General features: G+C 38.9%; 1 protein-coding gene across 1 annotated transcript; it reads left to right on the forward strand.

The window, feature by feature from the left end:
- Positions 1 to 6,667: 6,667 nt before the first annotated feature.
- ESRRB (estrogen related receptor beta) lies at positions 6,668 to 117,178 on the forward strand. The gene is made up of 7 exons (XM_058167461.1): positions 6,668 to 6,730; positions 49,731 to 50,140; positions 70,322 to 70,438; positions 100,842 to 100,952; positions 103,553 to 103,714; positions 114,185 to 114,454; positions 116,934 to 117,178. The coding sequence occupies exons 2-7, from the start codon at positions 49,744 to 49,746 to the stop codon at positions 117,176 to 117,178; spliced, it is 1,302 nt and encodes a 433-aa protein (XP_058023444.1). The 5' UTR covers positions 6,668 to 6,730; positions 49,731 to 49,743.
- Positions 117,179 to 144,179: the final 27,001 nt, after the last annotated feature.

Here is a 144,179-nt window from a genome sequence, read left to right on the forward strand (position 1 = left end):
GAGCCAATAGCGCCGCTGCCATATTCATCAATCTCCCGTCTTAAAGCTACAGTAGGGGTTAGTGGCGTCTAAATCTCTACAGCCGCTGTTTTCCGCGCTCGCTGGCTTCCCGGCTGCCGGCTCGCTTCAGTTTGATTGGAGGAAGAGCCGCGTGTGGATGAGCCTGAATGCTTTTCTGTCTCTCTCTCGCTCCTTCTCCGTCTTCCTGCGCTCTCCCGCTTATTCTGGTCCGTCTCCCCACCTCCCCGACGCCTTTCCCGGTCGCTCTGGTTTTGGTTGTTTTTTTGTCCCGCCCCCGGTTGTCCCGCTTCTAGTCTTTATTTCATTTTCCTCTCGCCGTCCCCTGCCTTCCTTCCCTTCGCTCTCTTTCTCTTCGGCGCGACCTAGTCGTTTTCTCTGTCTCTCTCTCTCTGCCAACTGGGAATGCTAAAACAGAACTGATGGACATTTCCGAACTTTGCATCTCAGATCCTCTCAGCTACCATAACCAGTAGGTGCCCTCCTTGCTTTACTTCTTTTCGCCGGAATGTCTTGCTGCTTCTTTTTTCTTTTCTTTTCTTTTCTTTTCTTTTCTTTTATTTTCTTTTCTTTTCTTTCTTTCTTTCTTTCTTTCTTTCTTTCTTTCTTTCTTTCTTTCTTTCTTCCTTCCTTCCTTCCTTCCTTCCTTCCTTCCTTCCTTCCTTCCTTCCTTCCTTCCTTCCGATGGAAATGACAGGAAAGACTTCGGGTTCAGAGGCGTCCTAGATGGAGTTGGAGTTGCAATGGGGGCCGGGGGGGGGAGCTTTACGTGGTGTGCGTGTGTGTGTGAGAATGAGAGTGAGAGTGTTTTATACGCGCGCCCAAACTTTTCCCTCTCTTCTGCAATGCGAAGGGGTGGCTCCCCGATCTCCTGAAAGTGCAGGCGACGCCGCGCGGGTATTATTTACTTTGCTCCGTCCGGAAATGCCAGAAGAATGCAATTTCCCTTATATAGAATAGGGTCTCCTCTACTGTAAGGTATAGCGCTTACGGGGACAAATAAAGGAAAGAAAAGAAAGAAAGCGAGAGGAAAGGGAGGAAGGAAAAAAAAAAGACTTGCGAAGCAATTTGCTCAGCGCGCGCCACTTTCTTTCTGGAGCGTGCAAATTGATTTAGAACAGCAAGATCGCCTTCTCGGCTTTCAAAAAAAACCTGAGCCTTTTCTTTCCTTGTAAACCACTTTGCATACTTTTAGTTGTTGTTTTCAAGTAAAGGTGTGTGGGATGATTTGAAGTTCTCCAGATCTTCTGTGCATAGAGCAGCCTGGGCAGCGGCGGTTAGAGTTAATCCAAGCTGGAACTAATGGCAGTTTGACATTTGGCTGGTGGCTTCTTCCCTGCGTGTGATGGGTTTGAGGAGCGGCGCGGCTCCGGCGTGAGATTGTTGACTAAAGTCTTGAGTCTTATGCTGAACTTTGGAAAGCGGATTGAATTCGCGTGCCATCCCGGTCTGCTCTTGTTGCTCTGATTCATTCTCATGTCTGTTTCTTCTCTTTAAACAAATGAGTTCCTAAGCCATTCCCCCTTTGTGCCTTCATCTGAGAAAACCTGAACGGTAAACAATTTAAAAACACCAGAGGTATCAACTAGGTAGACTTATATGGCATAATTTCAACAGCTACGCCTCAGTAGTGGTTAAGGAAAATCACAGTTTCACTAAAAGTAATTAGCATTTTCTCTTGTTTCCTTTTGACACCTCCCTTTTCCTGGAAAAGAGTAAACGCTCCTATGTTTTCTCTTTCTCTGTACATTGTATTTTAGCGTTCATTCCATTTGTTTGCCAATAAAAAAATGTTCAGGTTTTTGTTTTTATGAATGTTTTGATAAGTGCCAGCTACCTTCCTGAATAAAAGTATCATTAAATCTTTGCTTACATTTTATGAATGGTAGCTTAATGTAAGAATGTATTTGATACTTTTAATATTTTATTAGAAATATTAACTAGAATAGAAACTAGGGGAAAAGGTGAAGCATGCTTGTCTTTAAAATGATGCTTACTATTTACAGCCACTGACATTGTGTTTTTCCTATAAACATTTTGCTTGTACCCACCTTGTTGAATGCAAGTAGATAACAGTTCAAGAAAATAAACAAAGCCCCTTACCTGATTCTTCTTAATGACTTTGCACACTGAGAGGATTACAGTAATATAAAGTAGCCAACAGTGTTGTGCTTTAGTTTACAATTAAAAAGGAAAGGAAACAAAACTGGATCTGATCCAGAATGAGGAGTGCATTATTTCAGCTATGAAATAATGGACTTTGCAGTTTTTAAAGAGAAAGAAGTGCTATTAAATAAAACTCAGAAGTGTTAATCTTTAAAATGATTTTGAAATGCAAAATGGTAATAGAGAGTATATGTTTCTAAAATTCCCTTTCTGGATCTTATTTCAACTTATGTTTATATGCTTATACAGTATAGAAGACCATAACTATAATATAGTTATGTGAATAATAATTTATCTGATGTTGCAAATATGTAATATTGGTACAAGATCATTTTTCTCTCTGCACATATGCATCATCTGTCAAGAGAAACCTCTATAATGAATGTGGGCCACTTAGTTCAGTTACCCAATGATTATAAAGTTGTTCTTTTAATTTTCTTTAATAGTTGTTATTTTTATACATAAACACTGTATGTTTAATTATAATAGCAATTTGTATAAAAAGGACCTGTATTTTTTCTTTTGCGTTATTAAAAATGAGTATGGCATAGCATAACTAAAAACTGTCTTTTTAGAGTTTACCATATTTGGTTTTCCACTACTGAGGTGTGTGTGTGTGTGTGTGTGTGTGTGTGAATAAATTTCAGTCAGTCCTCAGTCCATTAAGGTGCTGGAAGTGAAAGGCAAAATTCTATACATTGCTGAATTCTGATTCTGTTCTGTCCCTAATCTGGGTGGTTTAGAATAGAATAGAATAGAATAGTTATTAGAATTAGTTCTGAAAATCATCTTTTGTTTAGGCTTAGGTTATTGATGTTTACATTTTACTCTTTTGGGTTAAGGAAGACCTTTCCCCACCTGTTCGGATGTATTATGATATAGGAATGTTTTAAATAACTAAAGAAGACTATGAACATTGACCTTCTCAGTATAAGTTCACAAAGTGTAAGATCTTACCCTTAAAGAATGTAACCATAAGCATATCTATGTTCTTTTATTAATTTGACCTTTATATACACACAGTGGATTATTTTCTGTAATTTTTAAAACATAGCATAAAGAAGTTTTTTTTACTTTAATAAGGAGAATAAAGTAGAAACCAAAATCTTTGGCCGAGTAGGATTAATAAGTAAGGATACAAAATAAATGAGCCTCCAATTTGTCTTACAGGTCAAGAAAGATGTAGTGCGTGAAATTAGTTCAATTGCAATGATAGTGCTTCCCTGCAGTACAGTAATTATATAATATATGAATTCTGCATAGGTGTGTGTGTGTCTGTGTATATGTCTGTTATCCAGATGCATGATGAATATATGATTGAATATTATGCTGTATATGGTCATGCATATAATATTCCTTAAAATGAAATTTCCCAGTTTTTATTTGTTTTGGCATTAAGTTCCAGTTCTAGCTAAGAAGGAATTTCTGGAATTCTAAGATAATGGCTGCTGGCAAATAGATTAAATAAAGATGACTACTTTGGTACATAAATGTATTATCAAATATGCATGTTAAAGATTCTGTTTGTAGGGTTAAAAGAAGCCACATTAGTGTTCGTCTTATCGGTATGTCATCAATATGAAAAATAAAACATGAAAAATAGTTGCGGCTGTGAAATTTAAAAATATGATCAGATAGAACTATTTGATTAGAGAAAGGAGTTTCATTATTAATGTTCATTGCTTTTTGTTGATCATTGTGGTTTCTGAAGGATTATGGTGGATCATACTTTTGTGATAAGAAGAAATCCAAGTCAGAAAGGCTGGATGAATCTATTGCTTGTGTTCTAGGCCTTTCTGGGAATCTAGGAGGACAGAAATATTTTTTTTTTCAGTCCTGTGATTCGAAAAAAAAATCTAAACAGAATCATTTACTAATGCTGTAAGTAGCCTGGATACTCTTGGACCACTATAGTAGGCAATAGCTGCTCTCTCTGTCTGACATAATAGTTCAGGAAGAAATTTTAATGTAAAGAAGTGAGTTGTTAATTTCCCTGAAATGAATTCTTGTGTATATAGCCCAGAACATTAAAAGAAAATTTGAACCTGGCATCTGGTTTCCAATTTTCCCATATCAATTACTTAAAATAATAACAACATACCTTGTTATTAACATTTTAGGCAAAACAATGACCTGACAAGGATTTTTTCATTATATTGATTGAAAGGAATCACTGGTTATCACATTTAGCCTGAGAGAAGAACATTTTACATCAAAGAAAACTGCTGGGATAGAAATTTCTACAGCAGATTGGATTGTTTTTCCTAAGACAATATTTGTTACTTGAACTCATTTGCCTTGAATTTTCTGTTTCCTTTCCATTAGTTTCTATTCTGATTTACTTTTCTTTTTCTTTTCTTTTTAAGTTTTGATAATTTCCCCATTCTTAATGCCACACTGAAGCTTTTCATTAAGTGCTGAAATCTTGGTAACATCTTCGTTTTGGATAGAGTTAACTTTCAATAAATGCTGAAAGAGAAATATACATTTGTTTACTACGTAATGTTTTGTTTTACATAGAAAAAAAAAGTTCCATTGTTTTAAGGCATTTACTCTCTGATAGAGTTTTTAGAACTGGAATCCAAATCATGAATGCACCAATAACTGATCTCTTCTAAAAATATCTCCACTTTGCAAAGTGTTTACACGGAGAAAGAAAAAAATGAAGCCGAATAAGCCAGATACACTTATGATTCTGCCACTCTGTATTACAACTAATATTCTAGAGGGGAAAGAAGTGCTTAGGGCAAGAGTATTATAAGCGCAGTATTAGGGTACTCTAGGGATACTTAGATGCTCCATCAGCTTACTGTAAAGAAGCTGCAGTCCTTTACTAAGGTGCAATCACATAGATTTCATTGGATCAAAGTGCTGAGTAAACGGGGTTCAGGTGACGCCAAGATTATTTTTCTATGTCAACTGCAAAACAAGTATTTTTTTAAGTTTTAAAAATATTCCTATATTTTTGTATCTTTAGGAAAATAGTGCAGCATTTATAAAGCAGCAGTTGTATAATGCAGTCATTCCTAGTTCTTAGTATATATAATATTCATGACTTTCTTGGATGCTGACTTAGGGGTATCTCAACAGCAGATGCTGGTGGTAATTAACTTTTGCAGGTCATCAGCAAAGAAATCCAGATGTATTTCTATTTCTTTGGGCAGGTGTGTTTGGAATTTGTAAGAGAGAAACACACCTCAGCTTTCAGAATGAAGTAGTAAATACTCCAGCTGACTGATCTGGTATCTTATGAATATAATTAATACAGGATTTGAGGAAAACCTAATTTTGGAATTATTATTATTGTTGTTGTTGTTGTTGTTGTATTTGGTTACACAGTATACCAAATGTTTATACTGGATTTGGCATTTCTTCCCAAGGACCTGGGATGGGTAGATGTTTTTGTTCGAGTATGTTAAAAGTGTAGGATGTAAGCTTGTCCAACTAAAGCTGCCTTTTGCAATTGACTGGTGGTGATTTTGTCAATGCTGATGGCATTATTATTATTATTATTATTATTATTATTATTATTATTATTATTATTATTATTATTATTATTATTATTATTATTATTAACAAGCGAGTGTTGACTCCTGGTGACTGCCTGGACTTGTATTGCCTTATCTGTTCTACTCTATCCTTTAATACTTTGAGCACTTGGGTTGCCCATAAATTGGCCCTTCTATGTAAGTGCCCAATACTTGTCAATCAAGAAGCACTTGAGAGCTCTGCTGCTTGAGACTACTTTCTATTAGGAAAGTATGACCGCTTGAAGTGGAACATATTGTAGAAATGGTATCTTTGCCCTGTTTGAAGTTGCAAATGTAATTATAAACAAGCTCTTGGAGATTAAGACAACTTTCACTGCACATGACTTAACCTTATGTTAGCCAAAGAAAAGTAGTATGTGCCCTTTAATCCATGCCAGATATGCATTTTTTTCTTGGTTTGGGTGCTGCTTCTGGATGTTATTTGAATGGAACTAGTGGTGTTCTTTTTCTGCGCTTTGGGTACTGTTCAAAACAATACGAAGGAAGACTGCACTAATATATATTGGCTTGCTGGTGCACATGAATAGTTTAGACAATCAACCTTGCCATTTATTATCTTGTGTTTCCCAGGGACACATTGCAAAAAAGCAGTTTCTATTGTCACGTAACTTGTGCGTACTGCATTTTATCTTGCATTCTTCGTGTCTACTGTGTTCACCTTGGTGTCCTTTTCTCCTGCCCCCTAAAAAGGAAAAATCTCTATGTTTAGATTTTGAAATAATCTCCCCCAATATTTCAAGCTAGTCCTCATTTTATCAGAATATTCTTGAATATTTTGTTAATAATAAACATGTAATCCATAAGTGACAAACTTTGTATATTCAGTGGGTATTTGCCTTCTCATGCAAATTTTAGCATGCTAGAGATTCTGTTTTACCCCTTTTGTGTGCAGTAACATGCCATGACCAAGCTGTTCTTGTTTTGTTTTTTAGTGTGGAAGGGAATGGATTGAGAATAGACAGAGGCGGCGTATCTTGTCCGATTCTGCACTGCTGGTGAGGTGCTGATTTTTAGGGTATTTCCATACCATTATATCCTGTTTCTGGGGTAGAAGAGGGAAATATTGTAGACAGACTACTGAAATTTGGAACGAAGTGTGATCTTTAATTCTTTGTGCTTCTAAGTAATAATTAGAATAACCATTAGGTTATCAGGCTAAAATTATCTTTTAGCCTCTTCCCTGTATGTTAACTTAACAAATTGTTTATGTTATAATCCATGTGTGATAATTTCTCCTGCAAACATATTTGCGTGTTGTGCATTCCTTTATATGCAGGCAGCTAGGCAGGCAGATGGACAGTCAGACACATCTACATATAAACTAGTTCTCCATTATTATATTTTAAAGATAAATTCTGTTTAACAGCCTTTATGAACAGCTCCACAAAGCATATTTTGTTTTATTTTCTTGAGAACAGAATCATAAGAATGATTTTACAAAAAGCTTTACTTTTTCCATTGAAAAATTGCTGATTTCCTCTTTAAAATACAGAGAGAACGGAATATTAGTGTCATCACTTATGTTGATCTGCAAAATTGTTATCTTTAAATTCATTGTGTTTGTTCAATGTACATATCACAATCATATACAAATCATTCTTCCACTGATATTTGTACCATTTTTTTAGGTCTGAAAAATTTAAACGTCTATGAAAATAGTTTACAGAAGGAAGTTTTTAGATAAATGAAGTTTTATTTTGTCCAAAATCTTTAAAAGTTACCTTGTGACATAATTTATCATAAAGTTGGTATAAGACAATTAAATACTTGGATATTTATTTCTGACAAAAAGTTAATTCTAAGATTTTTCACATTCTTTCTATGATAGGTATTAAATTATTTGGGGGATATAGTCTTGAGAAAATTTGCTGAACTTTTTTGATTTAGATTTCATTCAACATCTCAAGTGCTTTTATTTTTATGTAATATTGACTCTTTCATTTTAGTAAACTTGGTGTTACGTGTGAACAATCCAGATTAATTATGGGGCAAGATATTCTGGAGCGGCAATTTAAGCAAAACCTAAAACCTTAATGTCAAATATTAGTAGTCAATTGGGCATGTAGGTATCAGAAGAGAAAAACGTGTAATTCCTTAGTTTAGAAAGTGATGGCAATAAAGGCCATATTGCCTGCAATGCAGTCTAAATTGAGAGCACTAGACATACGCTATTGGAGATATTAAACATTACTTTCTAATAAAAAATATTTGATAAGCATTTGACTTGGATTCCCTTACATTTTTCAGAAAGTGTACAGTAGCTGCCCTTTGATGCAATTTCTTTATCATCAGGAGAATATAGAAATAATTATTTTGGGAATATTGAAAATGGATTTAGATGTAATCGTATATTCATATATTTCTATAAGCAAAAGGCTTTTATAGATTGGGTTGGTTTAAAATGCAGAAAATGAAATAAACATGGAGCCTGCCTTCTGAAATAAGTGTTGCATGAATAAAAGCAAAAATCATTTTGAAAAAATCTTATTATGAGTTATACATTATGAGTTTCTGTGTTATGTTTTCATACAAAAGCATATGAGATTTATTGTCTGTGCATGTTACTGGGACCTGTATATGTTTTAATTAATATAAATAGCATATCTAGCTATGCATTTCCTTACAATTAGCATGAATGTAAATATTTATATATGCTGAATACAAGATACCACTATGCTGGTATCTTTAAATAAATTGAGTTGTAAGGAATCAATCTCTCTTCTGAACCCAGTTTTGATACAATATAAAGTCATCTGTATAAAATATATATATATATTTTAAAAGGTGTAAACAGAGGATATTAATTTTTTGGGGATGGAATTGAATTATTAGAAATAAATACAGAAGGACAGCAAGTACTACATTATAGAAGAATCCAAGAGATTATCCTTAGTTAAATGATAAGAAAATGTGATTAGATTGTTGTCTATTTAACATTAAGAACTATAATTGGTTAAAGACAGGAATTTTGTTGCAATATTTTAAAGTGTTGCAATATTTGAATTCCCTTTAAGGGGTTTGTTGTGGATGATGAATTCTTTATATTTTTGTTAAGTATGTCACGTAACATTTTAACTTTTAAAAATGCAGTTATAATTTAATGGTAGTTATTTGCTGAATTTTTAACCATCAGTCACAGCCTAGTATTGTAGGGAGAATTATACTGAATAAATTAAATCCATGCTCTTATTTTAATGAAATCTTTCCAAAAGAAACAATATATTGTTTAAGGTAAATACTACAGTGGTCCTATAATAGTGTTTTGTTCTCTGAATTTTTGTTGATAAACATGCTTGAGAAATACATTTGGTAAATACATGTGCGGCCCAAACAACTTTATATTGTATTTTCATTTCCTTTTTATTCATTGAGGAATTTAGGGAAGACTCTTTAAATGTTGATTAAACAATGAAAACAAAAATCAGGTTTAAGTTGTCAGTTTCTTTTCTTAAATTTGTACAAAATATTACAGTGTCAGTTTCCCTATTGTTACGTGAGTAGGGTTGCTGAGTAACAATAGGAAAACAAAAAATAATTCATGAATAATAAAGACTAATCAGCTTTGGTGAGTTTAAAAGGGGTTAAAAGATACGTTTTTGCACAGAATAAATTATACTGTATATTTTAATGCTAGTGTGGTTGGACTATTGGACATTGTATTGGATCTCACTGGTTTATCTTATAAGGGATGTATACAGCACAGTTGTGATTGTCATGCTTTAACATGTCTCGTATTGGATGGATTAAGACATCACAAAAGCTAGTGCTTGATACAGGTCATCAAGCTAAGATAATTCAGGTCATTTGAAAGCGGTTTGAATGATAAGCAGGTTTAAATAAGGATTAGGGTTTGCTAATATTAAGAAAATTTCACTGTGATTTTGATTGTCACTTATCACTGAAATCCATTTGAAGATTTGAGTGTTCCCACAGTGTATTCATTTGCTTCTACAATTACATGGTGTGGACACCGCAGTTTTCTATAGTCTTCATCTATGTCCCCTGATCGTAGTTCAGAGAGAAGGAAAGGCAGAAGGAGCTCAAAAGTATCTGTGTGGACATGCATGACCAAAAATACTGGAACAATGTATCCTGAGTTTTGTGACTTGTTCAACCAAAGTTTCAATAGCAGCATGTGATGGAATCCAAGTAGGATTCATCAGTGTGCAAAATCATTTTTGTTGATTCTTTTGTTCTATCTCAGGAAAAAAGTGATGAACTTGTTGCTTTGATTCCTTCCAAATGGCAAGGACTTACAATGCATTAGAATCAAAACATGAGCACTGAATTTTTACAAAAGTTCTAAAACTGATTCGGAGAGATTTTTGTGAGAGACCAAGAATAGCAATTTTCTTCTGAAAGATCTGGTATGAAAAGGCAAGGGAATACCCACAGTATTTCCTTATAAGTAATACTAATATAGGTAGAAGCCACAACATATTCTTTATATAAGTCATAATAATTTAATAATTCTTTTTTCCCTATTGATTTAAGACCGCCACCTCATTAAAGTATCTTAATTGACTAATTCAGTGATTCACCAATCAACTGATAATGCTTAACATGTCAAAGAATAAAGCTATTTTTTCAGATTTTAGATGCTTTTAGATGGTACATGCATATCACAAAATAAGTATTCCACACATCTTCTGTATGTACATAAGAAAAGTGGTAGAAAGGAATGTTTATTAATATTTTCTAGTCTAATTTTTATAACTACTAGTGTTTTTAATTACTAGTGTTAAAAAAGTATAACTACTAGTGTTAAAAAAGTATTTTTTCCCAATTATTTGGTGGTGCTATATTAATCAGGTAAAAAGGGTTTGACTAATAAGATCATCAAATATTTCAGCCCTAATTATTTTGTGGCTATTACATAGCATTTCTACCTGTTAATCTCCTTCATTGCTGTCCTTTTCTTGTTGTTTAAGCTGTATTGAATTTGATTTTCTTAGCTACTCATCCCAGGGCCTGTCCTGTTTGTTCTTTAAAGTTCTTTATACATAGAGATAGTTTACATTATTGTTTACATATATATTTACATTATATTGACCTATTTATTATGCCTTATTTAATGATCTTTGGAAAAGAAAAACCTCGTTTTCAGTAGATGCTTTCAAACTTCAGCCATTTTCATAAGTGGCACTACAAAAATACTTGTTCATGTGGAGTATTATTTGCTTATGTGACTAGTGTACAGCAAGAGGTAAGAGAAATTCCATTCATAATGCAAAAGAGAAAACCAACAACTATTTCATTCCTGTATATGCCTACATATTCTGAGGTAAGTAAGAATGTAGCCAGGCACTTTCCTGGATGCAAATCCACTGAACATAGACAGATTTCTTGATATACTGTATTTATAAATACGTGTGCACCTAATTTATCCTGCAAATCATATGTTCATATAGCCTGGCTCCTGGAAATATTTTGAATAAATCTTTTAAGAAAGATGAAAATTCTACATTCATTGTGACAGTTGTTTAAAGTTGTTTTCCCCAAAGCCTAGTCAGAAAGGTATATTCAGGGACCTGTTTAGTACAAACTTGCTTCTTTTATTAGACAAAGGGCTTTGTTTTGGCAGATACAAAGTAGTTCAGCTTAACATCTTTAGAAACCTCCTCTGAATTGCTCTGATTGCTTTTGGGGTCCCTATACTATAATAGCCATAAGATGTGAATGTAGAAGAACACGGCAGCCCCCTGCAGGATTTAGCTAACACTGTGCAGCACACAGTTTTCAGCAAAGCAAAGAGACACTGTTGCTATGAATTGTCCTGGAGGATCAGTTATGGCATTTTTGTGCAGATGTAATCCAGAATGGTAATGAAATTACACTGTGGTTTGAAAGGTAAAATAATGCTTTCCTCTGATGTATTTAATTCCCCCCCCACCCCGGCATAGATCTCTAATATTTGAATGAAGCTTACCAAATAGATTGTCAGAGTGGCTTTCTCTTAGTAAGGTGGGGATTCTGTCCTGAAAGATATTGGTGCAATCTCATTTTGCATGTTGTTAACAGACATTTTAAGCCACAGAACTAATTACTGCCATTTTGGTGGTTGCCCAAGATAGGCTGTTGTTATCCTTGGTACATGAGTCTGACAAGATAAGTAAAGCGCTTGTAAGCTATCTAATTCATTGTAAAAATATTAGTGATAGAATGCACTTCTTTTTCCATTCAAACAGGGAATGTATATATGAGCTGAATATTCTACAAGTATTTCTTTCTACAAGTAATTACATGACCATTTTTTCCTCTGCCATAGGTTACTTTTTTCATATTTTCATTAAAATGCTAAAGTTTGCTCTTAACATGTTTATAATTTAATCTTAATGTAATTGATTCAATGCTAATCTTGACAAATGGTAAACAATAACTTTTATCAGGCTCACAATTTCAAGGGTTTTAGAGAGTTTTCAGTTTGCATTAAATATTAGCTTCATATGACAACTTTTCTATATTTATTGCATGATAAAATCCTTCTGATAGACATTAGATCCAACAATTCAGGATTCCTTTCCTCGCATTGCTTAAGAAGTGCTTAAGAGACGGCAGCTATCTAGGTAAAATGATTAGCGGTACAGCAGAAATAATTTTAATTGTTTTTTACATTGGACATAAGAATACCTTTTTTGCTTTATGAATGATTCTTTAATTTTCAAAAGCAATTGTGTAGAATATAAATATGTACTATTTTTAAACATATTTTTGAAATGCCTAACATCCCTAATGAATTCAAAATGGATCAACTCTGATTTTTTAAAACTGTCCTGTTAGGTTATTATTTTTTTAAAAAAAACTGTTAGAAATTTTATTTCTGTGTATTGCTGCTTATTAAATTAGAGTTGTGGTTATTTTATAAAGTTACTGTTTCTGAAAATTGTCCTTTCTTTCAAAAAAATATTTTAAAACAGGCAGCTAAGATGAAAATAGAGAAACTTGCTGTTTTTTTAAAAATACTTTATGGATTCTAAGTGCAAATCTAAAGTGTATCTTTGTCTTCAGATAAACAGAGGGAACCTTTAAATCTAAATATCTTTTAATTCTTTTACATTTGTAATAATTACTTTTTTTTAAGACACAAGTGAGGGAAGCTGCATAAACGTACCTAGATTTTCTTAAGTATTGTATGTTGTTTAATGGCAAGTCTGACTGGTTTTCGACCAATTTACTTATGTATCATAAAGCTATCTCAAAAACTACAGGTGATTAAATTATTGCATATGCGAAAGAAGGACAACGACAGGGCACTGTTTTAAATGTAGGCATCTAATTTTACTATTGTTGTACTTGAAGGTACTATTCCTTTGAGATTGTTTATTTGGCATGGGGGTCAATATTAAAACGGGGAGCGAGGGGGAGAAACTTATTCTGTTTCTCCTTTCCATCTTTGTGATAGTCTCTTATTTTTCAAAGTACCAATGCAGGAACAAAGAACTCCTAGCAGACTATGACTGTTTCATAAGACTCAGTGTGTATGAGTGAGTGTGAATGAAAAGAGGCTAAGGGAAACATGAAATAAAGCTGAAAACTGTTTGTGGATTTAGGGCTGAAGATTGTTGCCCTCTCCTACTCCATAAAAATACTTGTAATAGGTCTTCCTAGGGAAATGTTCTCAGAAACAGTGAGATCAGGAACTCAGAGGCTTCACACATTGGAATTTGTTACTGTGGTTCTGTTTCATACCTAAGAATCCAGTGAAGGTAGAGGCAATTACATGTCTGGGTTCATTGTTCTTCCAGTATATAAAACAATCCCATTAACTCGGGAGTAATTTGGAGTGTTTTGGAGAAAATTCCAGAATAACAACTGGGAACTTGTTTTTATTGGTAAATTGTTCAGAGAACGGAAGAGGCAAATGAGGTAAGAGAGGAAATGATGCATGAATTCACTAAAATTGCATAAATTTAAAACATAAAGATTTCTACAACTAAGGGCTTATATGTAGACATTTACAACAGTCATAAAGCAAGAGGAAATCCAAATCCAAGGTAATTTATTATAGATTCAAGAGAGATCTTTATGGTACACATGGCACAAAAAATGGGAAACATAGCTGAGATGTTAAAAAACAGGAATCAAGCTCAGAATAATCTAGATATTATTACTGACAGAAGCAAAATATTGTTTTTTAAAAAAGGGCAGACACAGAAAACTGAGCCCCTTGTTTCAAATTTTTTTATTTATTTACATTTATATCCCGCCCTTCTCCGAAGACTCAGGGCGGCTTACATTGTGTAAGGCAATAGTCTCATTCTATTTGTATATTTATATACAAAGTCAACTTATTGCCCCCCCCAACAATCTGGGTCCTCATTTTACCTACTTTATAAAGGATGGAAGGCTGAGTCAACCTTGGGCCTGGTGGGACTAGAACCTGCAGTAATTGCAGGCAGCTGTGTTTAATAACAGGCTTCTTACAGCCTGAGCCACACCGGGGCTTGAATATATTTGGAATTCTGGGAAGTATAAGCATTTCACAAAACTATGGATTTGATGGTGATGGGAGAAGCATTTTTCCTGAAGTGAGCTAAGGAGAATCTGAATTAAAAAATTTAACATCATTTTTTTTTTAAACTCAGGAATTTTTTGTTCCACCATCACAGGAATGAAATTGGTGGGATTCAAAGGTAAGTAACATGGCAAACCAACCAACAATGTTATGGTTAGAATCTGAGCTCCAGTGCCAACAAATATATTTGTCTCCATAAACTTAACTTAAAATATTTTTAAAATACGTGAAGCTTGAACACATTTAAAGCTTGAAATAGAAAAGTAAGGGAAGTTTCATGATATTTTGTGCTCAAAATGGTTCAGAGCAAAATATTTTGCACACCCTGTTGATTCATGAAATACAAACAATTGGTACCAAGAGAAACAGAAAAAAACTCAGAAAAAATGGCCATCTTTAACAGTGAACAATAAGTATTCCTCCTCAGTCAAATAAATAGGCATCTCATGTTTAAAATTCAAATAAAACACAGTGAGGAACAAAACAAAGAAAATCTGATGCCTGTTAAAAGGTCAGATTGGCTAATATATTTAGAAAGGCATCAACTATTATGGACTAGAGTTTGCATCATAAGATGAATGACATATTGCAAGTTGGCAGGAATATATACTAGGGGTGTACAGAAATGTAGATTCAAAGAGCAGAGTGTGGTTAGGAGCACAATTTGGCACACATGTAGCACCCGTCGAAGGCGCTATAAATGAAACACGTCTTTTCCCAAAATCGCATACCAGCTGCAAAGGACAAGTATGCAAGGTCAATAAATGATACTTCTTGTGCATGCTGAGCTACCCTATACACCTTTGAGTCTGAATTCCTGCACAGACCTAGGACTACACGTATCAGTCGAGAGAAAACAAAAAATAAATTAGGAATTCAGAGGGAGGAAAAGGCAAAAATTATACAAATTACACCAGCTATTTATAAATAGCGTTCGACTAACTTCAGCATTTGACCAACCAATTGGATGAACCAGGGAACAACTGCTGCAAACTTTGGCCTTCCGGGAGAGTAGATTTGTGGACTGAGGCGAGGCTGTTCTCTGTATTGGCATCAATGTTGTGGAGTAGACTTCTCCCCCCACTCCATAGAGGGCATACTGGCTCCCTCTTGGTTGGTCCAAGAGATAATTGTTTCAGAGAGCACTTCCATGATTTGAATGTTCCCTGTTCCTTGAATGTTCCCTGATCTTAATGTAGCATATGCTTCTTTTAATTATCTTTCTAGCTGTTTTAAGGGAACTGTGAGTGTTTTAATTTTATTTGCTTTATGTAAGCTGCCAAGAGTCTCTTTTGATTGTGATGGCATAAACATATGTTTAATGAATAAACAAACAATGCAAACATTCTGCATTATGAATATAATTGAAGTACATCAGAGGATGACTATTTTACTGAATATATAGAACTTTGTATGCAACATTCCTATTAAGATTTGATAATAAATTTTTAAAGCTCAACCATCCCTAAATAAGCTCTTTGTTACCCTATGTAATTTCAAATGGATACAATATTTTTCTTAACTGCAGCTTTCATAAATGCATTAGTTTTGTTTGAATTTTTGAGTGGAAGCTGACAGATATTATCATACTTCATTAACCGCAGTCAGATTTAAGTATGAATGGACTCTGTTTGATGAATCACACCAAGTTTCAGTCACTGCCACATGGGGCAGTTGTCTTTTATCCTTGCAGTTTTTTAGGAACAGTTAGTCAATAACTTAGGGCAGGGGTTGGTAAATTTCATACTACATACAAACACACACTGTCACAGATACGACTGAAGTAGAAAAGTACTATGCATCAGTTGTGCTACTTTGCAAGACATGAAGACTATCCGATCCAAATATTTTGGCAGCTTTCTTGTTCTTACTTTTATAAAAGCTTAGAATTGCCGGATCCAGCATGCAATAGCAAAATATTGGTATCTGGCAGTACAGCTAATATCTTTGTGGGTTCAAAAAGGGTTGCTGTTTTTTTTTTTTCAAGAGTCACCAAATGGCAGCACTCAGTAAAATTAATAACAATGGAAGTACATTATAGAATACATCAATCTTTTATTTCAGCATAGGAACACTCAGGAACATAGGTACACTCAATTTCTGTAATAAATAGCATTTTCATTGTTCAGTTCCTTCCCCTTATTTCTTAGAAACGGCATTTCAGCATCAGAATTGAGATGGTTTCCACTTTGTGAGATCTATTTAAAAAAAAAAAGAATTCTAAGACCCCCCCCAGTCTGAATCTGGTAAAGGATATAAGTAAAATTAAAGTATGGTAACTCCAAGAATTTTTCTCAAAATTGAAGAGAGCTGTGGTTCTTATACACACATATCGATTCTTGACGAGCCAAAGCTTTCCTCCTTTCATCAGTATAATTTGGGGACAGAGATTAAAAGGGCAAAATTTTGCTGCTATGGTTCAATGTATTTATTGATTTTAAAGATTTATGTTGCCACCCAACATAATCACGACTCTGCGCAGCATACATCAACCCCAAAACAATATTGCAAATAAAAAACATATAATGTCAAGGAAAAAAAATCCATAAATCAGGGCAGGCACCACAACAAAAACGGTATGCCTCCTAGATCCCATCAGATGGCATTATTTCCATTTGGTCCCAATAAGATATAGAAGACCTCACTTTAAAAAAAATAATAACATAGGGACAGTTGGTTAGTTGGATGCATAGGAATAAATGTATTTGCCAATAGTTAAAGTTATGCACAATGATTGCCAGAAGCTTCTTTAATAATACTTTTCTTTTTAAGAATGCATAAAAATACTTATGTTACTTACATATTATAACTGAAAGCTTATTAAAAACAAATTGCAGTGTCTTTGTGATGAGAATGTGGGTTTTGAAACTCAACTCCTACCAGCATTTTAAGAAAAGATAGATTTTAGAATGAAAGTGAAGAAACAATGTTCTACATGCTGTGCTAGAAATTCCTAGATATTGTGTAAAAGCTTGTTTGAAATAGTTTTATTTTCTATCAGGCAACTTATATGTGAAAAACGAGAGCTTAGATGATTTCAGAATGTTTTAGGGCTGATTCAAATATTGCACTTTTTGTCCATGGAAGCCCTTTCACCATCTTTAGATACACTCTTCTTAGGCCATATACTGGCCACTGGCCAATGTAATAGCTTTAAGTGCACTTAACTCAGTACTGGATTGTGGCCATGGAGTGTGTCATGATGATTGGCCCGCAGGAACTTCCATGATTGCATGGCAGTATTTCTATATACCATGTCACAATTACCTGTTTTACACACATCACATTTATATTAAAGGTAAACTTGTAATCTCCCATTAAGAATGTCTTTGATAATTAATTTTTTTCTCTGTGATGAAAGGTTCTTTTTCATTTGACATATGATTTTACTCAAGAGAATTCCTCCCCCTCCCCCCAAAAAATTCCAGATTATAACAAATACTGCTAACAGGATTTCTAATAGAAAAAGGCAAAACTATTATTGGAATATTGTTTCAATAATTTCTATTAATTTTAAAACCTAAAATTACTGAAGAACATATTCCAGCCTAGATTCTAAACCAAACAGACTTGATTTTCAATTCCTGGAATATACACTAATTGGAATTCAATTATACCTCAGATTGTGTACTTATCTGAATTTTATGATGCGGCTATTAGATTAAAAATATACAACAAAACCAATCACATTTTAAGCAAATCATACAATTATTAATATGTTCGGAGAAAACATACCATATATACCTTAAAAGTAGGTGTTTATACCCTTTGCTTTGTAAATTAGAGATGACAGAACAACAGTTTGGATTTAGCGTGAACAAATGCATAATTGGCAGGGTTCATTTCTAGTGCAAAGGAGGCAAAATCCAGGAATGCTGGGATATCATTTGAAAGAACTGTGGGACAGGCCCTTCTCAGCTGATGCCAGACACATATGGTTGGGGAAGGAGCCCTGCTGTCTGAAAAGATGCACAATTGGAGTAAATAGAATAGAAACTTGGTGACTTGGTGACTCCCCAGGATTTAAAAGCAGCAGTTGCCATTATCCCACTGATTTTGCTCTACTTTGTAGAACTGTGGGAAGAATAGTTGAACTCAGGGGTGGGTTCTAATTTTTTCCCCTACCAGTTCTGTGGGCGTGGCTTATTTTGTGGGCATGGCTTGATGATCATGTGACACTGGGCATGGCTTGGCGGTCATGTAACTGGGTGAGAGTGGTTTGGCAGTCATGTGACTGGGTGAGCGTGGCCAATAGCAATAAATAATAAAAATAATAAACAAAGTATACAAAACAATAAGAGGTACCAAAAACCAACTTTCACACTTTACACCCACACAACACAACACAACTGACTCACACACAATGTAAAAGCAGCTGCACTTCACCAAAATGGCCCCTGCAAGAAGCAGGAACCTCACACAGCCACAAAAAGCTCAAAAACCAACTTTCACACTTTACACACACAACACAACACAACTGACACACACAATGTAAAAGCAGCTGCACTTCACCCAAAATGGCCCCTTGCAACAAGCAGGAACTGCACACAGCCACAAAAAGCTCAAAAACCAACTTTCACACTTACACGCGCACAACACAACACAATACAACTGACTCACACACACACACAAAATGCCACATACAGCTTTGTGAGATTTTGTGTGTTTGTGTAGTTAGAGTGAAACACTACAGAAACACACCAAATCTCAGAAAGCTGCACAAATATTTTATTATTTTATTTTATTTATATTTTTTAGATCAGGGATCTCCAACCTTAGTAATTTTAAGGTTTGTGGACTTCAACTCCCAGAGTTCCTCAGCCAGAGTTCCTCAAGAGGTTGTAAAAAAGTGATTTTAAAAGCCTGTGATGATCAGGAAATTCATCTGGGATCACCAGAGGAAAAAATGATTTTAAAAGGCTTCTCTGACGATCCCAGCTGAAGTTGCCTCATGGCAGCCCAGATGATCGCAACCTCTTAAAAGGATTTTTTCTACAAGCTCTTCAGCTTTTTGAAACCTTTTGTCTGTGACACAAAAGTCAATGAACTTTGATTCCAGTTTTCCCTTTGTCCTTGGATTACTCTAAACACAGGGATGAGTTTAACTGTGTCTACGCGGACAACCGCTTTAAACTCAATGTGTTGTTGTTGTTAGTTGCAAAGTCGTGTCCGACCCATCGTGACTACATGGACAACGTTCCTCCAGGCCTTCCTCTACCATCCTCTGGAGTCCATTTAAGCTCACACTGGCTCCATCCAGCCACCTCATTCTCTGTCGTCCCATTCTTCTTTTGCCCTCAATTGTTCTTAGCATTAGGCTCTTCTCCAGTGAGTCCTTCCTCACTCAAATGTAAATGTAAACTCAATGTAAATCGTTCTAAACCTGACTGTAAAAATATGACTTCTGTAATAGAGTTGTCAAAGTCTGGAATGCCCTACTCGATTCATAGGTCTCAGCTACAAATTTTCACAATTTCAGTCACAATTGACTTCCGTGGACCCTATTTCATACTTAAGTGGTCAGTAGAGTGGGTGTGCATAAGTGCACTAAAATGCCTATCATCCCTGTCATTGTATTTTTATTCTCTTATTCTTGTTCTCATTTTTGTTAGACAAAACCCAATAAATAAAATAAAAATAAATACTTCTTTCATGCTGATAAGGAGCTGTCTACAAATAAGATGATGTGATTCCTTCTCAGGAATCTGCTGTGAAGCCAAAGGTCGCACCATCATTGTGGCCAGTGAAAACATTATGTTAATCAGAAAAAAATAAGTGCATTTAAAGCTAGCATTCTTTTCTCTGTATAATTATCGCAAAATTGTACCATAGGAGAAGGTCCAAAAGGATTTTGATTACTCAGGATAGAAGCAAAAATAAGCAGCAATAAATAAGTGTTTAAAAATACCTGAAAGAAATAATACCAAAGCCAGTTTTCTTTTCATATATCCTTTCTATTGGGCTTTCTAGCTTTCCAGCTTTGCTTTTATTTTATTTTTTAATATTTCATTTATAAAGTACTTCCTCTATTTTACTTGTTTTGAGGATATTTTATCAATGGTTGGAAACTGTTGCCAACACAAGTGGTTTGGCAAAGAAGCAAACTATATGAGTAATTGCCAGCAACAAATTTCAATCATAGATTAGAAAGAAAATGAAAAAAAAAATCTTGGAACTAATACATCCTTTGGACATTTACAATATTAAACCATTTTCAGGACTGAGCGTTCTACAATCAGGTAACAGTGTACAGTACTGTGAGTTCTCAGCACTTTAGAAAACTTCAGCACTTTAGTGATTTAAAAACAATATTAACTGATCAACCAGTTTCAGATGTGTTACAATTGGAACTGCTGACTTTTACTTGATTGATAAAACCAACTAATTGCAACAATTCCTCTGAAGGGTATTTGGAAATAGCATATTTCCAAGAATTTATGGATTTCTGTAGTTTAAGAAAGTTCAGTTTGCAAGCTCAACCTGATCACCAACCTAACCATTTGTTATACAGGACTTCGGGTGAAGGTTTTCCCCTCTCTCCCAAAGTCTGTCCTATGCTGATTTGTTCATGCTTCATTTTTTTTTCTCTTTGAGGGAGAGAAATGGGATACCAGTAAAGCAAAGGAACATTAGTAGTTTTGCTTTTCTCCATCACAGGAAAATGTCAGACTGCACAAAGTTGTTAGGGCTTTTTGTCCTGCAGAATCACACAAGGTTTGGCCCCATTAGGATCTGTGTAGAGCAAGGCTGTCAAACTCCCTGCCTGCAGGCCAGAGGCATCATGTGCTGGCCACACCCACAACCAGTTCAGTGAAGGGAAAAAAGTCCTGTTACGTCATGTGACAACGTGAGCTTGACATCCCTGGTGTAGAATAACAAGAAACAATCCTAGAAAACACCCGGGAAGCTAAAACTCAAAGCTACTTTCTGCCCCGAAAATTGCAGTGTTTCCAGTTAGAAAATTGTTAGAAAGTTGTTTTTAGGTCAAGTATCAATGCTTCCTTTCTATTATTTTTCTCCACCAAAGTAAAGTTCCTTCTTTTTATAGAAGGCACAAAATGTAGCACAAGAACATTTCTGGTGCACAATTACGTTTTTTTTTCCTTTGAGAAAGTCTTCAATTTTTCCTTCTGTCACATATATAACTATTGACTGAAAGAAAGTAAACATATTGAGAAGAGAGCCTAGAAGGAGAAGCTAGAACTTTATAAAATTTCTTCACTTAAGTAGATGTGTTCATGTGTTTTCCCATGGCCCTATCTCCTCAGAAGTGTGCATGAAAAGATATATTTAAGGCATAGACGTAATACTCTCTCCTCCTGTTTTCCCCACAATAAATCTGGGAGGGGGATTGCTCTAAGAGACAATATCTGGCCCAAAGTCACTGGCTTCAAAGCCTAAAAGAAGGATTATATTATCAATTATAAATCACAGTCTCCTAGTTTCTAATTTTGTACCTTACCTTTCAAATTCATATGAAAACATTTCCTGTTTCAGCTGGTATTCCTTGCTTTGGATAGTGATGATGTGCAAGAACTTTCTCCTGAAGTTTTGAATATGATAAGATTGGAAAGGCATGACATCATTAGTTCCATCTCATTTCAGACTTCTCAGGGATCTAAGCTATGATCCCAGTGACTTTTGACTGTGTGACATAGCAATTGATGTGGGTAAATTTGAACATTAACTCTTAAAGGAGAAGACCCAAAGTTAACAGCAGAATCAAGCAAGAACTAAGCAGGGTTTTGGACAGATCACTGACTGAAGGTTTTTAATGACAACAAAGGAAATTGTTGTTTCAGCGAAGCACATATTCTTCAGAGACTTCATAAAGATTGGACTGACTGGAAATGCTGATGTTGTACCCGTGCCGAGCAACTTTTCATAGTATTGTGTAAATCAATAGTTGTTGGTTCTCACGTAAGGCATGATGGAAGTTACACCAGGAACGAAATGGTAAGAAGGACCCATTATGAGGATTAAAGATTTTGCATCTAAATTATCTTCTGAACTGGGGGAGGGAGTTTATTGTCAGTAGTGAATGTGACAGGCTGTTACAATGAAGGGAACTGAGAGAAAGGTTTGCAATTTTCAGTCAGAATCCTTAATATTTAAATCAGTGCAAGTAACCACTTCTTTGTTTCTCCGTCAAAGATTTAATGCACCAGTTTTCTCAAGAATTTTTCTTCTAAAAAGAAAAACACCTGAGCTCGAACATAAGCATTGTGGTATAAATGTAAGGTTTTATTGGATGTGCTGATATCTGAATAATAGTATAAAATAATTTAAAGTCTTTTAAATGAGGGCAATTGTTCTGGGGATGTGGCTGAAGGAGAAAAGCATGTATTTGTAGCTACATAATGCAGAGAAGACAGGAGGCCTTGGGTGACAGTTTTTAATATCAGGGGAGGAGTTTGGTGTTTTAAAATAATTTTCCCACTTGTAATGTGTAGGGCAATCTCATTGAAGAAAGCAACAGCAAAGAGCTCTTTCTTTATTACAGTGCCTGTTTATCTCTGCACTCTTTCTGAAGACTTTCTAAGTTTAAAGATCTCAGCTCAATACCATTAGTGTATCTCTGGCCCTTTATAAAATTGATTGGAAACTGGGCTTTTGCATGTGTGTGTGTGGACTTTAATGTGATTTAAGTCCAAGATGGTATCTTTGATTCAGTACATTGTGGCAACTAACTCACAGACTTTACCGAGAGTCAAGGCCCTTAATTTGGTTTGAGAATACATTAGCAAAACAACCTCAGAAGGCCCCGTTTGGGGTGGGGCATTCCAGAGTGGTGGGGGTGGGAAAAGATCTGCTTGATAAACTGTGGAGGTTTCAGTCATGACACCAGGCAAGACATTCCTGATTATTGGTCAGCTTTGCTAAACAACAAAGAAAAAAATCAAGCAGTTTTAATCATTAGTATCCGCAGCCAAATAGAGAACCAGCAGTGGAGTTCTGAGTGCAAAGTTTGCTTTCTTTGTTCTAAATCTTCCTTTCTCTTTTCCAAACTTCACTGCAAACCTTTACTGAATATCTTTATCCCATAATTTTAATAGCTCTGTGGATTACGGTACTTTGATTTTTAATAGCCATCTTAATAACAGACCTGCCCATAATGAATAAGGAACAGGAAACTCCAACTGTATTATTCATATAGAACACTCATAGGATCACAGTATTATCTGCTTTAATTTATTTCTGTCAAATGTTGTTAAATAAGGATATACGTTGTAGGCACTTTGTTTTCCTTTTTAAAATGGATGGTGAGTAAAATCCACTGAAAGATGCTCAAGTGAAACAAATGGGATTCACATAGCGAATATAAGCGAACTTTCTATCCAGAAAAAGTGGCATTAAGTAGCCAATAGATTTTTGTTGCTCTTGGATGGAGGCACAGAGCCAGAAATTTGGTGTTTTAACAAAATGTGGGTTTCTCACTTATGTGTAACAATTCTGGATGAGATAACATTGCTACAGGAAATAGGTCACCTTTAAAAATTACTGGGGAAAAAAAGAAGTATCTTAAACACCATTTCTGAGTGGTGATTTTCAAACGGACCAGTCTTCACCATCAAAATTATTGTCCTGAAATCTGTTCTACTTGTTTTTCCTCTACTGTATCTCATAATAAGTTTGGAAAAGTTTGGAAAAGTAGAAGGAAGGTAGAAGAAAAAAGCCTCCTATTCAATAGGCCAGCATGGCAGGCTATAAGCTACTTAGGCTAATTTTTTCTTTTTAAAAAATAGTTCTGTTTAGTTAGGGAGAGAAAAAGACAGACACTAGGTCAAGAAATGAGCTAACAGACTAGGAACATATATTCCTTCTCCATCAACCACTCATTTGCCTGCATGGAATTCTTGGTTGCCTTTGGCTATCAAACTGCTTCTTTTTAAAAGCTGTATCATAAACAATAAACGATTCGTAACTGGCTGACCAACTGCACTCAAAGTGTAGTCCTCAATGGAACTACATTTACATGCAGTGGGGTATACCAGGATTCTGTCTTAGGCCCAGTACTCTTCAACACCTTCATAAACAATTTATATGAGGGGATAAAAGAGGAACTCATCAAATTTGCAGACACCATCAAGCTGAGGGGAATAGCCAATATTTTAGAAGATAAGCGTGAGATCCAGAAGAACCTTGACAGATTTGAACACTGGGCCCTATCCAACAAAATGCAATTCGGTGATGAGAAAAGTAAGATTTTACACTTAGGCAAGAAAAACCAAACACGTAGGTATAGATAGATGATGCCTTCACAGCAGTAACTGTGAAGGGATTTAGGAGTTCTAGTGGACAGCCACTTAAATATGAGCCAGCAGGGTGCTGCAGCTGCCAAAAAAAATATATATATCAATGCAATTCTAGCTGCATCAAAAGAAGAATAGTATCAAGATTATGTGAACACTTACCAAAGTGTTATACTGTTTTGGTAAGACCACACTTGGAATAACACATCCAGTTTTGGCCATCACGATACAAAAAAGATGTTGAGACTCTAGAAAGAGTGCAAAGAAGAGCAAAAAATGATTATCCTCCAGGGGGCTGGAAGCTAAAACATGATGAACAGTTGCAGGAATGGGGTATATTTAACAGAAGGACCAGGGGTGACATGGCAGCAGTCTTCCAATATCAGAGCTATCACGGAGAAAAGACGGTCAACCTATTCTCCAAAGCCTCTGAGAGCAAGACAAGAAGTAATGGATGGAAACTTGTCAAGTAGAGATACAATCTAGAATTAAGGAGAAATTTCCTGCCAGTGGGAACATTTAATCAGTGGAACGGCTTGCCTCCAGAAGTTATATCACTGGAGTTTATCAGAAGAAATTGGGCAGCCATTTGTCCAGAATGGTATAGGGTTTCCTGTTTGAGCAGGGCATAGAAGACCTCGAAGGTCCCTTCCAACTCTGTTATTTTGTATTCCTGTATTCTTTAGTTAGATTGATTCAGGTTTCCAGAGAGGCTCCACCTGCTAGAGATGATGGACTGTTTGTCTTGTTTTGAGCTGGGTCATGGTTGGAAGATAGACTTTGCATTCAGAAGACTAATAACTAGGGAATACTACATGATTCTTGAGACCCAGAAACACTGTCAGTAAGAGGAAATGCTATGGAACAGTGGCATATTGGTCTGGCCTTGTATTGCAGATATTTGTGATTAGGAATGTTGATGGGTCTGAAAAATAGCAGTGAACATGTATTACTGTATCTGGAAGATGCTATCAGTCTGTGCTTAGTTTTCTTCTTTCCACCTTCCTCATCAAATTGCAGCAGTCAGCATTTTAACTTCTGTAGATTGCATCAGTGAACTTTAGTTCTGCATCTACATCTCTACCCAGTCAGCACTGCATTGCAGAGAAATAATCAAATTTTCTTTGATTATTAATAATTAGTCCCTACTGTTATTTTGAGTCGATTGATTAAAATAAACAGTGATCTGACAGGTTATTGCACACCTTATAACCTAACACCTTCATGATTCCAATCTCTTGAATCTTCAAGGAGAGACTGGATTGAAGAGAAGTGGAATAGATTCAGTGATGAATAGCATTTTGAAGGACATGTATTAGTAAAGAGAACTATGACTAATTTGTAATAGATTTGTAAGGATTTTTATTCATAGTTGTATAACAATGCTAGCAATAAAATGTCTCACCTTTTAATTATTCTAGTTAAACAATGAGATTGTAGCGTAATAAAGACAGTACAGTTTATATACAGGATTTATATAGGTTATATTTATATAGGTTAGGGTCTAGCATTTGTATCACACCTGAACATATACAAATGCTGAACCTCAGAATTTTTTATCTTTTATAAATTTCTAAAAATGATAGGCTTCAAGATTCTATTGGAAAGGTTGATGCCAATAGCAACCAATAATATAAAAACCTTGTAAATTCTGGAACAAATTTGTTATGATGTGAATTTGTTTGGGCTCTTATGAGACTTGTTTCTATTACAATATGCTAATATAGTCAACTCTGTGGATTTGTGTGTGCAGTGTATGGATCTGAACTTTTGCAGAATATATTGTTACAACACTGACTGACACTGAAGAAGCATCCAGTAATATCTGTTGCTATAGAGTTAATGGCATGATGCTACCCTTGCATGACTCTCCTCATTCTGCCCAACAGTACAGTCCTTGCATCTTTTAACCCTACACACCATGGTTCCTTTACTGTTGTGAGAATTTGCTATAGTAATTTTGTTCAGAATTTGTTCCCATATTTATACACAGAATAGTCCTGAAATCTGGTATTCTAATCTGTGATGCCGGGGTTTATAAATTTTTTGTAAATGTAAATTGGGCAAAATTAGAACCCTAGTAAAACGGGCATTGACAGAACTAAATGGTTCATGTTGAATATTGAAACTTTAAAGTCAGAGCATTAATTTTATTAATTCATAGACTGATAATGGCTTTTCTTGGTATTTGAAGTGTTTTCCGTTAATTCTCTGTGGAGATTTTGGAAGCCTCTGTGGAAAGCATTGCAGTGATGGTCTTTTACTGTATTAGTTCTGGGTCAGAAGTATGAAAATCTATGTCTAAATAATCTTCCTTTAAAGGCTTTTTATATCATTTCAGCCCTAGTAATTGTCAGTTATATCTTCATAACCTTAAATTTGCTTACTATGACCTTGATAGGCCTTTGCAAGTGTCAACTGCTTAAAATTCAGTGATTCAAGTTCCAGTGCTCCAGTGGCTTCACCAAGTAATCTTTATTGTCTAATCAAAATGAAAGGGAGGAAAAATTTACCTATAAATTGTTTCACAACCATCTATTTAAAACAAGCCCTTTGCAGATATTGGCCATGGTGACAAGTCAGGCTGCAGGACACGAGTGTGTAATAAGTTCCAGTGACATCAGATATGTGCCCAACTTTAAAAATAGGGTAGGTTTCATTTTGGGATGATATTGTTCCCATTTGGCTTTTAGACAACAGTAGTGCAAATCATTCATTGAGGCAAGGGCCCTGCTGGTTCTGTTCCTTGAAGCAGCCAAGCAGCCCAGACGGTTGAAAGATTGGCACGGCTGCTTCCAGGCCCTCCTGAAATCTTCCACTGGGACAGGTGATTTGCATTCTATCAGTGAAGCAAGGCTATTCGGGGTCAGGAATGGTGGGTAAACGTAGCTTTTTTTTTTTTTTACTGTTCCCGGTATGAGCAAATGGCAAATCATCAACCAGACAACTACCTTTCCCTCACACATGGTGGCTTTGAAGACTCTTATTTGCATAACTTCATCTTTCAATTTGCATACTGAAACTCACGATTCTTTCTTTGTTAAAATATAATAGAATTTTGGGGATTGATATCTAGCAAATACATGAGTGAACCATGATATTTAATAGGTAGGAGAATGTTTTTTTTAATGAAAATGAAAAAATATGCCGAATGGCCAATGAAGCTGTGTGCCTAATAATGCCTTAGAAACACATCTATTATTTCTTGTTTTCTATGCTTGCATTCATGATCATGGTCAGCTCTCTCCCAACTTGCTTACTTAAGAAAACGTAGATTGTATGGCATATACAGTTTAAAAATTAATTAATTATTTTAAAAATCACATGTAGTATATAATTGTATGGCATATGTATATACGAGCATGCACTGCTTGTGAGTTATTATCAGAGTGTGTGGCCGACTCTTGAATTTCTACAATTTCTATGGTATATTCTGTTCGGTTTCATATCATTTGCATACAGTTTGAATTATGTGTACATTTTTTTTACCCATCTGAACTTGGAACTGAGTTTTCAAATTTTTGTCTACAATACAGAGTTATAGATAGAAAACCAAAGTGCTGAATCAATGGGCTGCAGATGAGTTCCAAGCACTACCGGCCTGAAATGCAAACTTGGCATGTAGCAAAAGAGGTTGGAGCGTAACAAAAGAAGGTGTAGGAAGTCAGAAGTGTATGGGTCAGAAAAAAACCTGAGATCTATAATGGACATAAAGAAATAAATATAGGCTGAATATAATAGAAGAAGAAATAATAAAATTAATCTGTAAAATTCCATTCTATCTGTGATAGTCCTATGCATAATACATAAATATACATCTCCATATGAAATGTTACATGTAACATTCCAATACAAATTATCCACATGATTTAAATGAATTTAGGTGTATTATTTATTACACAAGGATTGCACAATTGTGGTTTTCCCAAGGAATCCAGTTTTTTCTGCTTGAGTGTCCTATATGGTGTTTATATCTACGTGTGATTAATTTCTTACTAATTTCTTACTTCCCCAGCATTCAGATCACAAAATAGTCCCCCACCCCACCCCATATCCAGCCAACACTTTCTTTTTTGTGATCAGATCTGGACTTCAAAAGTCCAGAGAGCCACTGATTGGAAGCAAAGGTTCCAATTTCCCTTTGCTGTTGTTAAGTTTTGCTGCCCAGATCTGGTAAACCTACTGTAATGCAGTATATTCTACTAGACATCCCATTTTAAGAATCATTTAATACATTGTTTTCTCCTTCCTTAATATTTTTGTCTTGATATAATTTGCAGAATGGCTATCCTATATTTGAGCTGAAAATCACCAGAAAAACGGTGCTCCAATGATTAATTACTAGTCAAAGAAATCTTATTCTGGGGGTAAAACCCAAAGATAAAAGAACTGTTTTATAGGTGGAACAGAACTGACAGAAGAGTAACACTTTCCTTATTTTACATTATGGGGAATTTTCTCCCCATATCAACTTTTCCTTAATTGATGATAATTAAGTGAAATTCAAGGTTTGAGCAATTCTATTTGCATTTCAGACTTTTATGGGGCTAGTGTTAGTGGTGATGGTGGTGGAATGGGAGAATTGGGATCCATAGTGTTTCCTGAAATATCTCCTGTTAGTGTTGTCCACATATTGGAATGTTACAAATGCTAGCCAGCCCTTTCTATGGCCTTAAAGTGGTGGAAGGTTGAGAATATTACTGTCTGAAAACAGAGCTCTCTTTCCTATCCTTGAAGGCAGGGATCTAAAAAAAATGTCTGAGTGTTGCAACACCTTGCAGAGATCTTTTGGTTACAGCCTAAGGTGATTAATTGTAAGAGTGTTAATCCATCCATCATTTGAGGAACTTTGCATCTGGATAGGTAAATTATTTTGAAGGGGGGAAAAAGCAGAATTCCTTTATTTTCAGCTGATGCATATGGACATTCTGTCATCCTTTTGGAAGAATTTTCCTTATATGTGAGAGAAGGTAGAATAAATCCTTTGGACTCATTTTATATGTGTTTATGAAAAAAATTGAAATCGTTGCACAATTCAGCAAAAGCAACTTTTAATTAAATAAGGAGGTTTGAAATAATTATGAAATCTAACAGCTCTATTTAAATGTAGGATGGATGAATTATTTTATTTTGGTCCATTTCATTTTTGCATGTATAACTTCTTTCTTTCACAATTCTGCATGGGTTTCCAGTATTTTTTTAAAAATTGACAAAATTTGCATTACTTTTCCAGAAAATATACATTGCATAAGTGTTCAATGCTACAATGTGCACTTTATGTAGTTTAGCCTAACACAGAAATATGTATTTCTTTGGATGGCCAAGCTGTCCCTCCCCGATGTACTGTGAAAATCAGACAATAATATTGTTTGATCTTATATTGTATATAGTGGTTAAGGCACCAGGATACAAAGCAGGAGACTGTGAGTTCTAGTCCTACTTTAGCCATGAAAGCTAGCTGGGTAACCTTGGGACAGTCATTTTTCTCTCAGCTCAACTCGCCTCACAGGGGGGTTGTTGTGGGAAAAATAGGAGGAAGGTGTATTGGATGTTGCCTTGAGTTATTTGTAAAAATAATTAAGGCAGGATATAAACAAACAAATAAATATTAATTCAAGTAATCGGATCAGGATGCTTAACTTTAAGAAGTGGATAAAATCCTCAAAGGTTGTGAATGAACAATATATTCTATCAATGGAAGGTTTTTTTCCTCCCCAGAATTTCCTGATTCCATGTCCCCTGGCTTTTGCTACTTCTCAAAGCCCAGTTGGTTCTTTCCATCACTCCCAATCTAGCTTGTAAGAAGAGCTGCTTTTTGGTCCGATTTATAGTCCATGGAAGCTGCTTTGACTAAAGAGTTTGGCAGTGAATTGATTATCTGCCTTGCTTTCCAGCTTTTGCTGTTCATTTAATAGAGGAAGATATATACATTCCTGACTTCTCATTTTTGCTTAGTTTATTAGCTGCATTTATGCTTTATATTTCCCTTCTTAACATCTGAGTATTGCAGTTTACGATGTACTTGTAACAGGATCATCATAAGGTATATAATGTTTGATAAAATAAAATAAAATAAAATAAAATAGAGTAGGTGCAAATATCCATTAAAAACAGCTAAATAAAACCTCCAACCAATTGATTAAAATAACATATAAAATAACAGACTACTAAATATTTAAAAATATGAAGATCACTAAGGAGAATACCAATAAATAGCACAGAACTTTGTGTCATTTTTCTGCACTTTGAAGCTTTGTCTCCCATTTCTGGAAAAATTTCTCCAAAAACTAGAGTTATATAGGTGGTTGTAAGCAGGAAAGAAGAGAGATAGATGAAGTGATGTTATACATACCAAGGTTTGTTTGTCTGAAGCCACCAACTGATATTGAAAAAGTGATACTTTGCCTCTTGATTCTTGCTAGTCTTTCCCCTTGGTGTAAAAACACTAAAACGTGTTTTCATTTTTCAATATTTATTGGAATGTGATACTTTAAGAGACCCAATCTCCCAAATATTATCATACAATTATTTTACATGATAGTCAATAAAGGAAGCAAATATGGGTCATTATTACTCAAATACATTGAGTAATAATTGGGACACATTTCTTGGGCCTTTGGCAGGGCTAGGTAGCCTATACTCAATGCACCAATTTAAGGTTAATCTCTTGTCCCAAATGGAACTCCTTGAATGAAAGAATTTCCATTCACCATCCAGTCAGAACTGAAGAAGTTTCTTGGATGAGAAGCAAAACGTCTTCAAGGAAAAACAAGAAAATCCAGTTCCTCTTGAAAAAAAAAAAGCACCTTAGGGACAACCATGACCTGGATGGCTGAGAATCTCCGTAGATAGGATAATGTCTTTTCTTCCTCTAAGATAGATTCATTTAGATCTATACACGCTTATTGCTTATCTTCTTTAATTGGCTTCTTTAGTTGCCTTGTCAGTTGTGATGTTTAACTGTAATATAGAGATAGTCCTCAGTTTACAACTATTTGCTCAGTGGTGCTGAAAAAAATGACTTATATTATTCCGAGCCTAAAGTTACCTCTATTGTAGTGCTATGACAGCCACGTCATCAAAATTTGGACACTTTTTAACCTCAGGGTCACTTCAGTTCTCCCCACCTGTCCAACTGCCATTTTGGCCACCTTGCACCCTGCCTTGTGAGGCAAAAGCAGCCCCAGAACAACATAGCTCTGGGGCTGCTTGTGATGCTGCCTGGCTACCAAGACATAATTTTCTCCTTTTTTACTGAGAGCCATGAATGTGGCATAATATCATCCAATCAGTTTTGTAGCCAGGCATTTTTCCTAATGCCTACCTGCCTATCGTCACCTATTGTATTTCTATGTTGCTTTTCATCTGGGGACTTGAAGTGGCACATATTGTGTTCCCTCCTCTTATTTCTCCTCCATAACAAAAGCCTTGAGCTGTAAATGAGATTGAGACAAATTGAAGGATGCAGAGCCACCAATGAGCCTCCAGTTCGAAGGAGATCAGTGCTTCAGTTTCCCCATTCTCAGTCCAATACTTTAACCCTTATATGACACTGGAACTCTGCACTGCATGGTTGCAGAATGCTGTGGTGGCTGAAGTGAAGGTGGCTAGTTCTAAAGAAACCTTTTAGATTGCAGAGACTGGAATTCAATATGGGTGAGATCATTTCTCTTAAAAGGTCAGCTGCTTTTCAGGAGCCAGGAGAAGGATTCAACTAAAGTTGCAGTTTGGGTTACAAAGCAGCTGAATCAGAAATAAATTGTCTCAGTTACCAAACTCAGCCAACATCGTGGGATCACAGAGATCCAGAACTGTTTCTGAACTGGTGCAGAGTCATTTTGTGGACGTGCTGCTAACAAGGGCAAAAGAACAGAACTAAAAACACATTCCTGCTTCCCAAAGCAGTTTTCCTCCCCTGCTTGTTGTCAAGAATTGTCCCAGGCGTTTAACTTAGTTTCATTTTGCAGAGGTTTTCAGGCACTTTATTATTGTCCTTCTCTTGGTCTGTCTGTTTTTCGTAGTGTTTTCTATTACCTCATTGATTTTTATGATGTGACCTTTAATTGTTTTAAGCCATGTTTACTGTTATAATAATAGATCTTTTTAAAGTGACGAAATCAATAAAACCTAGAAAGGGGAGACAGAGGACATTTGGAGATCATAGGTGATCCTCCTGGATTGTAATTCACTTACAACGGTTTAGGCAATGCAAAGTTGATTTATCTACTTGGTTAATTACTTATGGTTGTTAAATACTAAACCTTGATGGTCTGTAGAATATATCCTCTTATTTCTGGTGCAACATGGCTTTGCTGCTTTATTTTGTTTTCCTCTGTATGGCTGTTGTTACTGATTTGTAAACTTTAGCCTCTTTAGAGGCTTGTCATTGGAAACTTCTTTTGTATCTTTTCCAGTCATCCTGCCTTGTATTCTCTAACAGATGTACTAAGCTAACGTCTCTTTTCAAGCATGGCCCTTCAAAGTCAAATTCAGATCACAGGGCAGGTAGAAAGCAAGAGCATTTGCTTCACCTTGCAGCCACCCTCAAGAAGCTGTAGCCCTGGCAGTCAGCCAAGCCGTAACACAGCCAGTTCTGTGGTTTTGGCATTGACGGTGATGGGGAGTGGCAGAGAAAAGCAGTTCACATTTAAAAGTTGGGTGGAGTTCTGTTGCCAAAATGGCAAGTGAAACAGCAGCAACAACTGCAACACCCCCACCCTGTATGTTTCAATGTTTACACTGCTGGCCCATCATTGCAAATTAATTTCTAGTCCTTGTATCATTGAATTCTTGGATGTTGTAACTAACTGGACTCAATCCAGCTTCAGAACAACCCACCAAAGATCTAATGAACTCTCCAATTAAGTAAAAGACAGGAATAACTCTGATTTAGATATGTGTAACCTTTCTCCTGATCATAATAAGCTCAGGCAGGCTCCGCTTTTTGTCCCTTCTGCCTTCTTTTCTTGCAGGACACTCTTTTCCTTCTCTGTTCTAAATATTTCATGGAAGGGGGTTGAGTCCCGTTAGCTGCCTTCAGCAGTCACTGCTGCTGAGCTTCCTCACAGTGCCTATGCCAGGTCGAGTGTCATTGCCAGCAGCACTCTTGGCGGGATGAAGGTTGCATTAGTGAACAGTAATTGAAATGCAAAATAACATTTTGATCGAGCGAGCAGGCTGTTTATTTATCAGATCAATAGCCCAGATGCCCCATCTGGAGAAGTCAGTGTGATAAGTGATAGGATTCCAAGGGCAAGTGGAACATGCACAGTAGGAAAGACCAGTGAGGAGGCTGAGGTGTACAGTGTGGTTGGTGTCTTCAAAACATGCTTCCCCCCTCCCTTTTTTCTTCTCAAAGGTCTTCTCTTTTTCTTCTCAAAGGTCTTCCTAGCAGTTCACCATGGACAGCAGCTTTTCCCACATGTAGTTACATGAAATCCAACACCACTTAAATAGGCCATTAAATCCAATTTTAGATTCCATGAGGGAAAAGTTTCTTTTCTGGTATTGCACAAGAGGGGCAGAACTCAGGTCTAGGGTTCCATTCATCTAGGATATCTATAAGGATTTTCTTTGCTATGTATAAAATTGAGCTGGTGTAATAATTTTACATATATATTATTTGTTGCACACAGTTATAAACGGTCTTGTTCCTTGGACTCAATGCAAGTACATTGGCTAAGAATGCCTTCATAAAATCTCAAGTAAACTGTTATGTACCATATAAGGAATGAGCTATAGGCTTCACTCAGGTCCTCCAAAACAGCGGGAAAATACTTGAAGCTCATTGGTTAAGCCGTCTGACAGCCCTCTATAAAAGAGGACACTGCCAGACCAGCAGGTTGTTGGGTTGTACTGGTCTACTAATAAAGAGCTGTTGTTACTGAAAGAGTTGTGTCCGTCTCTTCCATCATCTGATCTAACATAAACTAAAGTAAATAACTAGGCTGCCCCCACCCCATTAGGCCCCTACAGCTCTGAGAACAGCCAGGTTTTGGGACAAGGTATAATTTGCCTCCCAAAGCACAGAGACCCACCCACACGTTCTAGTCTCTGAAAACAGTTGGTTTCTCAGAGGCTAGAATGGCGTGTGGGGGTCTCTGTGCTTTGGGAGACAAGATAATACCTTGTAACAGTCCATTTATGTGTATACTACAGTTTTCAGATAACAAACCTGGATAGTTTAAATACTCTAGTTCTGTGGCATGTACCTTCTTTTCCTTCGTTAAAGAAAACATTTAAACATTCTTTGTTTAAAATGGTTAAACAATTTGCTGACCTGGATTCCAGGCATATTTAGAATTTGACTCAATAAAGAGTCAACAAAACTAATAAAACTAATAAAAGTCAACCTCACTAAAAAAGTGAAGTGGGTGTCCATGCACACACTATGGAGATAGTATTAAGCAGTATGTGGAACAGTTACACCAGACTGAAATAGGAAGCAGCTGCTTTAATGATTGAAAAAAAAGAGGTGATCTGTGTGTACTTTCTTTGCACAGCCTAATAAGTAAGGCTTTGAGTGTTTCTGTTTTGCTTTGAAGGGAAAAAAGTGCTTCAGAGGGTGGATGGGCACTTTTTAAAGCAAATATGTCTTTTCCTGGGATTGTGTAAAAGCTGCTAAGTGAGTTATTGCTAATAGCTGAATACATGACAGAGACTTTTTCCCTCCCATCTCTAACTTTATTTTTTTTCTCTTTATAGAATCAAGCACATCATCTTTGGTTACTCCTTATGTGCTTTTGATAGCCAGATCCATCTCTTCATATTTTTTCTTACTGTGTTTAAGAACTCCAACTCACTTTTAGAAATCAAATTTAAAAGGTTGTATTGTCGTCTGAAAGTCAGCACATCAACCCCAAATTTCTGTTTATTAAGTCCCTTAAGATATTTTTAGTTGGTATTTAATAGGTAAACCTATTTAGTTGCTAGGCAAGCAGTTCTGATGTTTGGCCTATGGGGAAGCATTATATTCATTATGTAATTGATATTCAGGACAGATTCTTTGCTGTCATTCAAATTACTCCTCAGAAGAACTGCTGTTACACACACACACACACAACTGGAGATGCATTCATGTTTCTCTGATGTCATGTCTATGTTTAGCCTTCAATAGCTATAAGTAAGTAAGAGGACCTAACAAGATATAATGGAATTTATCCTTATTGCTTCCATTGACAAGCACTGATACTGATTGGATGACAAACTATCAAATGTTAATCAGGAGAGGTAGCTTTCATGGGCTCAGTGAGACTAACAACATCCCTCTGTTGCTTTAATCACAAGATAAATAATCTTTGAAGGTCCCCTAACTTTCAAAGCAACTTGCTTGTTGCCATGGGAAGAAAGGGAGAAAAATATGTTGAAAAACTTTCAGCTTGCCTGTAGCAAACCACACACTACTCGGAAGCAAAATCTTGATTTTTTCTCATCTTGATTATCATGATCATCTTCCCCCTCCACCTTGCTTGACCCTCTTATCTGTATAATATAAGATTTTTAGAATAATATATGGTTGTGGGTTTTTAAAAAAATGAGATTTATTTTACATCTAACATAAACTTCTTATTTGTCCTATTTACTTCTGAATGCATTTCCTCTCTGACCAGAAAGTGATCTGGTGGTTTGAGGGATAGCTGAGAAATGAACATTCACCTCAGCTTGTATTTTAAAAAAAAGAGATATGTTTCAGCAGTGTTGACTATAATTTAATTTTTGTGAACTAAATTTACTCATCTTTTTCAGAAGATGAAATAAATGGTAATTTGAATTTGTAGCCTTACATTACAGGTGACATCTAGAATGTTGTGTCCAATCAAGAGAAAACAAACACTGGTAAGATAGCAAAAAGGACACACTGTTTTAAGCATAAGAATACTCATTTAATTTGGAAAAAAGATGTGCTCAAAACACATGACAGCATTTTAGCAATATAGCAACATTATACCACAAGAGGTCAAGTTAAAGAAGTAGTAAATAGAAGAATTAATATCTAATTATTGAATATTGAAGAACTGTATTTAAAGTAAGAAGAAAATGTTAAATTTCTTCTTTAAAGTGGTTTGGAATATTCACTGTTAAATTGGGCAGGAATAAAGAATCACATTTGATTCATAATATACAGTAGTTGAATTTATAAAAGGTATAATGTGTTTTTAATGTTCACAATTATGACTATTTTGTTTGTTAGCCCCACCCCCTTTTTTTTCTTTGTACCAATATGAGCTGCCTCAACTAGAGTATAAATGTTGGAATGTAATTCTATATGTTTATGTCTTCTTCATGCAAAAAATGTCCAGTTTATTTTGCCTTGGGAACTCTTGGCCTTTGTGAGTTTGTTGCATTAAATGAAAGTTTGGCTTACTTTGCCTCACTTAACCTCAATTGCCTGAACTTTCCTGATATGCATTTCTTCTCAGTTTATAGTTTGCTATTTTTAACAGAAATTTTATAGGGTAACTTGAGACTAGAAATTAGGTAGAAGACCATGCTGCTTTTTAGACAGGCTTGGGTTATATTGTCTTGATTAAATATGTGGGTGCTGAAATAAATATCTAAATGTACCAACATATCATCATCCTATTACATCTATACAAAATAATGAATATAATCCATTAGAAAACATTCTTTTGCAACAGTAGTATTATGTTGAATGATGTTTGTGTTCAATTTTTATTTTTATCTTATTTATTTAGTATTAAATTTGTATATTGTCCATCTTGCTTTCCAGAATGACTCTTCTTCAAACAATTCTTCAGACATTTATATAAGCTGTTTATTTATTTATTTTTATTTCTTTGTTAAATTTACATGCTCTCCATCTCTCTATCTGTGATAGCCCTGAGTGATTTACAACATAATACATAATATAAGAACCATTATAAATATAAAAACAAAATAAAATTACAAAAGATTGAATATAGACTAAAAGACTACAAGTTTAGAGCTGAGTGGCAGTAGTACCTTCTCTGTCACTGCACCAACTGCTTCCAGCCTACAATACTAACATTTGTATGTCACCATTCCTTCATTATATTCAGGGTGATCAAAGGATATTTAAAAAAAATTCTCTAAATCAGAAGTGTCTGTATAACTAAAATTCAAAATATGATGTATTTGTATGTGTATCAGGCTTCTTTTAAAACATAGCAACATGCCTCAGTTCTCCAAACACTTCTCTTCATATTCAGGAACTTATTCAGGATCCCATAGACGCAATTTTGTCTTCACTGCAGACAAAAAGGTGTAAAAATTGTTTGTGTGTGGGTGCACGATTGGTCTGCTGCCATATTCAGAAATCAAAACCTGTATTTTGTATGTCTGTTGCAGGGTTTCAGGTCTTAGCCTTTTGTCTCATCTTTTTGAATCAGCAGAGAGTTGGCCTTCTTTTCATAGTCGTGACATTGGAAGAGCCCATTCATTCAGTTAATATAACTTAATCCATTTGTTAACATAAAGCTTCTGCCTGGCCTGAGAACTGCTGATTTCTGCCTTCCTATTTGTTTCATTTCTTACAGTAGCTATATTCAGTATAAATAGCAAATTCTTTTTCATAGTTCTGTTTTACAAGGAGGAAAAATAGACAAAATTATGATTTACAATGAACATTTAAAATTTTCTCTAGAATATTTTATAGCATATCAATAAATGTTTTGAATAAATAGGTCACAGGGTACATGATTCTGGACCTTATGTATGTGTTGCTCTCATAAGTAACAACAGTTCAGAAAATAAGGAACTAGTCAAAACAGACTTAATATATTGGACATAATATATGTATAAAGAAGTTTTCAGATGAGGCTGGATTTCTAATAACTTGCTTCATTCATATATTTGTACAAAATGATGTCATTTTCCATTTTTATCCCTTCCATCAGCTCTCATACTTTGGCAATTTTTCTATTCAGAAAGAGTCCAGTGAAGGATGGAATAATTTCATGATTCCTTTGATTGGTAATGCTGCAAGCACCTCTCTTGAACCACTCTAGTTAAAATTAAATTATATCAAGGTAATTTCAAGTCCTAGAATCTCAGATTCTTACTGTTGGAATGGCTTTTTAGGATATCCAAATTAAAGTATCCCTGATAGATGGCCAATGAAAAATACCTCAACATCTCTCTCTAGATAATTTTTCAAATTGTTAGAAATATATCCTAACATCCAACTAGAATATCTTTTTATATTTTAAATACATTGTTCGGTGATATGAAATCTGGAACAACAGAGGACGAATTGATTTTCTTCTGTGTGATGTTCCTTCAGATTTTTCAAGATTTTTCTCCTCGGTCCATTTAAATTTAATCATGTCCTGCATCTCCATTAAAAAGTATTATCCCAGAATAGGTACAGTACTCAAGATAATGGAACTATTACTTCCTATTATTTAGAAATCAAGATTTTCAATTTTAGGTACCTAGTTTTCTGCAATATTTCTGCTACTTCTATTTCATCTATTAAATCTTTTCTGTTGTTTAATTGTCAGTTACTACACTGATAAAGATTCAGGAGTCAATTTTATAAGTAACTACCTGCAAGTTCCTTTATTATCAGTGAGGAGACCCACTATTTCATAGAAAGACAATAAAAAAAGAAGAGGAATTCCAACCCACTTTGGTATGAATAGGTTATGGTTGAGGAATAGTTATATATATTTTTTCTTTTCCTATAACCTCTGCAGTAATGAAGTGTGGGAATTTGTTCTGAGCCTGGCATACATATAAATGATTTTATGTGAAGTTATTCTACATTTTCACATCAAGTCATAGATCACAATCTTGATTGGAAATTCTATTTGCCTATCACTTACCAGACCATAACATGAACGTTATAATTTTATCTAAGTTTTAGATTATATTGATTGACAGTAGAAGTGATTTGTAGTATGTACAGGAAAGGACTTGCAGGGGGAGGAGTGGCAGAACCTGGGAAGGGGGAGTTAAAACAGGAATCAGCCTAGAATCCCTATGTAGCCACAAATGTATTAGGTACAACCCTTTCCTGCTCCAATTTACATGCACACAGTGCACGAAACTTCAAGCATTTTATTGAAGCTTTCCAGACCTTTCCAAGAGTCTTTCCCAGAAAATCCCCAGTCCAGCATCAAGGCAACTCCCTTGCCCAACAAATTCCCAACTCAGTTCCAGAATCCACAAAGCTGCAGCAGCCCACAAGGCAAGACAAAATAGAAGCAAGGCAAGGTACGAAGACCAAGGTCCACCATCCGGTGTCTGGACAACAGAGTTTAAGGCAAAGGCAAATCTGAGAGGCAGGTCCAAGAGTCAAGGCATGAATCCAGGGTCTAAAATCATAGCGTCAGGAAGCTCAACTGGCAAACAGTAGGCCCCAAAATGGATGTGTTGTTCCCAGCGTCGTTTCCCTTCTCCTGCTGCACTAAATAGCCAATGCCTGGTGAAGTCCATCAAGAGGGGCAAGACTGCCGCCTCACGAGTAGCTAGGCCAACTTCTGTTGCTCCTGTCTCTTGTCTGCCCTGCATGCTCTCAGATTGTGTGGGGAGGCAGTTCCTTCTCTTCCTTGCTGGCCTGTCTGCAGCTTCATACTCTCTCCACCTGAAGCCTCAGGGTTGTCGTGCTGCAGCTCTGCCTCAAGTGACCCATGCTCAGCTGGGCTGCTCCTCTGATTACTCCTTCTCAACAAAATCAATTCCGCTTAAAGTAAATCTGGCCTACTTAATTTTCAAAGTTTTAGCAATCAATCATTTCAGAAAACTATGAAAATTAGGAAATTAGTAATACAATCTTTAATATGTTTACTAAAACATATTAAAAGTACATCCCATTGAATTAAATGGTATTTACTCCTAGCTGTATATAAAAATTTAGCCTCAGTGATATTAATATAATTTATCTGTAAAATTGGTCTAGACATAGTAGAAAATACTCATTTTACAACTTATTTAATTACTTGATAATGAGTTAAATATCCTCATGTTATTTATTATGTGATATGGTAAGTAGTACATGGATGGATAAATTTAGCTCCATGAATTACAGTATATATTTTAGCTTTCCTTTTGTATTTATGGCAACTTGATGGTAGATAATAGCCATCTCCTGCATGCTGGATACAGTTTATCTGCTGATTGGTTGTTGTTCCAAATTCTGAATCCAAGTCTTAGTCTCGTAAAAGAAATCAAGTCACCTTATCTCGTAGGTTGCGGAATGCTGTCTGTAGAGGGAATATCCAGATAGATATTCTATTACATCTTTAAAAAATACATCCCCAGAATCTTATATATGAAATAAATCTCTATTATAAACTTGTTTGAGTATACACTGAAGTATTAAAAATCAAGCTTACAATTATTATTATGATTATTATTGATTGTATTGTCCCCTGTGGAAATAAATCTTGATTAGTCTCTAAAGCATATTTTTTCACATAAATTCACATATTGTATGCATTTTAAGTGAATTAGAGGGGAACTAGAAAATTTATGGAAGTAGAGGAGATACCTAATGTCAGGTATATATGAAGACAGATAAATGTTACTGTTTTTAAGATTGCTGAAGAGAAATTCAGGCTATGGAGGGTCTCAATCTCAGATATTTTTAACTTTCAAGCAAATCCAGTTGGCAGATTGGGATTGAAATATACAGAAGGAACCCAGTGTGGGATAATATGCATGGCCCTATCTTTTAAGCACATAAAATTCTAATATTCTCCTGAATATATGAATAGATGCATGTAAAACGTTTGAACATTCAAAATGTCTGATGTGAATATTTCTGTCTTCATTTACTTATGAACACAAGTAGTTCTTGAATTACAACAGTTCCTTTAGTTCAAAATTACAACAGCACTGAAAAAGAGATTTAGGACCATTTTTCACACTTATGATCTTTGTAGCATCCCCATGGTAATGTGATCAAAATTCAGATGGTTGGCAACTGACTCATGTTTATGATAGTTGCGGTGTCCTGGGCTCATGTGATCACCTTTTGCAACCTTCTGACAAGCAAAGTCAGAAGCCAGATTCACTTAATAACCTTGTTAGTAACTTAACAACTGCAATGATTAACTTAACAAGTGTGGCAAAATAGATTGTAAAATGGGGCAAAATTCATTTAACAACTGTCTCACTTAGCATCAGAAATTGTGGACTAGATTGTGGTTGTAAATCGAAGACTATCTGTATAGATAAGTATATTATTCTTTACTAAGAAATTCAAAGAATTGTTGTGCTGAAGGTGGCAATTTAAAGAACAGTTTAGGTAGAAAAAGGAGCTTTTTCATTCCTAATAATATTAATTAAGCACATATAAGCTACCCTATCCATATCTATTCAATAGTAAATCTTACACAATTCAATAATACTTTGGCAGGATTGCAACCTAATTTAGTATGTACTAAGATTTTTTTAAATAGAGGGAAGCTAAAAATAAAAGGGTAATGTCAAAGCAATGTTGTTTAGCTCCATTTTGCATTTTAAAATATAATCAGTAGGACATTTTTAAACAAATACTTTTATTATAACACTTATTGATAACTTATTTTCAATAAGGCAAATTTGATACAAAGCAATTAAACAATTGCTTGTTTTGTCAATAATGCATAATCAATGGATTCTTAAGCAAAGAGAGGTAACCTCTAAAAGTGAAATAAATAAATAAATCACATTTCTTATTTGTATGCGGGCATTTATTTGATATAGTTTTTTCTAATCTATCCCCACTTCAATTTATGTAGAGTTAAATTTTGAGAAAAGTTAACAATTTCCAAAATTCATAAGCTACCTCAAGATTTGAGCAGACTGTCCTGTTCAGTATTATAGATTTCAATGAATGCACATTTAGAACTGTCCAGGGTGCTGGACTATCTCCTAGCTTCTTCATATTTTACTAGGTTTGATTATTGTGGCAAACGTGCAGTCTTAACATGTGAGCAGAATACATAGTAGACTTCTTTCTAATTGGAAGAGAATAATATTCGAAAAATTTACAATGTGTAATTGTCAGTTCATTTCTGCTTGAGATATAAATTAACAGTGACAGTTTCCATGTGGGGGATCAATTAGGATAGCCTGTCGCTGAAAGTAAATGGGCTGCAAGAGCTTTTGAGACTTTAAATAACTTATGGAACAAAATGTTCAATAAGGACAACTTGTCTGCTCAGTACCTGGTTGTCATGGCCATTTAGTTCCGGCAGGCATAGAACAGGTGTCTGGTCCAGATGGAAGTCAATCTGAATAGGACCTGATGTTGCAATCGCGTTATGCAAATCAGTCACCTACACTCCTTCCAATTATTTTCAGTCCCAGTTCAGGTTACCTTTTAAAAATGTATTAAATTGCAAGATTCTGGATCTCTGATGGAATGCTTTCCAATTGTATCTAACCCTGATACCAAGATCATCTGCTACAGTATAGCCTCCTCTTGCCCAAGTATTTTCTCATTCTGAGGTCTGGGTAATGACAAGAGAACTTTCTGCTGCTTCCTGGTTCTGGTAGTTCCTGGTTTTGAAATTTATAAAAAGGTAAAGGTAAAGGTTCCCCTCGCACATACATGCTAGTCGCTGCCGACTCTAGGGGGCGGTGCTCATCTCTCTTTCAAAGCCGAAGACCCAGCGCTGTCCGAAGACGTCTCCATGGTCATGTGGCCGGCATGACTCAACGCCAAAGGCTCACGGAATGTGTATTTCTGTTCCATCTTGTTTGTTTTTGAAAAAAGAATTAACACAAAAAGAATTAATAAACAGCGTTTAGACATACAGTAGTTTACAGTAGTTGTATCTTTGATCTAAATTTATTTAGATCTATATTTATCTAATAACTTATCTCTCTGTTTTAGATTTATATTTTTATAATGCTGCTAATTTTTTGCTGTGAATTTGTGTTTATTGTAGGTTTTAATTCCTTTTATCTTTTTCTCTTTTATCATTTATTTTTTTATAGGTAGGTACTGTAATGATAGATAGACAGACAGACAGACAGACAGACAGACAGATAGATAGATAGATAGATAGATTTTTATAATTGTAAGCTGCCTAGAGTTACCCTGTGGGGCAGCCAATTTATTGACGTGCAGCCAATAAATTTTATAAATAAAAAAATAAATCATGTAAATTACCTAGCACCTTTATAAACATTTTATAAAATGTTCAGTGGATTAAATCACTCTTGTTTATCTCTTTGGTAATTGTGTTAATATTGCCATATTTTCCTGCATGAAACTACGATGGGGAAATACCAACAAGAAGTAGCTTCATGTTCCCAAATGAACACCACCCCTTTGGAGCATGCCTTTATGATTTCTCATACACTTAGATTCTCAGAAGTATATTTTAAAGGCATGATCACCCTCTGACCCATAGACAGCAGGTAACTGAGATGCTTGTGAACAGCTTGTTAAACTAATGTTTTAAAAGAGGGTTCTAGTCTCAGAAGAGGGAGGCTTTTCTAATAAATAATATTTCTAGGTATGCTACTGGATGGAAGATATTCAGTCGATACTAATTTATAAAACCGGTTGATTTTTAGGACAATCTTTAATTTTGGACCTCATCTTCGAGGCATATCCTGTTTGTTGTCAGCCTTGCCCTCTGGAAATTATCTTGAGGAACATGGCAGATAATCAAAATACGGTTGGCAAAAAAATTCTAAACTTCATTTAATTTTTTCCCCCAACATCCAATATGTAATATTCGATATTATTTTTTATGTGTAAACCTGGAAATCAGAATATATCAGTCCAACCAATCTGAGTACCCTTGAATGTACTTTCCTGCTTTAATTCATTAGCATTGTCCGCTGCAGCATCAAAAAAGCTGCAGCAACTATATTTAGACCAAGAAACTATCAATGTGCATGGCTCAGTTGAGTATACTGCTAATTAATTTGGGATGCAAATTCATTTTTGTTTTCCCTTTGGACTCTAAAACCATAAAACTCATCCCATGAATCAACCTGAGACAGGAAATCCTAATTTATTGATTCCACAATATCACATGCCCAGCTATCCAAGACTAAGATTATCCCAGAGATTCAAAATCACTTCATCATCTTCTATGCAGCTCATCCCCAGAGGAAGCTAAAACGAGAAGATCTAAAATCTCCAGCTTCCCAGTGTTTCATTAGTGAACTCTCCAAGCAAATCCAATTTGCCAATTAATATCGTATCCCCTCCCTCTAAACCACTGTATGCATCTCATCATAAGTACAGAAAGATGCAAATGCCGTCTTCCTGTAAAAATCTTCTTTCGATTAATCCTGCCTATTGCTTTTTAGTTACTTTAGTTCAAAGGAATTTACAACTGTCCATTATTATCCACAGTCTATTTAGGACAAGTCTTTTAAAAAAGAAATCAGATACGGGAGTATAACTTAATAATTACTAGCATCATTTATATTTTTTCCAGATTGTTTTTTCTGCTAGACCTCTGCCTCTTCTGCACTGAGCAACTTAAATAATGTTGTGAGCTGGGTGAGCCAAGGTGTCCCATTCAACTCACTACTTTCTGTCATATCAGAGCAGAACTGCCTTTTGAATGGAAAAAGCTTAATGATAAGCTCCAGGAACTTCTTCATTGAAATGGAAAGCTTTCCTTATAATTTATTCAGGGAGTTATATTTTATTTAAAAAGAGGGGGTTGCATTTTTTTGGGGGGGGGAAATACCTTCAAGTCTGCATTGGCAGTTCAGTTGGTTGGCAACTGACTGAACATGTCTCTACAGTTTTATTGGCAGGTTTTTCAGAAGGCGTTTGCCATTGTATCCTTTTTAGGACTGGGAGAATGACTGGCTCAAAGTCACCCAGCTGGGTTCATGCCTGAAGTAGGGGTAAAACTCACAGTCTCTCGGTTTCAAGTATGTGCCTTAATATATGAAAACCTCTTGAAAGGTTTTCTTAAACTTTTTGTTGGTAATGTTGCAATACACTCTTACTCAAGGTAGGCAACTCACTATTCCTTTCATTTGACTCGAACTGAGTAAATAAAAAAGCAAGGGAGGTAAAAGGCAACAAGAGAGAGCAAGACTTAAAAAAAATGCAGGCTATAAAAATATGCCAAAATGAAGTAAGATAAGATAAAATAAATACAGGATTCAAAGAATTCTAAAAGATACAGTTGTATTTTGGTAAAAGGATTAGTCTTATCACGAGCATTTTATTTCTTAACAGCTAAGAACAGTGTAATAATATATGGAAATGACTTTGGGAGGCTGGGTCCTGAATTCCTGCATAGGGAATGGTTGGATAAGAGGTAGCATATTCCCCAGCTGGACAGTGGATGAGCAAGAGGCTCAGAAGGGACACGCTCTAATTTCTTGGGGGTAAAGGATATGAGAGGAAACTTGTACTCTCAGATTTGCAAGATTCTGTTAATAAACCCTACAATAAAATAGAATTAGCTCATTTGGTTAGGTTTCCTGTTTAAGGCTGACAGCCAGTATAAAAGGTGTCATTTGTGACATTTATGTTATACTGATAGTATGTCTTATATTTACGCTGAGATGAAAAGATTTGATTTTTTTAAAAATCCAGACTGCATTTGAGTGTCCCGAAGGTTCTTTTTCAAGAGGCAACTGGATTTTTCTTTTTCAAGAGGCAAGTGTCCAGTTGCCTCTTGAAAAAGCACCTTTGGGACAACCATGACCTGTATGACTGAAAATCTCTATAGACACTGCATTTGAGTACTAAATCTTTTTAAAGGGGAAATCCACATCCATTTGCTGCCTTTATGTAAGCAAAACCTACAGGTAACGTTTGCTGCTTTCAAGAGGAAATACTGGCTTGGGGAAGAAGGAAACTCTTGATGGAGGCAGAATATAAAAGAGATGCATTTAGAATCCAAACATAACTGCCTCGTATTGGAGCCACATGATTTCTCAACCCACTAGTCATTCTCTGGGTGAGTTCTCCTGGTGTCTCAGAAGCAGCTTGTGTTTGTTGCACGAGGAAAGGAGAAGTTTGCGCCTAAGAATCTTTTAGGACTGCATAGAAGTTCTTCCAGTAGCCATGAGTTTGAAAGTAGCAGGCAGGAAGTATTGCAACAGCTAATAGATTGCAAAGTGGCAAATATGCTGTGCTAGAGAAATCTGAGGGGATAGAATGATATCAATCTGCAACCTGATATGAGTCTTAGTGAGCAAATAGTGGGACAACTATATAAGTAATAGTTCAAATTTTATATTTAGGAAGCAGACAATCTGTTCTCCTGAATAATCCATCTATATTTCAGTTTCAGTATTCATGCCTAGGTACATTACTATTCCTGAGACAGTTTAGAGGGGATCCAGCGAATAGCCATGAAAATATTTAAAGGAAAGAAAGAAGAGAAAGGAAGGATGAAAAGTGCCATGTTTAGATTTTGTAAGCTTATTCAGACCAGAAATAGCTATGGGGATGCCTTCATCGATTCCTAGGAGAGCTAGATTAAATATCTCTCGTTTAACATCTTTGCTTAAATAAAGAGTCCCAGGCAAAATGCTTTTTTGTTGTGGATGTATCCTTGGATAAAAAGTCCCATCAACCTTGTCTTACTGAGTGGTATTGGATTTTATGTGTCTTCCTTATACTTACATTCATTTTATATGGGTCCAGCAAAAGAGCAAATGTGGGATGGTGTTTCACTTTTAAAAAACTGGTGTTTTTATTAGAATGATGGGTCTATTGAATATGAACCTTGCAGGATGGACATGGAAGTGTAACAACTTTACAAGGATTATTTATCATGCATCAGGATGCACTGCAAGAAGTGCAACAAATGCGAAAAAAGCCAACACAGTTCTAGACTGCATAAACAGAAGGATAGAATCAAGATTATGTGAAGTGTTAATACCACTTTATAATGCCTTGGTAAGACCACACTTGGCATACTACATTCAGTTTTGGTCACCACAATGTAAAAAAGATGTTGAGACTCTAGATAGAATGCAGAAAAGAGCAACAAAGATGATTAGGGACTGGAGACTAAAACATATGAAGAACGGTGGCAGGAACTGGGTATGTCTAGTTTAATGAAAAGAAGGACTAGGGGAGACATGATAGCAGTGTTCCAATATCTCAGGGGTTGCCACAAAGAAGAGGGAGTCGGGCTGTTCTCCAAAGCACCTGAGGGCAGGACAAGAAGCAACAGGTGGAAACTAATCAACGAGAGAAGCAACTTAGAACTAAGGAGAAATTTCCTGAAAGTTAGAACAATTAATCAATGGAACAACTTGCTTCCAGAAGTTGTGAATGCTCCAACATTGGAAGTTTTTAAGAAGACATTGGATAACCATTTGTCTAACGTGGTATAGGGTTTCCTGCCTAAGCAGGGGGTTGGACTAGAAGACCTCCAAGGTCCCTTCCAACTCTGTTATTCTATTCTATTCTATTCTATTCTATTCTATTCTATTCTATTCTATTCTATTCTATTCTATTCTATTGACAAAGGTTCTCCATTGTTATTGGTTTCTTGCATCCATTTTTACCATAATATTATTTCTGAACATGGAGATTTTATCTAGCTATTTATATATTTATATTTAGTATAATAATTCTTGATAAATTCTAAAACTCTCTCATCCAGGGACCATAACATATGAGGACAAAAAATTCAGTAGGTTCATTTTGTTTTGGTTACTCCATTTTCTTTATTTCCTTGTTTAATGGGATTTTTTTTCCAGTCTTCAATGAAAAAGGTTCTTAGAAGGGCTTACTGGGCATTTATTTGTTAAAAGTGAAAAATAGAAAGAAGTCTCTCTGTACAAGGTTGCAGTCTAAAAGACATTGTATAAAAGAAAAAAATAATGAATAGATAAATTGCATTATTATAAAACCAACTGATGGAATTGACAGGGTGATGGAAGAGGGAGAAGGAGATCTGGTCTGTCAGCAAATTTGAGGAAATGGTCTTTTCCTTGTCATCTGTATCAGTCTCATGGGATTTTGTCTGCCCTGAATGTATGTCATATAGTGAGCCACTGCATGGATTTTAGTGTTCCAACAGAGGGGTATATTTTCTCTATTAATTCTCTCCACAATATTCTTTATTCTGCAATCTTCTATCATTTCCCCCCTTTTAAAATAAGTCCCTAAACACTGCATATATGCCTCCTTTACGGAGAAGACCTGGGCATTTGTTTTGTTTTAATTCTTACTATAATCAGAACTTTAAAAAGTTGGAAAGAAGCTCCTGATTGACTTTTCAGTATGATTTCATGAAAATTATCTGCATGCAGGACTGGTGTGATAATGATTCATTGCTATGGCTTTTAAAAATTGCATGAAGCTTTTAAAGCACTAATCGTGCCAATTAGCCAGAAAATGATTCATATGGAACTTACAAAGATGGATGCAGCTAGCAGAAATCTCAAATCTTATTGCAGTGTTTGTACCGCCGTGGTGTCAGGGATGTTTGCTGAATATGGGCAAAAGTTGTATTCATCGCTGTCTAAGTCCCATGCATATAGAGGAGCTAGGAAAAACCACTTCCTAAAGTCACACATTTGCTGCTTTAGCAGCTTTTTTCCCCTGGCTATATGTGTATTTTTAAAAAGATGTAACAGAAGAAAAGAATAAATATCTGGGATCATGTTGTAGTATTGCAAAAACATAGACAGTGATTCATTGAAAAGGAACTGGGGAAAAATGTTTATGTGATGCTCTGGTTAGGAACAATGAGGGCATCGCATAAACATTTTTTCCCAGATTGGTGTTATAGTTAAGATGCATTTTTTTCCTAGAACTATCTTACATTATTCAAAAAGCCAAGGACAAATGTTAATTTCCTTTCTTTTAGGTTACTGATACTTTTCTACCAGTTTTCCATATCAATTTGTGATTATTATTACTGTTTTCCATATGAATGTTCATGTCCATTTAGCATGCTTTTATTATTTTGCCCAATTAATTATTTTCCCAAGCCATTTTCCCCAATTCAGTTTTGTATATTGTTCTCTTTAACAAATATAGTTTTCAGAGGAAAATTCTATAAATTGGTTGGGGAAGTTTAAGGAAATTAAATCTGTCAATTCCAGTGCCTCAGTTTTATTGTGTTTAAAATTTATTCATTTATAAACCTAATGTATATCGCTGCCCAACTTACAAGGGTAACCAATTCCATTTTTGCTCCCCATTTCATAGATTTAACACAAGTTATCTGGGCTTTATCAGAAAAATATGCTGGCAGTGATTGCGTTATTCAACAGCCAGAATGGGATCTATCTGAATTAGGTAGGATGTTTTCCTCAGCTAATGGGCTTCTTTTCTGTTCTTGCAACCCACAGGCTACTAGGCAGAATGTCCACAGATGAGCGGCACTTGACCTCCAGTTGTGGATCTTTCATCAAGACTGAGCCATCCAGTCCATCTTCTGGAATTGACGCCATTAGCCATCACAGTCCTAGTGGCTCATCTGATGCCAGTGGTGGTTATGGCATCACTATAGGTGGCCATTCTAATGGCCTGGACTCACCATCCATGTTCGGCAGTGCAGGGATTGGTGGTGGGCCTTGCCGCAAGCGATATGACGACTGTGCCAGTGCTATTATGGAAGATTCACCCACTAAGTGCGAATATATGCTCAATGCCATCCCGAAAAGGCTATGTCTAGTGTGTGGGGACATTGCATCTGGATATCACTATGGAGTGGCCTCTTGTGAAGCATGCAAAGCCTTCTTCAAACGGACAATTCAAGGTAGGAGGCCAGTGAGAGCAAGTGAAATGGTTATGTTATTGTTAGTTGCGAAGTCGTGTCCGACCCATCGCGACCCCATGGACAATGTACCTCCAGGCCTTCCTATGCTCTACCATCCTCTGGAGTCCATTTAAGCTCATGCCTACTGCTTCAGTGACTCCATCCAGCCACCTCATTCTCTGTTGTCCCTTTCTTCTTTTGCCCTCAATCTTTCCCAGCATTAGGCTCTTCTCCAGTGAGTCCTTCCTTCTCATTAGGTGGCCAAAGTATTTCAGTTTCATCTTCAGGATGAAATGGATGAAATGAAAGCATTCACTATAGGGTTTTATCTTGGAATTGATGATGGTTAAATATTTTGAATATTCAAGGGAGATTAGAGCTGAAAAGCAAGCAATTTGACAATGTGAATTTAGACAGCATAGGGTCACACTAAAGGCTTAATGGTATCTTTTGCTAACCTTAGCAACTTTTTTCTTGTTGTTCTATAATTTGGCACCAAAACCCTAAGTGAATTTTCTAAATCCTGGCTGTCAATATTATTTCTGCAATTCTGGGTAAGTCAGATTATATGATTTCTATGCTTGCTACATCATTCACATAATCTAATGTGTTTTAGAAAAAAAATTCTTTTCCCTGTTAAAATAGTCTGAGTCATATTTATAATTGGAAAAACAATGCTGCCAGTTATAAAAGACTGGGTTAAAGAGATCTATTTTACATCCTATTCAAAATGTTAAGGGTGAGAACCAGTAATTGAACTAAAAGCATTCCAAAATTTGGAAGTAAGACAAGCATAGCCCTGAGGCCAGAAGAACTGTCTGTTTTTGTGCGTGGAAGATATATTCAGCAAAAGCACTTTCCAGAATGGGATGTAGAGAACTTTCTAGGCTATTTTGTAGTCTCAAGTAAGTAGAATTTGCAAATTTTGCATATTTAAATCAGGAGTGTCCAGCTTTGGCAACTTTAAGACTTGTGAACCTCAACTCCCAGAATTCCCCAGCCAGCATGTTTGGGGATGTTAGTTCATAGCAATAGCACCTAGGCTTATATACAGCTTCATAGTGCTTTACAGCACTCTCTAAGCAGTTTCCAGAGTCAGCCTGTTGCCCCCAACAATCTGGGTCCTCATTTTACTGACCTTGGAAGGATGGAGGGCTGAATCAACCTTGAGCCAATCACAATCAAACTCCTGCCAGTGAGCAGAGTCAGCCTACAATACTGCATTCTAACCACTGGGTCACCATGGCTCAAATAGAAATCTACTTAGTGCCAAGATGTTGCTAAATGTTTCACCCTCAAAAGTAGATGCTTCACTCTCTTCTTATCCATGTGAAAGTTGAATTAAGTTTTTTCATCCTGCAGATTTAAGCACTTTTTCATTCAGTTATTGTTGCTTCCCTAAGAAATATTCTTAGACTAGTGGGAACATTTTCTACTTTTGAACTACCAACATTTTTTTTCAAGTACGAAGCTCATGCCAAGCCAAGAAATCAGTAATATTTTTGCAGATTAATATTGTCATTTCAAGAATAAAATGTAATTTATAAGCATTTTGGATGGGGGAATCAAAAAGCTGAAGATGGAGGCCCCCAAAGCTCTATCCTCTTTTATCTGTGTTGCAATGAATGCAAAAAAAAAAAAAGGGGGTGAAGTTTTGATCGCATGGTTGTGACAGTGTGATGGAACACACTAGAGGCCTTGAGAAAAAAGAAGAGATGCTGCCTAGGGCAGGAGTCTCCAACCTTGGCAACTTTAAGCCCGGCGGACTTCAACTCCCAGAATTCCCCAGCCAGCAAACCTAGGGAACAATCAAACCTGAGGGACAGAAAGATTCTGTTAATGTAGCTGTACCATAAAGGACTAGAGCCGCTCTAGTTCTCTTCCTGTATGGTTTGCCCTGGTGGGTGGGCTGACATTGATCTTGTAAGTACAAACTTCCCGCCTACCAGTTTTAACTGCCTGATCCATTAGGGCAGGCCCTCTTGTCTGATGGTTTCCTAGGCCAGTGATGGCTAACCTTTTTGCCATCACGTGCCAGGAGGGGGGTAGTCGGGCGGGGTTGCACACATGCCCATACCCATAATTCTATGTGCCCCGGCCCCCCACAAATGGGCCATTTTCGGCCTCCGGAGAAACTCCAAGGGGGTGGGGAAGACTGTTTTTGCCCTCCCCAGACTCCTAAAGAGGTCCTAAAGAGACAGCAAAAAACAGGCCTTCCGGTCCCACTGGAAGTTGGCAAATGGGTCGTTTTCGGCCTCCAGAGGACCTCTGGGTGGGGGAGGCTGTTTCTGCCCCACCCCCCAGACTCCTCGAGAGACTCTGGAGCCAGGTGAGAGAGAAAAATGGGCCTTCCCCACCATCCCCCGAGGATGGCAGGAAACAGCCTATTTCCCTACTTCTGGTGGGCCCAAAGGCCTGATCAGCTGGGCGGGGCACACATGCGTGCTGGAGTTGAGCTCGCATGCCCACTGATATGGCTACACGTGCCACCTGTGGCACACCTGCCTAGGTTCGCCATCACGGTCCTAGGCAGATTTTTTTCTTCTCTTTCCTCAAGGCCACAAATGTATTCCATTACCGGCTTGCCATCTTGATTGTTTTTAACCATTCCTGTAAACATCCCAGTAAGTTAACTACTGATCCGCTGCCTAGGAATTATTGTGAACAGTTATTCTTAGATCCAGATAAATAATTAGACATTCAAATGCCATTTCTTTTTTAAACAGAAAAGGATGGTAATCATTTTAATTATATCACGTAATATAATTATTGTACTAAATCTCTTAAATGGACGAATTTATTTTCTTTATATCCTATTGATGTTGAAACTGTCAGCAGTAACTAACCACTAGTGAAAACCATATGTTGAAGAAATATGACATTTTGACTTTCTAGCTGCTTTTAGTTCTTATGCTTTTACATCAAACAAGTAAAATATAATCCAACAGATAAACACTGAATTTGTTCCGGCTGAGCTGACTTGTAGAGATCACACTCAGTTTCCCTTCTATAATATAGAAAGAAAATTGATCTTACATCAAAAGAAAAATTACAAAAAGTTATAAGGGCATGTATCTGAAAACTGCTATAAAACTTAAATCTTCAGTTTAGAGAATGGCCGTGCTGCAAAAATCGCTGTGTTTTATTGACCTTATTATAGTAATATAATGTGGTAAACTGTAGTCATTAATCTGCTATTCTGTCAGTCTTCTAATCAATTCATTTCAAAGTACAAAAGTATATCTGTTTCATTTTTCAATATGTGTGCATATCAATATTGTACATACAGACGTTTTCTTTGTCCCTTCAAATTAGTGTTGACTCCTGGTGGCTGTTTGGACAAGTCCCTGCAGTTTTCTTGGCAAGATTTCAGAAATTATTTGCCATTGCCTACTTCCTAGGGCTGTGAGAGAGTGACTGGCCCAAGGTCACCCAGCTGCTTTTATGCCTAAAGCAGGCCCAGAACTCTGAGTCTCCGTTTCTAACCTGATGTCTTAAATGCTACATCAAACTGAATCTTATCTAGACTCGATGTATTATAACATGCATTCTCTTATCTATAGTTTTGCAAACTGAGAAGCGTCTGCATTTTGTAAGCGCCCGCTGCTTGCGCAAGTGGAGCTTCACACACACACACACACACACACACACACACACACACACACACACACACACACATGCAAGAGCTCACTGCTTGTGTGGCCCAGTTTTAAACCTGGGGTTGGTGACTCCTGATTTAGAATAGAATAGAATAGAATAGAATAGAATAGAATAGAATAGAATAGAATAGAATAGAATAGAATGGAATAGAATTTTATAGGCCAAGTGTGTTTGGATACACGGAATTTGTCTTAGTGCATATACTCTCAGTGTACATAAAAGAAAAGATACCTTCATTAAGGTACAACACTTACAACACTTAATGATGGTCATAGGGTCCAAATTTAACACTTAATGATACAACACTTAATGATAGTCATAGGCTACAAATAAGCAATCAGGAAACAATCAGTATCAATACCAATCATAAGGATTACCAGCAACAAAGTTGCAGTCATGCAATCATAAGTGGAAGAAGATGGGTGATGGGAACGATGGGAAGATTAATAGTGCAGATTTAGTAAATAGTTTGACATTGTTGAGGGAATTATTTGTTTAGCAGAGTGATGGCGTTCAGAAAAAAACTGTTCTTGTGTCTAGTTGTTCTGGTGTGCAGTACTCTATAGCGTCGTTTTGAGGTAGGAGTTGAAACAGTTTATGTCCAGGATGTGAGGGATCTGTAAATATTTTCACGGCCCTCTTCTTGATTCGTGCAGTATACATAAAACATATGCATGAATATTGGAACCTGAAAATGAAGTTAATAATAATAATAATAGTAATAATAATAATTTAATTTTTATACCGCCCTTCTCCCGAAGGATTCAGGGCGGTTAACAGCCAGCTAAAATACAGTACAATACAATACAATAAAATCACTATTAAAAAACTTATTCGATATGGCCGATAAATTAAATTATAAAATACATAATATAATATAAAACCCCATTTAAAATCCAATTTAAAAACCCATTTTATGCCAATCCTGCTCAGAAGAATAAATACGTCTTCAGCTCGCGGTGAAAGGTCCGGAGGTCAGGAAGTTGTCAAAGTCCTGGGGGAAGCTCATTCCAGAGGGTAGGTCCCCCCACAGAGAAGGCTCTCCCCCTGGGGGTCGCCAGCCGACATTGTTTGGCTGACGGCACCCTGAGGAGACCCTCTGTATGGGAGCACACCGGTCAGTGGGAGGCATGTGGTAACAGAAGGCGGTCCCGAAGATATCCGGGTCCTAAGCCATGGAGCACTTTAAAGGTGGTAACCAGCACCTTGAAGTGCACCCGGAAGACCACAGGCAGCCAGTGCACAGGATTGCAGCCTGCGCAGGATAGGTGTTATATGAGAGCCACGAGTGGCTCCCTCTATCACCCGCGCAGCTGCATTCTGGACTAACTGGAGCCTCCGGGTGCTCCAGTTAGTGTTATTAGTGTTTACAGCTTAACAAAAGAAAATTTCAACATATATAAGAAATGTTTGTTGCAATCTTTTCTTACATTTTTTTTTAAATGAGAAAAGAGGCCTTTAATATTGAAATACTCGATTTTCTCCCAAGTATGTTTCTTTAAATATATTTTCTTTCCAAATGCTCGTTTATAAACTTCTTTCTTTTTAAAGAGGCTATATATTTTATTGATTATGTCCCATCAAGTTGTTGTTGACTCTTAGTGACCATAAAGGTAATTTTTCTTATGAAGACACAGTATGTCCCTAGCCTGATATTTTGGGTCTTCCACTGGTGCAGTCATTGCCACTGAAGCTGAATTCATCCACCTTGCTGCTGCTCATTCTCTTCTCTTTCCTTTCCTTTTCCCCCCAGTATTAGAGCCTGTTCCAGAGAATTCAGTCTTCACATAATATGTATGAAATACACATTGTGTACTTATTATAATTTTAATATGATCACTTATTCCTTGAGTGACAACTCTGAGTTGATTTTGTTCAATAATCTATTTATTGGTTTTCTTGACTATCCATAGTATTCTCAGAGATCTTCTCTAACACCAAAGTTCAAAGATGCCAATACTTTTCCTATCCTGATTCTTCAAAGTCCAGCTTCTCCTTTCATAGCATCACAGACAATACCATGGTTGTAGAATTCTAATCTTTGTAGATGTAGACCCATTGTGACATTTGAATATCTTCTCCAATGTCTTCATGGCTGATTTACTAAGTGCTAGCCTGCAGTGTATTTCTTGATTGCTTGTTCCTTTTACTATCGTTGGTTGATCCTAAAAAGGCAGAAGTTATCTACCTTTTCTGTATCTTCATTATCAGTTCTAAAGCTTATTGTTCTACCAATTGTCATTAGCTTGGGTCTTCATTTTATTTAATTTTAGCCCCATGTTTTCCGCTGTGCTCCTTCACTTTTATTACTAGGGCTTGTAGATCCTTTGCATTTTTGGCTATCAGGATAGTGTCATCAGCATTGCGCAAGTTACTAATGTTTCTTCCTCTGATTTTAAAACCATGGTCGTGGTTTTCGTATCGACCTTCCCTCAATATACAGTTGGCATATAGATTGAATAAAAAATTCCTTTGCTATCCTCGAGCCAGTCTTTTCACCATATTCTGTTCATACTATATATAAATTTCTCATGAGGATAATAAGATGTTCTGAGCACATTTCAGTTTGATGAGATCAACACAATTAGAGGTCTTTCTACAAACTATTAACTATGTCATGACTTCTTTTTGGTAGGTTTGCTTTCTCAATTACACTGCATGCATCCCCAATAATACTGTGGGTTCTCCAGCCTTTTCTAAAGCCAGTTTGAATGACTGGCTTCTCTTTTAGGGCTCTAAATTGTGTTGAATTATCCTAACCATTATTTTGCTAACGTGAAATTATAAGAATATTATATTGTTTGTACACTGTTAAATTTCCTTGTTTTGGCATTGCAGTATAGATTGACCTTTTCCAATCTTCAGCCACTATGTCATTCTCCTAACATTAAATCAAACTCTGCCTCTCTGTAGCGGCAACTGTTATTCTATGTTCTGTACTATGGGGTAATACTTTTTTCTCTGTGGTATTCTTTCTGGCATTTGGCAAGTGCTATTCTATCTCGACCCAGGAATCTTTTCTCATGGGCAAACATAGCAGGTCTCTTAATCTCACCTCATAGGATTTGGTTTATAATCCTCAGATTATCTACATGGCTGTACTTTGTAGTTGTTTTAGTTTGCATGAATTCTAAAATGTAGTGCTCAGAACTGAGGACAGTGCTCCAAGATGGGACTAATCAATGCTTGGTAATCTAAAACTATTACTTTCTGCAATTTATATAGAACTTACGGTATATTTCTGTTGATGCAGTCCAAATTTGCATTTGCACATATCAGCGTTTAGATACAGTTGAATTCAAATATCTCTTCCATGCATATTATTATCAAACCTTGTATGCTTAATCTTATATATGCCCATTTGATTTTTCCTCTAAGTAAAACTACCACTACTAAATGAGGAAAAAATTGCATTTGTCTCTATTAAATTTCATTCTACTACTTTAGCTGACTTCTGTAGCAGAGGAATAGCATGCTGAATTTCATTTTTGCCTTCAAGGATGTAAACTATTCCACCCAGTTTTGTTTCACCTGAATATTTGACCAGCATTCTTTTCACCTTTTTCTCCAAATCATGAACAAAAACATTAGACTGACAGGCCCAGGACTAATCCTTATGGTCTCCCACCTAACTACCTATGAACCATATGGGGCTTTAAAAATAATCAGTTATAGGCATATAACTTGGTCCCACCAGGCCCAAGGTTGACTCAGCCTTCCATCCTTTATAAGGTAGGTAAAATGAGGACCCAGATTGTTGGGGGGGCAATAAGTTGACTTTGTATATAAATATACAAATAGAATGAGACTATTGCCTTACACAATGTAAGCCGCCCTGAGTCTTTGGAGAAGGGCGGAATATAAATGTAAAATTAAAAAAAATGATATTTTGGACATCTAGATCTTCTAGATTTTCTCAACTCATACCCTTTTCTTTGAAAGCTATTAGTTATGTTGGAACAAATCTTATAACTGATCCTCCATCCTTGGGTGATAGCAATAGGAGATTAATGAGAAAGTTTTAATTATAACCAATTGCTTAATTTGTTGGGGGGTCAAAGCAATCAGTTTTTGTTAGGTTCTTCTGACTGCCTATTTATTTGATAAGCAAATGCAGATGCTTTTGATTCTCCCTTGCTCTATTTCCATGATCTAAATCCTTCGTTTTGAATATGCTATTAACCCCCAGGAAAGCAATTACAATTGCAAACGTATTCCCCCACCCTCTATCTTTTTCCTATTGCATAGTGGTGTTTGGAGTATAAAAGTGTAAACCAGGTTAGTAGTGCAGAAAAGATTAACTCTTCCCAATGCAACTGCTCCAATAACAAATTTTACCTTCATGTAGCTTCTTAAAAGTGATCAGAAAGTTCTAATGAAGAGTATTGATTAACCCAGCCACTTTTGCCCATTTAAAATAAGAATGTAATCATGGTTTGTTACATAAAACTGTGCACAGATTTTTTTAGAGCCTGTGACACTTTTACCATTTAGTCTTGCCTGTTATTGTGCATCAAAGTTCAACATTTTATTTGTGAAAGTGACTTTAGACAAAGCAACTTCCAAGAAAATGTTCACAGTGGATTCCTATGCTTTCAAGTATGACTTTAATAAACCTATAAGATAAGAACACCAGATAGGCTGAAGGTTTACATTTAATCTTAGTACCTATTGCTTTTTCAAAACTAGATAGAAATGATAGATATATTAATCTTGCATTGAGGCAGTAATGTCTATCAAATGATGGAAATTCCTCCTGAACTTAATAGACAATTACTTTCAAATAATCGTTTCTGAATTACATTAGAAATATCTGTACATTAGTGTAACTGCAGCCATGTACTATTCAATCCCAACAGAAGAAGGACTTTTGAATCAGAGTCTAGGGAATGGAATAAAATGTTCTTAATTTGTCATCAACCCATTGTGGCTGTACTATTGTAATGGCTACACTGCTAGTGCAGGTATAGCTTCCAACCTGATAAGTCCTCCAGTGTTGGTACATTTTCTGGAAGATTTATTTATTGGCAGCAATATTGTGATGTGTTTTAGGTGGTTAGGAACTGTGCTTTTCATTGAAAGAATGGGAAATAATATGATGCAGTCCTCATAAATGGTCACCAAGTTATTTGAGGAGGCATCCTTGGAGTTATTTGGAAGGACAGTTCTTCAAGATTCATGGGCATATGGCATTTGCTTGAGTAAAGTTTGGAGCAATAATGGAGTGTAATCTGTTTCTCATTATTCTCATTGAGGCTATTTGTCTCAATCCTATGATTTCTATGGGCCATTTGGAAGAAAAGATCATTACTTCAGAATAATAGAATACCTTAAGAATGAAATCTAGGAAACCCCCAAGTGTATAATCCATTTGGAGATTATGCATAAATGCTGTTGAGTAGCTAGTTTCTAAAAACTGATTTGATGAAATTTTCCTGTTTGATGCATTCCAGTTGGTTAAACCATTTGAAAACTGTATCTATAAAATAATAATAATCACCACCATCATCATCATAATGAAAGGAAACAATAGGACAGGAACGGTAGGCACTTTTGTGCTCTTATGCATGCCCCTTATAGTCCTTTTAGGAATGGGGTGAGGTCAATAGTAGAGAGTTTTTAGTTGAAGTTTTTGGGATTTTGAGAAGAGACCACAGAGTCAGGTAGTGTGTTCCAACCGTTAACAACTCTGTTACAAAAGTCATATTTTCTGCAATCAAGATTGAAGCGGTTAACATTAAGTTTAAATCTGTTGTTTGCTCTTGTATTATTGCGATTGAAGCTGAAGTAGTCTTTAACAGGAAGGACATTGCAATAGATGGTTCTGTGTGTTAAGCACAGGTCTTGTCGGAGTCGGCGGAGTTTTAAGTTTTCTAAGCCCAGGATTTCAAGTCTGGTGGTATAAGATACAGTATTTTGTTGTTTTCAGAGGAGTGGAGAACTCTTCTTGTAAAATATTTCTGGACGCGTTCGATTGTATTAATGTCAGAGATGTGGTATGGGTTCCAGACAGATGAGCTGTATTCAAGAATAGGTCTAGCAAATGTTTTGTACGCTCTGGTTAGTAGTGTAGAGTTTTTGGAAAAGAAGCAACCAAAATTAGGTTTATAACTCTTAAAGCCTTTTTTGCTATGTAGTTGCAGTGGGCTTTTGCACTTAGATCATTTGATATGAAAACTCCAAGGTCTTTAACAGGGTGGGGGTCATCTGTAAGATAATGTCCATCAAGCTTGTACCTAGTGTTTAGGTTCTTTTTTCCAATATGTAAGACTGAGCATTTGCTGGTTGAGATTTGGAGTTGCCAAGTTTTAGACCAATTGGATACAAAGTCAAGGTCTTTTTGAAGGGTAGTAGTATTGTTGGTGGTGTTAAATAGTTTGACATCGTCAGCAAAGAGAACACAATAACTTGAGATAAGGTCACAGAGATCATTTATGTATAGTATGAAGAGCGTTGGTCCAAGAACGCTGCCTTGAGGAACGCCACTTTTGACAGGAAAAGGATTTGATATAGTGTTGCCAATTTTGACCACTTGTTTGACAGGAAAGCAGTTATCCAATTGTGAAGAGGTTCTGAAATGCCGTATGATTTTAGTTTTAGGAGAAGTTTATCATATACTGCTGAGTCAAAAGCTTTGCAGAAGTCTATGTAGATTGCATCTATTGATTTGCCTTGATCAAGATTAGTAGTCCATATGTTTTTGCAGTAGAGAAGTTGTAAGTTACATGATAATTTTTTTCTGAAACCAAATTGTTTATTAGAGAGTAGGTTGTTTGTTTCTAGGTGGAGGGTAATGGATTGGTTGATGATAGATTTCATTACTTTGCAGGTGACGCAGCATAGAGAGATTGGTCTGTAATTTTCAACTAGGCTGGGATCTCCTTTTTTGAAGATAGGGATGACTGTGGCTAGAGACCAACGTTTGGGAAGAGAACTAGTCGTGAAAGCTTTATCAAAAATTATGCTTAAGGGTTCTGCTATATTAGTGGAAAGTTTTTTTAAGAAGTATGCACATAGTCCATCAGGCCCAATAGATAAAGATGGTTTCAGTTTGTGAAGAGCTTTTCAACATTATCTTCTGTGAAGTCTATATGTGTTAAGTCGTTGTAGTCATTGTTGGTACGATTGGGGAATGTCGGATATGAGCCATCACTGTTGATTGAGCCAAAGAATGTGTTAAAGAGGTTTGCTATAACTGTTTCATCATTACATTCTTTGCCGTTAGATTCTTTTAGTGGTGGGATGAATATTGATTCTTTAAGTTTATTGTTCACAAAATTATAAAAAGCACGATTGGAATTTGTGCGCAGAAGGTCTTCTTCTTGCTTGGTGTGATAAATGGTGCATTTAGTTTTTATTTGGTTGCAAATATTTCTGTAGCGGTTTTTGAAGTTTGCTACATAGCCCTTTTTGTTTCTTCTCCAGAGGGATTTTTTTTTTTGGATTGAAGCATTTTTATTGATATGGGTAATTTGTTTTTTTTTTATTTTGGTGATTTGTGGTACGTATAGTTTGATGATTCTGTTGATTTCAAGTAGGAAAACTCTATAGTGGTCTTCGGCAGTGATACAGGTTGAGAACAGATTTTGCCAGTCAAGAGATGAGAGGTCGTTGTTTATGAGGTTATAGTTGGCTTTTTTGAAATCATCTATAAAATAAAGAAGCATATGGAAACTACTGTTAAAACAGCCTATTGAGGCTGTCTCTAAGGATTTCCATGAAGGAGTCTGAATTTGCGACGGTCCCTAATAACATGTGATGATGTTCTATAATCAGAAGGAACCAATACAATGGTCATTCAGTAATCTCAGTATAGTTTATAGAATATTTGAGAAAATCATGGGAAATAAAAATGACAGTTTTCAGTCATGGGATGTGAACAATTTATTTATTTTCAGCATTTTTACCAAATCTTTTCTAACAAATATTCCATGTAGATTATGTTCAAAACAAAATCTATGTAAAAGAATAAAAGAAATTTTTTTCGCTGTATCTCAAAATAATTGATATCCAAAGGCATTGTAATATAAAAATAGTAGATCGTAGCTTCTAGTCCCAGCTGTCTGACCTGGAAGAGGAAAAGAAAAGTAGAAGTAGAATAAGGCCTATAGTAGGTCCTAGAAGGTACTTCTACCTAATACATCAGATTGCCTGCCTTATTTACCAAAATTTTGAGGGCTGCAGTGTGTCAGGATACACATTTGACTTTGTTCATCCATCAGGAAAAAACAACAACACTGGGCTTTGGGCACATATTTTGCAGTTCAAGGGCCCTATGTAATTGTACCAACCCAGGAAGGCTAAATCTCACACATTCCTATCTCTTTCTCTATCTGAAAAAGCTCAGAGCTGCTTCCAAGATTAGGTTCCACTTTCATTGTGTGGATCCTCAAGCATTGTTGGGAAAGGTTCATTTGATTCAATTAGATGTGGTACAGTGGAATAACTCACATTCAGAGAACATATTCTCATGGACAAGTGTAAGCCTGCAAATATCCATGTAGCTTTCCTTGCTCATTGGCATGCATTGCTTCCTCCTCTAGCTGCTGAGGATACCTTGGAGCTCTTTCCATCATTGTCTGCCAGATTGCCCCTAGTCCACAGTGACTGAAGTGACAGCATGACTGCCAGGTAGAAGAAGGCTACTGGAATCCTGATGAGTTAATCTCATCACTTTATCACAAGGCACTTACAGAAATTGCAAGGTGGTGTGAGTAGCTCTTTTCTTCTGGCAGACAGCCCAGGACTCATAAAAGAAATTGACATACTTTGTGATGGGGGTAAAAATAAAATAACAACAGAGCAGAGAACTTTGTTAAATATTTGAAGACAATAGTTTATCTTGTCCTGGAATTGCTTGCTTGTGGGGAATACATCATCTGCTTTTGTAGGCTTTTCCTCAGATAAGAGTAAGGATGGGAGAGAAATTTGTTTTCTTTTAATACAAGCTTAATATATAATTTCCAAAATACAAACCAGAATGCCATTTACTTTGGCTCACAATTATTGCATTGTAGTTTTCCAATCATAAAATGCATACATTAATGGCATTAGACAGTAATAATGCATATATGCAGAACATTTGCTTGCAACAATGCGTGTATTGGGGGAATTGGAGATATACAAAAATGGATATAAATTTTGTGCAGACTTAAATTTATAAACTGACAGAGCAATAGGAAAACATGCATTTTTCTTGAAAATCTGCTTATTGCTGTGTATGGGAAGCCTAACAAACAGGCTGATCCACTTTCATTCATAAATAAAATGTCCTTGCCCATCTTCGCAAATTGCAGCATGTTGCCTTTGTAAATACATACAAGGTCACCTAGTGGGCATTAATATTTTGAGAGTGTTTGTCTAGATTCTTCCTTTTGAATGAGGTGTATTTTAAATGTGATGATCTCCAGGCACAATCTGGTAAATTAATATGATTTAAAGCAACATTTAAACAAAAAAGCTCAAACTTACTGGATGGTGAGATGTGGGGGTGGGGGAGATGTATGCCTGCAATCTCTCTCTCTCTCTCTCTCTCTCTCTCTCTCTCTCTCTCTCTCTCTCTAACACACACACACACACACACACACACACACACATGTGTGGAGCAGACTTCGGATTAGGCAGAGTGTGGAGAAGTGTCATTCCACTAGTTTACTGGTGGAAAAGTTATGGAACTGTAGAATGACTGAACATCAACTTCCAGCACAACCAGGCATCGTGGACAGTGGCAATATGGGCTGGGAATTGCAATTGTAATTGTAATGCTATGCTAGGAAATTCATACGTTTCTAACCCCTGTAGTAACTTAACAATATCCAGTTGTATAATGACATCACTGGACATAGCTTTTCCTGTATGAAATTGAGTCCACATTAAATATACTTTGCAAGAACTGCATTCTGAGTTTTGTAAAAAAAAAAAAAAAAAAGAAAGGAAAAGAAAGGAAAGATAAAATGCAGGAATATGTAAAGGGCAAATTTGCTGTTTTTATTCTACCTTCTTGTGCATATAAAAAAGGCAAAGATTCAGAATTGAACTGCAATGGCAAGGCAATCCATCCATTCAGCTGCAAACTTGGAAAAAATAAGTTTGCAGCTGAATGGACGGATTGCCTTGCCACTGCAGTTCAATTCTTAACTGGAGATCAAGCCTGCATTTTAGATTCCAGCTTTTAGAGGTATTTGATACTGCCCCGATTATTGAAATTACTGTGCAGTGCCAGATTGCAGACTGAATGGAAGCATATAGTTTATGGAACTTCTGACCAATCTCTCTGAATCCTGAATGTAAATCTATAGTAGCAGCAAGGCTGTCAGCATACAGCTCAGCAAGGAAGAAAACAGCTGCTCCTGTTGTTGATCCTAAGTGGGTCCTAACTCCTTATGTCAATTGCACCAAATCATATTTCTTTCAATTGCTACACATTTCAATCCATTTGAGTCTGTCCCTAAAAAATACAGAAATATTATATGGTATCCCCCTCCTTACCACTCTGCTGCAGTGGAGGAGCCTTGTTTGATCACTCTGAGTCTTGTCTTGAAAGTGAAAGTTCTTTTAGGACAATCCAAATGACCCATTTCTCACCCAGCAAATAGCCGCTCTTTCATATTAACGCCCATATCACCCTCTAAGAGGCTTCATCGCGTCTAGCACAGTTTTTCTCTTCAGCAGTGTTCACCTTTCTTTTTTAATGCTTCATTGCTGAAAAAGTAAGAATGACATGCCCTGCAATATGCTAACTTTCAGATTTTTTTTTTAAAAAAGAAAGCATTTTAGAGCGTATATGGATTTTGCACCTGTCTTTGCAGGTATGTGAAAAGCAGCAATGAAATCCACTTACCTTCACTACTGATTCAGGAATGGGAGCATGCATGCACTATATGTGTGTGCACCTCTTCTGGGCATGCGCAGAGGGTAAAAAATGGGATGTAATGACGTCCCGGCAGGTGGGCGGAACCTCCCATCGCCAGCACTACCGATTCGCACAAGCCGGATAGATTTGGCTGGATTACACTGTTGGTGAAAAGGCAATATCTGACCAGGTCTATATCAAAGCATTTGCACAACACTCACGACCCTTCCTTTGCAACATAATCTTCCAATTTACTTCCCCGCCTTAGAAATCCACAACCTCCTCTTCCAACAAACACATATTTGTCTCATTCTAGGCAGCAGACCTCTGGGCAGAGACCGTGCCATTTCTAGATTTAATTATTTCACCATAAGGATTAATTTATGCTGATGCATCATTTAGTGTGAGGCTGTAGTTGCCTTATTATGCCTTTGAATTGTTTTAATGACATTTTATATGGTTTTATTGGCTTGTTTTATTGCATCCTCTTTGGTACTAATTTTAATGAAAAGCAGGCTAAATTTGTTATAAATAAATACAAAAATAAAATATTTCTCAGGCCGTTTTATACCACTTGAGGTTTCCATTTCCTATGAGCCTCTTAAGCGATTTCTTTGAACGCATGAAAATTACTATTTGCTAATGTATCAGAGAGGTATTTGTATCTGTTAGATTGTTTAATTCTCAATTCTCCAATGCCTGTTTTGAAAAGGAAGACTGAGGGGAGCAGTTTTGATTGCAGAGACAATCTTTATAGAGTCATTGTCCCAGTATAGCATCAAATCTAAGATCAAAAGTATGGTCTCAGTAAGCTTTCTAAGCACCCACCCTCCCACCAAAGATCTCCTGGTTCAGCACATAGTTTGATCTTGGAAGAAGGTTTAGAGTAATCTCTGATTTTTGAATGATCTTATGTTACTGATGATTGATTCTCTCAAACATATTTTTTATCCCTTTAGGCTGTGGTGGGATTCAAGTAATTTAACAACCGTTTCTCTGCCCTAATGATTTCTTCCAACAACTAGTTTGCCAAACTGCTCAGAAAGTTAACAACCGGTTCTCCCGAAGTGGTGCGAACTGGCTGAATCCCACCACTGCCTTTAGGTAAAAGTGATCTTAATGGGGAAAGCCATGTTTGCTCATTTATATGTCAGCATTATTTGTATTTGCTGGACAAGAGAAATCTAAACCATGTGAGCTAGAAACAATTATAAACTATTCAGTTTTCCCTATTTTATTCATTTTAGGTACATTGTATGGCATATCAGAAAAATACCAAAACTCCAATGATGAAGAAGAGTCCACTTCTAATACTCCTCTTGTACTCCCTTTAATTATTTTCCAGGCTTTCTAACAATGTCAAGTGGCTAGGAGCCATGTGTAAAATGTCCCATAATGCTCTAGAAACTGTGGAATTAAAATGGCAGTCACATAGGAAGGGTCACCCTTTTGTTGACAAACCTCAAAACATCCTTCAAACTCTAAGTTTATCTTCCGCACATTCTCATTTAAACACTTTCCCCCCAACCAATCCCTTGCTTGCTGTTTCCTTCCTTCCTTCCTTCCTTCCTTCCTTCCTTCCTTCCTTCCTTCCTTCCTTCCTTCCTTCCTTCCTGGTACGAACTTATGATTCGAAGGGTAGGAATGGCAACTGCTTCCTGGCTCACATCAGATGACATTATTTGATCAATGACAATATTTGATCAAAGTTAACCAACTTTGTCTAATCAAACAGGCAGAAAGATACCAGTGACAGACAGCCTGGCCTTATTCCACAAAGGGCTTTTTAACCAACACTTTGAATTACACCTGGAAATTACAGTAATTGGCAACTAGTACAGCTGATAGAGCAGAGGCCCATCACTGCTTGTGCCACTGCACTCTGGACCAACTGAAGTTTCTGGATGGTCCTCAAGGGCAGCCCCTTGGGGTGATTAGGACATGAGTGTCTACTGGCATACAAGATGAACTTACATGAAGGCCTTCCTAGCCATAACTGCAAATTATTTTCTGGAGTAGTTGCAACTCAGGAAAAATTCCAAGATTGTTCACCAATCTCAAATGGAGAAGTGCTAACTCATCCAGGATCTAAGATGGGCATTCTCCAATTCGGTTAGGTTTGCTGAGTTGAAAGAATGTGAGGAAAGTAAAGTAGCTGAAAGTAAAGAAGTAAAGTATTTAAAAAGCAGAGCATAGCTTTAAATTAGTTTAAAGAGGTGAATGATGGATAAGGAAGAATAGCATTATACTTACAGTATATACAACATTCACACACACACACACACACAATACATACACACACACAAATTGTGCTTGAGAAAACAGTATCAGAACAGTAGTTGATTATAAATGGAATATGAAGTAACAGTATAATATGGTTTCAAAACTAAATACAATTTTGAAACTCAAGGGATTAGGAATATATAGCTCTTAAAAGACAAAACTGGGAGAGGTTATCAGAGCACTCTTTAAATATCAAGAGTTGTTCTCTATCATCCCAGAGTACTGACTGGAAAATAATGACCTTACTTTACTGCAAGACTAACTCTAGTCAAATGATAAATACTTCTGAACATTAGGACCAGTTTAATGTGTAATTAGATGTCATCAGAGAGGTGGTGGATTCATTTTCACTGAACATATCTAATAAGAATCTAAACAATCTCTTGTCATGCGTGCTTTAATTTGGATTTTTGCATAAAGCAAAGGTTGGACAATTTCAGTCTAAATCACTTTTTTCAGTGTTATGATATTACAGCCTGGAATGGTATCCAGAAGGTTGATCCTCCTTTTATACACATAGTTTCCATCTTCCTAGAATCGCTCTCTAAGTCGAGTGAATAATTTTTTGCTGCCTCTGATGGATTCTGATGTGGTAGTCATAAATTGAAAGGGGAAGGTTATTCCTCCCCTCCCATGCATGGTGATCTTAATCCAGTTCAGCATTCATACTTACTTTTGAGTAAAGATGGTACAGGGAGTATATTTAGCATATCACGGAATTTGCTTTTCAGAGTTTTTTCCTGTTTGTATTTGTGCCTGGTTCTAAATCAGCAAATACTGTCCTTTGTGAGAAAAACCCCAAATGTAGGAAACTGAGGCTGCAGTTACTAATATTGAAGGAAATGCAATAAACAGGTTTTTTTTGTCAAGAGTTCATTCAACCACAGTACTTGTTCTGATAACTGTACTGTTTTTGAATTCAAGTGTGAGACCATATATTATAAGCCAAGAGGAAGTGCCGGTCCTCTTGAGAAAATCGGACAGTGCAAGGAAAGTCAAAGGGAAGTGAATGGGAATGGATGGGCTTCATTGCTTGAGATTTCACAGAGTAGCAGCCTTGAGGTCTGAAAATTGTTTGACTTTCAGAATCGGCTCTGATGGATCAACACAGGAGTTACTTTTTCATTTCATTCATGACCTGAGAATCCCTTTATATATGTTCTTTGCCAAATTGTTAGAAGGGATGCGGTGGCTCAGTGGCTAAGACACTGAGCTTGTTGATCGAAAAGTCAGCAGTTCAGTGGTTTGAATCCTTAGTGCCGCTTAACGGGGTGAGCTCCTGTTACTTGTCCCAGCTTTTGCCAACCTAGCAGTTCGAAAGCACATAAAAAATGCACATAGAAAAATAGGGGCCACCTTTGGTGGGAAGGTAATAGCGTTCCATCCGCCTTTGGCATTTAGTCATGCCAGCCACATGATCACCGAGATGTCTTCGGACAGTGCTGGCTCTTTGGCTTGAAATGGAGATGAGTGTCGCCCCCTAGAGTCGGGAATGACTAGCACAAATGTGCGAGGGGAACCTTTACCTTTACCTTACCTTACCAAATTGTTAAGACAGATCCATTAGAGGGATCTTACAACAATGGCAGGAAAATTCACAGGTTTGGTTTGAGACAAACAAAGATGATTTTTAGAGCAGCCCATTAAAATCTCTTTTATCTTTTACATGATTTAATTGTGCTGATTTGTTTGATGCTTCCTTTGGAATGACTATTTACTGGTGGAAACTTTGTTCAAAATCCATTAACACCACAGACTAAGAAGCTGAAATGGAGAAATACTTTTAGTTTTTCCAGCCTGTTTCCTTGCTGAGCTTTAGCTTGTGCACAAAGTGTTTTTATTTTGGTAAGAAAGCAAAAGGAATTAATTCTCAATTGCCCAAGAACTCTGGCATTTCTTTCTCCATCAATCTCATCAAACCTCATTCCATGCAAAGGGCTTTTGCAAACTACTGTGAAATAGTCTTGATTGCTAGAGTTAATCAGAGCCAAGAAAAATTTAAAACTGTGTTTACGTAATTGTGCTTGTATGGATGTGTCCAAGAGAAGGAAAGAAATATTTGCCTCCAGATATATAGTTCAGCTTTAGACTAAATGGTGTTTGGCCAAAAGGATGCTCTTTAGATAGAAACATGCATTACATCACTTCACAGTGTGGTGAGGCAGCCCAACTGTTCATGTGCTTTTCGAGTCATTCTGAAGAACGAAGCCAAAATATTGCCCTGATAGTTCCACTATTTCTATCTGTCTTAAAGATGGAATTATTTACTGAACTTATGTTATCTCCAAACATATTTACTATGAATCGATGTGATACAGCCAATTTCTTATTGGAGACTGATGATAGAGTCCTATTGAGTCACAAAGCTCTCCTTGGGCTGGTTACCACTGTTGTGACCCAGGCCCAAGTAGGTAGTAGGAAACTCAGTCAGTGTAAAAACAAACAAACTTTATTCGAACAGCTGAGAATTACTTCATTCTCAGCGTAGTTCAATTAAATTAAAGCAAATTCCTCCCGATACAATTCCTCAGTCCTATCACCAACCTTGGTCCAATTAGGCAAACTGCCAAAGGCCTTTCTTGGCAAAAGTTCAGAAAACACCAATACAAAATAAAAGCTATCAATGTTGTTTTCCGGCAAAGAGCCCAAACACCATTGCTGGTCTTTTAAGCCTTATGGGAGTGGCCAATCATCTCTTGGCCCTTCTCCCGAGTCATCCTCTTTGCTTGAGCTGCCCTTGTCTTCTGGGAGCTCTTCTCATGCATGCATTAGGAACGGGCTCCTCCCGTTCCTCTGCCTTACTATTGTCAGTCTCTGGAGGCTCTGAAGTTCACACCTCACTCCCCGATGGCCCTGGCCCCAACTCAGTCTCTGACACAGAGCCCTCATCCGGGCCTTCCCCAGACTCCAGGACTGGCCCACACTCTTCCTCAGCCTCATCGCTGTCCGACTCCATTGCCAGCTCAGCAAGCTGCTGGCAGACCACAACAACCCTTCCTTATATTAATATACCATAAAGCAGCTCACAGGGGGGAAGGGAGACTCTTTAGGAAATGACTGGGATTCACATGCACCATTCGGGATTGTTCTACCCCAAGACAAATAAATAAATAAGTGCAATGTTTTATTTAGACCCTTATGTTTTGACATATTAGGTCCAGGATAGGAATCCTCAGACAATATTGTCATTAATATATTTAAAGGGCAAAAAGTGAATTGGTCCAAGTAACTTAGGCAGATTGGTGCTCCTAGTCTTCTAAATCCTCTGATTCGGGCAGAAATATTTTGATGAATGTTCTTGTTCCTATTTGTATTCAGGATGTTGTTGTTTTTTTAAAGGGCATGCTTAAATCTGTCTTCACTTTTGTTTCATTTCTTATTTGCAGGGAACATTGAATACAGTTGTCCAGCTACCAATGAGTGTGAAATCACAAAACGGAGACGCAAATCCTGTCAGGCTTGTCGTTTTATGAAATGCCTCAAAGTGGGGATGCTGAAAGAAGGTAAAGTGGGCTGCATTGCACTTTCGGTCTGAATATAAAAGCAAAACAAAATAAGAGAATGGCTGAAAAACGAGCAGTTCAATTTATCTGATCTCACTGTCTTTTGCCTCAGAATGTGGAGGGTGATCCTAGGGAAGGTCTTCAGATAATGGAACAGTTAGGGAGATTTTTAAAAAATCAAGATTGAGCAGTACTATTGAAGCAGTATTGTGGTTTGCAGGATTTCAGTCACCTTGATTTTTATTTTTACTCACCCCAACTTTAAATGGTATTTGGTCAGGGGTGCATGTATATAGGCCATCAGCAAATATGTATTGATAGTGTTCTGGTTTACCATCATCATATATGGTCACTGTTTAAATCTGACATGCTGTTTCCATTTATATTTTGGTTCTTTAAGTTATAATTTGGTTATTTTTATAAGCTACCATGGGTAAAATAAATAAATAAATACTATATAGAAACCATAGAGAAATCATTTTCTTGGTTTTGCTGTACGAAGATGATGGAGAAAAAAATCTTTTTTCTACAGGTTCTGTTTCTCTGATGAGCAGGCAAAGATCTCATTTGTGAAACAGGCTTCTCTTGCCCATTTATTATTAGGGCAATTCCTTTATTAAATCCTCCACAGAATACAGCATGCAAGCTATTGAGTCCTCAGGGCTTCTTCATCTGCAGCAGCAGGTGTGAAGAGGAAAACAGGTTAAAAGATGGATGATGTTAGAGTGATTGAGTCTCTGTATTGTTGCTCTCAAGATGCAATGAGTGAAGAGGTAGCAGCCATTCAAATTAGGCTGTGCTAGATATGGTGAAAGTTTCAGATTACATCTAGGACTGCCCCGAAGAATACTGAGATGAAAAGCATAATTAGGATAGCCCTTTAAAAAAAAAGGGGGGGGATTCTGTTTGTTATCTGTATCTATCTTCATCCTTATTTGACATAAATAGATACTTGGCCAGAAAGGAGAAAAAAGATCAGAATGAAACTAGACCATTTTTGTATTTTAAAAGCTGGAGATCTTAAAGTAATTGTAAAAAGCTGCATAAGCTAATGCAATAGAACCTGAGCCGGGTTGCTGTACCCAATTGTTAAATGTCTCCTCAGAGGGGAAAAAAATGCTTTCAGGTGATATACAGTATGTTCTAAACACACATGCACAAAATATTTCAGACTGAAGCCTGCAGACAGTTTGATATTTGAATGCCAAATTGCAGAACCAAATTTTGGCCAAGTGAATTGAGGCTGCTGGGAGGTGGGGCAGGGGGTACTTATGACCTCAGACCTATAGTGTGCTTATCTTTGGATTCATAGAATAATGACAGACCTAGATAAACACAGCTGCCATTTGTCTAAACTGTTCCTTTAAGATTCAGAAATACAGCACTTGAAATATAACCTTATGGTATTGGCGATTTCATTCTCCCTGCATTCAGACAGTGAGTAAAAAGCTGCAGGAAGATTTGGAAAATGAAATATTTGTAAATCCATTAAAATAAAGTGGAAGAGCAACAGCTCTGTATTCTCCATAACATACATTCTTACCCATGATAGCTATGAATGTATCTAATTATCTAGGAACTATTCCCGATACAAAACTGTTTTAGATGTTTTGGTTATATTATTTCAGTCAATAAGGCTGTACAGAAAAAATAAACTAAAATCTACTGAAAGGAAAAAATACAGGTTCATCGTCTTTAGTGTTCAAAGAATCAGTAGTACTCTGTAAAAAAATAAAACCACAATTGCTTGACTTGCTACAGAGATACCACATAAAATTGGTCGGGGTTTTGGTTTTTAAAGTGGTCGTTGGCATTCCTTCGTGTTTCCTGTAGCTATAGTAGAGTATCCCAGTAGTGGGTTTCAAAACCTGTTGCTACCGGTTCGCTCGTGGGCGCGCACGCACTTGCAAGCGAGATGCTTCTGCACATGTGCAGAAGCTTCTGTGCATGCACAGATGCGTCCAGGTGGGTGGACAGAGCCTCCTGCCGCTGCCGCTACTGGTTCGCTTGATCTGAGGCAAACCGGTAGCAACCCACCACGGGAGTATCCACTCTACCTCTCAGGGACTGGACTGGAGGCTCTGCATTTTCTCATTCTGTATCTAGATCAATCTTTACAGTTATAAGGGAAGGAGCTTCGCTTACATGTTCATAGTTCAGAAGAGAATGTTGATATTCAAGTTAAATATTCCATTTTTCTCTCGTCCAGAAACTAGCCTATCAAACTATTCCCTATATGCCATTTCTTAATTTTTAGTTAAACACTACTTGTCTTTATTCTGAAAGGCATGCAGCAAGTCTATATACTATAGAAAATGAAGTGACCCCAGACTATAGGATGTCTTCCAATTAAATATCAATTTTCCACATTGTCTTCTTATTTTCTAGTTTTTTTAAAAAAATGTTTTTCTTGTTGCCTAGTTGTCATCTTTATAATAAGGACTGATAGACACACAAACAATAATACTGATCCCTTTTTGCCCGTGTTCAGTATTTAGGACTATTTCAAACTCTCTAAATTGGATGATAATAAAATTATTGTGATCATTTTCATCAGTATCATTGCAGATATACGATTAAAAGACCCCAAGAAACCTGCTGCCTCAGACTATGATCCTGTCTAATTCAGCATTCTTTTCTCAGCAGTTGTCTGGCTGAACTAACAAAGCTAAAAAGCTGACATGAATGTAATAGTATCATACAGATCTGTACCTTAGTGAAAGACATACTGCCTTGTGGCTTCCTTATTGGAGGCAATATATAGCCAGCATGACTAGAGCTAACAAGATTAGCTTTATTCTCCATAAATTTGTTTAATCTCTCCATAAACTCATCTAAATTAATAGTCGACAGTGGAATAATATGGAATAAAATTCCAGAATATTTGCTAATAATTCTTTATTACATCATTGTCCAGCAAACTCTTCAGTTTAACAATCTATTGCAGCTGAATATCACCAGCTATAGATCTGAGCTATATCTCTTGTTACATATTTTCATTTGGAAAGGTAGCAGAATGTTCAAATCTAAATTCAAATTTCAGAAAAACTATTGGTATTCTTAGGTTTTTTAATTTATTTTTAAAAAAATAGATCTTGACACTTGCTCTGAAGCATCAGTGGAAATCAACATTTTTCATACTTGACACCCACACCCACATTTAATAACACATGCACCTCAGCCCTCCAGTCTCACTCATGTATCATCTATATATTATTGTTCACTTACTGAGGAATAATTTTTGACATCCCCAAAAAGAAAAGACGGAAGATAAGGATTGTCATTTCAAATAGGGTCAATGGAAGGGAAAAGGGAAAAAGTAAGGTTCCAAAGGGACACTTCAAGACTATGAAAGACTACCCTTGTGATGTAGATACTGGGGCTTGGTAGAGCAATGCAGAAAGTGATTAAGAAACAGGCAGGAAGGGACAGAGTGAACAATCAATAGGTTTCTCAGATATCGTGGCTGTTTTCTTTAAGAGAGCCCCAATCAATGCACTATAACTAAAAGGATGTATGAGCATAGAGCCATCTCAATTACTCCCATTTTTATACTGCAGAGTACAGACTCACTGATATACCTAAAATTCTAAGTGAAAAACTACCTATTTAAATTCTGAGATATAAGTCCAGAGCACATGTATTCAGTGTGTTGGTTTTTAACCTATAGTTAATCATCCTTCTCACAAAAAATTATCAGTTAATATTCCTTCAGGGGCTTTAAATCTGTAGAGATTGTCCAAAGTGACATAAAGTATTTTTGCTGAATATACAGTTTTGCTCTCAGAAATCACCCTGGAGGAAAAAATTGGTTCCAGATTTTGGCCAGGATAATTTGACCTTCAAGCATGCTTGAAATAGAGAAGATATGTTGGAAGACACTAGATATTTGTTTTAAATTCTGATATTATTTTAATAAAACCATGAGACATACTAATGGATAACTGAGATCAAATGTCATGTATGCATATATATTTTTTGTTTCAGTTCATATTTCTGTATTATGCTGAGACCATTCTTTTGTGATCTTCACCTTGAAGTAGTGGTGAAGAAAAACACTATTTTGAACATTTCCTCTGTGTGAGAGAGAGTTGCTGGAAAGCTTTGAATACCTTAGATAGTTTTGAGCAGTTAGCAGGCACCAGGATTGCAATGGTCTCTTGGCAGGTTATGCAGCCAAATCCTATAGTCTGGGAAAGCCTGTCTTTGAAAAAGGCTGGACCAGTGGTGGGTTGCTATCGGTTAAACCCGGTTCGGGCAAACCGGTAGCAGCGGTAGTAGGAGGCTTTGCCCACCCGCCCGGACGTCATCAAATACACTCTGCGCATGCAACTGGTAGTAAAGATAAGTGAAATCCACCACTGGGTTTCACTTACCTATATTTGCAAGGCCCTGTGGGAAACCTAATGAAAAAGAAGCAGGAGTAGGGAAGAAGGAATGCCAGAAAGTCTTTTAAAATGTTTCCCTCTCCAATCCATCTCCCAGTGCTCTTTTGTGGACCACTTAGTCTTAAGGTGAACTCTTTGACTTGCAAATCTGACTTAAGAAGTATGTCCTTAATTTTCCAAAATGTCCATATATATTTATAATGCTCATATTTTACCGTTTGATTCAAAGATGCTCAAGTTCAATAGCAAGCTAAAATTTAGTAAAACCTATTGGATGGAATCGGGGTGAAATCCAGGAGGTTCTGATAGGTTCTGGAGAACCGGTAGCGGAAATTTTGAGCAGTTCGGAGAACCGGCAAATCCCACCTCTGGCTGGCCCCAGAGTGGGGTGGGAATGGAGATTTTGCAGTATCCTTCTCCTGCCACACCCACCAAGCACACCCACAGAACCGGTAGTAAAAAAAATTGGATTTCACCACTGGATGGAATGCAATGCAATCAGCCTAATTATTATACTGTTGATAGTTCTGTCTCATGAATAGCAGTCAATTGCTGTAGCCAATAACTTGCTGCCAAAGTTGTTTCTGTTAACAGACTACAGATTATGAGTGCATTTTTACCTAGACAATTATGTAATTTTATTGTATTTATTTATTAAACAATTTATATGGCTGTCCAACTCATACACATTGATTCCAGGCAGCCTACAGAATTAATTTTTAAAAAAAAATTAAACTAAAATTAAAAAAATGTATTGGAAGTGCAAGAAAACATCAAAATACCTTATTTGAAATTGCCTTTGGGGAATTTCACGTTATCTTCTGCCTTTACCACATACTGAACTCCCAACCACCTTTAAGAGTTTTTGCTGCCTATAAGATTTTTGTATTAGAAACAGGATGTATTAGACATTTTAGTTCCATATTAAGTAGTAGGTGGATCACCCTATTTCAGATCAGCTTTATGCTCAAGTGGGGGATAACTATTGGAAATTCCCGAAGACTGTTATAGATGTGATTTTTGATCTCTAGAAATCTTTCCCAATTTGGTGCTTTCTAAATATATTAGTACAATCTCCATCATCCTGTCATCCATTAAAGACAAGGGAGATCTAAAGAGTACTATAAGGCACATCTCTGTATGTGGAAAAAGCACATTGAGATCCTACTTGCTCTCTAACAATTGATTAAAAACCAGAATATCTGGTTTTGCTGAATGATGCTCCAGAATTGGAAATAAATATACGGTAGGTTGGCTGCATTCTGAACTGAAAAATTCAGCTAAAAATGGTTTAGGCCAAGCCTTGACTTTAAAGCTGCCCTTCTTTTTGCAAAGACCTTGCACTATTTCATATATTGCCCTGTTGCCTTCAACATTAACTTACAGGCTGAATTTTATCAAGGAATACTTTCCCATTGATAGCATTTCCATTGTAGAAAAATGCTTCAGCTGCTAAATCTCTGCTTGTCATGCAGTTCTCAAAGGCAGAGGGAAGATCAAGGCCAGAGAAACCAAGACAGATGTCATGTCGCTGAATAGGGTACTATAAGCACCAGAAATCCAAAGTCATTTCTGCTATAGATACTGCTTGTAAGCAAGGCTCTTGGTTAAAAAATAAATGTTCAGTTGGTAACAATTACTCCCCCCCCCCATTTTCTCCTTAAACCCCTTTCAGTGGCACGCTGCCATTCTAGAACACTGTCTGTCTGTCAAGTGTCCCTGCTGAGTTCCCTTCCCCCCAGCTTTCGATTTCCATGTGTTTTCTGAAGGATATTTGATTTCAGTGAAAGCTCTGCTGACATCCAGACAGTATGTTTGTGCTTTCTCTTTGTGCTTCCTGGGAAGGATGAAGACTCCTCCGGGGATTCTGGGTAATTGGGTTAGTGGCCAGCTCATGTCAGGAAATTAAAAGGCAGCCCTGATCAGGTTGCTGCTGCCTCAGGTTTAATGGCTTTGTATTTATAGAGCATTCTGCTTCAATCCTGTGCCAGAAATACCATTTTTTCTACACAGTTAGATGAATGAAGCGAATGATGTAAAGTTTTCTCAGTGAACAGCACACATTTTCAGACAGATTATTTTAGGGTCTATAAGTGTATTTGTAAAGACGCTGAGCTATTTTAAGAACACCTTTAACTGTAGTATAAAGATCCCAACTATCTCCCTCTGTTGTATTATAAGTTAACATATAGGAAACCTTGTGTGTGTGTGTGTGTGTGTGTACACACCTCTTTTATCATAGGGATAAAATTGAGAAAAATGCTGTGCTGGAAATTCAACATGGCATCTAATATTAGGCCTGAAGTTCATTTTCCATTGTATGGGATGTTTCTTGGACATTTTAATTGTACTTTAGTCTTGGGGAATGTAACTATACTACTTGTTCTATCTCTCACATCTGGCTGTTTTCACTTGTAACAAACTGGATCTTTAGCCAATATTTTGGAAAGAAAATAAAATGGTGGGATTGTTTAACACCCATTAAGAAAAGAAGGAGAAAGATCTCTCTCCAAAAACTGTTGTTATCAGACCAGTGTGGGAACATCTGATCTCAAACTTGTTGGGCAGATGTCACCTGGCTCAGCCACACTGAATTTCCACTTGAATGGATCCTCAGAACGGCTCCTTTTACGGCAGAGGAATTATATGGGCGCAGATGTTTTTAAAGGACTTTTGTAACATAAGCGGCACCAACAGGATGGTTAGAAAATTATTAGTCTTATTTGAAACATGAGGTAATGGCATATTGCAGGCAGATTTTTTTTTATTGCTGGATTCCATGCATGGCATTTTATTCAGAAACCAAAACAACATAAAACAAAGCAGAAAGTGAAAGCCTAGAAAAGAGAAGAATTTCTGAAAACATCACCAAGCAGGCTGAAAAATTATATGATTTTATTTTTCTAAAAAAACCCTGCCTTGCTACTAATTTAAAAGGCAGGAAACTTTGTTCTTTTGGGTACAAAATATTTTTTTTCTCTACACTTACCAAGAGCTTTGAAAAAATAGTCAAACCGCAGGATATGAGTTCATTGACTTTGTACTGCTTCGTGCTTTAGTATTCATATAGATAGTCCATTTGTATACAAGATAAGATGCATTCACCACCACATGCCCAAGGGTAGCATTTATAGTTTAGAGATTTTCAAGAGTAAGGAGAATGTACCCTGAAAAATAACAACAATTAGCATTTCATACTTCCCTAGATATATCCCCAAAGAAATAGAGATGGGACAGTGATTTATGAAATGCAAGGACCATGAAAGAGGTTGACCTTGATAAATAGGAACAAGTGTAGCATACGAAGCTGATCATTATACAAGTTTATTTGATGAGAAACTCCCTTCCCTGATCCAGTGCTCATGTTTAATTATTGGAAATACAACCCAGTTTTCATCTGACAAGCTCAGAGCAATTCTTATGTGGGTACTGAGAAACCCTAGGAGATCAGGCCTCCTAAAGTTTGGCTGTAGGGTTGCGATAGGTTTGCGGGAGACTGTTTTTGAGGTTATAGTAACAGCAGTTCTTACGATCTCAGATGTGCCCAGAGAGGTGCCCAGTTGCTTGCTTTTGTATTTTGTCCCTCACCATAATTGGTCTGCTGTTTTTCATCGTATCTCCTATGTTTATGAAGATTCTCAGTCATTCAGGACAGGTCATGGTTTCCAAAAGGTGCTCATATCTCCTATAAATAATTTCCTTCTATAAAATCAAATTCATTTTTTTTCTTTTTCTTTCATAAAATTAGCATGAAGACAGTGACATCCCAAAAGAAGAGGGATCAGGCAAAGGTATACCCGAGGGCCATCCTCAAATAGTTTAGATTGTATTTAGTGAGGAGTGGGCTTTCATGGAAGACTCATTCTAGCATGCAGTGCAGGCTTTATTGCCTCAAAACATTATCTAACAGATTTTTGATAAAAATGGTAAGATGCAGGAACTGAGCTAAATGCTGTTCCCATATTTCCATCATCTTCAGAAGTGTTAGAATTGGAAGCAAATTCTCTGAATAATTCCCATTTTTACTTGTGAGGGATAGCCATTCTTTCCTTTTTGGCCCTTCCTCCTCCAGGAATTTATGTCAGAAGTGACAGCATTCACAGAGCTAAATCACTATATTGGCAAACCAGCTGCATTTTGCGTCTCCCCCAATGCCTCAGATCTAACATTGTTTTTAGACAATTGTAGAAGAAATTAGAGATTAATCCAGGCTCATCTTGAAGATATTCAGCAAAATACCTTGTTTTGGCATAGGGCTAAAAAAGAAAATGTTCAGACTTTTCCCTTTGAAAACTCTTTTCTGAAAATTTTTGGTTAAGCATTGTATTTCATATCGCTCCATGTACCAGTACATGCATGCAGGCATGCACGCACACGCATACACACACACACACACACACACACACACACACACACACCATTATGTTTCCCAGAGGGGGGGGAACCTTTTGTTATCTTCATATGCTAAGTCATTTAAATGCATGGAGATTTAATGATTCAGATAAATTACAATTGAGAATGAATTTTGTTTTCTTTTAATTAGGCAAGTAAACTAATTGGGACTGCTTAAAACAGCTTTGTGTTAGATAGCCTCCCTCTCCTAATGCAAAAGTACTAAATCATAGTTGGTAGATGCTTCAAAAGGCAGCAGGAGAATTTGTTTTCCTCTTGTTTTCTGTCTAGTAAAGCAACAAACTAGATCAGGTGTATTGTAGAATGACAGCTTGCACTGCAGAACCTTTTGGTAACAGTTCCCAGTTTTTCTCACATAGTGATCATGACTTGGCTCTATCATTATGAAATTTTAGCTAATGTCAGACTTTGAATCTCAGCAGTTAGCATTAAAAGCAGAAACTTACTATGATCTCATTTTGAATTGGCATCCTCTTGTTGGCATCATATGCTTAGTATATTCATCCTGTTTCTATTCCCATTTCTGCAAACTGTTCAGTTCTGTCATCTATCTACTTCTCCATTTCTAATTTCTATGGATTGAGACTTTTAAAAAGGTAAGTTGTTCAAATTATGTAATTTGCATAAATCATTCTATGTACATTTCCAGAATCTATAAATCATGACCAATAATATGACAAATCACATTTTTCCTATCAGGCAAGTTGTCCATCTCTGCTAAATCCAAGAATTTCTTATCCAGTATAAGTCAGGCCATGGAGTGGTGAAAAGAAGTGTACAATTCTGGCATACAGTAGATTAATATTTGAAGAACAAGATGCTTAAAGTGAGTTAAGATGAACTGATGGACAGACGACTTCCGGTGTCCAGGGGCAACGGTCGTCTGGAGGCTTCTCCTGCCCCCAGTGCCCGAATCCGGCCGCCGCCGAGGCCCCCAGGGGCCAGGTGTTCCGAAAAGGACACCTGCCGCACGGACGGCTCGCCAGGGGTCTCCCAGCCGACATACAGGACTGGGGGGACCGATGCTGGCGCGTCCTAGGCTCGGCGGGGTTTGGAGGCCACGGGCCACGGCCATTACTTTGGTCGTCGCCTGGGCCGCTGTGCCCGGTGACACCGGGGCTTTGGATTTATAACTGCAGCAGCCTGGTGGTGAACAGGGAACGGAGAAGAATTGAGGAATGGAGAAGGGAAGGGATATCGGTGGCAGGTGGAGTGCTCCGGAGTGCGGGGGTTTTCTCCCCTGCGGCTGGAAGGAGCACGAGTCATTCTGGAGAGGAGAACTTAAAATAAGAAGATTACGGTTTTGTGGAGCTCTGGAGAGAAGAGGTGATGGAGAAATTTAGGAGGGAGGTTTGAGGCCCCCCTCCTCTGGGGAACAGTGGTGGCGTCCAGCTTCCGCCTTCACTATGAGAATCTTGATGACATCACTTCCCTTCAGCTTCCTGGTTGACTAACTGTACTCTGGACTCGTTGCTCCTGTGAGTGCCCCCTGGTGGATCCGGAGGAAATTACAAGGATACTGTGCTTGCCTGAGGATTTTGAATTTTTTTTTTTCAAATGGCAAAAGGTCAGAGACCAACTGCTGGAGAGATGGAGAGAATTCTGGAAAAGTTATCCAATATGGACAAGAAACTGGATGATTTGCAAAGAGGCCAAACGGAAATAAGAGCAGAAATTGTGACTATCCAAAAGGATTTAAAGGATACTCAACAAGTCTCAGCAGAAAACAAGCAGAAAGTGGAAGGTCTGGAGGGTGAGATGCGGGCAGGGCAGAAAGAGAGGAGGCGACAGGCAATGCTGTGCTTGGACTACAGATGGATAAAATGTCTTATTTCCTTAGGTTTCAAAATTTGGAAGAAGTGGACCAAGAAGATTTGAGAGATGTTGTGACTAAATTGTTGGGAGAATTTCTTGGGAGAGGTGTTGATTTCATGAATTGGGATGTGGATCGAGTTTATAGAGTTAATTCACAATATGCACGCACGCATGCAGTTCCCAGAGAGGTTCATGTCAAATTTGTGAGAAGAGGCGAGATGAAATTCTTAGAAAACATAGGAGTGGGGCACTGACTTACAGGGGCAGGAGATAGCCATTCTGAGGCAGATTCCCAGACAGGTACGTGAAATGAGAAAGAAATATTACTTTTGTCAAGCAAATTGTACCAGAAGGAGTAGGCTTCAGATGGCTGATGCCAGAGGGATTGATGATTTTCCGGGAGGGCATTACGAAAAAAATTAGTACAATTGCGGAGGCTACGGCCTACGTGGAGGAACACAAAGCCCTCCTGGAATCAGATGACCCAGGAATTGAAGAAGGGGAGGTTATAGACCATGGGGCGGTGGCGGCTGCCGCTGTTGCGGCCCTGGAGTTGGGTCAGGCTGAACCCAGAGTTCTGAGATCCAAAACTAGGAAGTGATAAAGATATTTGGTATTGTGTTGGTTTTCCTTATTCTCTTTTGTATGATATTCTGTTTATTCTTGACCCTTCTTTATTGCGTATGTAAGATTTGTAAACTTAGCTACTTCGTGTCACCTGCTTGCCATATGGCTGTTGTATGTGTTAAAAAATTTGAGCAAAAATTCTTATCATGGATAAGAAAAATGAAAATTTACCATACCTGATATCTATTTGTATAAACCTTTTTTGACCAATAAAAACTTTTTGAACAAAAAAGATGAACTGATGGAGAGCAAGCAGATTTATTTATTTATTTATTTATTTATTTGATTTTTATACCGCCCTTCTCCCGAAGGACTCAGGGCGGTGTACAGGCAAGATAAAACCAACAATACAATATACAGGTTAAAAAGCAATTTAAAAAACTTATTTAAATTAGCCTGAAAATTAAAATTTGCCATAAACTAAAAAACCCCGTTTAAAATTAATAAAATTTCACCTTAAAATTCCATTTAAGCCAGCCCCGCGCGGATAAAGAGGTGTGTCTTCAGTTCGCGACGGAATGTCCGAAGGTCAGGTATTTGGCGTAAACCCGGGGGAAGCTCGTTCCAGAGTGTGGGAGCCCCCACAGAGAAGGCCCTTCCCCTGGGGGCCGCCAGCCGGCATTGTTTGGCGGACGGCACCCTGAGAAGTCCCTCTCTATGGGAGCGTACGGGTCGGTGGGAGGCATGTGGTAACAGCAGGCGGTCCCGTAAGTACCCAGGTCCTAAGCCATGGAGCGCTTTGAAGGTCGTAACCAACACCTTAAAGTGCACTCGGAAGGCCACAAGTAGCCAGTGCAGTCTGCGCAGGAGCGGTGTTACATGGGAGCTACGTGTAGCTCCCTCTATCACCCGTGCAGCTGCATTCTGGACTAACTGAAGCCTCCGAGTGCACTTCAAGGGGAGCCCCATTGAAATTAAAGTTTGAGAGATTGTATTTAGACTGTATGAATTTGTTTTTTTTTTAAAAAAAGTTTTCCTCACTCAAGTGCTAGCGCAAGTTAGAAAGAGAGAGAGAGAGAGAGAGAGAGAGAGAAATCTATTTTGTCCTCAGGTGGAGGAAAATCAAGATCATGTGAAGTGTTAATACCGCTTTATAATGCCTTGGTAAGGCCACACTTGGAATATTGCATTCAGTTCTGGTCGCCACGATGTAAAAAAGATGTTGAGATTCTAGAAAGAGTGCAGAGAAGAGCAACAAAGATGATTAGGGTACTGGAGGCTAAACCATATGAAGAACGGTTGCAGAAACTTGGTATGTCTAGTTTAATGAAAAGAAGGACTAGCAGTGTTCCAATATCTCAGGGGTTGCCACAAAGAAGAGGGAGTCAAACTATTCTCCAAAGCACCTGAAGGTAGAACAAGAAGCAATGGGTGGAAACTAATCAAGGAGAGAAGCAACTTAGAACTAAGGAGAAATTTCCTGACAGAACAATTAATAAGTGGAACGACTTGCCTGCAGAAGTTGCAAATGCTCCAACACTGGAATTTTTTAAGATGTTGGATAAACATTTGTCTGAAGTAGTGTAGGGTTTCCTGCCTGGGCAGGGGGTTGGACTAGAAGACCTCCAAGGTTCAACTCTGTTATTCTATATTTTAAAATGTGGCTACCTTTAGGCAGATGGTTTACAGTTGATACAATAGGAGAGAGTAAGATTGCTTGCAGGACAATCCCAGTAAACTAATTTTGAAGTCTTGAAGGACCTGCCCAAAGTCCTAGATTTTGTTTTCAAAGCCCTGGATACAGTGCAGGACCAGGATATATCAGGCAATGCTTTGCCAGAATTGAACCTGCTCATACGAACTAATATTTGAGAGTGGTCTTGTGGTAGAATGGACTGACTGCTTATCTTTCAATCTAGTGCCTAATGCTTCTATTACTTTTTGATAATTTTTACGCTATCCAACAAGTTTGTACAATGTCCTAATGTACATGCTTCTCTCATTTGTTTTCAGTGAGGAGGATGAGGATGAGTTGCATTTCCATAATTTTGAGTGAGGTTGCAAACTGGTTAGGGCATGGATGTATCTATTTATTCAGCCTGTTTGGTTGAATAAATAGGAGTTCATTTCTCTGCAGCCCAAACCCTTTGCATTTCTCTGAATGGCATTTGCAAGGCTGAAAGAAATGTTTATAAATCAGCTAGCCTACATCCTGTCTCTTTAACACTGTCTGTGATGATGTCTGCGTTGGGATGAAACAACAGTGACCTTATTAAAGTGTTTGTCTCAAGGAGTGTCAAACAGGATGCAGGAACAGGAGGAGAACAATGTCTTGTTGGAAATTAATGAGGTAAAGTCCTTGAATGAAAAGACATATGCACAACAAGGAAAAGAGATGTGGAGGTTAAATCTTCTTGTACTTCTGTCTCTTATCTCTTCTAATACACTTAAGTTCTTTTGTGCCTCTCTAATCTGATTGAGAATGCCTAATTCCTCTGCAACCTGTGCAGTCACATTCCCAGCCAAGTACTGAGGGCAAAATGTTTAATATATATGTATATTTCTTTAGTAAATTGTGTGACTTCTTCCCTATCTTCTCCTTCCCTTATCCTGTAATGAGTCTTGGCCCTGGAGCTGAAGTTTGGGTGGTTCAATTTACTAACCAATTCTTGCTCTAAGGAAGATATGGTCAAGTTATCATAGCACTTGATGTAGCCTTGTGCAAATGTTCCCTGTTACATACCTTGAACAATTCAGGGCCAGAATCGTTAAACATGCTGATAATTCCAGAGTGGTCTAAATGTATTTGTACCTAATCCCAAACTGTGTGGTTTATTATATTTTGTGTGGCTCATGTTTTAATGTTTTATGATGTTATATTTTATTTTCAGTATTATTTGGCTGCTCTCTGTTTATTTTCCCCCCCAAAATACCAGAACTTAGCCTGAAAAGTTCCACATTAGACATTAGCATGCACCTTTGAAAAGAAAATGCATGGCAATTGGAACATAACCAGCAGAAACCGTTTTTCCTTCGTATGCATTGGTATATACATTAGCAAATACAATTTGCATACCCTTATGGCCCTCTCCACTACAACTATAAGCACATATACATTGTGTTCTCAGACAGAATGACAAACTCAATATCCATTGGGTTGAGGCAGTTGCAGATCATATTACTGTTGTAATAATATTAGTACATTACTCTAGATATATGATACGATATGATATTATATATATATATATATATATATATATATATATATATATATATATATATATATATATATATGTTTTCTGAGGTTTTCACGGGTGTTTGTATATAGGTCTTTGGTTGTTCGGGTTTTCTCCGTGTAAAATTGGAAGTGTCTTGGCGGCGTTTGAAGTCTCATTCGTCATCTTCAGGCTTCAACCGTGCTTCTGGAGCAATGTGTGATCGCAGCTGTTTCTTCCTTTTAACTGCTAGTGGGGTTTGAACTGATTGGGTGGGAGCTTGGCTGTGCTCTGATTGGATGGGGGTTTTCTGTGCTCTGATTGGCTGGGGTGTGTCCTGTGTTGGTGGGGGCTTGGTTGTGCTCAGTCTAGTCTGTGCTGCAGGGGATTTGAGCTGGTGAGCTGCATAGCTGTTGTTTGGCTTTGTGGTCGTGCTACATCTTCATAGTGGGTGTCAGTCTGCTGCATGAATGGATTGGAGGGTTTGAAATGGCTAATGTTGCAGCTGCGGTCTGGCTTCTGGTCCTTGGTCGTGCTTTATGATCAGTGTGGGTTTGGGTCTGCTTCTGGGTGGATGCGGTGGTGACATCCTGTGTGGACCTTGTGAGTGTGGGTCTGGTGTCATTCCTCGTGTTAGGGACTCGTTTGTCAATAAGGCGGTTTCCAAATGGCTGGTAGTGGGAGGTGTCATCTCGTTTGTTCATGCTGTGTGGCTTTTCTATCTCAATGGCTTCTCTGATTATTCTGTTGTTAAAGTGTTCAGTTTTGGCGATAGTTCTGGTCTTTTTAAAGTCAATATCATGTCCTGTGACTTCCAATTTTACACGGGAGAAAACCCGAACAACCAAAGACCTATATACAAACACCCGTGAAAACCTCAGAAAACAAATATATATATATATATATATATATATATATATATATATATATATATATATATATATATATAGATCTTTTCTCGCGTAAAAGACAAAGTTTCTCGTCATCTCAGGCTTCAGCCGTGCTTCTGGGAGCAAAGCTGAAGCCTGAAGCTGAACCTGAAGATGACGAATGAGACTTTGTCGAAACGTCGCCAAGACACTTCCAATTTTACGTGGGAGAAAACCCGAATAACCAAAGATCTACATACAAACACCCGCGAAAACCTCAGAAAACATATATATATAATATATATAGTGTATCCCTTTATATTATATATATTTGCTTCCCTTTATATTATTATCTTAGCTGATTGTGGCAGAAATCCAAATAATAATAATAATAATAATAATAATAATAATAATAATAATAATAATAATAATAATAATAATAATAATAATATTTTAATTTATATACCGCCCTTCTCCCGAAGGACTCAAGGCGGTTAACAGCCATATAAAAACAACAATCAAAATACATACAATACAAATAAAAATAGCTAAAAAACTTATTTAAATTTGGCCCAATTATTAAAATACATATAAGACCCTAAAATTTGAAATTGGATGCTATGAAAACCATAATAATAAATATCCTCCCCCCCCCCCAAAAAAAAGTACCATATGGATTACAGATGTAGTATTTTTGGAATTTAGGAAGAGCCAAAGGTTTCACCATTTGTATGCTATGCAAATGTGTTAAAAATTCCATATGCACGTTAAACTACTTTTTGGATGAATCTGCATTGATAAGATGAATTTTACCATTCACAAGGTAAAGACATATGATCATCTGTGTGATCAGTGTAAAACTAAGAAACAAAAAGATGAAATATAATATCTGATAGCATAGGGTGAAATATCAGTTCACTGATTATATGCAGTTATAAATCTCTTCCCCAGTCAATCAAATGATGCTAGTGAAATATTCCTGGTGTTTGGATGGGCATAACTAGGTTTTGTCTAGGCCCAAGAAGAAATGGTGTAGGGTTTCCTGCTTGGGTGGGGGGGTTGGACTAGATGACCTACAAGGTCCCTTCCAACTCTGTTAATCTGTTAAGCAGGTTCCAGTGGCTGTAAGCTTTAGGTCCTTCCCAGAGCCAGAGATATTCTATCTTAGTTCTGTGTGGTGTTGCACTCTCTCAGACAGAATTGGTACACAATTTGGATCTTCGCTTGGATTCCACGTTCCTGCTTGCGAAGGAGATACAATCAAAAAGAGTCTTTGCATAACTTTATAAAAAGAGTCTTTTGCATAAGCCAAAACAGTGTTTGTATAACTCTTCTCATTCCTTGGTTCAGGATGTGCTGCTCATGGTTATTCATGGTTTTGTCACCTTCCCCTTTAACTATTGCAATGTATTCTACCATCCTTGAAGATCATCTAGAATCTGTGCTTGGTCCAGAATCAGTGATGGGTTGCTACTGGTTTGCCCCAGATTCGGGCAAACTGGTAGCAGTGGCAGCGGGAGGCTCCGCCCACCCGCCCAGACGCTTCTATGCAGAAACATCACATGTGCGCGTGAGCGAGCGAGTGCCCACGAGCGAACCGGTAGCAACAGGTTTTGAAACCCGCCCCTGTCCAGAGAATAGGTAGTTATGTTTGCATCCATGTAACATCAGAGCTGCATTGGCTTCTTATAGGTTTCCAGGTGTAACACAAGGTTCTGGTCACTACCTAGAAAAACCACTAGATCCAAAATAAAGCCTCCCCATCAGCGAAGAAATCCAACAAAGAATCATTCCCAGAGAAATCATCCAGATGCCCTAAGCTCTATGGCCTCCCCAAGATACACAAAGAAGGAACCCCACTCAGACCCATAGTCAGCTCCATAGGCTCACCTCTACAAAACCTAGCCAAATTTCTCAAACAACTACAGCCCTATGCAGAATCCATCACCTCACACGTAAAAACTCATTCCAGTTCATAGAGATCATAAAGAAACAAAACTTACAGCCCAGCGACCTACTGTGAGCTTTGATGTCATATCCTCTTCACCCAAGTGCCAATCAAAGAAGCCTTGACAGCTATCCAAAACAAATATAACCCCCCCAAGCACATCCTAGATCTGACCAACCACTGCCTATCCAACACATACTTCATCTATAATGGACAAAAATACAAACAAGTAGAAGGAGCACCCATGGGATCACCCTCTCACCTGTCATTGCCAATCTCATGGAACACTTTGAAACCCAAGCTCTAGAAAAATCTGATCACAAACCCAAACTCTGGCTCAGATATGTGACGACACCTTCATAATCTGGCCACACGGGAAAGAAAACTTGACAACTTCCTCACACACCTCAATAGCCTACACCCCAAAATACAGTTCACCATGGAAACAGAAGTTAATAACCAACTTCCTTCCTGGATGTCTTAGTCTACAGAAAACCCAATGGCTCCCTAGGACACACCATCTACCAGAAGAAAACACACACAAACCGCTATCTGCACGCACTCACACCACCACCCAGCACAGATCAACTCAGAGCCAAGACACTCATCTCCAGAACAAAATGCTTAGCTGATGAACAACACCTAAAACCGAACTAGACACTCTCACTAACGTACTAACATCCAATGGATTCCAAAGAAATAAGATTACCAAGCTAATCCAAAAGAACCCCCACTAAAATCCAAGACAGAGAACAAGAAAACGGCACAGCCCTCCTCCCATATATAAAAGGCACCACAGACAGAATCAGCAAGATCCTCCACAAACACAACATCAAGACAGCATTCTGCACAAACAGAAAATATCCACCATCCTAAGAAACCCCAAAGACAAAATTGAGTTAGAAAATCAAGGAGTATATGAAATCCCATGCACCGCCTGCCCCACCACATACATTGGACAAACCAACAGAAGAATAAGTGCACGATTGAAGAACACAAGAACTCATTCAAAAAGAGGAACTAACTTCTTCCCTGGTCCAACACTTTAAAGTCACAGGACATGATATTGACTTTAAAAGACCAGAACTATCGCCAAAACTGAACACTTTAACAACAGAATAATCAGAGAAGCCATTGAGATAGAAAACGCCCACACAGCATGAACAAACGAGATGACACCTCCGCCTACCAGCCATTTGAAACTCACCTTATTGACAAACGAGTCCCTAACACGAGGAATGACACCAGACCCACACTCACAAGGTCCACAGGATGTCACCACCACACATCCACCCAGAAAGCAGACCCAAACCCACACTGATCATAAAGCACGACCAAGGACCAGAAGCCAGACCGCAGCTGCAACATTAGCCATTTCAAACCCCTCCAATCCATACATGCAGCAGACTGACACCCATTTACTTATTAATTTGTGTTGTTGAAGATTGTGATCTCAATTTGTGCTGTTACATGTTTTGCTTTTACGTTTTTGTGGAGTTTTGGAGAAATTATGAAGTTTTAATTTTATGTTGGCTGCTCAGAGTTGCAGGTTGGGAAACTATATACATTGCATAAACAACAACAAAAAATATTAATGTCCTGATTTGGACCTCTGATCCAAATTTAAATTGAGAAAATACAGTAAAAAGCATGGATGTCCAACCTTTTGCCTTGCCTGAGCTTCATTGAGTGAAAAGGAATTGTCTTGGACCACATATAAAATATATAATATAGTTAATAAACAACAAAATTCCTTTAAAAGTTTACAAACCTATGGGGCTGTGTTACTACTGTAACTGTCCAAGACTGCATGGGACTTGTGGACCATGGGTTGGACACGCCTGGAATAAAGTTAAGCTAATGTTACTATACTCTGTCAACAATTTTGGCAACTATTATTCTAGCCCAGGCATGTCAAACATGTGGCCCGTGGGCCGGATATGGCTCAGGCAGGCCATGCCCACCCCGGCCCCACAAGGACAAAAACAATCCTGATAACTCACGATATGGCCTGCGATGCTATTGGGTTTGACACCCCTGTATCTGGCCTAATGTTTAGGTCTGTCTAAATTTTAGGCTAGTATAGCATTATACCATTAGAATAAGTAGTCACATACTTTTTCTAATGGTATTTAAAGGCCCTCAACTGGATCCCACTTTAAAAAAATAATTTCACATCTAAGGCTTCAGTGTTTCACTATGATCTAGAAGTTCCATGAAACTCGGTGCAGCTTTCATCTCAGCATAAATGTGAAAAGATTAACCTGTAAGCCTTTATTGACTGTGTTCAAACCTGAATGTACTGATTGTGCCCTTAATAAACAAAGCTGTAGCATTTTAACTCGTACATAAATTTCTAAAATAAAATGGCAACATTTTCAGATCATTGAACAATGTTTTGTCTATGAGCCTGAATGAAAGTTCAGCATGACTTTAAGAAACAGATAAAAAGGAAGCCGATTGTCAGTGAAGTAAAATAGGAAGCACTTACAGATTCAGCCAAAAAGGAGAGTGATTTTTGCAAGTAGAATTAATTGTGATTTGAAGGTTGCAATTGTAGATTACCCAAGAATCAGACTGGTCTTCTGGGAATTGGGTCAATAACTATTGGTGTCCTCTTCATCCTGCCCAAATATTTTTTCCGCTTAAGGCAAAGTCAAGATGGCACCATCCACGCCCAGCTCTGTTTTCCAAATCAATGCCATTGTCTGCTCTCCTGTATTTGCTGCTTGAGATGGTTGCTTCATTGTGCCTAATGGTTGGGCCAGGTTGCCATGGACATTAATGAACAACTGATACAAAAGAAAAACAATTCTATTGATTTAGAAAGACAGGAAGGATAATGTTTAAGGTGTGTTATATCTTTTATCTCTAATTTGGAAGAGGAGTGAAGAATAAGATATTTATAATTTTGTGCATAAGAGCACCAAAGTGCCTACCGTTCCTGTCCTATTGTTCCCTTTCATTATATCAAATTAATACTTTTGCTTATATATATACATATTTTAGCCTATATTTTATATTTTATACATATTTTAGTCTATATATATGTAGATCTCTCACAGAATTGCAATGACGTTGTTTATTGTCATTGTCATCTTCAGGCTTCAGCTTCTGGGAGCAAAGCTGAAGCCTGAAGCTGAAGCCTGAAGATGACGAATGAGACTTTGTCAAACGTCGCCAAGACACTTCCAATTTTACGTGAGAAAACCGAATAACCAAAGATCTACATACAAACATGAAAACCTCAGAAAACATATATATATATATATATATATATATATATATATATATATATATTTGCTTCCTTTATATTATTATCTTAGCTGATTGTAGAAATCCAATTAATAATAATAATAATAATAATAATAATAATAATAATAATAATAATAATAATAATAATAATAATAATATTTTAATTTATATACCGCCCTTCTCCCGAAGGACTCAGGGCGGTTAACAGCCATATAAAAACAACAATCAAAATACATACAATACAAATAAAAATAGCTAAAAAACTTATTTAAATTTGGCCCAATTATTAAAATACATATAAGACCCTAAAATTTGAAATTGGATGCTATGAAAACCATAATAATAAATATCCTCCCCCCCCCCAAAAAAAAAGTACCATATGGATTACAGATGTAGTATTTTTGGAATTCAGGAAGAGCCAAAGGTTTCACCATTTGTATGCTATGCAAATGTGTTAAAAATTCCATATGCACGTTAAACTACTTTTTGGATGAATCTGCATTGATAAGATAAATTTTACCATTCACAAGGTAAAGACATATGATCATCTGTGTGATCAGTGTAAAACTAAGAAACAAAAAGATGAAATATAATATCTGATAGCATAGGGTGAAATATCAGTTCACTGATTATATGCAGTTATAAATCTCTTCCCCAGTCAATCAAATGATGCTAGTGAAATATTCCTGGTGTTTGGATGGGCATAACTAGGTTTTGTCTAGGCCCAAGAAGAAATGGTGTAGGGTTTCCTGCTTGGGTGGGGGGGGTTGGACTAGATGACCTACAAGGTCCCTTCCAACTCTGTTAATCTGTTAAGCAGGTTCCAGTGGCTGTAAGCTTTAGGTCCTTCCCAGAGCCAGAGATATTCTATCTTAGTTCTGTGTGGTGTTGCACTCTCAGACAGAATTGGTACACAATTTGATCTTCGCTATTTCCACGCTCCTCAGTTATGTTAAGGATACAAAAAGAGTCTTTGCATAACTTTATAAAAAGAGTCTTTTGCATAAGCCAAAACAGTGTTTGTATAACTCTTCTCATTCCTTGGTTCAGGATGTGCTGCTCATGGTTATTCATGGTTTTGTCACCTTCTGTTGTGACCCAGGTTCCTGGACCCAGACTCCTGGACTCGGATGATTCAGAAAATGAGGGAGAAGACCTGGCAAGCCCTGTTTCTCTTGAGCCCTCTCCCTCCCTGGCACCCACTCAAAGGGAGGGGCCGGCACGGCCTGATTCTCCCGGGCCTTCTTCTGATTTGGCAACGCCCCAAGAACAGTTTTGGAGGGACGCAAGATTACGAAGGCTTGATCGACGTGCGCAGCAGCGGAAGAGTTGGGACAAAGCCAAGTCATAATTGTCATGCAGTGACATCTGCAGAGACTATAAATAGGAGGCGGACTTCCTGGTTTTTGTCTCGGACAAAGCAATGAATTTGGCGAGCTAACTATTTCATGGAGGGAAGAATATATTCGTGAGTAATTCTGGCCTTATCTATAATTTCCTCGTTATCTCCAGAAACTTGGCAGGCCCGTGGGTAGACGTGGCCAGGACATGTATCTATGTAAATAAAAGGAAAAAAGGAAGGCCTCTGACGGACTCTTTGCTGGGAGTATTGGGGAAGGAAACAGAACATTTTGTCCGAGACCTGACTAAAACATCTTCCACCAAAGATGGATCAGCAGCAGGTACAGCAGCAGTTAGAGCAGCTACACGCTGCTAATCAACAGCTCCAGCAGCAAGTGGCTCACTTGGCAGGCCAACTTGCTGCCAGGAATGTGCCTGCAGCCCCCCATCCTCCCACCTCCTCCTCGCCGCAGTGCCCGATAACCGTGCCGGATAAGTTTTCTGGGCAGCCTGAGATGTTCCCGACCTTCTTGGGACAGTGCCAGCTCTACATGGCTATGAGGCCAGAGGATTTCCCAGACGACCGGGCTAAGGTGGCCTTCGTGATTAACCTTCTTCCGGCTCGGCTGCTCGATGGGCCACGCCCTCTTGCTCCAGGACAGCCCCTGCTGGCGGACCAACAGCGCTTTTGGCAGCACCTCGCACCATGTATGAGGACCCCTGCTCAATGCTGACGGCAACCAGGCGCCTTAAGGAACTCCGTCAAGGGAAACGCCTGCAGGAGTACATCGCCAATTTCGCCTTTTGTGCCAGGACTCTGACTGGAATGATGCAGCGCTGGTGGACGTTCCAGGAGGGACTCTCAGAGGAATTGCAAGACGAGCTGGCCCGCGTGGAGGCGCCAGCGGACCTCGACAACTTGGTGCCCTTTGTCTCCGCCTCGATGCCCGTCTGCACGGCGACCGTCCCGTCGCACCCCGGGACCCTCCGCCGACATCTGCACCCCACTTCCTGCACCACCAGCACCCAGGGTCGCCCCACGCTTTGTAACCGCTGCGGAAGAGCCCATGGAGTTGGGAGCGGCCAGACCTCGCCTAACAGCCCAGGAGCGGAACCGAGGCGCCAAGGGGATTGTGCCTGTACTGTGGGGAGCCCGCCACGCCGCTTCTTGCCCCAGAAAGCGGCACGACGCCGGTCCCGAATCACAGCGTGACCAATCGAATGGAGCAGGCCCGACCTCGGGAAACCCTAGGTCGGGCACGCACAAGCCCCCACTGGACGCTATGGAAGTAGACTCTGGGCCCCTCGGCATCTGATTCTGGACACACGGATATGGTTGGGGAACCAGTCGGACGGGCTCCAGGCGCATGCGCTGGTGGACTCAGGGCCACAACAAACTTTATGGACCAGGCCTTTGTGACCCAGTTTGCGGTCCCGTGGTTCCGTGGACCCTCCGATGCGGTAGAGACAATTGATGGGCGAGAACTGGTGTCCGCCCCATTAAATTCGCCACCCAGCCTTTGCGCCTGGCTATTGGGGACCATGAGGAGGCGATCCAGTTTTATGTCACGGCGGACCTTCATTTTCCCTTGGTCCTTGGGTTGGCCTGGCTTCGACCCACGATCCTCAGGTGGCCTGGTCGCGAACGCCATCTCTTTCCCGAGTCTGCAGTGCGTCGATCACATCCGCCACACCTGTGCCGGCCAGAACGTCCCCACCGCTGCCATCACCTTGCCTCCTGAGCTGACGGACTTCGCCGACGTGTTCAGCGAGAAGGAGGCGGACCGACTACCCCCGCATCGGCCCTACGATTGCCCCGTGGACCTTCTGCCCAACGCACCACTGCCTGTGGGACGCCTGTATTCCATGTCGGAGCCCGAGTTGGCCGCCTCAGGGACTTCCTGGACAAAAACCTGGCCCGAGGGTTCATCCGCCTTCAAAGTCCCTCTCTCGGCCCCGGTCCTCTTTGTGAAGAAGAAGACAGGGACTTGCGCCTATGCTGTGATTACCGCCGGCTAAACGCCATTACGGTGCGGAATCGCTACCCCTGCCGCCATCCCGAGCTACTGGAAAGGTTGCCGGGAGCCCCCGATCTCCACCAAGCTCGATCTCCGGGGGGCCTACAACCTGGTGCGGATACGAGAAGGAGACGAATGGAAGACGGCATTCGGCACCCGATACGGACACTACGAATACACTGTCATGCCATTTGGGTTGACCAATGCTCCCGCCGTTTTTCAGCACTTCATGAACGACGTGTTCCGAGACATGTTGGATCGGTTCGTGGTTATCTACCTGACGACATCCTGATTTACTCCCGGTCCAGGAAAGCCACCTTCGACACGCCAGTCTGGTTCTGCAACGCTATGGAGCAACAACTCAATGCGGCTGGAGAAATGCGTCTTCTTCCGGACTTCCATAGAATTCCTCGGGCATATCATCTCGCCCGAGGGCATAGCCATGGACCCATGTAAAGTAGAAGCTTTGTGTAGCTGGGAAGCCCCTCGTCGGGTGAAGGATGTTCAGCGCCTACTGGGCTTCGCCAACTACTACCGGACCTTCATCCCGGGCTTCGCCACACTGACAGCTCCACTTACCCAGCTCCTCAGGAAGAAGGTTGCATTCCGGTGGGGTCCCCCGCAGCAAGAAGCATTCACAGCCCTCAAGAAAGCCTTCACACGGAACCCGTCCTGAGGCATCCCGACCCGCCCGCCTTTGTGGTGGAAACGGACGCGTCCAATGTGGCTCTGGGAGCGGTGCTGCTACAGGCTCCGACGAATGGCGGCACACTTTTTCCCGCGCTTACTACTCCCGGAAACTCAACCTTCCGAGCGCAACTACACTATCTGGGAAAAGAGTTGCTGGCTATCAAGGCTGCATTCGAGGCTTGGCGACACCATCTGGAGGGGGCCCGACATCAGGTGGAGGTCCGAACGGACCATCGGAATCTCGAGCACCTCACCACAGCTCGGAAGTTAAACCAGCGGCAGATCCGGTGGTCGTTGTTTTTTGCCCGGTTCAACTTCCGCGTGACCTACATTCCCAGCGGTCACAACCGGAGGGCGGATGCCCTGTCCCGAAGCCAGAGTACCTCTGCGCCAAGGACCCCTTCCTCCACGGACAGTGCTGCGGCAGAAGCCTTGGCCGCAGCACGGGAGCCAGTGGACTTGCGGGCCCAGGTGCGAGGCGAGCGCCAGGACGCCTGGTCGCAGCAAAGGAGAGCGGAGGTGGCCCCCACGCCTCCTTGGACCTTGGAGGAGGACTTACTCAAGTTTCGGGGGCGATTATATGTACCCACAGGACCACTCCGAGCCCTCGACATGACCCAGTGCCACGACAACCCTGCAGCAGGACATTTTGGGTTCTTCAAGACCCTCCACCTGGTGACACGGACCTTTGGTGGTTCGAGTGCGGCATGATATACATGCCTACGTGACATCCTGCGTACCGTGCCGGCAAGCCAAGACCGCCACGGGGCCCCTCCCGGCTCCTCCAACCCTTGCCGACACCCGACAGACCCTGGGGCGATCTCTATGGATTTCCTGACAGACCTGCCGCCGTCCTCTGGGTTCACCACGGTGCTGGTGGTGGTGGACATGCTCACCAAGATGGCACACTTCATCCCATGCCGCGGACTGCCCACAGCCGCAAAACGCCCGCCTCTTTCTGCAGCACATCTTCCGCCTCCATGGTCTACCGGACAGGGTGGTTTCGGACCGGAGTTCAGTTCACAGCCCGCTTCTGGAAGAGCCTGATGGCGCGTTGGAGGTGCAGGTATGTCTGTCGTCATCGCACCATCCGGAGACCGACGGGGTACAGAGAAGGTCATCGGTATACTGGAACAGTATCTCCGTTGCTTCATCAACCAGCAACAGGACAACTGGGCCGACTACCTGTCTCTGGCGGAGTTTGCTTTTAACAACTCTCAGCACACCTCTACTCAGATGACCCGTTCTTTGCCAATGTGGGTACCATCCGCGCTCTTCCTCTGGCACCACCGGACTCTCCTGTTCCCGAACGCAGACCTTCCTGACGGAATTGCATGCGGTCCAACAGTTGGTACGCCAGCAGCTGAATCGGGCAAAGGAGGACTACAACGGTCCGCTGACCGCTCCCGACGGGCAACGGACCCGCTGGCAGTTGGAGACCGGGTGTGGCTCTCCACCAAACACCTCCCGTCCGACCAGCCGGTAAAGAAGTTGGACCACCGATTCATCGGCCCGTTCCCTGTCGAGGCAGTCATCAACCCGGTAGCCTACCGACTGACCCTGCCACGATCCATGCGGATCCACCCCGTTTTTCACCGGTCCCTTCTGGTTCCTGAGGCCACACCGAGTCCCCTTCGGTGCCCAACAGCACCCGTCACTGTCGCCGAGGACGGGTCGGAGGAATACGAAGTCCACAGCGTACGAGACTCTCGCTGGCTAAAGGGTCGTTTCCAATATTTGATCGCGTGGAAGGGATACGGGACTGATTTCTCCTGGGTAGATGCCTCCGACGTTCATGCCCTGACCTGGTGCAGGCCTTCCATGAGCAGAACCCAGCCCGACCGCATCCCGATCGTCAGCCCCGGGGGAAGGGCCCTGCGGTGAGGGATAGTGTTGTGACCCAGGTTCCTGGACCCAGACTCCTGGACTCGGATGATTCAGAAAATGAGGGAGAAGACCTGGCAAGCCCTGTTTCTCTTGAGCCCTCTCCCTCCCTGGCACCCACTCAAAGGGAGGGGCCGGCACGGCCTGATTCTCCCGGGCCTTCTTCTGATTTGGCAACGCCCCAAGAACAGTTTTGGAGGGACGCAAGATTACGAAGGCTTGATCGACGTGCGCAGCAGCGGAAGAGTTGGGACAAAGCCAAGTCATAATTGTCATGCAGTGACATCTGCAGAGACTATAAATAGGAGGCGGGACTTCCTGGTTTTTTGTCTTGGACAAAGCAATGAATTTGGCGCGAGCTAACTATTTCATGGAGGGAAGAATATATTCGTGAGTAATTCTGGCCTTATCTATAATTTCCTCGTTATCTCCAGAAACTTGGCAGGCCCGTGGGTAGACGTGGCCAGGACATGTATCTATGTAAATAAAAGGGGAAAAAAAAGGAAGGCCTCTGACGGACTCTTTGCTGGGAGTATTGGGGGAAGGGAAACAGAACACCTTCCCCTTTAACTATTGCAATGTATTCTACCATCCTTGAAGATCATCTAGAATCTGTGCTTGGTCCAGAATCAGTGATGGGTTGCTACTGGTTTGCCCCAGATTCGGGCAAACTGGTAGCAGTGGCAGCGGGAGGCTCCGCCCACCCGCCCAGACGCTTCTATGCAGAAACATCACATGTGCGCGTGAGCGAGCGAGTGCCCACGAGCGAACTGGTAGCAACAGGTTTTGAAACCCGCCCCTGTCCAGAGAATAGGTAGTTATGTTTGCATCCATGTAACATCAGAGCTGCATTGGCTTCTTATAGGTTTCCAGGTGTAACACAAGGTTCTGGTCACTACCTAGAAAATTCTTCATAGCACAGAGTGAGAACAGGGACTGCTTATCTTCGATTATATCTACCTCAATCATGACATCTAACCGAGAAAGCATATATTGGGTTTCTTTATTAATCTAAATCTAATATCTTCTAATGGACTCCGAAGGCATGCCTTTACTGATAAAGCACCTGCCCTTTGGAATAACATAGTCATCTTTTCTTTCACTCCCCAAGTTTTAGATGGCCCTGTTGGTCTTAAATAAGACTTTAAAACTTGGTTTTTATCCACTGGATCAATGAATTCACTGGATCAGGATGTTAGTAATCCCAATGTCAGGGTTTCAAGGAACACCCCCAATGAAATAAAGCTCTGAGGCTTGAGGTTCCTCAAAGTTCCAATTTATTAGAGATGTCATGTTGGCACAGCTGGGGAAACCCGAAATTGAAAGCTTCCAGGTTTTCCACACCCAGTTGACAGTTCACAGCCCTTCCCCACCCCACAAGTTCATCACATTGTCCAATCAACTCTTCACACTCAATTGGATACAATCTTCAGGCAGTCTACATCAGACTCAGGCAAAAGTTCTTGAATACAGAATGTTGTTATGACTAGCTTTCTACTGCTCCAAAAACAACTCCCTCCCAACTTCCCCATCTAAAATATGTGGCAGTTAAGAAGCAAAAAGAAAATTGCCTTCCAAAACTGACACCCATTTACTTATTAATTTGTGTTGTTGAAGATTGTGATCTCAATTTGTGCTGTTACATGTTTTGCTTTTATGTTTTTGTGGAGTTTTGGAGAAATTATGAAGTTTTAATTTTATGTTGGCTGCTCAGAGTTGCAGGTTGGGAAACTATATACATTGCATAAACAACAACAAAAAATATTAATGTCCTGATTTGGACCTCTGATCCAAATTTAAATTGAGAAAATACAGTAAAAAGCATGGATGTCCAACCTTTTGCCTTGCCTGAGCTTCATTGAGTGAAAAGGAATTGTCTTGGACCACATATAAAATATATAATATAGTTAATAAACAACAAAATTCCTTTAAAAGTTTACAAACCTATGGGGCTGTGTTACTACTGTAACTGTCCAAGACTGCATGGGACTTGTGGACCATGGGTTGGACACGCCTGGAATAAAGTTAAGCTAATGTTACTATACTCTGTCAACAATTTTGGCAACTATTATTCTAGCCCAGGCATGTCAAACATGTGGCCCGTGGGCGGATATGGCCCAGGCAGGCCATGCCCACCGCGGCCCCACAAGGACAAAAACAATCCTGATAACTCACGATATGGCCTGCGATGCTATTGGGTTTGACACCCCTGTATCTGGCCTAATGTTTAGGTCTGTCTAAATTTTAGGCTAGTATAGCATTATACCATTAGAATAAGTAGTCACATACTTTTTCTAATGGTATTTAAAGGCCCTCAACTGGATCCCACTTTAAAAATAATTTCACATCTAAGGCTTCAGTGTTTCACTATGATCTAGAAGTTCCATGAAACTCGGTGCAGCTTTCATCTCAGCATAAATGTGAAAAGATTAACCTGTAAGCCTTTATTGACTGTGTTCAAACCTGAATGTACTGATTGTGCCCTTAATAAACAAAGCTGTAGCATTTTAACTCGTACATAAATTTCTAAAATAAAATGGCAACATTTTCAGATCATTGAACAATGTTTTGTCTATGAGCCTGAATGAAAGTTCAGCATGACTTTAAGAAACAGATAAAAAGGAAGCCGATTGTCAGTGAAGTAAAATAGGAAGCACTTACAGATTCAGCCAAAAAGGAGAGTGATTTTTGCAAGTAGAATTAATTGTGATTTGAAGGTTGCAATTGTAGATTACCCAAGAATCAGACTGGTCTTCTGGGAATTGGGTCAATAACTATTGGTGTCCTCTTCATCCTGCCCAAATATTTTTTCCGCTTAAGGCAAAGTCAAGATGGCACCATCCACGCCCAGCTCTGTTTTCCAAATCAATGCCATTGTCTGCTCTCCTGTATTTGCTGCTTGAGATGGTTGCTTCATTGTGCCTAATGGTTGGGCCAGGTTGCCATGGACATTAATGAACAACTGATACAAAAGAAAAACAATTCTATTGATTTAGAAAGACAGGAAGGGATAATGTTTAAGGTGTGTTATATCTTTTTATCTCTAATTTGGAAGAGGGAGTGAAGAATAAGATATTTATAATTTTGTGCATAAGAGCACCAAAGTGCCTACCGTTCCTGTCCTATTGTTCCCTTTCATTATATCAAATTAATACTTTTGCTTATATATATACATATTTTAGCCTATATTTTATATTTTATACATATTTTAGTCTATATATATGTTTATATGATGTGTTGTTTTTATGTCAATGTTTGCGTATACTGTTGTGACAAAAAAGAAAAGAAAAAAGAAATACCGGTAATATATATTCATTACTATTCAGTGAAAGAAAACTTAAAATAGTTTTACCCAATTTTAAAGTTAATTAATAATGCAATTTTAAGACTTTTTTCTTATGGGGCTGATTGTTTGAAAACTATATTTAGATTAGTTGACATATATACAGAAATTAATGGAAATAAAACAGTATTACTGAATGGGAAAAATACATTTGTTTTTTTAGATTATTACAAGTATATTATCAAAGATAGTTTGCCATATGGGGCATTTTTTGTAGAAAAGGAAGATGAAATCTTCTCTCACAATTTTTGCTCTCAGAAATCTGGGTTTTAGAAACTATTAGCTGGCTAATTTGTTGAAAAAGTTATTTAATTCCTGAGTCACTTCAGGAATAACAACTGAGCTTTGCCTCCATTTTATATACCAAACTTGGAAGAAGCTGTTTTCCCTGTCCAATTAACTGTCAAAGAATTGCAGTAAATATGTATATACAATATAAATATATATACATATATTTTATGCTTTTATCTAAACTGTTAATCTTGGAAGCCATTTTATGTATATTCGACAGTTAAACTAGGAATATGTTCCTCCTCCCCTTTCTTTGTACTATCGATCTTTTCTCCATTTATAATTGCTATTGATGGTAAAGAAATGTCCCTCCCCCCTTGCAGAATCGTATGTAAGATTCTTAAGATCTCGTTCTTTTGCTTGCAGGAGTGCGTTTGGATCGAGTGCGTGGGGGCCGCCAGAAGTACAAAAGAAGACTGGACTCCGAAAGTAGTACTTATCTGAGTTTACAGATTTCCCCTCCAGCCAAAAAACCATGTAGGTGCCTGTTGCACACTCTCTTTATGGATTAAACCTTCAATTTTCATTGAACTCCTTAACTTTTCGTTGAGAGAATCAAATTCTCAATAATTTTAATTATACAGCAATTAAATAGCATGGCCTACATAAGGTCATCCGAGGCTATAGTGTGCAAGTCTAAAGCTAAATTGAACATTATATAGAAAGCATTTCCACTGACACAACTAACATTTTCTTCCATCTTTTCTTTCTGGGTCTCTCAATTCTGTTTTTCATGGGATAGCAGAATAAATTTGGGAGATGAGTCAGAATGGGAGGGCAGGGTTGATTCAACAGTGGAGGCCATTCTGACAATAAAAGTATTATGTTTGCATGATCATAGTTTATGAAAAATGGAAAATATTTGTATAAATATGAGGACACTATTATTTCCCAGCTCCTGTAGCCTTTTAGACATCAACCTCCACACAGATATGATAACCTACCATCACCAATTCTTTTTTTGGGGTGTTGTTTTAAAAACTTGCTAATTTATCAGCTTGTTCATTGCTGATTTTCTTATTTTTTTAAGTATTTCATGATAAGACATGGGGGTGGTAATGATATTTAATTTTAGAAGCATTTGGCAAACTACAAAAATAGTTCTAATGCTGACACCAAATGGACATTTAGCTTGATGTTTTCACCTCTATGAGGCATATACTTTAATTATAATCCTTCTCCATCGTCAATATATTTCTTTTATTGCTTGTGAATTAATTATCTAGTACCATAGACTAACATAGCTCTTTTCCTACAATAACTAGGCCAGGATTTGGCAAATTATCTCACTGCAACCATGTATGGCCCCAAAACTTTCCTTTTTCCACCCAGAACCTCCTCTGATTGTGATTGCTGAAAATCAGTGTGTACATAAACACAAGAAATTGTGATAAGAGATCTAAAATAAGCTTAATATAATTAAAGTAAACATTTAAAAAACTGCCCATTCTTAAAATTTCAATCCATATATGTAAGATGATTCAAACCACTGTTGGGATCCCTTCTTACCTCCCAATTCTCTCCCTTCTCATTTCTAAATTAATGCTATTCCTGACCTCTAAATGTTGCCCATCCCTAATTTAATGGGTCCTCTTAACAACTTGGTTCATCTTGAAATTATATATGTGCAGAAAATATAGAGGAAAAAAATAAGGCCCTCCCTCAGTGTTAGGGGTGTTGTCCTCATTAGAGAACATTAGAGAATCTATGTTGCTTCTGCAGTTTCTGTAATTAATAGATTCAACAAGATCAGAAAAATTATGTTCTGTGTGCATGTACTAACAGAATCTAATGCACTGTACATAAAAATTGCTCATATGAATAATTAGAAAAATATATAAAGACAAGTGAGAAATGAATCATAATCCATTTGTATTTTCTCCCAGGCACAGGGTTAAGGTTGATGGCTTTTTTCTTTTTCTTTTTTTGTATCCTCACTTTATTTCAGGAGAGTTCCATTTTCTCTGTAGAAAATATGCACTAATATAGGTACCCTAACAAAATTTGTTTCAATATAACACTGATTAGTTACAATATTCACCATTTTCAGAAATGGAACTTGATTTTTATATAAGAATCTTAAAGATATCGGTAATTACCTTAAATTTATCAAGAATTATCCTAAAGTAAGATGGGTGGTTAAAACATTTTATAAGTAGATAAATTAACATGAGTAAAGATATGTGAGGATCAGGAAAGGGTCACAACTTGGTGGTAGGATATATAGTTTGCCTACTTACAGTAATTTTACAGGCTCAGCATGATATTTCCATTTTAAAAGGGCCCAATATCAGGTGAAGAATTGCCCAGTGAGTTGCAAGATAAAAGTAATATATTTCTAATACATTTCAAATAACGTATCCAAAACAAACAGAGGACCAATGTGACCAAGGCCCAAGTAGGGTTTACTAAACACAATTCAGTCCTCAACAAACTTATTATATTAAAACAGCTGAGAATTTATTCATTCTCAGCTTTGTCCTAAACAAAATTCTTAATAACCAGTCCATCAGTCTTATCACCAACCTTTGATGTCTTTGGCAACCTGCCAAAAGCTTTTCTTGGCAAAAAACCCCACAAAGTTCAAGAGACGCTGACAAGAAGCACGGAAATCAATGTTGCTTTTCTACAAAGAACCCAACGGTTCATTGCTGCTCTTTTAAGCCTTATGGGAATGGCCAATCATCTTCTGGCCTTACTCCCGAGTTGTCCCTTTTTTTCTTTAGCTGCTCTTGCCTTCTGGCAGCTCTTCATATGCGTGCACTAGGAACAGGCTCCTCCTGTTCCTCTGCCTCTCTGCTGTCCGCCTCTGGAGGCTCCGGAGTCCGCGTACCACTCCCAGATGGCCCTGGCCCCATCTCTGCCTCTGATGCAGAGCCCTCATCTGGGCCTTCCCCTGACTCCAGGACTGGCCCATTATCCTCCCCAGCCTCCTCACTGTCCGACTCCACTGCCAGCTCCGCAGGCTGCCGGCGGACCACAACAAGTCTTGCTCTCTCTTTTGTAAAGATTTTAAATTTTTTTAGTTGCAGGAGTTCACTACAAGTATATTCTAATTTCTGCTTTGGGATTTGCAGTGACTAAAATAGTTTCCCACTTGCTGGTGGCAGAGCCAGAGAAGATTTATGCTATGCCTGACCCTTCCATGCCGGAAAGTGACATCAAAGCGTTGACAACACTCTGTGACTTGGCAGACAGAGAACTTGTTGTGATCATTGGCTGGGCAAAGCACATCCCAGGTAAGAAGGGAGAGCTAAGATGGACACAAAGTGAGGACAAAATTATTCACGTAAACTGTAACGGATCTTTGTTTGCTGAATGGCACAGGAGCAATTCACTCTTCTTTAGCATGTCATGAATAACAAAATGTTTCTTTCTGTTGTTGCTTTCAAGATGTGGAAGGGGAAACATACATTTTGGACTAAAAAGGAAATCTATGAGTTCCACTTTCTAATGTCACCAGGATGAACAGGAAGTGGAAACAAAACTGTGCAAATATATCTAGTTCATTGTTATTGTGTTGTTTCTGTTTTCTGAGCTAATGCACATAGATGTATACAGGGAAAATCTGCATTCTTTAGCAGACAAAGGTTACAGGAGGACAGTTTGTAGCTTCAATATCCTTTTTGCTTGTAGTATGATTTCCAGCACAATTATTGATTTATGTGTATAAATTAATGTATCCATAGCTCCTGGCGATTGCACTATCTATTTAGCTTTGACCTGAAAAACTGGAGTATATAGAGATTTGGAGAAAGAGGTCAGTCTTTAGATACTGCTTCTCAGCAAATCTTAATCCTGGTAGTACTCTTCTTGAAGGAGACCTGTTCTGTTAGGGATTACACTGCTCACTAGTTGCACAATCTGCTAGGACCTGATTCAGCACAAACCGAGTTAGGCTATTGATTAAGGCAACTCAGCCTGAAGACCCAAGGGCTGAAGAGAATTAATAGAGAGGATAATCATGGGCCAAAGCGGACTATGGCTTCTGTAAAGCTCACACCAATTATTTCATTTTGATATGGTTCTTCCTGCCTGAGAATTCCTGAGATCATTTTGTAGTTAACCAGACACTCTGTTGCTCAGATGGACTTTTAATTGCAGCAATACAACATTTTTAAATTGCTGGGACATATACTGTGCATTGCATGTATCTACCTAAAATATATGGAGCATTTCCCAGATAATAAATTTATTGATTTTCTGGATACAATGTGAACTGCTGTTGTCTTTCTCTAGTCCACAGTTGACTGCAGCCTTCTCTATTATTTATTAAAGCAAAGTGCGCCATTTTGTAAAATTTTGCAGTCTATTATTTGAAAATTGGCATATAACTTAAACAATTTGTTCCTTGAATAATGAATCATTTCTGGATATCATTTTGCATTTGGGGATAAAAATTCTGAACATATAATTCACTTGCTAGTCCTTTGTTATTGGCATAGGCATAGGTGAAATAATGAAGATGATTGTTTTAATGAAATTAGTGAAATTGAATTGGGAAACATGTGGATGGTCATGAGAGGCTATAGGTACATTTGTCTAGTGGCAGATCTGATCCAAGTCTTTAAACAAACATCTACCAACTCAGTGCATCATAACTTCCCCTCCCCCCAGCATCTGGAGGAGCTAGAAAAGTGGGGAAGGGTGGGGCTGGAAGGATGGAAGTGATGAAACATCACAACAACATGATTCAAAACTGTGAGTGACATACTATGTCAAGCGTTAGAACACAAGTGCATAATAATGACTTTTTTCTCATGAGTTCAAAGCATGTGTGTCATCATTTTGATGCCATTGCAGTTTGCTGTAGGCATCCATATTTGTATTGTAATATTTTCAACAGGAGATAATACACTAAAGTACTTTATACAACATTTATTTAAACTGTACTTTCATTAACAAAATTTAGCAGTCTGACCTGATTTTTCAATTCAATTATTTGCATTCCCTGTTAACAAAGAATTATATGTCCATCAATAATATTTAGTCGAAAGGAAGACCTCAACTACATGTAATACTATATAATTGCACTCATGTGAATTTCTTTTAAACTTGGCATAGTGAAACTTCCCTTTTGTTTGCCAGAACACTTAGACCTTTGTGTGTATATACAATGCACACATTTTAAGTCTTATTAATTCCAAAAACCTGCCTCTAGAAGTTCCTTATTCTAGTGCAAACTCACAGTATCAAACTATGAGAGCAAAAAAAACCAATTTTCTGAATATATCAAAATATTGTATGTGTTTATGGGATTTATCAAATATTATTCAGAGTTACAGAATAACAGAGGTGGAAGAAGCCTTGGAAGACTTGTAGTCCAATCCTATGCTCAAGCAGAAGACCCTATACTATTTCAAACCAATGACTGTCCATTCTCATCTTAAAAACCTCTAGTGATGGAGCACCCACGATTTTTGAAGGCAAACCATTCTACTGATTAATTATTCTCACCAAAAAAATATTTCTCCTTAATTGTACGTTGGATCTCTCTTTGTTAAGCTTTCATTCATTATGTCTTGTCCTGCTCTCAGGTGCTTTGGAGAATAATTTGACTCCCTCCTATCAGTGACAGCCCCTCAAATACTTGAAGACTTCTTATCATTTCATCCCTAGTCCTTCTCTTTGTTAGACTAAACATTCTCAGATCCCAATATATATAGTGTATTGGATAGTGACCAAAATTAGATGCAGTATTCCAGATGTGATCTCACTAGTGGAGTACAAAGCAGCACTATCACTTCTCATGATCTTGATATTATCCCTGTGTTGATGCCACTAGGTTTGTGATGGCATATCAGTGAGCACACGAGCGTTGCCCTAGCTCAGCTCTGGCACGCATGTGCACACTGGCCAACTGATTTTTGGGCCTTCCAAACCTATCGGAAGTCAAGAAACAGGCTGCTTCCGGCCTCCTGAGGGCCTCCAGGGGATGAGGAAGGCCTGTTTTTCACTCTCCCCGGGCTCCAGAGGCTTTCTAGGAGCCTGGGGAGGGTGAAAACAGCCTTCCCCATCCCACCCCGGAGCCCGGAAAAGGACCTTTTGCTGACTTCCAGTGGGACCTACTGGGTCCACCATGCCATCACGTGCCAAAAGCAAGGGGAGTGTGTGGGGGGGGGTCGCGTGCACATGTGTGGGGAGGTGGGGTGCATTGAATTATGGTTGTGGGCATGCACACACGGGACCCCCCGGGCGACACGACAGTAAAAAGGTTACCCATCACTGCATTAGGACATTAACTTTTTTGGCAGCTGCAGCAGCACACTGCTGGAGTATAAAGCAGTGCTTCCATTCTCATGATCTTAATACTATCCCTCTGTTAATGCATTAGCTATTTTGGCAGCTGCAGCACACTGCTGGCTCATACTTAAGTGACTAGGACTTCTCATTGCTGTATATAGGTGGTACCTGTATAGAACAGGTACCACCTATTCTATTCCTGTGCATTTGGTCTTTTACTTTTCTCATCACTGAACTGCATTTCATCCCTTCCAGCTACTAATGACTGGAATGTTGCTTCCACTTCCACGATAGATCTCTGCAAGAAGAAGAAATGTCTGTTGAGATGTTGTGATGAGAGGGGCTCTCCCAAGGTGCCTATTTTGCTAAGAAGGTGAAAGCTACACACAGGATGAAATACAGTTAGTGGAATGACAGCAACTGTGTCTATAGCGATCTCAGATGCTATAATTACATCTCTCTTTATTACAGCTGCTAATGGCCCTCCAGGATGACAGAAATTATAATAAATTAACAGATTATGAACTTTACTTGCTACAAATTATGCATTTCTCTCTTTGAAAACTCTGGCTTTCAAATGCTGAAAAAGAATGTAACATTATGACTTCATGAACTTAAACACTACCGTTTTAATTGAAGAGTTTTGACATTCTTCTAGGGGGTTCTTCCGAGAGAAGGAGCACCGGTCCAGAAAAAAACATTAAAAGCTGCTTAGAAAAAAATTAAACATTTAACTTTGATCAAATAAGTCAACCTTACAAATAATTTTGCTTTTAAAAGTGCTAATGTTATTCCTTTTAAGTAACATTCCAGAAGTTTATTTCCAGATAGCAAAGTTATACGATTTAAGTTCTTAAACCTATATGAAACTTCTTTAACTGAGGATTAAAGAACATCAGTGTAATAAAAGTTGTCCTTCTGTAGATTCTTAATATCCAAAAAGCAATTTACAGGCCATTTCCCGTGAAAAAGATTAAGAAAAGAAATGGTCCAACCTGGTGTGTCTTTGAAGATTCTGAACCACAGCTTGGACAAAACTGATTTTCCTGGCTCCCAGAGCAGCAGTTTTGAACTTTGTATCTGATTCTGGTCTTTCATTTGAAATAGTTGCATGATATGCCTTTATGATTTTTATAAACCAATCATAGTATACAGAGATATCTACTATTTGCCCCTATCTCCCATCTTATTGGTGACATTCTGTCACTGAATATGAAAGCCCTATCTTAGGTGTCTTGTCTAAGACTTATTAATAGATCAAATGTTTCTATCATTTTTAAATGATACCAATTTCCTGTAATCTTCATAAATTTGATTATCCATGCATGAAATCTTTTTCATCATCTTTTCTTTTATGTGTCCTGAACTTTAAGCTAATGATTCACCTACAATGATCTTTTTAAAACATAATAAATTAGTCAACTGAATCTTTCTAATAAAAAATGTTCTAATCTAGAATGCTAATCTTTGAAAAAAATAAAGCCCTCAAGTCAAACTTGATTCTTGGTAACTACATCCATGCATTTTCTTGGCAGTGGCATCGAAGTAATTGGCCATGATACAATATCTTTCTTTCTTGTTTAACTTCCCAATCCAATCTACAAACCTGAAATTTCCTGGGAGTTCTCCATCTAAATATTGCAGTAAGGCTTAAATTCTTTAGTTTCTAATCTGCCATTTTTTTAAAAAAAATTCAGATTGACTGTATGAGCTGATTTAAAACATAAAATGATTGCACTTCCAAATGGATTTAGAAAGATGTAAACATGGGTTGGAAACTTGAAAGATTTTTGTTTATGGGAAAAAGCACACTTTTTATGCATCAGTTTGAAAGTCCAAATCAATTCAGTTTTCCAAATCAATTCAAAAATTCAAATATGAGTGGCTTGATTTTTCAAAAACCAAAACTCCAAATCAAGTTGGTTCAACTTTACAAATCAATTTAGGAATTTGAATCAGATCAAACCTGATTTGCATTATTGAACATGAATTGCAGCAAATTCATATACAGTAAACTCTTGATTCTCCAGACCTCCATTAAGCATACTCTTGGTGCAATAGCAAAAAAATTACTACAGTAGACAATGTGTGTTGTTTCTGAAGAATTGGACAATTTACATAATGTACCATAAGTCATTTGTGTCAATTAGTGACATTTGTGTAATTATGAAAATCACATGTTTACATCATCTAAATCACTCTTCCTGACACAAATATGCAAATGTCAATTCTGTAATTGGGCAGTTGGTATAAATTATATCAATGATACAAATTTGGATTTAACAGATATTTGGATTTTATGGACATTTCTTTCCTCTTAAACAGCTAATTAAGTCAAGATTTTATAAAATGCAACATTGGACATTTGCTTTTAGTTTCTTTTCTTATATTTAATTATAGTTTTTCTTCTTATGGGAAGTAAACAAAGTCTCCCATGTTTCCTCTTCAAATTTTGCATTGGAAAGATGGGAAATGAAATCACTACAGTGGAGTCTCAGAAAAGATGCAGTGCATTACAAATTTATTCTTCATTCAATGTTGTATCAAAATAAAATAGCTCACAAATACTTAGTATTTAAAAATACTAAAATGCAACAATAAAAATGAAATAAAGTAATGGCAAAAGAACTTTCATTAAAATGTGGGAAAGGTAAGGCAAACCGAATAAATAAAAATCATTCCTCCACAATAAACTTTCAGTGAAGGCCTGGATGAAGGAATCAGTTTTCAACAGGAGCCTAATAGGCACCTGTTGACTCTCTGAGAGTCATTCAAGAGCACTAGAGAAGAAGTAGAAATTATGAATGCAGTGCTTGATCAGGGAGGAATAAACCGTGCTTATTTCTTTTTATTTTTAACTAAGGAAAGTGATATCAGACTCTCATGTAAAATTCTGTAGAGATTCTCAGGTCATGGTTGTCCCAAAGGTGTTTTTTCAGGAGGCAACTGGACTTTCTTGATTTTTCTTTGAAGACGTTTTGCTTCTCATCCAAGAAGCTTCAACTGAGTAGCGTTCCAGGTTCTTTTTAGCTATACAATTTGGGATGGACACCCTTTGAATGGTGTTGGGAGTAGGAATGGATTTCAAGAGAAAAAATTGTAGACTACAGGAACCAAGAGCACTACTCAAGTGACCCTGAGGACACAGATAAACCTCCAAGTCCTTCAACAACCCTCTAGAACAGGGGTGTCCAAACTTGGCCCTTTGGAGAATGGTGGACTTCAACTCCCAGAATTCCCCAGCCAGCATGAGCTATAAATTTAAGCAAGTTGCTAGTTGGAGAATTCTGGGAGTTGAAGTCCACCACTCTTCAAGGGGCCAAGTTTGGACATCCCTGCTCTAGAATGATGCAAATGACCAGCTGTCTGCAAGGAATATAAATCCTTCCATTCCCCACTATCCTGTCAGAGATGAAGAAGCTTCTTGAATGAGAAGCGAAACGTCTTCAAAGAAAAAACATAAAGTCCAGTTGCCTCCTTTGTCTCAGGTAAAATATTTAACAATATTAGTCGAGGTGACAAGATTGGGGGAAACATAAATGATAGATCACAGAACTGAACCTGAAAAAGAAGTTTTAACCAACCACTTCAGTTTGAGCTAGAGAATTCTGCAGCCAAAATCTGAAGTTGTACATACTGTTAAATATAACAATATTGAGACAATTCATCAAGGGATGTCTCACAAATGAATGAAAAACAAGCTAGACTGTCTGATGAATATCTTAATGCAAGATCCAAGCACAAAGTGCATAGTTAAAATGTTTAACTGTACCTGTCAAAATGAGAAAAGAACCTGAATTAAAAAATTGATATAATCCTTATCTGTCTGAAGACCTTTCTATATGGTTGGCACAAAATATCTCATATTAGATTTCATCTTCAGATTTTGAATTCTTTGATGTCTCAGAGTAGATTTAATGTCTTTAATGTTAAAATGATGGGCAGTCTTCGTGTCTTAATTTTACTGTTGGAATTAGAACGTCTTCTGAAGCATGGGCATTAAAATAATCTGTGTACTTCATATATTGTAATTCTCCAATAAATGTAAAGCTTTAGGAAGACAATTTTGTTACTAAGTAAATGTAGTGTAACAGTCAAAAAGCTCCTTTACTCAGCCATGATTGATTGTAGGTGGTTGTTACTCAGGCATACAGGACAGAGCAAAAGTTGGTGGTCACCAGTCCATGGCAGCCCAGTTTTTCCACATTTGCCAAACAAAGATTAAATTTGTAATTCATCTCCAGAATGCCCCAGATTCCTCTTCAGCTGTCCTCTAATTTCTTCTTGCCCTCTTCTCCAGTGCTTTATTGATCCATACCTCTTACCCGTCAGACTTCATACACGCACATACAACATGTGACAGCTGATTGGTATCTGTTAATTAATGTGGCTTGCAGCCTCTTTTCTATTCAATGGCCCGATAAGGGAAATTGGATGTCTAAGGACTGCTATGCCATTATCACCCCTTACCTCCTTTGGCAACACAAATACAAAACAGGGTATAGTGATAAATAAATGCCACTGACCCATCCCTCTGCCCTCTCTTCCTTTAGTTGAGATAGCTGAGATAGAAAAATAGAACTCCCGACCAGTCAATATAGCAATCACTGGCTCTTTTGTTAATTGCCAGGTTGATAGCAAGAGGAATCAAAACATTCTGGCTCCCTTGGTCCAAGTGCAGGAAGGCACACACAACTGCATGAGCTGAGGGTTTTTTGGGGGGAATAAAAGCTTCTGGATAAGGATATATCACAGTTAGTGAGACATGCACATCGCTAAGAAAGAATTCTAGACTAACCGTGAAAGCAGTTAGACTAAAATAAGAAGAGGAGAATAATCTCATAATACACATGGAATTTTTTTAGGCCAAACTGCTAATACTTTTTATTTTTATATACAATTTGCTACCTAGCAATGAAATTGAAGTATCCTCTATAGAAGAAACATGAATGTTTTTTGATTTAACTAAATCTTCACACAAGACATCCAAATTTTGAACTCTTAATACATTCTTCCCCAAATTTAATACATTCTTCTCCAAATTAGTAGCTCCAGAAGTGTTAGGAGATACAATTCTAATATTCTGAAAGGCACAAATTTGGAAATGGTATTTTAACATATTGTGAGGTATCTTGAGCATGGCTGTAATATTGGGGCATGGCTGCAGTTGCCAATAATGTTTTTATCTTCTGTTTTCCTATCACTAGGAAATCTTTTATACAAGGAATCTTGCCTATTCTCCATCATTTTGAAAGAGTATCCCACAAGCAAACATATTCATATTGCAAGAATGAAAATAGTATGATACTCTCTTGAGTATCGTTATAATTCTAACGTCATTTTATCTCAGAGTGGAATCATTACTGATACTGGTGTAAATTTCCTAGCACTTTTAAGGATTTTAAATTGGAATATTGAGAAATAAGTGTATTTTTACACTTCCTTATGTTTTATACCACAAAATCTCCCCGTTTCCTCTCCCACATTTGCTAAGATTCCTAAATTTATGTTTTCATTTATGGAATAGTTCCTTTTAAAGCTTATTTTTGATTTTTCACAGATCTGCAGTTGGAAAGCAGATGAGAGTTTTATTTATGATCACATTTGTTCTCGGTCATTAGACTTAACTGATTCTGATGGACTTAGTTATAGTTTTGTTTGTGTTTTACCTTTTTACTTTGACAGTTAATTCAGTGCACCTGTTTGTAGGGGAGTTCTTTTCCCTCTTGTCCTGAAGATACAGTTATAGTATTTGGGATTCCATAATGATTTAATGTTTGTTTGTTTATTTATTTAAAACATTTATTAAGCTGCCCATCTTTCAGCCAACTCTGGGCAGCTCCCAATCATATCATGTTTGACTTCTTAAAGTTAGATGTTGCAGCTTTGATGAAGTGGCTTACAAAGATATTTTACCTAGATAAGGTGAGAATTTATATCTTCCAATAAGGCCCACTCTCCTTCAACGAGTAAAATTTCAACTCTTTATTAAGGAGGAGAAATAATGCATGATTCAGTGATGGCTAGTATTAAGTACCTATTTCTTTGAGTCATAGTCAAACCTTTCTCCGTTTGTACATTCTGTATAATAATGTTGCACACATGTACAAAAGATTAGGCTTTGATCATGCTGTTACAACTACCATTTTGCTCTTTTTAACCCTCCTCATCCCCTCCCAACTTTGATACTGCTTTAATACAAGTGGATTTGAAGTAGTGTTTTCTATGATAATGTAACTCACTGGTTTCAAAGGGATGCATTCAGGTATAGTGCATCATCCTTCTCCTTCTCTCCTTTTTATGTTAACACGGCAATGACTAGATCGGAACAAAACATCCCGGAAAAGGCGTATTACAAGGCATGCTGGCAAGACTGAAGCACTAGCTCTTGAAATATTCAAGCAGTTACATTCTCCATAGGGATCAGTGCAGCCGATTTGAAGGCTTTCCTCATTGTCTTTACTTGCACAGTTCCACCATTTCAATTTGCTGTTCATTCAGATGAAAGTCGGGGCTTTGTATGCACACGTATGGAGAGTCATCTAGGACAGGGATCTCCAACCTTGGCAACTTTAAGACTTGTGGACTTCAACTCCCAGAGTTCCTCAGCCAGCAAAGCTGGCTGAGGAATTCTGGGAGTTGAAGTCCACAAGTCTTAAAGTTGCCAAGGTTGGAGACCCCTGATCTAAGAGGCATCTTCTAGCAAAGGCAGCTGCTCCAGCGCTTCAAGAATGGCATTTGGTGAAGCATCTTTTGCGAATGCTTTGCCCAGCCCTAGGAATAAACATTCAGATAAATAGGAAGTAGCTTCTTATATGAAGCTGCTTTCTCTTTTGAAAATCTGAATAGGCCTCTGTCTTATTAAAGTACATTTATAGGACTGGCTCGGAGTCAAAATCATTTCACTGAGGAGTTTGTCTACGGACATTTTTCCTGTAACAGCCAAAGAATTCTATGAGTTGCAGTCACAATACAGCAAAGGGCAACCCACTTGGGATGGTTAGTCTAAGATACACTTTTGCATTTGTTTTGGGGTTCATTTCTTATGTCAAAAGAAGAAAAAACCCCAACAACCCAGAGGTGGGTTTCAGCAGGTTCTGACCACTTCTAGAGAACTGGTAGCGGAAATTTTGAGTACTTTGGAAAACTGGTAGTAAAAATTCTGACTGGGCCCACCCCATCTATTCTCTGCCTTCCAAGTCCCAGCTGATGGGGAGGAAATGGGGATTTTGCAGTAACCTACCCCTGGATTGGGTAGGAATGGAGATTTTACAGTATCCTTCACCTGCCACACCCACCAAGCCACGCCCACCAAGCCACACCCACAGAACTGGTAGTAAAAAAATTTGAAACCCACCACTGCAACAACCATAAAGTGAATTGCCTCTGCCAGTTTTCTAGGCAGCAGCAACCCAATGTCTTTACTTGGTCAATATTCTTAATCTTCTATTCTTTTGCCTTGCCAGGATTTTCTAACCTTTCTTTGGGAGACCAGATGAGCTTACTGCAGAGTGCCTGGATGGAAATCCTCATTCTGGGCATTGTGTATCGCTCGTTACCGTATGAGGATAAACTAGTCTATGCTGAAGATTACATTATGGATGAGGAACATTCACGTTTGACGGGCCTCCTGGAGCTCTATTTGGCCATCCTGCAGCTGGTGCGGAGGTACAAAAAGCTGAAGGTGGAGAAAGAAGAGTTTGTCACTCTGAAAGCCCTGGCTCTCGCCAATTCAGGTAAAGTCATGGACATATGGATTAGCAGCTGGGAATGTGGGGAGGTTGTTTTTTTTCTGGTAAGAATAAAAAATGGTATCTGTGCTTTAGAATTTTTTTTTTTTTTTAGAATTTTTTTTATTGGCCAAGTGTGATTGGACACACAAGGAATTTGTCTTGGTGCATATGCTCTCAGTGTACATAAAAGAAAAGATACTTAAAAGGAGGAATAAGCCCATTGTTACAACTTGGGAAGAAATTGCCCTCCATCTGAATTCAGGCTAATAGCTCCCCATCTCCTGAAATCTATAAGAAAAAAAATCATAGTTATTGATTTTGTAATTAACAGTTCGTCAGAGCTATATTGATAACAGTTCAGCATTGGCTTGCTGGAAATAAATCCCATAATATTGGTTCATTCTTATAATCACTTATCAAAGGTCCTCTGTTCATTGAGAGAACAAGGGTGGGCAACCTATCATCTTGCAGAGCTTTTGAACTGTTTAAATGCACCTGAAAATGATCTGGGTGGGTTGATTATTTTGGCTCAAAGGACACTAAAAGCATAGCATGTTTATATATTTGTGACACTAAAGTTACGGAGACCTACAAGCCAAGCAGCTATTTTACTTTCTGCCCAAAAGCTGAGCACAATGAGCTATCAGCCAATTACTTTCTTGCTTACCAGCCAGTAAACAAGTGCCGTGTCTCTAAACCTGTTCCTCAGACCCATATCTAAATACAAATCTCTTTCTACTCTGTTCAGTAATAAAAGAGAGTAAATGAGTAGTGTTCTCCCATATTTCTATTGTCACCATGCTGGTAAAATTCCATTGCCTTCCAAAAATTTAATTCAGACTAAACAGTCCAAAAACCAGCATTTTGGACTGTTTTGTCTGCTCATGCCAGTGTCCTACTAGGAAAAATTCCCAGAGTTGTGGGCAAAGGTAGACGAGAAAGCCAATAAAAATCTTCCATGAAATCACAGAATTAGAAAAGGCTATGTACGATTGACTGATTCCTACCCACTAGCCAGTGCAGGAATCCAAATTAAAGCACCCCATGTGAGTGGCTATCTAGCCTCCATTTGAGCACATCTAATAAAAGGAAGCCCACTTTCTCTCAAGGTAATTAGTTCGATTATTAAACCGCTTTTATTTTTAGGAAGAGGATTTTTTTCCCCTAACATTCAGTTAAAATCTGCCCCCCTGTAACTTAAACCCACTATTTCATGTCTTGCACTCTCGAACAAAAGAAGGCAGTTCAGAGGCTTCTCCTGCATGATATCCTTTCAGGTATTTAAAAAGTGCTATCAAATCCCGCCTCAGCGGCATTTCTTTGTACGAGTTGCAGGAAAAGAGCAATTCAGAAGTAGGTTGACAAAAGCAGAATAAAATAAAAAATAAGTTCCAATGATTTGGAATTTGTTTTTCAATTGACGCAACTATAAATTACATTCTGAGCTTACAATCAATTATTTTTCCAAGATCTTTTTCATAAATACAAAGTTACGTATTCCACATTTCACTCATTCCTATATATTTATTTTTTATTTTCTAAGTGAAACAAAAAACAACACCATTCTATTATTTTCAGCTCATTTTTCTAACTTACCAGAATTGTTTTGAAATTATTTGTCTTCTAGAGTGTTAGCATCCCATCCAAATTTGTGTCATCTGCAAATTTGATAAGCATTCCCTCCACCTCTTTATCTGGGTCATATGGAAAAATAGAAGACAATGTCTGAACTATAAAGTACAGTTAATATAGCTTTTCATTTTTCATGTAAAATAAATGTTTTGGCTGATTCTGAGTCCCCCTGATTTGGTAGTGATATAAAATTTAATATATTATTAGTGTTTTTGTTGATTTTGGTTCCTAATTGCCTTTCTCTTTTGGTACATGTTACCAGCCCACATAATTTCAGCAAGGGCTTTGAAAATAATTCAGTGAGGATTCTTCCAATTCACGTATCGGTATACAAATTAGAAAGCAGAAATATAGACAAACAAACTGATTAGCAAAAGGCAGGCAAAGCCATCCAATGTTTCAAGACTTCTTAAATTAGTTTTCAGTATTTTCAAGTTGATCTAGAAGGAGAAATCTCTTGAGAATGTAGAATGTTAGTGTAGCACATTAATTAGGTCGGTCTTTGAGCTCATGATATAAAGCTCCAAGTGCTGAAGTTGTTGTTCATTTTGAAATCAAAAAGATTAAATGTAAGAAGAGAGGAATGTGTATCTCAGGTAAATCAAAAATTATATTCTAATAACTTTGCTATATAATTTAATGTGAAAATAGATTGACTTAGTAGTATGTCTGTTTTTTCCAACATACCTTTTGCATAGTTTCTCAAGTAGGATACACCTTCCAGAAGCTGTTTCTTTTGATTCTTCAGGTAGCTCCTTTCTACCATGAAACACCATGTTCTGAGATTAAATATGTTCCCTGCCCATTTATCTAGACTGATTCCCTCCTTAATTTTTCTTTTCCTCTAAAGATTCGATGCACATAGAGGACATGGAGGCAGTGCAGAAACTACAAGATCTTCTCCATGAAGCCCTTCAGGACTACGAGCTGAGTCAACGTCATGAGGAACCACGACGTGCAGGAAAGCTGCTGCTGACCCTGCCTCTCCTGCGGCAAACAGCTGCCAAAGCTGTGCAGCACTTCTACAGCATCAAACTGCAAGGCAAAGTCCCCATGCACAAACTCTTCCTTGAGATGCTTGAGGCCAAGGTCTGATGTGCCCAGCCCCACCTGGAGAGGCCAGGAAACAAACTGGAAAGAGAAGCAGCCGTGGAAGAAACCAAAAATGGCAGCTGGCTTTTATTTTCAATCATTTACTGTGGAGGAATTATTTAACGTTCATCTGGCAGCCTGCCATCTGAAGATTATCATGTACAGAGATGGAAACTCTTTTAATCAAGTTTTTTTTTAATTTGTGGGAAATTCGCAACTAAGCTCTTGCACTTGCAGAGAGAACCAAGGAAAATTTGGAGTTCTTGAGCAGTGATGCTCTTTGCACTATCTAGGGCAGCTGATTCCTAGCTTTTTCCACCTTCCAATGAAAGGATGTGGAGATCTGAAGCAGGAAATGGTGGGGTAAAAAAATAATACAGCATTTATAGCATGGTGGTATGAGAGGATTTTTTAAAAAAATGTGGGCATCAGTAAACCTGGCACTTGATGCGGTGTGTCAAGGCACAGGCCCATATGGCAGTTGCTTCTTTGGAAAGGAGCACCTTCAGTCCAAATTCAAGTTATTTGTAATGTGTACATAGAGGCCTATTTCCTACTGGGAAGAGCAGGTGTGACTGTGTAAGATATTCTGTGATCTTGAGCATCTGGCTTTTCCTATTCTTGTGCAATCAGAACATTCTCAGTGGTAGTTGCTACACAAGCTGGAGATACGGTACATTCTCGGGAGAGGAAGGTCTTACAGTTTCAGAGGATACAGAGAGAACAAGTCCAGACCCTGTCTTATTCCCCCCCAAAAAAATTTCCAGCACAATTCCTTTCTTCTCCTATATGTGATATTATTTTAAAAACCTCTACTCTCCTCCTTTCTTCAACGCCTGGCATGAATCTCAAGACTCAGACTGCTCACAACAATCAAGCCAAAACGATAAGGTGTCCTGAACTAGGGCTTTTGTTCAGCTCTTTCAGCAAATCCTGATATTAGATTGATCTTTTCATGATTAGGAAAAAAATCTCAAACCTTAATAAGGACTCATGTTCCACATTAAGGGAATTACCGGTATATCAAATTCCTTAAGGGAGATGTTTAATACTTATTCTCTTATTCTTTAGCCATTTGTTTGAATCCAATCTAAATAGCTGAGTGGAGGGAAATAAATTATTTTCAGGCTGAGCCAAAGTCAGCAGTGGATGGAGATGGCTTCCATCTCTCTTCTTTTCTATCACAATCCTACTTCCTAGAAAACTGCCATTGGGAGGACAGATAGCTCTTGCCAGAGTTTTGGTCACAAGATGGAAAGGCGGAAGTTGTCCAGTCTTGACTTTACCTTAGTCGCAGACTTAACTCTCAGTTCTTATGAATGCCAGGTTAAAATTTACTGGTATGTGTTCCCTCACCAGGAGAAAGATGGTAGAAGTAGAGCCTCATGGTCATCAAAAATTGTCTTCCAAGTTGACCTGGCTCCAGGTTATCCCTTTGGGAGATTAGCTGAATTTCATCAAATTGCCCCCTGGAGCCAAAAGCACAGCTAATATATTTTCTCCTAATTTGTAATATTTCAACAGAAGGCGATGGTATTTGGGTTTGTGTTTTCAGACACTTTTTGAGTTCATGCAATTAATTACACTCAAAGAGCCAAGGTAACAAAACAAATGAAGTTTGTTTAGAAAAAGAGTTGCCAAACACACACATACACACACACACACACACACACACACACACACAATCATATACACACCTCAAAACCCCAATAAAAGCAATAAAAGACATAATTGTGGGGGGTAGCCTATTGCCAAGTGGATGTTATGCATTTTCTTCTCATCTCCTCTCCATAGATAATGAGAAAAGGGGCTTTAATCTTTGTATTTTTAATTAATCTCTGCTATCTTGAGATTGTGGTCCAAAGGATTTTTAAAAAAAATAAGATAAAGAGGGGAAAACAAGAGAACGCTAAGTTGTGCAAAATCTTCTTCAGAAAAGAAGTATTACTATGCTACCCACTGGCAACTGTTTGTGGCCAAAGTCCATTAAAATAGTACAGTTTTGTTATATTGTCTTGGCAGTTTTGTTTGGGGAAGTGTAAACCTCACTTCTAGAGGAATGGCAAAGGATGCGCTGATTCATTTTTACTCTTCAAAGTTTGAGATTTCGTTCCTCTCTTCACATAGGGTGAAAGGAGGGAGAAGATCTTTCCACATAACTCCCTTACTACTTCTATTGTCCTAACAACAGTTTCTTCTCCAAGAAAAAACAGGCTACCTGTTCCTCATATAGAAGTTCCCAGGTATATCCTTTAATGCCTCTGTTTGCAGATGTGAAAATCCACTGAAGGAGATTTTTGAGAGCCACTGCCAAAGATTAAATGCTGGGTCAGCAATAGTCTGATTTCATAAGGTAGTTTATTCACGACCTAATGTTACAGGCATGGTTTAAATTTCAGTTGAGAGGTACATTTCAAAGGCATGTCCAAGAAATATTCCTCCTTGTCACTTAGAGAAAATAATAATAATAAAAAAATTAAACAGGAAGGAGGAAGATCAATGCAGAAACTATTATTTCTTGTTCCTGCACTGATGATTTGCTGCACAATTTTTTAAAGCCACAATTTCCTTCATCATCCTATCTTGAGTAAGTTTGAGTATGAATCATGGCATTTTTAAGGCAAAACCAAACAAGTTAGATCAATTAACCAGTGGAAAACTTACCTCCAGAAGTTGTGAATTCTCCAAAAGTGGAATTTTTTTAAAGAAGAGATTGGACAACCATTTGTCTGAAATGGTATAGGGTTTCCTGCCTGAACAAGGGGTTGGATTAGAAGACCTCCAAGGTCCCTTCCAGCTCTCTCATTCTAATTCTAAACACAGATGACAAGTCACATTATGATTTAGTACAATGTGTGAACAGTGGTGGGATTCAAATAATTTAACAACCGGTTCTCTGCCCTAATTATTTCTTCTAACAACCAGTTTGCTAAACTGCTCAGAAAGTTAACAACCAGTTCTACCGAAGTGTTGCGAACTGGCTGAATCCCACCACTGTGTGTGAACCTATTTTTTCATTGTACATAACCTGCAGTCATTTGTAAACAAAAATAAAATCTCTTCACCTTAAATTTAACTCCTAGTGACTTGATGGATGCATTCTCCATAGTTTTCTTAGTAGTAATACGGAAGTGGCTTTTTTTTTTTTGGCTTCCAGTCTAACCTACATTTCTGATATTTGCTGGGAATCTTAACCTACCCAAACCCACAGTTTCCAGCATTCAGTTGTCAGTAACAGCAGAATCTCTGACTCTGACATGGAAGAAAACTGGGCTCATATCTTTGAGCCATCTAGAATATATTCTACTGATGTAAAATATGTTTTAGAAGAAATGTAGATCCTGTTTCTCTGCTATTCACTGGGCCCTTTTAGGATCATTAAAGCCCACAGCTGCAACACTTTGGTAAATAGACCATATAATATTCAGTGAACGTAAGAGAACAAGAAAAAGAAAAGCATTTTCCTTCGTATTTGTAGGCGATCCAGTCTGCCTTATATAGGATATAAGGGGGCTTTGCAGCACATTTTGGTTTAGCATGATCAGTCATGTCCCAAAGGAAGACTACAATAATCTGCCACAGCAGCGATTTATGAGGGGCTGAATATCCTCAACCAGCAATAGAGAACACACAATCCCATACGGAAGTGTATTTGTGAATGTGCAAAAATATATTTTGTTCTTTATAGCAGTTTAAACAATCTTGCATATACAATGGTTCAGTGTGAGGAAGGTCTCTTTAAGTACAAGAATGGTTTGTTATCTGCAAGTACAATTATAGCTTCCATGGAATAGGCAATTCTGAAATCTTATCCAAATGCTAATCCAGGATTAGATTAGGACAAGGCATGCAGGTAAATGCCCTCATTAGGATATAGTGATGACGCTAGCAAAACTCTTCACCTTCCCAAAGAGGTGTATCATTCTTCTTCTGAGTCTACACCCAAATCCTGTGATGTACTCTCTCCCTTCCAAAGCTTTGCGTATTTATACACTGACAATAGTTGTCTGTGAAACATAACCTTTTCTGTGAGCCCAGAAGGCAACAGATGCTGCTCTTATTTTACATTCCTCTCTGGAAACAGAGACCTCTGGCCTTGAATGGGGGGGAAAAATCACTTCCTTGGTCTGATGGAGATCAATTCAGATCGCTCATTCCACTTGTATCTGAGAAATAATGGGCATTACTTTGGAGTGGAATGTAAAAGAACTTCAAACCCCCAGCCAAACAATACTGTTTATGCCAAATAGGGGTTATTGTATTGTTCTTCATAACTAGATGCCCATTCTGAAACTGTTAAAACTGTATTTGGAAACCAAGCTAAAACAACTCTAAAAGAAGAGGAGAAAGGGGGGAGATTATACAGAAAGACTGAAGAATGTAAGCGGTTGAACTTTTCACATGTTCGAGCTGAGTTTCCAACTTGTAGCCATTCTTTAATGAATGTGGCCCAAACCAGGCTCAGCTCCTATAGCTTGATGCTTAAGAGACACCCCTCCCCCCCAAAATGGGAAGCTTGTGCAAATTTAAGCAAGGTGTCACAGTTCAGAAGCAAAATCAACAATATCTACTCAATTACTATTCTCTTTGGGGGAAAAATCACTTCCTTGGTCTGATGGAGATCAATTCAGATCGCTCATTCCACTTGTATCTGAGAAATAATGGGCATTACTTTGGAGTGGAATGTAAAAGAACTTCAAACCCCCAGCCAAACAATACTGTTTATGCCAAATAGGGGTTATTGTATTGTTCTTCATAACTAGATGCCCATTCTGAAACTGTTAAAACTGTATTTGGAAACCAAGCTAAAACAACTCTAAAAGAAGAGGAGAAAGGGGGGAGATTATACAGAAAGACTGAAGAATGTAAGCGGTTGAACTTTTCACATGTTCGAGCTGAGTTTCCAACTTGTAGCCATTCTTTAATGAATGTGGCCCAAACCAGGCCCAGCTCCTATAGCTTGATGCTTAAGAGACACCCCTCCCCCCCAAAATGGGAAGCTTGTGCAAATTTAAGCAAGGTGTCACAGTTCAGAAGCAAAATCAACAATATCTACTCAATTACTATTCTCTTTGGGGGGAGAAAAAGGCCCTGTTTAAATTTAAAAAATGTATTCTTGTGCTGCAGATAATTTCAAACAAACAGAAATAAAACAATGTACAAAGAAAACTGCTTGAAATGGCATTTATTGCATATTCTGAAGCATCTAGCACACTGATGGCTAACCTTTTCCAGACCGAGTGTTCAAAGCACCTGAACCCCCAAAATGCAATGTGTGTGCGGCCCCTGCACATGATCCCCACACATGCATCCACAGCCTCCTGCCTGCGGCCCGCCCCCCGTGCATTTGCGTGCAGGCCCCTGCACATGCCCCACCCCTGTGCATCTGCATGCACTCCCCCACATGTACTTCTGCACATCTGCAAGCAGCTCCCCCGCATGCAGCCCATGCCCACGCATGTGCAGCAGAGATCCGAAGACCAGCTGGCTGGTGGGAGGTGCGTGCGCATGCGCGGCAAAGTTGAACTGGGGTGACGGCTTACGTGCCCACAGAAAGGGCGCTGCATGCCACCTCTGGCACACATGCCATAGGTTTGCCATCACAGATCTAGCATCATCACACGGCATTGGTGCCCTTGCCCTCTCCCTTTTATTATAGACTAAACACCTAAATTAATTCTATAAGCATACATGTAAATTAGTCCAGCCGACAGCGGTTTAGATATACCTACCTCAGCTCACATTTATATAGTCCAAGTTTGCATCCATATTTTTTTTTCTTTGCAAACTCACTTTTCAAGGAGCATCTGGATTTTCATCTTAGCCATCCCATAGTTTGTTCCATTTGCAAGCCAAGGATAAATGCAATCCTCTTTCATCCCACTTTGTTTCCAGTATTTGCAACTGAACATATGGGGTGAAGTTTGTAGGAAGCAACTTTTGAATTTTGAGTTCACTGCTCCCTTTAATTCCTAGAAGTTTTTAGGCTTCTCCTATGGCTACTCTCCTGAAATAACAAGGTCTCTATTGTAGAATGTCTTCCCAAATTGGGCAATGACACATTATTTTGGGACTCAGGGGATATGAGCAGCAAACTGAGATAAATGCAAATAGTCAGATCCCGTCTGGTCTTGTGGTGGAGTAAACAAAAAAAAAGTCTGCTTTTCCATTTTTTAAAAAGTAATACTATTTAAAGTGTTGTTTGCTGCTGACATTGAGAGATGGCAACTAACAACTATAGGCAGGAGACCCTTTGCACAATTTTGTAATGTGTACTAATTGCACCCATACCGGTAGTGGATTGTGGGCAGTGGTGGGTTTCAAAATTTTGTACTACTGGTTCTGTGGGTGTGGCTTGGTGGGCATGGCTTTGGCATGGCAGGAGAAGGATACTATAAAATCTCCATTCCTATCCCACTCCAGGGGAAGGATACTGTAAAATCTCCATTCCCTCCCCAATCCAGGGAAAGGTTAGTGCAAAATCCCCATTTCTTCTCAATCAGTTGGGACTTGGGAGGCAGAGAATAGATGGGGGTGGGGCCAGTCAGAATTTTTACTACCGGTTCTCTGAACTACTCAAAATTTCCACTACTGGTTTTCCAGAACTGGTCAGAATCTGCTGAAACCCACCTCTGATTGAAGGACCTTACTCAATGTTATTCCTGCCATGGTCACCTCCTGGTTGCTTGTTGCAATGTGCACTACATGGGCTGCTCTTGAAGGCACCCCAGAATTTGTCCTGAATGTAGTGGCAGGATATTTATGGGTATACCACTATATGCCTGTGTAATACATTACTTTGCAAGCTGCACTGGTTGTCTGTAATCTGCAATTCAAGGTCCTATTTATCACCACGAAGTCTTACAAGGCCTGGGGAATCACCGCCAATGTTATCTGATTGTTCCACATGTCTAATGGGGTGGGTGTTCCCAGGGTTCTTCCCTAAAACTATACCATCTGCCGAGACTAGGAGGTATTTCCTTTCTGTTCCAGGCACCTGCCTTCTGGAATGGTCTTCACTCTGACATTTGGTTGGTCCCAACCACAGTGGCCTTTACAAAGGCAGTAAAAATCTCCTTGGGTGTTAGGGTCAGGATGACTGGAGTTCTCATTTGGAGGATGACAAGAAATTATCAATTTCTGATCACAGCTAACACAGCCAGGGTGTTAGATGCACAAGAGGGGGGCTATCTCCTATCTTGAGAATTCAGGATTTGAGGATTTGAGAGGTGGTGGTGCAGTGGTTAGAATGCAGTACTGCAGGCTACTTCTGCTGACTGCCAGCTGCCTACAATTTGGCAGTTTGAATCTCAGCAGCCTCAAGGTTGACTCAGCCTTCCATCCTTCCGAGGTGGGTAAAATGAGGACCCAGATTGTTGGGGACAATATACTGTCTCTGTAAACCGCTTAGAGAGGGCTGTAAAAAGCATTGTGAAGCGATATATAAGTCTAAGTGCTATAGCTATTGCTATTGAGAATTCAGGAAACTTCAGGAATCTCCTAAAGCAGAAGTAGACAATGTGAAATTGTGCTAGCTATGCAAAAGCTCATAATTTCACTTATCTTGGCAATCTCAAGAGATGCTTTTTCCAGGTCAGATAAACTTGGGATAAATTCTTCTTTTAAGTTTGGAAGGGGTGTTCTGATTTTATTTCCAAATGCAATTAGAACAGATTATATTCGGTAGCTAAAGGAACAATTCTCAGTAGAAAATGAAGAGGAGAGGGAGAATCTTTGGTTGTAGTTAAAAAAAAAAAACCTGGCTGGAAAATCAGTGAATGTAATAATAATAATAAAAAAACTCCACACATTTTCTGAATCAATTGCATCCTCTGGGCTGCATCCCAGTTTCGGTCATAAATCAATGAGCCTTAAGTTAGTTATGATGTAAGTGCTATTATTTCAATGAGTGTACTCTAAAAGTCTCTAAATATAGAATTAGACTTCTGTCTCCGGTAATGGCTGTCCAGACTGATCACTGTCAGAGTCTACTACCTTAGATGACTTGACTAGAAGGACATTGGTGCTAGCCACCAACTTCTCTTATACTATGAATCACTGTAACTTGGTAACCTGTCTTTAATGAACCTTATTTCAGAGATAATTTTTTATTTTACTTTCCAGGTCCTTTGCTTGACATTTTGTACTTTCAGTGATCCTGGTATTGTAACGGAGCCCACAGTCTGGCTGCAGTCTGGCCAGTCTTCCATATTTTAAAAAAAATCTGCTTTGAGTAGCCCAGCAATTGAATTAGTTACCATTTAAATTTCTTGCATTGTCTCCAATGACACACTGGAAAATTAAAATTGTGGCCAATTCTAATCCATGGTATCATTTGGACTTCATAAGCATGCCCCGTCTGTCCACCCTGGAGAAGAAAGAGGGCTACCAAAGCAACTGCTTTAATAAAAGCAAGTGGCCTAAATAGGAGAACGAACAATGTTTATCATATGTAGACACGATCTGGTTTCTACTTTGCTGTTCAGTTTTATGCAGTTAATTATTTACTGTATTCTTTATTGTTTTAACAATTTTTTTACTATAGATAGTCCTCGACTTACAACTGTTCATTTAGTGACAGTTCTAAGTTACAAAGACACCAAAAAAAGTGAGTTATGACAATTTTTCACACTAATGACCATTGCAGCATTCCCATGGCCATGTGATTTCATTCAGATGCTTAACACGTGGTTTATATTTATGACTGTTGCAATATCCCGGGATCGTTTGATCATCTTTTGCGACCTTCTGACAAGCAAAGTCAATGGGAAATCCCGATTCACTTAACAGCTATGTGACTAACTTAACAACTGCAGTGATTCACTTAACCCAGGGGTCTGCAAACTTGGCTCTTTTAAGACTTGTGGACTTCAACTCTCAGAGTTCCTCAGCCAGCTTTGCTGACCGAGGAACTCTGGGAATTGAAGTCCACAAGACTTAAAAGAGCCAGGTTTGCAGACCCCTGGGTTAACCAATGTGGCAAGAAAAGTCGTAAAATGGGGCAAAACTCACTTAACAAATTTCTCACATAGCAACATAAATTCTGAACTCAGTTGTGGTTGTATGTCGAGGACTACCTGTATTCTTAATGTGGACTTCTCCACTTTGGAATATTTCAAGTGTGCCCAGATTACAGTTTCCACATGGTTCAGGCAGCAGAAGAAAAATTGAGAAAGACTGATGTATGTCAATTTGAATTGTACAGCCAGACTATAACTCATTAACAGAAGAAGCTTCTTTGCATCATAGTATTCCCTTATGACAATGTGGATGAATTATCAAAGGAAACCTGCTGTCGTGTCCCACTCCTCCTCTGACGGCCGGGTCTGGGAAGTCTGTATCAAGCGTGGCCACGAAGCCTCTGCAGCTTTGCCAAATTCCTGTCAGAGTTCTCAGGGCAGGCAGGAATCCAAGGTGTGACTTCAGCAACCAGATGAAACTTTGCTTGACTCAAGGAATGCTAAAAAGCAGATCCTTTATATAGGCCATGGGATGTGGCTCCATGACTCAGCACTTATCCAGGCCTGCCCCTCCCTTCCTTTTGCTGACGTCGCCTCTCAATTCTCCGGAAGTGGGGATCCATCTACTGTGACTTTCCATCCTCCTGATCTGCTGCCGGCAATTCTAGCACGTGGCTGGCTTCGTGCTCACATGCTATAGGAGGGAGGTTTTTTTTGCTCAGTCTGTCCGGGCATGGTGCCAGGGCTGGGGGCTGGAGGCATGCCAGGCCATTCTTCTTCAGGCTGAGATAGCAGGAGATGGGCTGCAGAGAGGAGGGCGGGCGAGGCACAACACCTGCATTCCACATTGATTTAGTGATGAATCAGTATATAAGCAGGTTCATCATCAAAAAAATTTTTTTAATCCATATACGTGAGAATCCAATATGCATTCTTAGGAAGGGAGAACAGTTTGCTTTTGTCTGAGCAACATACGGTAAGTACAAAAAATGACAAAACATTTGTCACATATCCCATGTTACATCACTGTTCTATGAGCTGCATTGGCTGCCAGTTTGCTTCTGGGTCCAATTCAAGGTGTTGGTTATCACCTTTAAAGTAGTGGTGAAATTCAATTTTTTTTAATACCGGTTCTGTGGACGTGGCTTGGTGGGCGTGGTGTGGCTTGGTGGGCATGGTATGGCTTGGTGGGTGTGGCTTGGTGGGCGAGGCAGGGGAAGGATATTGCAAAATCTCCATTTCCATCCCACTCCGGGGAAGAATACTGAAAAATCCCCATTCCCTCCCCACTCCTGGGGGAAGGATATTGCAAAATCTCCATTCCTACCCCACTCTGGGACCAGCCAGAGGTGGCATTTGCTGGTTCTCCGAACTACTCAAAATTTCCGCTACCGGTTCTCCAGAACCTGTCAGAACCTGCTGGATTTTACCCCTGCTTTAAAGCTCTTCATTACATGGCATGGGTCTGGCTCACTCTGATGGGATTAGCCTGCCTCACTTCCAGGGCACGTCAGCCATGGAATTTCGGCTGGCAGGATCTAGAAGAAGAGCCTTTTCTGGGGTGGCTCCTGCCCTTTAGAACATCTTGCCCTGCCCCCCTTCCCCCAGGCCAGATGCATTCCACCCTTATGAAAGTCTTGATGGCATGGCTATCTCAACTAGCCTAAGGTCCTGATGGGGAAGTGGCACATTGAGGTGGCTGATGGAATAGAGAACAGCCCACCTCCTCTTCCTCTCCATCCTGTTTAAGGTAAAGGTAAAGTTTCCCCTCGCACATACGTGCTAGTCGTTGCCGACTCTAGGGGGCAGTGCTCATCTCCATTTCAAAGCCGAAGAGCCAGCGCTGTCCGAAGACGTCTCCGTGGTCATGTGGCCGGCATGACTAGATACCAAAGGCGCACAGAACGCTGTTACCTTCCCACCAAAGATGGTCCCTATTTTTTCTACTTGCATTTTTACGTGCTTTCGAAACTGCTAGGTTGGCAGAAGCTGGGACAAGTAACAGGAGCTCACCCCATTACACAGCAGCACTAGGGATTCGAACCACTGAGCTGCCGACCTTTTGATCAACAAGCTCAACGTCCTAGCCCCTGAGCCACCGTGTCCCATCCTGTTTAGTTTTATTTTAATTGTATTCTTAAATTTCAGATCATTATCATTTTAAGGTTTTATTCTGTATTTTATTCAATGTCTATAAGCTACCTAGAGTTACCTTCAACAAGATGTACAAGTTTGATAAACAAACAAACAAGCAAACAAACAAATCACACTTTTGTGGCTGTCAATTTTTTATTTTATTTTTTATTTACATTTATATCCCGCCCTTCTCCGAAGACTCAGGGCGGCTTACAGTGTATAAGGCAATAGTCTCATTCTATTTGTATATTTACAAAGTCAACTTATTGCCCCCCCAACAATCTGGTCCTCATTTTACCTACCTTATAAAGGATGGAAGGCTGAGTCAACCTTGGACCTGGTGGGACTAGAACCTGCAGTAATTGCAGGCAGCTGTGTTTTAATAACAGGCTTCTTACCAGCCTGAGCTACCACGGCCCCTTTGGTTCTTTTGGCTATACCCTCTGCACACATTTGTTCTTTCATAAGTCCGTTCTCTCCCATTTGAATATCAATTTATTCCTTTTTAAAAATTTCACTAATATTCATAGTGCTTTTGACATTTTTAATACTATATCGGTAATACAAAATGATATAATAATGTAAATTTATAAACTGACTTTTAAATCTATTTTCCTACACATCTTCCTACACATCTAAAAAATTTTGTGTGTATTTTCATTCTTTTGAGCTTGTAAGTCTATTACTAAAGTCCAAGGAGCATAAAAGAGTGCAAAACCCAGCCAATAGTTTTGATTTCTAAAATTGATCAATTTGCTTATAAATTGGAACCAACCCTCTCATTTCACAATTTCTTACATGGAATGATCTTCATTTTAACTCCAGAGAGAAAATAAGAAATTGTTTCATCAATATGATCAGCCTCAGGTTACATTTTGTGGTTGTCATATAATATTGCTCTAATTTTTAGCAAAAACGATGGAGAAATGTTTTAAATATGTCAGTATGTGCCATACAGTAATCAAGTTTCCTTTCAGTCTGCTTATTTCAGAAACACCACCAAAACAACATATTTTTAATAAAAGTAACTGCTGTCCAAAATTGTTCTGTTCAATAACATAAACATGGATTTATTAACTGCATTAATTTCAGTAAAATATAATATTTTACTGAATATTCAGAATATAAATATATGTTTTTAATATATTCAATACAAAGAACTCAAGAGATAACTTTGATCAGATGAGGTAGAGTCAAAGTAGAAGAAGAAAAAATAATAAGGATCGGGATGGTAGTGATATAAACCCAACCCTCAATGTAACAGCTAAAATGTAACAGCTAAAATGTAACAGTTAAAAAAATCAAAGCAAGCACATAAATGTTATATTCATAGGGCAATGGGGTGTGTGTGTTGCATAGCCTGTAGCCTGTCAATTCAACTGAGTGCAGCAAGCGCTTTAAGATCTTGGTTACCACCTTTAAAGCGCTCCATGGCTTAGGGCCCGGGTACTTACGGGACCGCCTGCTGTTACCTTATGCCTCCCACCGACCCGTACGCTCACACAGAGAGGGCCTTCTCAGGGTGCCGTCCGCCAAACAATGTCGGCTGGCGGCCCCCAGGGATAGGGCCTTCTTTGTAGGAGGTCCTACGCTCTGGAACGAACTTCCCCCGGGTTTACGCCAAGTGCCTGATCTTCGGACTTTTCGTCGTGAGCTGAAAACGCACCTATTTATTCAAGCGGGACTGGTTTAAAGGTTTTATTAAATTTTAATTGGGGTTATTATTTTAGGGTTTTAAATTTTTAAATTTCAGCCATTTGTAATATGCTCGGTTTTAAGTTTCTGTTTTAAATGTGAATATTGTGGGTTTTTTAATTTTTGGCTGTACACCGCCCTGAGTCCTTTGGGAGAAGGGCGGTATAAAAATCTAATAAAATAAATAAATAAAAAATAAATAAAGCTGGTTATGAATAATATTGGACTGAAGAATGCTATTCTGGGGCAGAAAATGATAAATCTAGATTAAATTACTTCAAACAATTCCATTTTCAGAGTGGTAAATTGACTTCAATTTTAATATCTGACTGTGTCAGATTGGTCTAACAAGTAGCAACTTCAAATCTCAATAAATAAATGCTTTGTCTTGCACATTGGCAAAAAAAATCAAAACATAAAATACAAATTAGATGGACATGACCTTTATAGATGACCCTCACTCTGTCAAGGACCTTGGAGTACTCATTTCTAAAGATCTAAGTGCCAGAGCTCACTGTAACAACATTGCCAAAAAGGCACTAAGAGTTGTTAACCTAATCTTATGTAGCTTCTTCTCCGATAATATTACACTACTAACTAGAGCATACAAAACATTTGCTAGGCCAATTCTTGAATACAGCTCGCAATAAAATACCTTATGCCACCAGACTCCAAATTTTGGGCTTAGACAACTTAGAACTACGCAGACTTCAATCTGACTTAAGCATAGTACATAAAATTATCTTCCACAATGTCCTATCTGTGAATGACTACTTCAGCTTCAACCACAACAATACATGAGGAAATAATAGATACAAACTCAAGGTAAACCGCTCCAAACCTGATTGCAGAAAATATTACTTCAGTAACAGAATGGTCAATGCCTGGAATGTACTACCTGACTCTGTAGTTTCTTCCCCAAACCCCCAAAACTTTAAGCTTAAACTGTCTACTGTTGACCTTACCCCATTCCTAAGAGGTCTGTAAGGGGCGTGCTTAAGTGCACCCACGTGCCTACCGTCCCTGTCCTAATATTCTTACCCTTTTCATGTATCCAAATTATGTTTATACTTTTACCTGTTATCTTATATATGACTGACAATAAAAATAAATAAATAAATAAAATAAATACATTACCGAAGCCACTAAATCTTGCAGATAACATATATTATGATTTACACTATTAAAATATTTTGTAATGATTTCATAATGATTAAAACCAAACATAATCAGAATTGGAAAACTGTGATCCATGCCCACATGAGCCTGTGTGTTGACTACTGTAACCTGCTTTATATTGGGCTGCTCTGGAATACAACTCAGAAACTGCAATTGTTCTAAAATGCGTTGGCTTCGGTCCTAACAGGTAGGATCTTGTTTAGTAGCATTACGTCTGTTTTTCAGTTACTGTACTGGTTTGCAATATGCTTCTCGGTCCAATTCAAGGTACTAGTTATTATTTATAAAGCCCTCCATAGTTTAGCACTTAATTACTAACAAGAGTTTCTCCTGCCCAAATTCAGCCAAGCCTACAAATACATTCCAAAAGAGCTTTTACTTAAGGCCCTTATTCCTCAAGAAGTGGAGAATGAAGAGTCTGAGCCTTCTTGGTTATGGATCTCATTTTATGGAACCCTTTGAGATTAGGATTAATTAGGTTACTTGGTAGAGAGATTATTGTTAGTTTATTTTTATTCTTTTATATTGTGGCTGTTTGTCAACTACCCCAAGTGCTTGGAAGCTGGTCCTATACAAGTGACTGGCTGATAAATAAAAGTCCACCGTTTATGACTACAATTGGCACCAGAATTTCCAAGGTGGTTACTGAATGAGTCATACCCTTTTTGCCAAAGTTGTTAAACGAATTACATGGTCATTAAGTGACTCCAGCTTCCTCCACTGACTTTGCTTGTTGGAAACCAACTGGGAAGGTCACAAACGGTGATCAGATGGCCTTACTGCAACCACCATAAATACTGTACATGCTAGGTGCATGTAGTTGTGTGGTGGTAAATTGAAGACTATATCTGTATAATAAAAGTAACCTCTTTTTTTATATGCTCTTAGTTTCTTTATTAGCAAAGTTATGGTAGCTAACTGATCTTATGTGTTTCCATCATTTCTGTCAACTCCTTATTCTTTTGGCATTTCTCCTTCCCTGCACAATTCCAATAGTTTTGTAATAAGATCTAATACAAAACTGACCTTGTATAACAAAATAGTGCAGTGGCATGGCAAACTTTGGTCTCTTGCAACTTCTATATTGGCATAGATATATGTACTGAACATTTCTGATCTATCCGCATCTTGTGTCATTTTTATTGACAAGAACTGTGAATACTTTAAAACTGCAAGAGAATAGGAAATTAAGCAGTTTAGTAGTTATTACATCTATAACTACTAAACTGTCGTGCCTATGCGGCCTCTGACCCGGCGCTGCTCTCGACTGGCCCCTTGGTTCACTGAGGAGCTGAGAGAGATGAAGCGCCGGAAAAGACGCCTAGAGAGCGCTTGGAGAGCCAGCCGTTCCGAATCTGACCGAACACTAGTGCGGTCACATATTCAGGCCTATCTAGTGGCAATAGGGACAGCAAAGCATGAATACTTTTCCGCCCTTATAGCATCGGCAGATAACCGCCCAGCCACCTTGTTTGCGGTGACCCGCTCCCTTTTGTTTCAGGGGGCTCGGGAGGACCCCTTACAGGGGCGAGCTGAGGAATTTGGAAGTTATCTGCATGATAAAATCGCTCAGATCCGGGACGGGCTGGACTCTGATTGGGTGGATCTAGGCGGGATGACGCAGGCACATCTTGAGAACATTGTTTGGGCTGAGTTTGACTCTGTGACTCCCGATGACATGGACAGGATACTGGGGAGGTTGAATGCCACCACATGTTTATTGGACCCGTGTCCCTCCTGGCTGGTGCTGGCCACCCAGGAGGTTATACGAGGCTGGCTCCAGGGAATTACCAGCGCTTCTCTGATGGAGGGAGTCTTCCCAGCCGCCTTGAAACAGGCGGTGGTGAGGCCCCTCCTTAAGAAGCCTTCCCTGGACCCAGCTATTTTGGCTAATTATCGTCCAGTCTCCAACCTCCGCTTTTTGGCAAAGGTTGTTGAGAGTGTGGTGGCCTGGCAGCTCCCCTGGTACCTGGAGGAAACTGTTTATCTAGACCCGTGACAGTCCGGCTTCAGGCCTGGGTACAGCACAGAGACAGCTTTGGTCACGTTGGTTGATGATCTCTGGAGGGCACGGGACAGAGGTTGCTCCTCTGTTCTTGTCCTGTTAGATTTGTCAGCAGCGTTCGATACCATCGACCATGGTATCTTGCTGCAACGGTTGGGGGGTTTGGGAGTGGGAGGCACCGTTTTACGGTGGTTCTCCTCCTACCTCTCCGACTGTTCACAGATGGTGTTGACAGGAGGGCAGAGATCGACCGCTAGGCAACTCACGTGTGGGGTGCCGCAGGGGTCGATTCTCTCACCCTTCCTGTTCAACATTTATATGAAGCCGCTGGGAGAGATCATTCGTGGTTTTGGGATGAGTTGTCAGCTGTATGCCGACAACACTCAGCTGTACATCTCCACCCCGAACCACCCCAACGAAGCCGTCGATGTGATGACTCGGTGCCTTGAAGCTGTTCGGGTCTGGATGGGGACAAACAGGCTCCGACTCAACCCATCCAAGATGGAGTGGCTGTGGATGTCGGCGTCCCGGCATAGTCAGCTTACCCCATTGCTGACTGTGGGGGGGCGAATCGCTGGCCCCCAGGGAATTGGTGCACAATTTAGGCATTCTCCTGGATGTACGGCTGTCTTTAGAAGACCATTTGACGGCCGTCGCCAGGGGAGCTTTTTATCAGGTCCGCCTGATTCACCAATTGCGCCCTTTCCTGGACTGGGACTCGTTATGCACAGTCACTCATGCCCTCGTCACTTCCCGCCTGGATTACTGCAATGCTCTCAACATGGGGCTCCCCTTGAAGAGCATCCGGAGGCTCCAACTGGTACAGAATGCGGCCGCGTGGGAGATTGAGGGAGCTCCTCATAGCTCCCATGTAACACCTCTCCTGCGCGGGCTGCATTGGTTGCCGGTGGTCTTCCAGGTGCGTTTCAAGGTGTTGGTTATCACCTTTAAAGCGCTCCATGGCATCGGACCAAGATATTTACGGGACGCCTGTTCCGCCAGTTACCTCCCATTGTCCGGTGCATCCAGTGCGCTCTCACAGGGAGGGCCTCCTTAGGGTGCCGTCAGCCAACCAATGTCGGCTGGCGAACCCCAGGGGAAGAGCGTTCTCTGTGGGGGCCCCGGCTCTGTGGAACGAGCTGCCGGTGGGACTCCGTCTTCTCCCTGATCTTAGGACCTTTAAACGCGAGCTCAAGACTTTCTTTTTTCACCAAGCAGGGCTGGCCTGATTGATTGATTTTAATATTTGGGGTTTTTAGCGGGTTTCTTAACAGGGGTTTTTATCTTTTATATTTTACCTAATAGTTTTAAGCATAAAGCAGTCTAATTAGATTTTTAACTTTGTTATGTTATTTTAAATGGTTTTGGATTATTGTCGTTTTACTTGCTGTACACCACCCTGAGTCTTCAGAGAAGGGCGGTATAAAAATGTGAATAAATAAATAAATAAATAAATAACTTAAATAAATAATTAATTTATTAATAAATAATAAAGTACTTTCAGTACTTTACTATTAAATAACAGATAAAATGCCTCTCACACTTAAGTTTTTAGTTGAGTTGGTTCCAGATATACTCTGGATCTACAAATGTTTCTGTCATTCTATAATCCCATTTATAAGCAATTTCTATAGTTTTTCTAGCTCCTTTTAATCTCATTTGCCTCCATCAGATCTCTTCAGCAATTATTTATTTACCTATTAATCAAATTTTTACAGCCATTCCAAGGTAACTCAGGACCGTGCACAACAATAAGGCTCAACATACTTAAATTATGTTTAGGTAACCAGTGATTAAACATGTATTTAATAATGCACTCTTTAGCTCATACTTTGAAATGATGGAGGGAGGGGGACCACACTTATGGGTTTGGGAGCATTCTTAATCTATGACTAGAAATTATTTGCTCAGGAGGTTTTAAAGGTGCTGCAGGAGTTATTTGAACAATTACCCAACATGTAGGTCATCCCACATATTTCTAAAGGAGAATGGGAAGTTGATTGCTCTGATGTTAAGAGATGGAATTGCTGTGTGTATGATGTATGCTGTTGGAGCCATCACGATGACAGAAAAAAGAAAGTCAGTTTAGTGTTGTGGTTAAGGTGCTAGCCTAAAAACAGGAGGCTGTGAATTATAGTCCTGCTTTAGATATGAAAACTAGCTGGGTAACCTTGGGCCAGTTATTTTCTCTCAGTCCAGCCTACCTCACAGGGTTGTGAAGAGAAAGGGGAAAGTGGGAGGAGGAAGGAGTGTTATATATATTCACTGCCTTGAGTTATTTATTGATAAAAATGTAATAAAGGTGATATAAAAACTATTTAAAAACATGCATGGACAGCTTGAAAAATATGCTCAGTTTTTTTTTAATGAAGCTATTCACATATTGATAATTTCCTCTTAAGTTTTTGCTTACAACCAAGAATGGACCATCTGCTGGAAAAAGCTGAATAGAAAAGATTTCAGAACTCACCTAATACAGATGAAGAGGAGAAGCTAGAGATGGGTTCTTCCATGATGGCTCAGTGGTTCAGCAGTTCGAGTCTCACCGGCACAAGGTTGACTCAGCCTTCCTTCCTTCCGAGGTTGGTAAAATGAGGACCCAGATTGCTGGGGGCAATAAAAAAACGCTGTCAAGGACCTTGGAGTACTCATGTCAAATGATCTAAGTGCCAAAGCCCACTGTAACAACATTGCCAAAAAGGCATTAAGGGTTGTAAACCAAATCTTGCATAGATTCTTCTCCGGTAATATTACACTACTAACCAGAGCATACAAAACATTTGCTAAACTAATTCTCAAATACAGCTCATCTGTCTGGAACCCACATTGCATATCAGACATTAATATAATTGAGAGAGTCCAGAGATATTTCACAAGAAGAGTCCTCCACTCCTCTGCTCACAACAAAATACCTTATGCCACAAGACTTGAAATTCTGGGTTTAGAAAATTTAGAACTACACCGCCTTCGGAATGACATGAGCATAACTCATAAAATCATCTGCTACAATGTCCTACCTGTCAATAACTACTTCAGCTTCAACCACAATAATACATGAGCACACAATAGATACAAACTTAAAGTGAACAGCTCCAAACTCGATTGCAGAAAATATGACTTCAGTAGCAGAGTTGTTAATGCCTGGAATGTACTACCAGACTCTGTGATCTCATCCCCAAACCCCCAAAACTTTAACCTAAGACTGTCTACTGTTGACCTCACCCCATTCCTAAGAGGTCTGTAAGGGGTGTGCATAAGAGCACCAGCGTGCCTATCATCCCTGTCCTAATGTTTCCTTTAATTGTATTCATTTTATGCATTCAATTCATGCTTATACTTATATATATTATTTAATAGAATAGAATAGAGAATTTTATTTTTTTATTGGCCAAGTGTGATTGGACACATAAGGAATTTGTCTTGGTGCATATGCTCTCAGTGTACATAAAAGAAAAGATACGTTCATCAAGGTACAACATTTACAACACAATTGATGATCAATATATCAATATAAATCATAAGGATTGCCAGCAACAAGTTATAGTCATACAGTCATAAGTGGAAAGAGATTGGTGATGGGAACTATGAAACGATTAATAGTAGTGCAGATTCAGTAAATAGTCTGACAGTGTTGAGGGAATTATTTGTTTAGCAGAGTGATGGCCTTCGGGAAAAAACTGTTCTTGTGTCTAGTTGTTCTGATGTGCAGTGCTCTATAGCGTCGTTTTGAGGGTAGGAGTTGAAACAGTTTATGTCCAGGATGCGAGGGATCTGCAAATATTTTCACGGCCCTCTTCTTGATTCGTGCAGTATACAGGTCCTCAATGGAAGGCAGGTTGGTAGCAATTATTTTTTCTGCAGTTCTAATTATCCTCTGAAGTCTAATATGTACTCAACAAAATAAATAAATAAAATAAAATAAAATAAAATAAATATGCTGACTCTATAAACCACTTACAGAGGACTGTAAAGCACTTTGAATATATACCTGTAAGTCTATTGCTATTCCTATTCTTTTGAAAGTACATAAGCACTTGAGGTCTGTGATCATTCAGCAATAGAGAATGTTTCAGGGACTTATCTTTTTGATAACTATTAGGCAAAGATTTAGAACCAGTTATGACTATCTAGATTGCCATGATAAAGCATTCCAAGAATATGAGCTCATAGAAACATGCTTACTGTTAGATTCGGGCAATAACGAGGCAGGAGACCAGATGAGTGACAACAGCTCTTTAGTTTATAGTGAACCCAGCAGCGAACAACAGAAAAACCCCTCTTTATATACAGTTCAGTCGGAGGCAACAGCCAATCAGCAACGTGCTATTTCCCGCTCTAATTTCCCTCCAAATCTCTTAAAGATACATTACACTCCTTCCCTCCCAGAAAACATTTTACCCCTATTTACATGAAATTAGCATCTTATTTCTCTACGTAGTCACGCAAGTAGACTGGGCGTCTCCTAACTCTTTCGGACCTGCGCAATTCATTCTCTGGGAGTGAGTCGAGCTGGCCGGAGGGACTGTTTGTTCCTCTCAGCTCCTCCTCTAGGCCATCCGGCCCTGGATTATTTGCAGAATCGTCCCTGCTTTCTTCAGGAGGGACCGGTTGGTGTCGCTGGACCTCATCGAACTCAGATAAGTCCCGCGTTTGCCCCGGGTTTGAGTCAGCTGTGGATTCAAACATTGGATAGTCAGGGCCTGTTTCTGGACTTTTGGTTGTTCTTTTTCTTAATTGGTCTATGTGGCGCTTCCAAACCCGGCCATCCTCTATCTCTACCCGATACGATTTGGGTCCGGTTGTTTCAAGGATTGTCCCCTTTACCCAATTTGGGCCTTCTCCGTAATTGTGTGCCCATACTGGACTTCCCACTGTCATTTCTCTTGTTTTACCGTTTGTCCCTTTGTACCCGTCTGGGATGTAGTTTGGGTTTAACTGGTCTAATGGGCACCTAAGCTTCCTGCCCATCAGTAGCTCTGCTGGGCTGCGGCCAGTTGCTACACAGGGGGTTCTGTGTTGTACTGCTAGGAAGGTGTCAATTTTTAATTGCCAATCGCCTGGCCTGATTCTGGGCAATGCTTCCTTTGCACTCCGTACGAAACGTTCTGCAAGGCCGTTCGTCGCAGGGTGGAACGGCGCCGAGAGGACATGCCAGATGCCCTCTTCTGCCAAGTACCCCTCAAACAGGGTCGCTGTGAACTGAGGGCCGTTGTCGGAAACTAGGGTGTCGGGTAACCCGTGGGTTACAAATAGGCGCCGCAGGACTGAGATTACGGCCTCGGCTGTCATGGATCTCATAAGAATGATTTCCAGCCATTTGGAATAGGCATCGACTACCACTAGGAATGTTTGCCCATGGAAGGGGCCGGCAAAATCGATGTGGATCCTAGACCATGGGCCCTGGGGTCTCTCCCACTCCCGAGTTGGGGCCGTTGGTGGTAGTGGTCTGGACTCCTGGCAGGCTTGGCATTTTCCTACCCTGTCACTAATCTCCGTGTCCATCAAGGGCCACCACACATAGCTCCTTGCTAAACCCTTCATTCTCACGATCCCAGGGTGGCCCTCGTGCAGGAGTTCCAAAACTTTTTTCCGCAATTTCTCCAGGATCACCACTCTATCCCCCCAGAGCAGACACCCTCCTTGAGCCGACAACTCCCCGCGTTTCTTTACATATTCCTTAAACCGCTCGCCCGGCGCAGCGGGCCATCCTCTTTGCACCCAACCAATTACAGTTCTTATTGTAATGTCCTTGTAAGAAGCCCGAGCCACCTCCTTGGAAGTGACTGGACCCGAGTCCAAAGAGTCAATTAGCAGGACGGGTGTGCCCGGAGTGGGGTCTTCGATAGTCTCTGGTAGTGGGCATCTGCTCAAAGCGTCTGCATGCCCTAACTCTTTTCCTGGCCGATGCAACAATTTGTAAGAATACGCAGCCAGAAAGATAGTCCATCGGGTCAGTCTAGGCGAAAGTGCCACGGGCGTTGGGCGGTCGCCTGCCAACAGGCCTAGTAGGGGTCTATGGTCTGTGACGATTTCGAAATCACGGCCAAATACATATTCATGGAACTTCTTTACCCGGAAACTATGGCCAAGGCTTCTATCTAGCTGACTATAGTTTCTTTCAGCCGATGACATTGTTCGGGAGTAAAATGCTAGAGGGGCTTCTGTGCCATTTGGCAACCTGTGGCTGAGCACAGCCCCACCTGTAGGGAGATGCATCACAAACTAACACCAATGGCAGCGTGCCATTGTATTGAATCAGTAGGCTATCGCTAGACAGAAGGTTTTTTACTGCTTCGAATGCCCTAGCTTCCGCCTTTCCCCAAGACCACACAGCTGTCTTCGTTAGTAATTTGTGTAGCGGTTCGGCTATGGTCGCCTTATTTTTTAAAAATACCGCGTAAAAGTTGACCAGACCTAAGAACGCCTGTAACTCCGTTTTGTTTTGGGAGCTGGGGCCTTCCTGATTGCCCTAACCTTGCTCTCAGTGGGTGGATTCCTTCCTTGTCTATCCGATAGCCCAGGAATTCCATGGATCCTACCCCGATCTGGCATTTATTCAGTTTGACTTTGAGACCGGCGGACCGGAAAATGCCCAAAACTTTTCTCAGCCGTACCCCTAAGTCTTCTAGATTGTCAGCGGATACCAGTACGTCATCAAAGTATGGTACCACCCCGGGGAGTCCCTGCAATAGCCGCTCCATTAGGTTCTGAAATAACCCTGGAGCCACACTAACCCCAAACTGTAACCGGGTGCATTTAAAAGCACCCTGTGCGTCTGATCGTTTGTGCTTCGGCCGTGTTGCTATCTACGGGTAACTGCTGATAGGCTTGGGCCAAATCTAGCTTGGCGAAGACCTGGCCTTGCCCCAAAGAGTGCAGTAAGTGTTGTACTACTGGGACGGGGTAGGCACTCTTCTGCAACGCTTTATTAAGCGTTGCCTTGTAGTCAGCACAAATCCGGACCGACCCGTCCGGTTTGATTGGGGTGACTATGGGTGTCTCCCACTTTGCATGGTCAACTGGCACTAGTATTCCCTGGCTTACTAGTTTGTCCAGCTCCCGGTCAATTTTGGGCTTTAGGGCGAACGGAACCCTCCTAGCCTTTAACTGGATAGGGGCAACCTGTGGGTCAAGGTTAAAGGAGATCGGGGTCCCCTCGTACTTGCCCAAACAGTCTTTGAAGATGTCCCCGAACTCCTTCATTAGTTTGTCTTTTAGGTCGACGTCGTTTTGGAAGACTCCGGTCACTCCCATGCCCAATGCCCGGAACCAGTCCAGTCCCAACAAGCTCGGCAAGGTTCCGTCGACCACGGTGATGGGCAGGGTCTTGTTGTGCTGTCCATACTTGACTTGGACGGACGTTACCCCTCGGACGGGGATGCAATTTCCTTGGTAATCTTGTACCCTTAGTTTCTGTGGTTGCAGCTTGCGCTTCGCGATGGCTGGCAAACGTTTCATGAGAGTGTACCAGGACATGATCGTGATCGATGAACCGGTGTCCACTTCCATTCGGCACGGCACCCCTTCAATGTGCGTTTTAGTAAAAATCTTTTTTTCAAGGCGCGTGGCTGCTTGGCCTACTCTCACGGCAGTCTGATTAAGTTTCGCGTCTTTTTTGAATCGACCCATCACGGGCCTCTTCGTCATTCCCGCGCTCTGATTGGTCAGTTTGAATTTTTGGCGGGAAGGTTGGGGCGCTCGACAGGCCTGCGCTATGTGCCCCTTCCTTTCGCACCGCCGACAAGTCGCATCCTTAAATTTGCAGTCTTGTCGTTTGTGTTGTCCTCTGCAACTCGCGCATTCGCCCCGGTCTTCTTTCTCTGGCCTCCCGGTGTGGAAGACTTCTTCCTCTTCCTCGCCTTCCTCCTCGGCCTGGACTTCCTCATTGTGGACCGGGGTTGTTTTCGCCCCAGTCCCCGGCGCGATCGGCGTTTGCAGGGTTTCTGCCACTTGGGTGGACATCTCATGAGCCCTGGCCTCATCCAAGGCGACTGCCAGTGTTAGGTTGCTTCTGGACAGCAGCCGCCGTCGCAATCGGATGTCTCTGACCCCGCAAATGAGTTGGTCGAGTAATGCGTCTTCCAAGTCTCGATATTCGCAATGGTTGGTGGCTTTTCTCAGCGCTGCCATGTACACGCGAATCGATTCGCCCTCTCGTTGCATCCGTTGCCGCAATTCGAACCTTTGAACAAATTTTGAGGGCGTCGGTGCGTAGTGAGCCCGAAGGGCGGTCTGCAGGGTTTGCCACGGTACCGACTGTACCGGCGTTGGCTCCGAAAGCAACTCTGCGGTGTCGAAAACTTCCGAACCGCAGTGGCTTAGGAAGTACGCTCTCTTCCTGTTGTCGGAGACCCCCTGGAGTTCGTTTGCTTCGAGGAAACACTCGAAACGAGCCATGTATGACCCCCATTTTTCTTTGGCTGGGTCGAATGGCGCTGGCGGTGTGTAGCTGGACATCGCTGCTATCCGCCCTTATTTTGCTGGGTTCGCGTATTCCTGGTTAGCTCAGCTCTTTCCTGGCGCTCTTTTGCCTCGAGATCCCATCCTCGTCGCCAGTGTTAGATTCGGGCAATAACGAGGCAGGAGACCAGATGAGTGACAACAGCTCTTTAGTTTATAGTGAACCCAGCAGCGAACAACAGAAAAACCCCTCTTTATATACAGTTCAGTCGGAGGCAACAGCCAATCAGCAACGTGCTATTTCCCGCTCTAATTTCCCTCCAAATCTCTTAAAGATACATTACACTTACATTCATTAATTCATGTGATAAGAATGGAGGCTTCTGTACTTCTACCTGTATTTCCCAGTGTGAGATTTTGAAAAGGTGTATTTTCCATTATGGTGATGAGGATTCTGGAGTTCTGGCTTAACATGAAGGACACTTTGGCAAGGCTAGGGCACAAGGGATAAAAAGCTTGCATCTCATCCCTTGTATTGATCTAATGGCAACATGATATGAAAACTACTAAAAGGAAGCAGGAACTTGCTTTCCTTTAAAGAGCATCTCCCATTATACTTAGAAGCCAAGACAAGTATCTTTTAGGTCAGCATGTTTTGTTTTCTTTTGAAAGCAGAGCTGAACCAAAGTATATATGAGGATGCTTCACAAAAGGCTTTACCTTGTTGTCAAAGCTGATCTAGCTTTTCATTACTGATAGTCGTCTCCTTGTTATAGGTTATGTTTGCTCGTCGTAAGTTGTCATAGTAAAATGTTCAATGAGGATGTTTCTGGTTCAAACATTGACTGTTTCATGCATTTTTTAGATCTTGCTTACTCTCCCTACATGAAGAGGGTTAAGCGGTTATGTACAGTATATGCGTGATTCTACATATATCTATAAAATTTGAAGTCTTTTATCTCTCTTTAAGAAGTTTACTTGTGTGTTTAAACATGTCTTGAATTGTGGATTATGGGATTATAATTAAGAATAAATCCAAGACTATCCAAAGAGGGGGATTGTTTAGAGATTTCTATTGTTTTGTTGTTATCTCTATTCTTAAAACACGTGTTGCAAAATAGCTAAGAATACAGCTTGATATTTTGCTTTTCAAATATGTTAGGATGGCAACTTTATAATTATTTATTATTATTTAGACTGCCTCTTTTATGCAAGATAATCCAAGGTGACTCACAACAATAGTCATTAAAAGCCAACATAAATAAAACAACCCAAACAAGATAATAACATATAGCTCAACTACAGTGCCACAATATCTGATAATCTCTACATACTTTTGTATTTCCAGTTCCCACTTTTATTCTAGCCCCAAGCTTGGGTGAAGAGCCAGGCTGGCATTCCATGGAGAAGGATCTTCTCTGAGGGCCCATCAAACGGCAATATTTCAGAGAAGATAGCTAAAGGATAGGAATACTGAGGTTCACGGCCAGATTGTATCTGCCGGGCACCAAGTTTCAAGGAGCCATTTTACTCTTTAATTTGCTCTTTGAACAGGTTTGACGCTCCTTCTGTTAGTTCACAAAATACCTATTCTTAGCTTTCTGTTTAGGCAAAATGAAAGGATCCCACTTGTCTGATGAAAAATGGAGCAATTGCTTTCAGTTCAATAGACTAAGCGAGTCATGAAGTGTTATCACTGGGATTCTTGGCTATGTTCCTTAATTCCTAATCTGAGGTTCTCGTAAACTTTCTTGAGTGTATATGTTTGGCAAGATCTGTTCTGGTAAGGATTAACATGTAGCTAGAATGAGCAAAAGATAACAGATTGGCACAAAATGTGCACAAGCTGATTTATATGCAGATATAAATTTAAAAAGTCATGCTACCATTTGAAGAGATATAAAATACATCCCACCCTGATAGGAAAGGCTATAACCAGGGGGCCTGGATGTTTATCTGCTGGATTTTGCTGTCCAGATGTCATTCACAAAATATGAATGACATTTTCAAGATCCCTGATCTTCCTTCTTCCTTTTTTTTTATCTTTAAACATAACTTTGGACTGAAACTAGCTGAGGTTCAATATGGGAGGAATTGATTTGGAGGAAATTTCCCTGTGTGGTTGTTCCTTTTGTCTCCTCATAACCTTTTCTTGGAGACCTCCTGTCTATGATGCACACTCAGGCTCACCCTCTGCTGTAGGATCGTCTTTGCCTTATTTAAAGCCCTACATACGACAACAAATAGCAAAAATATGCAGATTTCCCCTGATTTTTATTAGAAATCCACTTATAAACTCATAGACTAGAAGCACAGACAGCAATTTCACATCTCTAAATATAAGCCAGCAGCATGAGTACCACCTTGAGTACTTGCTAGAGTAGAAAGGTGGGGTAGAAATTGAATGAATAAATATCTTTACTTATTTATGAATAAACAAAGAATGGAAGAAAGGAGGAATGAAGTTTGCAGAGTCTTCTGGGGAACTGTGTCCAGCTTCCTCAATTTGCTTCCTCAAATGTGATCTCAGCTCATTCAAGGTGGAGGGAGGGAAGGAAATGAGCTCTAGTTTCTTGACAAAAAAATGTGAAGAGAATGCCCATTAGGGACAAATGATGAATGTCACTTG

Source organism: Ahaetulla prasina, chromosome 1, assembly GCF_028640845.1.
Source record: "Ahaetulla prasina isolate Xishuangbanna chromosome 1, ASM2864084v1, whole genome shotgun sequence".
NCBI lineage: Eukaryota > Metazoa > Chordata > Lepidosauria > Squamata > Colubridae > Ahaetulla > Ahaetulla prasina.

Coding starts and splice junctions, on each gene's coding strand:
- ESRRB (XM_058167461.1), top strand. CDS start 49,744: ATGTCCACAGATGAGCGGCACTTGACCTCCAGTTGTGGATCTTTCATC. Junction 70,439..100,841: donor AGTGGGGATGCTGAAAGAAG/GTAAAGTGGGCT, acceptor TTTTGCTTGCAG/GAGTGCGTTTGGATCGAGTG. Junction 103,715..114,184: donor CTGGGCAAAGCACATCCCAG/GTAAGAAGGGAG, acceptor TTGCCTTGCCAG/GATTTTCTAACCTTTCTTTG.